Source organism: Zootoca vivipara, chromosome 2, assembly GCF_965207765.1.
Source record: "Zootoca vivipara chromosome 2, rZooViv2.hap1.1, whole genome shotgun sequence".
Classification (NCBI taxonomy): domain Eukaryota; kingdom Metazoa; phylum Chordata; class Lepidosauria; order Squamata; family Lacertidae; genus Zootoca; species Zootoca vivipara.
The window spans coordinates 42,291,601-42,435,779 of NC_142584.1; the positions used below are offsets into that span (position 1 = coordinate 42,291,601).

At 43.2% G+C, this 144,179-nt stretch overlaps 1 protein-coding gene across 1 annotated transcript; it reads left to right on the plus strand.

Moving 5' to 3' along the window:
- The first annotated feature begins 21,818 nt into the window (after window positions 1-21,818).
- GABRG2 (gamma-aminobutyric acid type A receptor subunit gamma2) lies at window positions 21,819-94,880 on the plus strand. The gene is made up of 10 exons (XM_088661743.1): window positions 21,819-22,822; window positions 51,742-51,890; window positions 53,962-54,029; window positions 63,856-64,076; window positions 65,136-65,218; window positions 66,317-66,454; window positions 89,136-89,288; window positions 90,365-90,570; window positions 92,261-92,284; window positions 93,725-94,880. The coding sequence occupies exons 1-10, from the start codon at window positions 22,716-22,718 to the stop codon at window positions 93,998-94,000; spliced, it is 1,425 nt and encodes a 474-aa protein (XP_088517869.1). The 5' UTR covers window positions 21,819-22,715; the 3' UTR covers window positions 94,001-94,880.
- Window positions 94,881-144,179: the final 49,299 nt, after the last annotated feature.

The following is a 144,179-nucleotide window of genomic DNA, read 5'->3' on the forward strand; positions in this document are numbered from 1 at the left end:
CACATGTCTGAGTGCTTGTTTAACAGTATTTTAGTATTATTGAAGGAAGCAATGAGCTTGGCCCCTATTCCTTCCAGTTCTCTCCACTTAGCCTATTGTTTCCTAATACCAGCATTGAAACTAACCTCAGGCATAGAGTAAAGCCAAATCACACACCCATTTCCGGGGCATGTACAGAGTTCTAGCTGAACTGAGCTAGCGGTTAACAGCTGCCTGCAGGCTGCACACTCGCAGACTAAATGGTCTGAGCCTCAAGGCTGCTCTTATGTGCTGACAGTGGTATCCAGTGGGATTTGATGTGCACCCAGTGGATATTTTTGTCTGTCTGTCTGTCTGTCCCTCTCTCTGTCTGTGTGTGTGTCTGTGAGCACAACATAGTTCCTACCCCCGTATTTTCTACCTCATCCAATGTCTTCAGATACTGCTGGCAAAATTAGCTCTCTTTAACAGGCTTATATCAATACAGACTAACCTTATGTAGATGGTGACTAAAAGCACTTTCTCAATAAAATCAAAATTCACAATAGAATCTGGCACCCATTCAGAGATCGGTGCCCTCATTTCTACTGACATCTAATTGAAAGGTTTAACCTGCAGCTTTTCTGAGCTCTGCATTTTTGCACTGTCATGTATAATAAATAGCTTTATAAATGACAAAAGCAGCGTTGATGGGCATTCTGGCTATAATGGCATCAGTTGTAATGAATAAATGGCTGGGTCATTTGAGCCAGTCTCTTAATGAACTGCTCCATAAATGAAATTATGAGTGGTTTTGTCAACTTAGTCACCTCAGAAACATTAGTCCTGGAGGGAGAGCAGAGCTCTAGCTTGGTGACAAAGCATCTCCTTTGTATGCTGCAGGTCCCAGGTTCAGTTCCCAGCATCTCCAGGTAAGGAAGGGAATGTCCCCTGTCCAAAGCTGCTACCAGTCAATGTAGATGGACCAATGGTCTTCCTTAGTATAAGACAGCTTCATAGGTTCCTACTGTTAGATAGGCTTCCCGTGATATTTTCTATAGCAGCTCTACTTTAGCTGTCCCTGCTCCTGCCAACCTGTAGCTCTACTTAGCTGTCCCTGCTCCTGCCAACCTGTAGCTCTACTTTAGCTGTAACTTGGTCATTGTAGAAAACTCACCATATTTTACCAGTGTTAGTTGGTTGTGGCTAATCGCGTCCTCCCTAAAAGAGGGCACATGCTGTAGTGAGACCTGGAGACTGACCTCCTGTGTTGTGGGTGGGTAAGATTGGTCAGCTACAACACCTGATTGGTAGGTTCCTCGATGTTGGGTTCAATCTGGCCAATGGGGCGCAGTCAAAATGAATCAAGGGACCTATATATACCCATGCATGTGACCCAGCACTTCCTCTTTGGCTTGTGCATTTGGAAAACAGCATGTCCTCTGTGCAGCCGAGAGATTTACCTTCATCGGAACGTCCTGGTGATTTCCTTCCGTTATTCCCTTTCCCCTTAATTCCTTCCTAATTGTCCCCCCCCCTTTAAGTTTACATCTTCAAAGGGGACTTAGGTCAAATCCTAACCTTCTCCAGCCAGGATATTTTGGACATAATTTGTTACTCACAAATGTAGGTAGTAAAATAAGGAACAGTATTATAGCCCTCAAGACATAAAGGGCCCATCGACAAATGCAAGTACTGTCTTTATTACAGTGACATTATGAATGAGATGCAGATTCTTTTGGGGCAAAATACTGATTGCACTACTACGCCTCAAGCTATTTTTTGTTCTTTAAAAGCTTATTAAAATTATGAGACAAAGGATATTAGGGATTCTTTCCCCCAAGATTTAGCTAAGTACAATTTTTGGCAGGGGGTTGATTCTGAAAAGTTATTATTAAATAGGCCATTCTAATTATGTGAATACATAAAGGCCTAAAATGTAGTTAATCAAATCTTCCTAAAGCTGTTTATAATTGGAATACCATCATTCCAATCCTTCTTTAATACTATTCCAGTAGCTGCAGTAATAAAATTAGCAGAGTCTGTTCCTTCAAGTTTGTACTACAAAGAGCACTTAGAAATCATTTGAGCAAGGTATTACCCTTTGGATCGATCCCATCTGATGAAGTTATCACTAATGGCTTCAGTCCTTAACCTACTTTAGAAAACCAATGTGTAATGGTTTAACCCTTGGGGGTTTGCCAGTTATCCTGTGATAATGACGAGAAATTCCAATGTATTGTTTCTAGGACTAGAACCAAAGGAGGAAGGAATTTTCAAGAATCCTTGCTCAGCATTGAAAGGCATGCCTTCTTGTCCAGGAACCACTAAGAAAGGGGATGAAAGTGTTTACCCATTGAGGAAGCATCACCTTCACTTTGAATAGGTCCCACTTCCCATCATAGACAGCATGTGATCTCTGATTGTCCAGGATCACCCATGTGACCCATCTAGAAAGCATGGCCCACTTTAAATTGGTTTCATTTGCCCTCTGTGACATCACCATGTCCGTGACAGCATTGACTACGAAGCATTATGGAATAACATCACATCCACTACATGACCCCTGATAACCTTCAATTACTCTCAAAAGAAGCCTGGACTGAGGGGGAAATGGCAACTGGACTGAGGGGGAACTGGATTATGATCCAGTTCATTTAGTAAACTATAGTGAACTAAGTTAACAAAGATAAAATAAAAAGTCATTCTAAAAACTGTATTTTCAAAAGATCCCAGAAGCAGATTCACTTTGAGATGCTTCGAAATTGGCATGTTGTGATGGTGAATATTCAATCAAGTCCAGACTTAATAAGCCAAGATATGCATGAGTTTATGCCTCCACACATATAACCCCTTTGTTTTTATTCCTCCCTTCATGTGAGTGGGAGCCAGGAAGCCATATCTTCTAGGAACTATGCAGACAGACCAAAAAAAGTTAATTGCTTGCAAAGAAGCCAGGATTTGGAAGCCATGAGGAGGTGGGTAGGAACAGATGCGGAAAACAGAAAAGCCTCACCTGTGGACCAAAAGGAATTTGCTTTTCCTTCTGAAATTTCAGGGGTATTGTGCCATGCAATTTTCATCTTATATTTTCATAACCAGGCATCCCCAAACTTCAGCCCGCCAGATGTTTTGGACTACAATTCCCATCATCCCTGACCACTGGTCCTCTTAGCTAGGGATCATGGGAGTTGTAGGCCAAACATCTGGAGGGCTGCAGTTTGGGGATGCCTGTTCATAACCATAAGACCTAGAAAACTCTGCTCTGATCCAGCAAAGGAACACATGCATGTCTGTGTTTTTCCCTACATGAGGAAGTTTGTATGTGCAAATACATGCTGTGCATATAGTTCTTCTCAGCAGGAGTGAAGCCTGTCAGCTCTTTGGTGGGGAAAGAAAGCAGCATGGATTTAAAGAGGGCCGTGTGGCTGAAGCTTCATGGATCAGCCAATGGAGAACTGCATAACACTATCTGGAGAAATGGCCATTCCAAGGGGATAGGTATGTTTCGGTTCACATATCGGTTCAGAAAGTGCACATTAAGTAGATGTACAGTACATTAAAATGCCAAGTGATCACATTTCTCCTCTGTGCCTACCCATGGCGAGAAGAAATAGAATAAATTATACCCTAAAAAGCAGTTGCTTGCAGGTTTTTCTTAATAGGCATAATTTTGCTGCTACAGCTATCCACATCTGGGTCAGTCCATTGGTTTTTAGAAAATCACAGCTGAAATTCATAAAATGTTAAATTCTGTATCAGCTGTCCAGACTAGATATCTAACTAGGAATGGGGGAGTAATTTTTAAGAAAACCTAACCAATCCATACCTTCCTGACTAATACAGTAATCAGAACATTGTTTTCCTTGGCAGTTCTTACAAAAAAGGTATCCACTTAAAAAGCCATTCTGAAATGTGTATTGAAAAATGGAATCAGAAATAGACCTGTCCATCCCTACATCCAAATCAATCATGTGAGCCAGGTAACATCTTATCATCTTATCTGCCGTGTTAGATACAGAACATTTACAAAATGCAGCCAAAGTAATATATTTCTAAATCCCCTTGATTTCAGTGGGAAATAACTAACCATGCACTTTCCCCTCCCACTAAAATCAGTGGTGCTGGAAATTTCATAATATAACCATTAAGGTGCATTATCATGTCAATTAGAGTTTCAGTAGCTTCTAAATGGACCTAATTTTTGTGTGTGTTAGGGATGGGTGCAGCTGTTTCCCACAACGAATCAAGGCTTCCAGTTGGGAGTGAAGCCTTTTCAGTGCAGGTCTGGGAGCTTTTCTGAGTGCTGTGCTACAACTTGTAGCATTGTCTTCAATGACACCTGTATCCAGAGCAGACAGGATTCCTTGCAGGCCTACACCATACCTTACTTGTCTAATATACTATGTGGTCTCTGGTCAAATGTCCTTCACCCTGTCAGCAGGCAAGCCAGAGAAAGGTATCTCACTGCCACAGCTTGTTTGAAGAGAACCTTGTGGTTCTTATCCCTGAAAATCATCAAGTGGCAGGAGGTATAGCCAAAATCCATGAGAGGTTAATTTTGAATTCCAATACAAATTTCTTTTGCAATATCCAAAGAGAAACGAATCTATCTGTCTCTCTGTGTGCGCCTGAGTGTGCGCATGTGCACACCTACACGCAAACGTGCAGATTACAATTCAAAGAAATTGTATGACCATGTATTATGACACTAATCCAGCCAGAGGAGATTTGCAGAAGAAATTTACAAATGGACAGACATCAAAATAATCTTCTGGATATCTCTTCTTTTTTAATAGTGTTAAATCATATGCCGCTGCATGAAGGTCACAAAAGTGTTGCTTATTGTCGTTGGAGGAGAACCCAAATTAAACCTGAAGCCAAGAAACGTCTTTGGAAAAAGTAATAAAGGATGCTAAATCCCAGTTGCGTCTCCCAAAGTCAATCACATTTTAAAATTAAATCTCTGCCGAACATCCAGCAATTCATGCACTGTATTCTAGCAAAGTCAAAACAAAACCTGGCAGGAGAATTTAGAATCTTATTTGCTTTGCAAACAGTGGCAGGTGTGTTTGTTTGCTCATAATAACACGTGTAATGCCTCCCCCCCACACACACACATTGTAGGCAATGCCACCATGCAGATGTGTTTTATGTTAGGATCTCTTACTCACAAGTAGGACCCTGGCAGAGACACATGCCCGACTGGCATGTTCTCTCCCTCCTGGTTGACCGGGAGCTTCAAAAGCTTTCTTCAGCCCAAACATCATAGTGACTGCTACCAACTGACATCAGCACACTTATGGATCCACAGAGTTTGCGCAATTGCGTAACAGACCTCAGCAACCCAGCATTTGGCTGATCTACGTTTATTTATATATAAACACACACGGAGCACTGCAGCATGGCTCCCTCTCTAGCATCAGACAGCAAAGAGAAAGAACAAAGGACAATAGTCCCACTACAGGAAACACAGTAACACAAACATCCTGTTTCCGTCACGTCCCACTCTGTGGAATGAAAACATATACCGTCATGTGATAGACAACAATCCCATGACTGCAGGATGGGGAATGAATCTCTAACATAATTCACCATCCATCTGACATTACCTGGCCATTCCAATTGGGCTGCGGTTGTGGTAAACCCAGTGATGTTGCTTTCATCACCCGCTGTGGTCTTCATCATTGGCATGGCATGGGGTGGCACACAGAATCCTCCCTTTAACCTTGTGCCTTGTACCCCTTCCATAAATCAGAGGGACTCAAACCTATAAAAAACCTTAATATGCCATACCTAGCTAGCTGTTCCACTTGTTTGCACAGCATAAACCTTCTTATAAAATAAAGCCAGAGATTAAGTCTGCTTCATAGTGGTGCTTTGAGCAGCTGTGGCATCGGGGTTGGGGTTGGGGAACATAATTCTAATAAAAAATTAAACCTGAATTTATTTTAAAGGAAACTGCAGTTTTTGAGTCCAGGGACAGCGAGGCTCTTGGCCCCTGCACCCTGAGCAGGGGAACCAGTCGCTCTGCCTTGAATCTGCCTCTTGACACCAGACTGCAAAGTGTCTTGCGGCATCCCTGGGGCACATAGATAGCCAAATCCCTTCTGGAATTAAATCAATTCATAGCTGACATAACTATAAAGGTTAGCTTGTAACATCCACTCAGAGAAGCAGACAAGATGGTAAAGTCTCTGCTCCTCATGTATAAGAAGAGCAAAAGGAGCCTAGCACTCTGAAGGGTTGAGCGCTTAATTTAGACGGACAGAAGACATAGGGACACTTCACACACACAGGGTTGCCCAACAGAAATAGAGACACCCTTCTGAAGAATTCACAGGGTACTCCAAACTGAGTTAGCAGCACTGAACTCACAGAATGAAGGAATGAGGGAGCAGGGATTTGAGACTTCTGCTGTTGGACTGATCTACAAAGTAAATTAAACACACATACAAACAAATAGGCTGCCTAAGTATGGGATTTTTTATTCTCACAAATATGGATTTCATCAGTTTATGTTGACCAAACTGTAAAAATGCAACATAATTATAAAACCAGAAAGCCAAATGTGTGTGTATATGTGGTTACTCTTTTGCATTCCTAACATAGGAAATGGTCAGAGACAGAGCACATGCTTTCCTTGCAACCCCCCACAGATTTGGTCCTTGGCATTTCCAGTTAAGATAGGTGGGGGAATCTCTGCCCCCTCCTGATATTGTTGGAGTTGAAAAACTCCCTCAGCCCTAGCCAGCATGGGTGGGTCGTACTCAGAGAGGATAGGGACAGATGAGGAGCCCTGCTGGATCAGGCCACTGGCACATTCCAATCCAACATCATAGTCTCACTAGTGACTAACCAGATGCCACAAGCACTTTTAGTCCAACAACATCTGAAGGGCCACGGCTTCCCTGACCCTGAGCTAAGGTGTGACGGTTACCTATGTATAGTGCTGTTAGGGAAAGAGTTAACTGGGTGGTCCAATCAGAACCCAAGGGGGTGGAGTCAGAGGGACTATAAAAAACCAGCCCTGAGGGGTAGTAAGGGAGTTGAGTTGATGGGGTTGTTGTTGAGAGAGGAGAGTGAGGGAGTTAGAGAGTCTGTGGGTAGGCTGAGTTAGTGAGGAGAAATGAGGGGAGTTTGGAACAGCTAATTCCTAGGAAGGTATAGGCCGGTATAGGAAACAATTGTATTTGAAAATGAAGACCTTTATTGCAACCACAAGCGTGTTAAACTGCAAACTAATAAACAGCATTTTGTGTTCCAATTTTAACCCTGACTGGGCTCAGTATTGTACCAGTTAGAGACTGGTTGGTGGCAGCGGGAGAACTCAGTGGTGGCACAGGGATCAATAGACGGTGAAACGTCCGGGGACCCTGTGTGATCGCCACAGTAAAGGATCTCAAGTAGTTGAGCTAGGAATGACCTCTGCCTGAGAGACACCTATGTGGACAAGCACAGGGCTAATAATCTGACTCAGTACAAGGCAACTTCATTCATATGTTCTTGTTAGAAGAGGCCCTTAAATGGGTTCAGTTAATGTCAATTTCCATCCCATTTATTTCTTTAATGTGTTCTGCAGAACAGAACCAATTCATAATATTCCTGCTTAATGTCATTATACTTTTAGCTTGGCCAAACTAAAAAAAAAAGGAAGGGAAAAAAGAAAAGTAATTTCCATCCACATACATTGTTTCCCTTTACAGTGATTTAAGGAGCCCACAGATTATGGGTTTAGTTGGTTTTCTTATTTCCCTCCCACCCCCCTTTCCCCCATTTTGCCGCTCACTAGATCACTTAATAGCAAAGGTGTTGTTTTTTTATCTGCAAAAAAAGTTGGCAAGGCATTTGACCTCCTCCAAGACTCTGACTCTCTTTCACAATTATTACTTCAGAGTATTTCTCCACAAATATTTGGTTAGCAGGCCACCATTTTGGGCAGATTACTTCCCCTCCATTGTGAGTCAGACCATATAAGTTATTCCTCAGGAACAACTGTAAGTCTGGCAAACTCTCTGGTTTTACTCCCTGAGTGATAAGTAATTAATGTTGGAGACAGGAAATAGCTTGGAAAGCTAACAAGTAAACATGGGTCAAAGGTTCTTTCTGAGGGGAAAAATTGTCATCCTGATCTGGGGGCATTTTTAAGGGGAACAGAGACTTAAACTATTTACATCCTTTTGCCCTTCTTTGTTTCGCAGCAGTAGGAGCAGAAGCAGTGCTACTTTTGATGGTCCACCATTTCCCCCCAAGAAAGCCCTTCATGCATGATCTTCATACATGACATTGTGTCAGGCAGAGGAGGCTTTGTGGGGCGGGGGGGGGATACAGCTGCCATCACCTGTGAGAGGCTTTGGATGCTGTAATTCACACCAACCTCCAAAGTCACTAAAATGAGTCCCATTTTCACTTCCTGGAATGGTGGTGTAAGGGGGAGGGTTTATAGAGAACCCCCCCCCAGTCATCCGAAGCAGCACATCTCCCAGCAGTCATGAGAGCGAAGGGTCTGATGGAGGGAGTCAGGAAACAGAAAGGGAGTGCCAGGGCTCTGGCAACATCCAAGAGCCCCTACTCCATAGGCAGGGAGAGAGGGAGGCGGAAGGAGAGGACAGGAATCGGTCAGACCAAAGACCTGTCCCCCCCCGATGCTGGAATTGAGGAGGAGGAAGAAAGGGAGGCGCTTCTCAGTTCCGAGGCTTTTATGTTGGTCAAGAACACGAAGGGGGGCAGTGCAGGAATCTGACTCAAGCGAGTAGACATGAAACCAGCAGTTCGTTACACTGTAAATAATGTGCACTAATAAAAACGTCTGAAAGACAAGCATGTGGAAGGTTGTTACTCAAGAGTAGTCACAACAACCCTGACAGGTGCACTGTTGAATATTGGGGGATGGGGGATGGGGTCCTAATCACCTTTGCCCTAACTGAAAGTGCTTTGAGTCACCTCTTCCTATGGTAAAGGAAAAGGGACCCCTGACTGTTAGGTCGAATCATGGACGACTCTAGGGTTGCGGTGCTCATCTCACTTTATTGGCCGAGGGAGCCAGCATTTGTCCACAGACAGCTTCCGGGTCATGTGGCCAGCATGACTAAGCCACTTCTGGCGAACCAGAGCAGCTCACGGAAACGCCGTTTACCTTCCCGCCAGAGTGGTACCTATTTGTCTACTTGCACTTTGATGTGCTTTTGAACTGCTAGGTTGGCAGGAGCTGGGACCGAGCAATGGGAGCTCACCCCATCACGGGGATTTGAACCACTGACCTTCCAATCAGAAAGCCCTAGGCTCTGTGGTTTGGACCACAGCGCCGCCCGCGTCCTATGGTACATAAACACATATATTTCATTTGCACCGGTGCCTCCACTGGTCAAACAGATTTTTGCAGTTTTTAAAAACAAAAGTATCATGCCATGAATATACACCCCACAACAAGCAATGCATCTCTTAACTCTTTCATGTAAGGTATTGCAGTGTCAGTTAACATCAGATTTGGACCACATTCCTCCCAAGTGGTGGAATAACATTTGAGTGGAGCGGGGAGTCTTGATCAAACGCCTAGCTCAGGGGTTCCCAACAAAATTTTCTCGAGGACCCCTCATCGAGCCGCTATTGTGACAAGGACCCCCATTAATTCCTAATCCTAAAATTAAAAAGTGAGAGCCAAATTAAGAGTCTTTTTATATTTTATATTTATACGTTTTTTACAGTTACAACAAAGTACTCCATCAGTATACAGTTAGTTTTAATTTTCAGTTCTTAATGAGATGAACCACTTTTTAACCAACGGTCCATTTTTAACTACGTGAACTGTAGCTTCCGCGAAAAGCAACGCTTTGTTTACAAACACTACTGTTTTGCAAAGAGGCAGCACGTGGCAGGGAGGAGGGAGGGGAATGGAGAAGACAGGGTACCTGTGCAGTAGCGCACAAATGAAGCCGATGCGCGCAAAGCATCTTGGGGAGGTGAGCGTTAGTAGAATGCGCGCGCTGCCTCTTTGCAAAACAGTAGTGTTTGTAAAGCGCCACCTAACGGCATACAGCAGAAATACTGCCTCTATCTAATTCTAGTTTTGCACTAGACTCTGCTCATGCAGGAAGCGGCCAAAACAAAAAATCTGTTATCATACGAAATATATTTAATATATTTTTTAGCATCTTGCGGACCCCTCTGGCATAGCTCGCGGACCCCTGGGGGTCCCCGGACCACCTGTTGGGAACCACTGGCCTAGCTAAAGGGGATGACATTCAGCAAACATGTGGGGTTGATTGGTATTTTAATACACAGTAATCACTGACTTTAAAATGTAGGTGTTTAATTGGATTTTTATCAAGACTGTTCTTTGTGTCAAGATTTCAGCACTGTGCAAATTCTTTCCTTTTTTGAGACAAAGGGCTTAGAAAAACAAAAAGGCAAATGCAATAGCTGCAGAAATATCTGCATGTTTCTTCTTTATTGTTGTTTTAATGAAGAAATAGGTTCATCTTTGGTATGTCAGTCTTTTATTCAAACAGCATCATGAGAATTGTACCACTAAGTCATAAATACTTGTACAGTGGTACCTTGGTTCTCAAACTTAATCCGTTCTGGAAGTCTGTTCCAAAACCAAAGCGTTCCCAAACCAAGGCGTGCTTTCCCATAGAAAGTAATGCAGAATGGATGAATCCATCCCAGACTTTTAAAAACAACCCCTAAAACAGCAATTTAACATGAATTTTACTATCTAAAGAGACCACTGATCCATAAAATGAAAGCAATATACAATGCACTGCAGTCACACAATCAATCAATTAATCAATCAATCAATCAGTAGCTGAACTGGGTTCCACACAGTCACAAAAACAAAAAAAGAGCCACAAAAACAAAAACGCAAAATAAATAGCAAAAACAGACAGACCTCAGCGTAACACTCAAATTGAAAGTGTAATACTCAAAACGGAAGTGTGGCACTCAAAATGGAGCATGTTCAGCTTCCAAAAAAAGTTCGCAAACTGGAACACTTACTTCCAGGTTTGCAGCGTTTGGGTTCCAAGTTGTTTGAGTACCAAGATACCACTGTATTATCAAAGGAAGACTGTACAGAAGTCTGTTCTCAGAAACATCACATTTTTTTTTCTTATTATTTTTCTCTTTCTAAATGCACACACACACACACACACACACACACACACACACACACACACACAAAAGCACACTCTGTTTTAATGGTAGAGTCAGGCTGGTGCTATCATTAGGTCAACTAGGGGCACAGTACTGACCTTTGAGTGGCACAGCATACATCACTTAACTCTCTGCTCTCCACTGCCTTTGTCCTTCTAACTACCCACAAGTCAGAAGTGCCATCTCGCACAGATCCACTTCCTTTGTTCCCCTTAATGGCCCATCACCTCACCAGGAAGCTAGCTTGGCTATTCCAATAATTAGAAGGGTCCCCAGGCATTCAGCCACCCCCCCAAAAAAACCCCATAACAATACCATCCATCTTTCATCTCATGACTAGCATGTTTCTTGGGAGTCTGTGGTGATACATATGGTAAAAAGCATTTTAAAAAACCTCAAGCAGACCATATGCTTGTTGCCTATTTCCCAAATTCTTAATAAGTCTTGACTCCTTCATGGATCACTGTCTTGTCGTGGCGAAGGGGCTTGAATAACTCAGAGTTGGACATGACTAAACGACTAAACAACAACAGTAAGTCTTGATATTAATCTGTAACCACTGAAAATTAGGATTTTTGTGTCCAGCCTTGGAAACTAAGCAGACCACATCTGAAACACGGTCATTATACAAAGATGTATCTTGCTCATGCATTAACCAGAATGATAGCATGCCTCTGACAAAATCAAATATTCTAGATGAATGATTACACGCATGCACACACCCCACAGCTGATCACTTCATTAGATGATATGGAACCTTTAATGGAACAGGTTTCACAGATCATTCTATTTCATTGCATTAGACAATTGCTTAACAAATAGAAGAGAGCCATGTGTTTTTTCTTAAATCTGTTTAACCTGATTGTAAGAATCAATTTAAGAGAATAAAATTCGATTGGGATGCTTGGTGGTATCTGCTTGGGACAAGTATAAACTAGGGGCATCATATTGATCCATTTTTAATCATATGGCAGCTAATATTAGTAGAATCAGATTAATTTTCCCATGCAATTGCATGTGTGACCCCTCACAACACAGCTGTCTAAACATGTGCCCCCCCCAAAAAAAGCCCAGCATTTTTTAATGATCACTCTCAGTGGTTTACCACATGGTGATTGTTGCAAGATACAACAATTTAAAAGGGCCTTCAAAAAGCATGCTCCGATTTTTAAAAATCAGAGAGTATTTTAAAAGTGTGTGGGAGGAGTCATGTGTCAGCTATAACATGCACATCAGTTCTATGGCAATGGAGTGCTAGACAAGAACATTGTAAAGACAAATATCCATCTTCAAATATTGGAAGGACTGACATAGAAATAATGGGTGGATTTTGTTTTCTGTTGCTCTGGAAGAGAGTAGCCCCCAAACCAGTGAGTTCAAATTACAACAAAGGGGACTTGGACTAAATGTTGCAAAGAACTTCTTGACAATGTGTCTTCTTCAAAGTGGGGAAGGATTTAGAAGTCCCTAAGCAGAGGCCAGATGGGATGCTGCAGTAGCAGGGGTTGGACTAAATTACCTTCGAGGTCCCTGGAAACTCAATGCTATCCAATTTTTTATTTTATTTTTTGCTGGGGAGTAGGGCACAATCATTGTGAGAAATTGTCCTATAAGATTTCAGAGGAGAAGGAGGATAATAATGGTTGCAATCCTATAAAAACTTACCTGGGAGTAAGTCCCAATGAACACAATGGGGCTTGCTTCTCAGTAGACACACACAGAACTCATCTGGAAATATGATGATTTTGCAGTAAGTGGTCTTAAGGGGACGTGGGTGGCGCTGTGGTCTAAACCACTGAGCCTAGGGCTTGCCAATCAGAAGGTTGGTGGTTTGAATCCCCACGATGGGGTTCAGTCCCAGCTCTTGCCCACCTAGCAGTTTGAAAGCACGTCAAAGTGCAAGTAGATAGATAGGTACCGCTCCGGCGGGAAGGTAAACAGTGTTTCCGTGCGCTACTCTGGTTCACCAGAAAGAGGCTTAGTCATGCTGGCCACATGACTTGGAAGCTGTCTGTGGACAAATGCCAGCTCCCCTGGCCTATAGAGCAAGATGACCGCCACAACCCCAGAGTCGTCCGCGACCGGACCTAAAGGTCAGGGGTACCTTTACCTTTACCTAAGTGGTCTTAACATAGCTGCCAAGTTTTCCCTTTTCTCATGAGGAAGCCTATTCAGCATAAGGGAAAATCCCTTATAATAAGGGATAACTTGGCAGCTATGGGTCTTAAGACTCTGGAAGCATCTCTGAATATCTGGCATTTTGGCAATGCAATAACTTGCTCACACAAACACTTTGAAAAGATAGAAGAAAGTGGATTGGAAATTGGCAGTGCTTCCCCCTCCCCTCCCAATTGACTCATCAAGCTTGAATAGCTCACAGATTTTACTTCAACAACTAGAATAACAATTTCTGTCTCCTCTCACCTTGCTTAGATTGGATTTTTTTTCTTAAAGTACTTTCCAACAATTTCCTCTGACACATGCTGTAGGTGAGGAGGACCTTTAGAATAACTTCTGTGTCCTTCCTTTGTGCACCCAAGGTTTGATTTAGAAAGGCTGGGGGAGGAAGTGCCCTCCACAGATCACGCTGCCTTTATTTACGGATAATGAGGCATGTTCTCTAATTTTAATTCGACAATGATAGCAGTACTAAAATTAGGGATAATATTTGCAGCAGTGACAACAACAAATCTTTCAGAAACCACTTCAGCTTTTAAAAAGAGCTACCTGGCATTTGGCAGCATTTGAAAAAGAGGGAGGTAGAGAGAAGAAAAGGGGGTGAAGACATTTCTAAACTCAAACAGAGCAACTAAAAAAAATGTATTTGGAGAAAACTAACAAAAATAAAGAGCTGGAGCCAAGGATACCCTTCACTGCAGCAGGAGGAGTGTTTCTCCAAGAAAGCTCCTTATTTTGAAGGAAGCTGGGAAAACTACCTTTTGACCCAATCCACTGAAATTAGTAAATATATATATATTATAATTTACAGATGATCTTCTGTTATTCTAATTTGCATATGGAAAGTGTTTTATATATGGAAAGTGTTTTCCTGAGTACTAACAGTGGACGGCACTGGAATTTAATACCACATATGTAAATGCATAAAGGAATTAGTAAGGGCCAGACCTGGAAGCCAAGGCTATAATGCCTTGAAGTAGGATTAAGGAAGGCACGAAGGGCCTTAGCTCTAGGATATGCTTTGCATGCAGAAGGTCTGAATTTCAACCCCTAGATAGGACCAGGAATGTATCTCCTTTGAAGCTCTGGATCACATCCTCACCATATATTTAAAGCCCCAGGGTGACATAGGCAAGCAGCACAACAGCAGTAGTTGTGGCAAACTGAGAAGGAAGAAGGGAGGCAAACTGAGAGAAAAGGAGTGATGGTGGAAGGGGTCTAAATAAGACTGGGAAGGGAGAAATGCCGAGAGGGTGTTTTTTTTTGTTTTTAAAAAGTTTCAACAATGATGTAAACAAAATCTGCTCCTTTCTCCCTTATGGGGTATGCAAGAGCCCATATAGAATCCTTTAGTGGGTTCCCCATTGGTAGGAGAAAATAACAGAGGCCAACCAGAGAATATTGAGAAGCAAAGCAGCTAGTAAGCCTGATCTTTATTAAACTGTTGCAGCTGTGCAAGTCCTTATATAGACTTTTGAAATTTCCCACCCTGTAGCTCAAGACCACCCCCAAAAACATCATACATACATCACAGAAGGAGGGGGTCTACAACAGAAATCCTCTCTGCCAGGATACCTGACAATGGCCAGTGATTGCTTACTTGGGCAGCCTGGCCATTCTTTTGTGATGGTGAATACTTTAATTCCTTAATCCAGGTCACAGGCTCACCCAAAGATGATCATACCTCCTCTCTCTCTCTCTCTCTCTCTCTCTCTCTCTCTCTCTCTCTCTCTCTCTCTCTCTCTCTCTCTCTCTCTCTCTCTCTCTCCACCTGTCAAGCAATCTGTTGGTCTGTGTTGCAAGCATAGGATCCAGCTCCTATGGGCTGAGGTCCCTTCGGTCTCAATGACATATTGGAGGGAGCCAGCCCCCCCCCAAAGTTGATGGGCATTGCCATTCAAATGGTGTGTGTGCATGATGTCTTGTGATTGATTACGCAGGGTGATGCTTACCTCCCCCCCCCCATTTTATTCAAGTTGGCACCCCTGGTTGCAAGTGAGTACTTTTCCACCCACGACCATTAGGGAGGGTGTGGGAAGTGGTGGTGAAGTGCTGGAGAGGAGAGCTGTATGTGCCCCACAGATTGTACAGTAGCCTCTAAGCTAGCCTCCTTTACCTTGGTTCAAAAGGTGCCATTGTGCCTGGGAAGAACGGCTTTGAGAGATCAATCCAATCAGGACAAAATGGCTTTGAGAGTTCCCACCAGAACTTTTTATTTAAATGTTAGCCCAAAACTTTGACAGGTCCCACATGGAGATGCTTCACTTTTCTATTAATAATTGAGTAGATTCCAAAGAGCATCGCTTCAAATTGCTCTGGAGGTTGCTCGCAAATAGACATTATAGTCATAATGTACAGGATCTTCTGTCCAGATCATTGCAAACCACTTTACAATTGGGACAGACTAATCTGCTAAAATGGTTCAGATTGCTAGAGCAGAGCTACCTCTCAGCTCCAACTACTCACAGTGTGGGTTTTTTTAAAAATACTCAGCCGTAAAAAATAAGGCCCCTTTACCATGCAACTTTTGTGATGACTTTTGTGACTCATACATGATTGCATGAACTGGTCCTCGGAGCTAGCTAAGTCATTGGGAAAGTAAAGATTCAAAACTGCAAATGTACCTGGAGTCTGAAAGCAGAAAATTAAAGGATGCCATTTCTGCTGCACAACATTTCTGCTGTACTAGGAGGCTCAGGGAGCAGATTGCTGGCCTGTGAACAGCACGAGAGCTTGAAATGATAGCTGTCCAGTGCAAGATTAAGCATCTAGGAAAAGAAAGGGGGTGAAAAAGCAAAGACAGCTGCAGAGACCACAGCAGTCCTTTAAAGAGCCAATAATCTGCACTACAAAAATACAGGCAGACAGGATAAGCAATACTTCATTAATGTCTGCACATAAAAATTACCAGGTTTTAAAAAGTCAAACACAGGTATAGGCCCATTTTATTCTGCCAAGGATCGACTTTTTTGCAATCTTCTCTAAAGGTCAGCATTAGAACAAACATATTAATCATTGTTTACTAAATTACTCATCGGATCACAAATATTAGCATCCACTGTTGTCTAATGTGAAGTGTACATTTCAACAGGAATTTCAACAGGACCACATCCTCGGTTTGCAGTATATTATGCCATTCAGGTTGAACTAAATATGTAGCCATAGGAGGAAACTGCAGCTTTCCAGCCTGAAGAAGAATTAATCCACCACCACATGGCATCATCATCACTGGGGTGTCCAGATGTTGTAGTGCTAACAGATACAGTATAATCCAGGAACTACTTAACAAAGGTCAGATACAGAATCATCTCCCATAAAGAGATGGAAAGAAGAGTCTCTTGATCATAGCTAGCCTTTGAGAACTATACATTTGCTTCTCTTCATTTTCATTAATATATATCGCCTTCGGATAACAGGAACATTCAACATAACTACAAATCTATGTGGATTTAATTCTTTAGGCTTTTTAAAAAAATAAATAAATAAATGCAATGAGAAATACTTGTCAGGTAGTTCAAAGAATCTCCTAACTGCATAGTTTTTAAAAGCATTTAAACATTTTCTTCAAGGAAACAATGAAGCAAAGAAGACTGTTCAAAGAGTTTTGATTACTTGATTGTAGAGAGTTTTAAAACAGAACCTAGGACAATGTGTTTGGTTCATATACTGTTTTTTTGTTTTGTTTTGTTTTGTTTTTAAAGCAGGGGGGGAAAGGAGTACCTGGGATTGTCTGGACTTGGGAAGTGACACAATGAGGCTACAGTGGGTGTGAAACACTGGGGTGCAGAGACCTACCAACCTAAATGGCTATTTGGTTTAGTCACTGGGGCATACGATGAGTACAGCCAGTAGAGTATGGAGGGGAACAACAAATCCCAAAAGACATTTCCATGGCAAAACGCAACTTCAATTACAATAATCCAACAATAGCCTCATTATAACAATGGCAAATTATAATACAATTACTAATACCAATCATTCAGATTCCAAATTATATCATTTATGTGCCCCCCCCCATGCTAGAATTTATGGTTTGATGATTTGCTATATTTCTGCGTTTCAAAATCTTATTAATTTCAATTACACTCCAGTCAAAATAACAATCCCTTATACAACAACTGCAGTATTTACGACTTCCATTCCTATCGACACATTAAATGATTTATAAATCTACAGTTGAAGCATTCAAGCTATATCCTTGTTCTTCCTGTGTGTGGCAATAATTCTGTCTGTGTTGTTTCTTCCTGTCCTTGTACATATTATGTCTATCTTCTGCCGGTTGTTGCTGTTCTCCATCATGCCTTGGGTGGAGCTAATAGCCCCTGTGAGTCAAGCATTTGCTTCAGTCCCAGAGATAGTAAGAGCAACAGGGGGGAAGGGTTTGGAAGTGGGCTAAGATTAGGTAGCACTTGCTCTGGAAAAAAGGATTTGCCATGCAGCTCTTGGGTGAAAAATCCAGATTTATATTTGCTTGTTCAGTAACTGCACTTCCACCTATGGACACCTGCACTGTCATTACTACTCATGATGCTTTGCTAGCTTGATGGTATGTTATGAAGGCATCCATGAAAACCTGGCTACCTTGCCCCATAATGCTGCCTGTATCCTGAGGGTGAAGTTTTGGACTTTGAGGAACTGGCAAGAATATAAGAACACAGGAAGCTGGTCTATCTAGCTCAGTACTGTCCTCACTTGTTGACATTGGCTCTCCAGGGTTTCAGACAAGGTACATTCCCAGTCCTACCTGGAGATGCCAGGGACACGATCAGGAACTTTTTGCATGCAAAGCAGATGCTCTAACCACTGATGTGCTACACATAGGATAGTTACTGAGGACCACTACTCTTGTCAGAGATTTGCTGAGTAATAAAAGAGAGGTCTGTGCCTTCCTTCATTATGAAGCCAGTTCATGGCCTCTTATGGAAATAGGGGATAATTTGAGGAGGAAATAGCTTGCAGTCCAGAGCAAAAGTACATCTTCCTTAGTAGCGTCCTTGCTTGCCCGTCTAGGTTGTTTCCTCACTTGCCCTTTTCTCTGGAACTGCCAACCCTTGTTCACTTACATTTCACTGAGAATCCACACAATGACTATTTGCAGATGGCCGACTTCTGGAACATTTGCCCTCACTTGTTTGTACAAAATTTGCATAGAGATTGCATGTTGTTGCAACCAAGGGTCTATCACCCCACACATTCTGGTGCACTTCTCCAGAATTTTTCATGCTACACAAAGCTGATTGTGTGTGTGTGTGCAAGAGTGTTGTAGTGCTGTTGCTATTTATTGCAGTTTATCCACTTTCTTTGAAGGGGCAGGGGAGGTTATGGAGGTGTACTTTATTGCATCAGGGACATAAACAAACATGTGCCTGAATTGGGGAGAGATCTACGCAAAAGGGCTGAAATCTGGAAGTGACCAATGTCATGTCAAACTGCTTGATGCCAGTGTTTTCTGTGTTCTCCTGTGTTTTGCTAGGACCCCCCATCCTGCTTTGTAATATAACAGAATTGCAGCAAATGTCTGTCCAGTGTTAACTGGTAACACACTATTAAGGCTTTTAAGAGAAGCTAGTTCTTCTTTGCAGGTTCAGTCCATTTCATTGCTTTTCTCACTCTGGTCAGTTTCCGAAATAAATCGATTCATTCATTGCTTTCCTCCAGGTAGGAAATCAGTGCTGAATTGCTCCTAAATGTTTCCTGATTTAGTCAGGTTTCGGCCCTCATGGGGTGGTATTAAATTACTTGTTGCTGTCTATTATTCCCGCCCCTACTTTCCCTTCCATTACAGTAAAAGAGTGCAATTTGGTACTAATCTCCCAGCCTCTCTGACTGGGGAAGCAATTAAACTGGCTAAACTTGCAAACTGGAAGATTTCAATTAGCCTTTGGAAGAACCTTTGCTAAATGAAACTTACTTGGTAGTAGACATTGTAGAAAGATCTTGGCCACGGGGAAGGGCATTGCTAGTTAATATAGCATTACATTAAGAGTGATCAGGGGCCACTGTTTTAATTCTACTTCCAGATAATTGAGGGAAAGCAATGCCTCAGTAGCACTAAAAGCTCTAATATACACCCTCCTGGACCTCTCCTTTCCCCACTCTGAAGTCAAATGGATTGGCGATAGGACTCTTTTTTTAATTGCCACCTGAGCTTGCTGATCCCCCTTGTGAAAGGGGAACACACCCCTAGAGCACTGCAAAGTGAAATCCTTTTTGTTCACCTTCAGGTAAGTTGTTGGTCAGGTTGGTTTTCCAGGGTGGCTGGACCCTGTTGCTCCCCAGAGAGTTGGCAAAGGCTGTTCCCAATGACCTCTTTCAGATTATCTTTTTTCTAAGCATATATCCTGATTATTTATTCCATTATTTACTCAGTCACCTCACACTTTTCATTGCAATTTCCCCATTAGTTTCCTAATTGCAGGAAGGTTTTTGCTCTTTTAAACTGAATTTGTTGCACTAGGGTTCTAAATGTGTAAACCTAAATTGTCTGGCATATACTTGAATCATTTCCATGAAAACCTGACTGTCTAGAGGCAGCCTATACTGGCCAAATGCATCTTGTATACCACTGACTGGTCATCTTTGCTTCCCTATTCCTTTTTCCAGCACCATTTTCTCATTTTGTTTTCTCTCTTCCTGTTTTGTTTGTTTTGTGAGTCAAAGGATTTAATCCTTAGTTCACATCTACAGAATATAACATTGGGGTAATGTTTAAGTTGGAGTATATGTAACACTACTTAGGAATGATGAATATCACTTGTGTGTTCTACAGAATACCTAGCATGCTATTGGTTTGGTAACTGCACTAGCAGTCATTGCAGAGGTACCCTGGGAAATTCTTCCTTGCTGCATGGAGGTAAATTTGCAGCTTTAAGAACATATAGATGTAAGAAGAGCCTACTGGGTCAGGCTGATGGCCCATCTAGTGCAACATCCTGTTCTCACAGTGGCCAGCCAGATGGTTGTGGGAAATGTTTCTCCTCCTGTAGTTTCCAGAACTGGTATTCAAATCTTACTGCCTCCAGCCATGGAGGAAAGCATAGCCGTCATGGAGAGTAGCCATTGATATTCTCTATGAATTTGTCTCATCCTCTTTCAAAGTTAGTGGCTATCACTGCCTTCTGAGGGAGTTCCATAGTTCAACTACGCCCTTTTAAAGTGCTTTCTCTTATCTCTTATCTGTCCTGAATCTTCCAACATTCCACAAGTTCTAGTGCTGAGAGGAGGAAAGGGAGGAAAGCTTCTCTCGATCCACTTTCTTCATGCCTTGCATAATGTTATAAATTTCTACCATGTCACCTCTTACTCACTTTTTATCTTAACTTAAAATGTCCCAAATGCTGGCACCTTTCCTCCATCCCCTGGATCATTTGGGTTGCATTTTTCTGAACCTTGCCCAACTCTTCCATAGCCTTTTTGAAGTGAGGCTTTCTGGAGTTAATCAGCATTTAAGCATATTACTATTAACACTCCAAGTTCTTTATATTCTTCCTATTTTACAATGAGGAGTTAGCTCTGAAGCTGTAGTGCAGCAGCAGCAGCAGCAGCAGCAACAACAACAACACCTTCCTGCCCAATCAGGAGTGGCTGGCCAGAATTCAGTTTCTTATTTTCTTCTGGACCACCACCAGCATCCAATATCTGAATGTACTTCACTGTGTCAGGCTGCAAGTACCAACAAATGCCACCCTACTTGGCCAGCTGCTCTTACCATGCCTATCAGCAAGTTGGCATCAGGCTCCCACCTTCAAGCCATGCCCTTTTCCTCTAAACTGCAAAGAAAACATCCCATAGTTTGACCCTGTCTAAAACCATGTGTTGTTGTTGTTGTTGTTGTTGTTGTTTGTTTGTTTGTTTAGTCGTGTCTGACTCTTTGTGACCCCATGGACCAGAGCACGCCAGGCACTCCTGTCTTCCACTGCCTCCCGCAGTTTGGTCAGACTCATGTTGGTGGCTTCGAGAACACTGTCCAGCCATCTCATCCTCTGTCATCCCCTTCTCCTTGTGCCCTCAATCTTTCCCAACATCAGGGTCTTTTCCAGGGAGTCTTCTCTTCTCATGAGGTGGCCAAAGTACAGTATTGGAGCCTTGTGACTAGATCACAAATCTCTTCTTCTTCTTCTTCTTCTTCTTCTTCTTCTTCTTCTTCTTCTTCTTCTTCTTCTTCTTCTTCTTCTTCTTCTTCTTCTTCTTCTTCTTCTTCTTCTTCTTCTTTCCCGGAGTCCTGTCTTTGTGGTACCCGGGGCAGGTGACCCTGTTCCCTCAACTTCGCAAAGCTCCAGTTCCGTGTCATTATTTCAGAACACGTAATTTGAGTGATTTTTAAGATGCTGACGATTAGAAGGATTGGGAAGATGAGATCCATGGGTCAACCGTTTCTCGCTGGCTCGGCCCTACACCCGAAACCCCTACCCCACCCCTTATTGCCTGATCCCCTTCCCAATACTTCCCTCCTCTCCCCAAGTGCCCGGGTTGCTTAGCAACCGCCACCATCAGCATCATCCATCCTTCCTTCTTGCAATAGAATGCTTAGTAGCATGCTGTGCGTGTCTTTGCTTGGCAAATCGGCCCTCTCTCCTCTTCCAACCGAAGGTGGTCAGCAGAAGCGGGTAAAGGTGCTGGCTTTGGGAATCGCGGTTGCAACTCTCTCGCGGCTCCCAGATGCAGCCTCGCGCACGTGCAACCAAAAGGGTTTAGGGGGAGAAAGAAAGAAAGCTCGCTTGGCACCACGCATGTGTTGATCTCCGCTGCAGCAGCGGCGGAGGCAGCAGCAGTATCCGCACCAGCCCCGTGTGCGTCGTTTCCACTTTGACCTCCGACTTAATCTGCATTGAGGCAGAAGCTTTTCTTGCGCTCTCGCGCCCCCTCCCACTGCGCGCAATCCTTCCTCAGCCCCCCCCCCCCATGCGCATCTCCCCAGCCCCCTCTCTGTGATGGATTGTGCGGGATTCTTCTTCTTCCCCTTTGCCTGTTCCAGTAGCTAGTGTGTGTACGTGTGATCCTCGCCTCCCTCCCCACCCCCTCACTCCGACCCCTTTCTCCCAATTCTCTAAATTTGGAAGCTGCTGCTGTTGCGCTAGCCGTAGCAGATGCTTGGATCCGGGGAGGGCATCCGCCAAGGGGTTCGCGAGGATCTGATTTTTATATCTCCCCCCCCCACCCTCCCCGGATCGCAAATCACCGAATATTAATTCAGCAGCTGGGAAAGAGCGAGAGCGAGCGAGCGAGCGCAATGTATCATCCTACTGGCGGGACCTGGTAATAGGAGGGAGGGGGGCCTCGCCGTCACCCCCACCCCTACAGATCACTAAATAAAGAAGGGGACGGATCCGTCGGCAAGCGAGAGGAAAAAAGGGGGCGGGAAAGTGTGTGGGGTTGAGGGGGGGAAGAGAGAGAGAGAGAAGGGGAGAGGGAGAAAGAAGGAGAGGATGAGTCCTCGAAATCCGCCCAGCCAAGGCAGCGTTTCACTGCTAGATGCAGCGTCTCCTCTCAAAATGATGGTGCGGGCGCTGCTGCTCTTCTCGCTCATCCAGGGGTAAGCTGTGCTTTCTGTTTGCTACCGAGGGTTGGGGGTAGGCTGTTGGGGTGGGGGTGGGGGTGATGGAGGGGGAGGGGGGGAGAAGATGCCGATTATAAATGCACAAGACTGCAGAGGAGCCCCTGCGTTTTCCCTTGCCGCCGTCCCCCCTCCTAGCCATCACGATGAACATATTCTTTTCGATTTTGCTGCGCTGGGAATCCAGGGCCCTCCGCATGGATTTAAGCGGGGGGGGGGGGGGTTCGGTGAGATCTGGGGTGGGGAGAGAGGCGTCATTCCCATGAAGGTTTCCCCTCCTTCCCTGCAGTTTATCGGCCGCTTCCGCGCAAGGAATGGCACGGGAGAGCCTGATGGGGATGGGGAGGATAGCACGGGCAGCTTCTCGAATGGGCAGCCATAGCGGCGGGGCTGGGTGGTTCGGCTTTTTGGCATTATTCTGGGTAGTGCTCTGCGCTGGCGTGGTTCTCCATCCCCCTGCTGGGCCGAAGGGCGACTCACAGACCCCCCCCCCACTCGCCAAAAAATGCTGTCCCTGCCTGGCAAGGCTCCCCGTTCCCCGGAGCCGGGAGTGATGGCATGCAGAAGCCAGCATCTCCCTCTCGCCCGATGACAGTTTATCGCTCTCTTCGGCAAATATTTACACTGACGTTGCAATGGGTGTATCGCTGTGTGATTACATATGCATATGCATATGTGTGTGTTTTTTTCTGTGCACTGAACGTCAGGGTATGTAAGAAAATAGGTTGTAGAGAAAGGATGCTGTGGGGGATGGAATAGGAAACGATGGTACCTGCGGCGCATAAGCACTGGGCTGCTGAACGAGGCGTTTTGAGATTTTGTGTACTGTGCGTTTTATAGCAGGTTTGCATCCCAAAGTAGCAAAGCATTGCCAACTGCTCAGCCATTCATGCCCTCCGACTGCTTTCCGTGGTAGTGACACAAGCTCGGTTTCCGTGGGTGCATGAGGGCAAAGAGGCGCCTCCTCCCCTTTGTCATAATATTTGGCAACAGGAGAGCAGAGGCAATGCTTTACGTTCTTCTCTGGCTGGCTTCCGTTCCCCTGTACCTGCCATATTGAAGAACAGAACCAGCGTGATGCTTGGAGAAATGGCCAAGCTCACAACGTGCTGCTCCAGTACAGTACTAAAATTTATTTCATTTCAACTTCTAGATAGGGGAAGGTGGGGACTGCAGTCTTGCCTATAGTGTTAGTCTTAAAAATAACATGCTTAACAAGTCTTGTTTTACTTTGCTCATTTGCCTCCTCTTAAAAGGTGGGAAAAATCTGAAATAGAAATGGGAACATTAGCAATAAATTCAACAATGGGACAGATTTGGTGGAGGGGAACCTATGTCTTTGTAAAAACAGAAAGTGATTGTAATCTTGTGTTTGGTTTCCTAAAGTATTATATTTCAAGCAGGGATATTCAGGTACCAGGGCCTTAAATCGACACTGTGGTCCATAGGAGCTAACACCTAGGGGTCATAGAAGCTTTGGCCACCACAATAAAATATTAGAGTGGGTCGGGTCCCCACACAGTTGATGGGTATTCCCAGTCAAATGATGTGTGTGATCAATTATGTGGGGCAGGGCTTACTTGGGCACCCACAATATTTTATTCAAGTTGGCACCCCTGCTGTGGCCTAGCTTTTGGTTTGGATGCCTTTGTTTGTTTCCTTTAGGGTGACTAGTGCTATTTGCCCCCTCCTTCCTCTTTTTCTCTCTCCCCTTTTTATGTTTGGAAACACGGGGGGGGGGGTGAGCTCAAGTGTTCCATCTTGCCTGTTACTGAAACCTATTAATGAAATGAAGGTGTGATGGCTGTTTCTGCAGACATTTCAAACTTACTCCATTTGTCCTCTTGACAGAGGTAGTCATGTAATGGCCAGATGTTTGTAAACTACAACTCCTGCCAACCTTACCATTGCCCATGCTGGCCAGTCAACAACATTTGGAAGGAACCCTGTTTTTGACCCAAACAAATCTGAAATCTGCCATATCTGAGAACTGTAGGCCTCACACTGAAGCCACCATCAATTTCGCTCATGGGGGAAATGAAACTGTACAAATTTTAAGGGTTGCTAGCATTCCTCCCCCATGGTGTTTTGAAATATACTTTAGCAAAACAAACAACATGTTTTATACAGCACAAATGTATATGAAAATTGTTCTCCCTGGTCCTGTCACCTTGTTGACCTTCTATGTCAGGCATCCCCAAACTTCGGCCCTCCAGATGTTTTGGACTACAATTCCCATCTTCCCCAACCACTGGTCCTGTTAGCTAGGGATCATGGGAGTTGTAGGCCAAAACATCTGGAGGGCCACAGTTTGGGGATGCCTGTTCTATGTTGACAGTGTATTTGGCAAATGAGGAAGCCATATGCAGTCACTTTGAAACTTCACAGCATATCTGCACAGTGTTAGGTAGATTAAAAAAGAAGGTGTTAAAACACAAACATAATCAGCAGAAAACTGCAGCTTTGTTATATTACCATTCTAGATTTGCTTTTCATTGTTAAAGATCTAAACTAGGTGCCAGGCGAGCCTTTCGGGGGAGGGAGTTATCCCCTGCACTTGAGAAGGGCTCCTCTCCTCCCCAGTCTCCATCTGCCCCACCTCACACAGTCAAGGCGCCTGCATAATGGCCCTCAGATGATTATCTCAGTGGAAGGTTGATATGAGAATGGGCATAACTTCAGGTATCCAAGTTTTAAATTTTATAGGGCAACACACCAGCACTCAGAAATGGATTGGGAGCCTGGCAACTCTTTAAGCTATTGTCAAAAAGGATGTTACTGTTAAGGAAGGAAGCACTGGTTAGCCAACACAGATTTTTCTTATTTTAAGTTGGTGGTTGTGATGGGGAATGTCATGGGAAACAGTTGCAACAGTCATAATTAAAAGCATGGATTCTGTCCGTGTTTACCTTGTCCTCAATCCCCAATTCCAAGGATAACACTCAGGATTCTGTGTAGAGGTTAGAAGCGGTGTTCCAGTAAATCTTGTGAAGTATAGGGACCATGAGAAAAGAAGTGTTAGTAATTTGCTCTTTTTACCTTTGTTTTGAAGTCAGGATCTTTATGCAAACTGCCCATCCTCTGGAAAGTTCCCCATGTGTACTTTAAGTGTGCAGAATATGAGGCTTAGGTCATACACCCTCTCATCCGAGTGATCGTCTCCCTACAAGGGGTTGTATATTGCTGTGGGGGTGCTGTGATTGAGTGTAGCCCGGAAGGATCATAGCCTTGGTTGGTATCAGGGTGTGGGGAACTGGTGTTGGGGGCTATGTGTTACAACTCTCCACTGAGTTCAATGGAAGCGTTTTCATTCATATTATAATGTGCGTTTGTCAACATAATTTTAGACTTGCACAGGGCCTGGGAACAGATTCTGGCCTTTAGCATTCAAGCTAAGCCTGGTCTTCCCTTGACATGTCCCTGTGCACTCCATCTTCAGCCCCTCCAGTGATGGGGATACTTCAGCATAGCATTACAGCAGAACACCCTTGACTTTGCCATGGTCTCAGATTCTCAGGTGGTGGCATATTGCTACAATCCACTAGTGTAGGGAACTTGCACCAAATCCTAAAGATATCCAGCCGGGGCCACTTGAGCATAGAATTGCAGCTTTAGTACTCAAAAGTTCTATATACCTTTTATGAAAGTAATGCAATTGGTTTTTTTAGTTCTGTGGGGGCATGGTGTGTGTGTTATTTTGAGAAAGAGTTATAATTGCCTTTCCTTAAGTTAGTGTTTCAGTTGCAGAGTTTACCTCTTAAACTCAACATGATAATGTTTTGTGCCAAGGAAAATTTGATTTCTGTCCACCTTGTTGAAAACCTCTATTGTAATGGACTGGATTAGTGCTGTGGGCACCTCTAAAACTGCTTGTGACATTGGTAACTATAAGCAACATGACACTTCCATTGATGTCAGTACTGCTTCAAGTACCTTTTAAATGTTTAATTTCTAAATTTCTTTTTTAAAGCTGAGCCACTCACCTGCTGTGCCACTCATCTGAAGGAGCATTCATCCAACTGTTTAGACAAAGGAAAAGGTGGCATACACTGGCAGAGCTATTCCTCCCCTGAAGCCATGGTCCTTCTGCTCCATGGCCACCTCCTGATCCCTCTCACATGTGTAGAGGAGTCATTGTCTCACTTCGCACTGTGTGCTGTAGGCACTGGGAAGCAGGGGCATTTGTTTCTTTGCTTCAAAGTGTCTCCAAATCTTGGCAAGAAGGTTGAGCCCCTTCTCAACCCAAAGTTCTCTACTATAATAATAATAATAATAATAATAATAATAATAATAATAATAAATTTATTTTTTATACCCCGCCCATCTGGCTGGGTTTCCCCAGCCACTCTGGGTGGCTTCCAAAAGAAAAATAAAATAATTGATTAAACATTAATAGCCTCCCTAAACAGGGCTGCCTTCAGATGTCTTCTAAAAATCTGGTAGCTGTTTTTCTCTTTGACATCTGATGGGAGGGCATTCCACAGGGTGGGTGCCACTACCGAGAAGGCCCTAGAATCATAGAGTTGGAAGAGACCACAAGGGCCATCCAGTCCAACCCCCTTGCCAAGCAGGAAACCCTCTGTCTGGTTCCCTGCAACTTGGCTTCTCACAACGAGGGAACTGCCAGAAGGCCTTCGGTACTGGACCTCAGTGTCCGGGCAGAACGATGGGGGTGGAGATGCTCTTTCAGGTATACTGGACCGAGGCCATACTAGTACCAGAAAGGATGGGAGAGCCACTCTGTTGCTCCCATCATGATGCTTGGTGCTTTTCTTCACCCCCAATTTATCTGAGATGCACAAAGAATACAAGGAAGGTTTGCACTGGGCTAACAGGGGCAGATAGTTGGCAAAAAGAGATTGTAGTCACTGCTGTCCACCTGGCAACCACAGTTGTGGGTCCTTTGTCTTACTTGTGCCAGACGAGTGTGAATTATACGAGAATCACATGGGACTGACATATGATGTGATTACTTCCTATGCCAGAGTCACCAGCCTTCCAGGGTTATTCACCTGCCCTCTTCACCTGTTCCATGTGATTTATGTGTATGTGTGTGATGGTGCAGCATGGATACAATCTACTTGGAAGTGATTTGCATGCCACAATGGCAACCTATTAATTAGATCTAAATGTGTGTAGGATAGCAACCAAAATTTGCTCCTAATGCACAGGTCGTAGAACAGAATGTAAGACTGTGATCCTATACTCTGTGTAACTGCCTTTTTTATATTGGTTAAATTTCTGTGGCAGTTCTGTAAGTTGAACTAAACTCTACACAACACAAGGGATATTCTTCAGTGTCAATGTGGTGAGATTTAAAGAAAGGGTGCGATTTAAAGAAAGGGTCTGGCTCTGATACAAGTCATTCATATAATAGCATATACCAATTTGCATATGACTAAAATAGTCCGATATAATCAGAAGTGAAGCAGTATCATGAAAGTGAAAGTTGGTCAGTTACAGCACAATCTTAACCAGAAACAGAAATGAATGGATCACAGGAGCAGGTCGTACTTGAATAAATAATATGTATGCATAGGCTTAAAAATCATCTTTATATGTGCTATGTGTAGATGATACTATGTCTCACTTTGGCACCTGTCAGGGTTGGCCTGTGGGAAGCAGCCTGGGGTGTCCAGGAGATGGGAACCTGGAGCCATGGAACAAGCCAGTAGTTAGAACAGAAGGACAAATGAGCCAGGATTCAGAAGGAAGCCACAAGTCAGGACCAAAGGACAACCAAAGAATACAGGGATGTGCCAGAGTTCAGAAAAACAACAACAACAACAACAACAACAACAACAACAACAACAACAACAACAACAACAACAATGCTGTTCAAGGAAGGAAGTCCTCTTATACTTGTTCCCGTGCAGGAGGATCCAACGGCCAATATGGGTGGGCAGAGTCAGCCCAGGAATGCGAAACTATCAATGCAGAGGTTTCAACATGCAGTTCGGTGGCTCACCACAAACCCTCCCAGTTCAAGCACTAGCATCTCTTGACAGAACCTCACCACTTGCCAGAGCTATGAAAAATCTGGCATTCAAGCTTTGGGGGTTTGAAATTCAACAACTGCTTACTGAAGATCAGATTCATGTGTCATATTAACAAAGAACCAAATAGGATTTGAGAAAATTATACCAATTGTACTTCTTACCATTGTTCACGTAAATGAACCTATTGTTAAGAGCTATTTCTGAAGGGTTTCTTTGGAATGTGATTATCTGAGGAGATGTATTAAAGTTCCCTGCTTTCATTTGTTTTCTACCTTTTTAATGACCACTTTTTGCATTAAAGTCTGCTTCCCCCCAAAACAAAAATCTTGGCTATGCCCATGGGGCTGGCTGTGTTGGAACTTGTTTCTGAGGTGACATGATAAGATGTAAGCTCGTTGGAGGAACTATGGCTTACACAAATGCTACATCTATGGGCAAAATAGGGCCCCCACACCAGCTGCTATTTTCATGGAGCATTTTAAGAGGCAGGCGGCAGATGAGACTTTGTTTTTGTAGTGTATATGCACATGTATGCACGCCATAGTTTTTACAATATAAATAGTGTCTTCTGGTCATATGAGGCTTTTACTAAGCTGCATCAGAATATCTTCAGATATAAGCAAAAGTCTGTACTCTCTGGCAGATTGAGGATTAACAACTAAATTGCAGTTGCCGTTGCCCAGTCTTTTAGCATAATGTGAACTTGACAAGTCTTGCTAAATATAAAAGTGGCTGGTAGGTGAATTAATGAGAATGACACATTCATCCTTGTTCAGAATGGTCTTGTTTGACAGTGCCTGGAAATAAAATGGAGAGATACCCAGGCAAAAGAAGAGATGTCTGTTCCCACACCCCACCCTGCATTCCTTTCATCTCCTGTCATTTTTAAAGTACTCAAATAGCTATGATATATATGTATCATTCATTGAAATGTTTCTATTGCATTCCACTGCCTCCACATCCCTCTTTAGCATTAGCTGCATCGGCAAAGCTGGGCATTTCCTCAGTGACACCATCAAAATGGATGTCACCATGGGCAGAGCTCTTGCCGACTGAGACGTTGATGCAGATGGCACCAAGAGAATGGGGGCAGAGAGACTGGACAAGGGTGAGGACAATGGCAGCTGGAGAGAGGAGTGAATAACTTTAAAGATTCAATGGCATTTGCAGACCCTTGTACTGTATACTGTATGTTTGAAGCATCCCTTTGATAGATGTTGCTAGATCCCTCCCCCAAGATGAAAAATATCCAACATTATCATTAATCCAATCCCTTATTAATAAACACCTGGATAGCTGAAAATATCTATGAAGTTATTTAATAATTGGTATTTGTTATAGCGCATCCCAGCTTGCAATTCACTTGTAATTCTTAGATTGCAGAAGGCCAATAGGAAATATTAGAACATTCTGATATTTACATTTCAAGAACAATCAAGCATATTTACTATCTGCATCCTTGTGCCTTGCCATTTATGTATAAATATCCATAAAACTTCTAACAAGAATTTTTGACAGGTACAATACAGTACATCCCAATGGTAATTTAATGTCTTAAACTAATGGCCAATCAGTACAGCAGATTCTTATTATATATCTATTATATATCTAAATTTGTAGCTTCTTGTTACTGATATATATTTTATTGGTATAGCGTTTTCATTCAATCTATCCTGCAAAGAGACTTTTGAATTCTCAACCAAAATTATATAGGATAAGGAAATGCCTAGGAGGTTGTAGTGAAGAGAAAATAGGCTAAACTAGTGAAGTATTTTAGAGCTATTCACTATTAATGAAAGGAAACCAGTACCTGTAATTGAAAGTTCCCATTCTGATGAAGAACAGGAACTTGCTCCTTAATTGCCCCTAATTATCAGTAATTCATTAGTTAAAGTTATCTGAAGAAGTGTGCATGCACACAAAAGCTCATACCAATCACAAACTTAGTTGGTCTCTAAGGTGCTACTGGAAGGAATTTTTTCATTAGTTAAAGGTAAAGGATCCCTGGACGGTTAAGTCTAGTCAAAGGTGACTATGGGGTGTGGCACTCACCACCTTCCTACCACAGTGGTACCTATTAATCTACTTGCACTTTTTGGCGTGCTTTCGAACTGCTAGGTTGGCAGAATCTGGGACAGAGCAAAGGGAGCTCACCCTGTCGCGGGGATTCGAACCGCCAACCTTCTGATCGGCAAGCCCAAGAGTCTCAGTGGTTTAGACCACAGTGCCACCCGCATAATCAGTAATGCTGGCCTACACAGAACAAGAAGCAGTTAGGAGCAGAGGAAGATATTCCTTCCAAAGGACGAAGCTTCTATTTAAAGTCACTGTAGACCTGAAAAGCCTCCATTCAATGTTGCCAGTTTTCATTGGGCAGGGTAGCACTGCACTTGCATTTTAAACATTCACACACCCTTCCAAAATCAGGGCTAGGAAACACAGAAAAAACTGAACTGCAACTAGTTGACAATGACACCATCTGATTCCTAACTAAAAAGTGAGTGAAGAATGGATGGCAACTGCAGGCTCAATTGCTAGTGTGGAAGCAACCAGTCTCTTTTTTCAGGAGCTGGTAGCTAAGCTATGGGTGGATGGGTCAAAACAATAATTGGCTACATGCCTGCCAAGTGGTGGTTATCAAAAGGACAGGAAAGAGGGTTCCAGTTAACCACACTAGCAGCAAAATGAATAATCCTTCAATCCTTGGAAAGCCTGAACCACGTCGTGTACAGAACACCGGGTACAAGACCTCTTGCAACTAGCAGCCAATGATAGCACTCTATACTACAAAGTACATGAAAAGTCAATCTTCCAAAAGATTTGGAGTGCATTTTTGGAATCCTTCACCAAGTAGTACTCACAACTGGAAGCAGAGGGAGGCACAATGCAGGAATGGAAACTTCCCCAACTTAAGGGATGCTAATCTAAGACAGGCATTGGGAATCTTGGCCCTCCAGATGTTTTGGGACTGCAAGTCCCATCATCCCTAGCTAATAGGACCAGTGGTCAGGGATGATGGGAGTTGTAGTCCCAAAAAATCTGGAGGGCCGAGCTTGCCTATTCCTGATCTAAGACTACTGCAGAACAGTGGCACTCATTTATCCTCAACCTTATTGGGCATGCAAACCTGAATATTGTGTAGCATGCTAAAAAAGCTGAATAACGAAGATGACAATACTGTAACTAGAGAGAGAGCATGAGGTTGGAGGGAGGGGGTATAATGGATTATATTGTTCTATTGTAATACTGTGGAAATGCTAATAAACCATGGATGATAAAAATTTGCATTTGCTTGTGTCCAGAAAAGAGCAATTTCCTGTAGGATCCTAGTAAAAAACGCAGGGGACATTGCATTATTATTGTTCCCCTTTTCCTAGTCCTTTATTTTCCATTTTCACTTCATTCTTTTGATATTTCACCTTCTTTCTGCATTTCATTTTCACCCTTTGCCCTCAATAGCATACAATATCACTGTGTTTGATCATATTTACTCATTCCTTCTTTCATCTTTGCTATAGATAGTTCTCTCGCATACCCCCTCCCCCCAGCACCAAGTCACCCCCACCATATGCACATTCATCTGGGAAACTTTGGTTTTCAGCCATTGCGGAGAGGGAGAAGTGAAGAGTTAAATCTATAAAGTAAGCCTATTTTGGTTCAAATGAAGTTTTTTTCTTTCTCTGATGTATCGATCCAGATGGAGACATACTTCAATTGTACAGTGAAGCTTCTAAGTGCTCCCCTTTCACAAGCAGCTTGTTCTCCCAACAACCAGCAAGTTTCCCTGAAGTAACTTTCAAAAGTACCCTCCAGGTGCAGGATGAGGAGATTTTTGGGAAAGCATAGAGAAACAAATGCTTTTAGGGTTTCTCTGAAGTGAATCCTGTTTATTCAGACTGATTACCCTTGGGAAGCAGATTATAAGAAATGTTGCAAAAAAAATTCATAGCATTAGTCAAAAATATAATACTGCTTTTTTTTTTTAAAAAAAGAAATTATTCGGTGGAGCAATGTTTGTTTTTAAAGAAAGGAAAAATAATGTGTGTGTGTGTGTGTGTGTGTGTGTGTGTGTATATATATATATATATATATATATATATATAAAATAAATCATATAATAAATCATATAATAAATGAATAAAAAGAGAACCTTCTCAAGTGAGCCTGACACCCAAACCCCCCACATATGCTAAGTAAAAGAATGTAAGTTTCATGACCCCCCCTCTTCTCCCCCAACCATATACTGTACAGTGGTACCTCGGGTTACAAATGCTTCAGGTTACAAACTCCCCTAACCCAGAAATAGTACCTCAGGTTAAGAACTTTGCTTCAGGATGAGAACAGAAATCATGCTCCAGCGGCGCAGCGGCAGCAGGAGGCCCCATTAGCTAAAGTGGTGCTTCAGGATAAGAACAGTTTCAGGTTAAGAACGGACCTCCAGAATGAATTAAGTTCTTAACCAGAGGTACCACTGTATAGTATAATACTAATGTCTCACATTGAATGTTACTGATCTGTAGAAAAGACTCTATGACCTGATAAAAGAGACAAAGCATATATTATTGTAACCAAAGAAAAACTGTAATAAAAATTAATTATTATTTTTTTAAAAATCCTCCTCATGAATGCATGGCCAGTATTGATTATTATTTTTGCCATTGGTTTCTTTTCAGTTGATAGTAATATCATTTAAACTCATTCATTTTCTTAGACATTTGGAATTAAGAGTTTTCTCTCTCTTTTTAGCACTAGATGCAAGCTCCCACTTCAAAATGTAAAAGACATTAGAGTGGCTGCGCAGTTAATGAAAATACGATAAACACAATTCTCCATTTCTTTTCTTGGAAGTCATTAAATAATTTTTGCATGCAGTCACCTCCACACATTTTTCTAATACAGAAACGGAGCGTGGAGAAAAGCTGGGGTCATTAGTAGTAGCTCCTGGAATGGGAGTGTGCATAATTCAGATGTAAAGTAGGAAACACATTTCTGCTGCTTGCAGAGAAAGCCATTATATGTGTTGCCTGGTGGCAGTAAGGGGGTTCAGATGACTTAATCCACATTGTAAAAGAATATCTATATGTGGTGTGTGCGAGTGTCTGTGTGAAGATTACATGGGTGCATAGATAAAGGTAAAGGGACCCCTGACCATTAGGTCCAGTTGCGGATGACTCTGGGGTTGTGGCGCTCATCTTGCTTTACTGGCCGAGGGAGCCGGCATACAGCTTCCAGGTCATGTGGCCAGCATGACTAAGGTGCTTCTGGCGAACCAGAGCAGCACATGGAAACGCCGTTTACCTTCCCGCTGTAGCAGTACCTATTTATCTACTTGCACTTTGACATGCTTTTGAACTGCTAGGTTGGCAGGAGCAAGGACTGAGCAACGGGAGCGATGTTTCTGTTTTACTTGATATGTGTGGGGTTTGATGTCAGCGTTGCTTGTGCAGGTTCTCTTTTATTCACTTGTGTTCTTTTGGTGGTGAGAGAGATTCTGACAGATTGCAGTTGAGGGAGGAGCCTGGTAGAACAATGAGGTTGCATGAGATAAGGATTGTAAGGTACCTTTTAGTGTGTTGGCCAAGCGCTGCAAACTGTTGTTGAGCAACTTCAAGGCTCCTCTCCTCATGCTTTCTTTTCTTATGGTTCTTTATCTTTAAACTGGGCCTTGGACCAGACATGTCCACTCTATTTTTCTCCCCAAAGTGGAACAACAAATGGTACTCCCCACTCTTAGTCAAAGCTGGCCAAGTTATTTTGGCACCGGAGGCAGAAAATCCCACAAGCACCTGTCCCTGAAAGTAAAAATATAACAATGATGCATCTAACAGGTAAAATAAAAAAATTCCTTCAGTAGCACCTTAAAGACCAACTAAGTTTATATTTTGGTATGAGCTTTCGTGTGCATGCACACTTCTTCAGATACACTAGAAACAGAAGTGTCAGACCCTATATATATACAGAGGGTGGTGGGGGTGGGTGGGAATGGGAGATGGGCTGATGGGAGTGGTAAACCTGTGGATTTGGTGATGACCTGTTCCTCCAGATCAGCGGCACAGCCATGGGCACCCGCATGGCCCCACAGTATGCCAACATCTTCATGGCAGATTTAGAACATCGTTTCCTAGACTCCTACCCACTCAAACCTCTCTTGTACCTACGATACATTGACGATATTTTTATTATCTGGACACATGGACAACAGACCCTGGAAACCTTCCACCAGACATTCAATGACTTTCACCCCACCATCAACCTAACAATGAACCAATCTATGCAAGAAATACATTTTTTGGACACTACTATAAAAATACAGGATGGACGTATAGACACCACCTTATACAGAAAACCAACTGACCGACAAACATATCTACATGCTTCTAGCTACCATCCCAAACATACCAAACAATCCATCGTATACAGCCAGGCCCTACGTTACAACCGTATCTGTTCCAACTCTACAGACAGAGAATTTCACCTAAGAGATCTACAGCAAACCTTTTTAGAACTAAAATATCCACCTGATGAAGTTAAACAACAGATCAACAGAGCCAGACTGATACCTAGGGAGAACCTGCTGCAAGACAGACCCAAAAAAGAAAATAACAGAACACCACTAGTCATCACATACAGCTCCCAAGTTAAAACAGTACAACGCATCATCAGAGATCTACAGCCTCTCCTGGACAATGACAGCTCCCTTTTTCAAGCTCTGGGAGGAAGACCTTTCATTGCCTACAGACAGCCACCCAATCTTAAACAACTCCTCACCCACAATAATACAACCACCAGACTTAACATGGACACTGGTACCAGAGCCTGCAATAAACCCAGATGCCAACTTTGCTGCCACATACACCCGGACAACATCATTACTGGCCCCAACAACATCCAACATACCATCTCAGGACTATTTAATTGCTCATCTTCTAACATTGTGTATGCCATCAAATGCCAATGGTGCCCTTCAGCTCTCTATATTGGACAAACAGGCCAAACCCTACGCCAAAGGATAAATGGACATAAATCTGACATCAGGAACCATAAGACTGAAAAACCAGTAGGAGAACACTTCAATCTCCCAGGACATTCTATACAAGATCTCAAAGCAGCTGTTTTATTACAGAGAAATTTCAGGAACAGACTGGAAAGGGAAGTTGCTGAATTGGAAATCATTACCAAGCTTAAAACCATGGAAGCACCTGGGATGAATAGAGACATCGGATTCTTATCTCATTATGCATGATCAAGCTTTCTTTAGCACCTCAGCCCAGGACTAATTGCAGCCATCAGCAGCCATTAACAGCCATCCACAGGTTTACCACTCCCATCAGCCCATCTCCCATTCCCACCCACCCCCACCACCCTCTGTATATATATAGGGTCTGACACTTCTGTTTCTAGTGTATCTGAAGAAGTGTGCATGCACACGAAAGCTCATACCAAAATATAAACTTAGTTGGTCTTTAAGGTGCTACTGAAGGAATTTTTTTATTTTGCTTCGACTCAGACCAACACGGCTACCTACCTGCATCTAACAGGTGTTGTTGTTGTTGTTTTTTGCTCTCGGTGACAGCCTAAAGTGGCTTCCTGAGCTGGATTCCTCACTCTGCATAATGGTAGGGCCAGTCTTGTCACACCACTCAAAGCAGGATCTGCTGTCATGCTGAGACATTCTTGCTCCCTTCCCTGGAAGTGTTGGGGTAAAAAACACTTCATCTGCCAAGCTTCAGCAGATAATTCCCTGGGTACCAGCAGAACTAAAAAGCACGTGCCCTTTCTTGACCTTGAACGTTTGCAAAGGTGTCTTGCATGAGCCCTCATTTACTGATGGAAAGGAATCGGCAGCAGACCATGGTTTTTCCCAACTTCCCCATGCCAGATGGTGGGTGATGCAGGATCACCATTTCCTATTCTGAACACTAACCCAGACCTTCAGGACTTAAATTACAACCCCAGTACACTTTTCACTGCAGAATTTACCTAGAGGTAAACCTTTAACATAGTCCTTCTAGGGCATTGCCACATCACAATGGTTAAAAATGTCCCCAAATTTCAGATACTTACCATTTACAGGTTTATTTCTGTAGACAAAAACCTCTAAATATGTCTCAAGAAAATCAACTGACTGCTATAAGTAGGCTGTTTGTATGATAACATGATGGGATGTGTGTAGTGCTGTAGGTTTCGGTGCCAAGGACTGGGGCAAAAAATACCCCCCAAAATCTATAGATTTTGTTTTACCACCAGAATGTTTCGTTTGTTTTTTGTATCACTCATATTACTAGACTCCCACCCCACCCCACCAACAAAATCTGACCCAGGGAAACAAAAATTTAAAAAAGTCCCGCTTCTAACACTGGAATGTAGTTTGGGATAAACTACCCATAACAACATTTTTGAAGGTTTTAAAAGGGGTCCCCCCTGCCAATGAGGAGTATAAAAAATAATAGTAAAGAGAAGAGATTTATTAACCAGACCTACTACTTTGTTGGATTGTGGCCTTGGTCTCCCAAGGGCTATTGTTGATGTTTCAGTAGCTTATATCAAATAATTGATATTTCTCCTGCATTTTACAATTCTGTCCAATGAGATATTAGGTTGTCCTGCATTTAGAACTGGAAAGGATTGGACTAGATTGACTATGTTTTTCTAACTTTTTTCTGAGAACTAATGAAGCATGGAACTGTTATTTGCTTCAATTAAATAAAAATTGAGAAGAAACAGAAAGGAGGGAGAAAGTATCTGATTAAACTGTGTGACGATTCCTCCATTTGTAGAGCTAAACTGTTATTTAATGCAGGATCAGAACTAGAGGAGGCTGGGAGTACACAAACTCTGCATAGCAAAGAAGAGGAGACACAAAATTGCACAGGTGGAAGCTAAATAATATGCAGAGGCAGCAGAGGTGAAGGGAACACGTAGCTGCTAGGGGCCTTTAGAGGAAATGTTCAAATAAAAATTGGATTCGGTTTCTTGCTGTGCCTTGAGTAAAGAGATTGAAATTCTGTTTGGCGCCGTCCAGTAAAATAAAAGCAAGCTGATCAGTAAGGTTTATGTGTGAACAAGTTCTTTTTTTATTTTTAGAATGGTACCTTTCATCAAGACTTAGCAAACTATTAATATAATTATTTATCAGTCAGGATAAAGAACATTGCAAACATTTCTGAGAACCTAAGTCTGCATCACTGCAAAGAAAATGGATGTTGATTTATCCTTCCCAGATGTCCAGACAGGATTCCACCTCAATTGGCATGTTTCCTGGTCAGTTGCTAATGCTAGCTGAAAGTCAAGCAACTACAGTGGTACCTCTGGTTGCGAACTTAATTCATTCCAGAGGTCTGTTCTTAACCTGAAACTGTTCTTAACCTGAAGTACCACTTCAGCTAACGGGGCCTCCCGCTGCTGCCGTGCCGCTGGCGCGCGATTTCTGCCCTCATCCTGGGGCAAAGTTCTTAACCCGAGATACTACTTCCAGGTTAGCGGAGTCTGTAACCCGAAGTGTTTGTAACCTGAGGTACAGGGCCGGCTCTAGGGGTAGTCTGGGTGGCGCGGGGTGCTAGGGCGCCGGCCCAGTAGGGGGGGCACCACGCAGCGCGGCGTGCCCGCCCAGCAGCCGCGGCAAGAAACGGAGCGGGGCCTGACGTGCTTGAGACAGCCCTGCCGAGGTACCACTGTAATACGTTATGGTAATGTAATAGCACCCATGTCAGCTCTTGCCTAGTAAAGCACAATTCTCACTCAGATGGCACAAAGCCACTTAACGTGCCATTCATTCCCTTTTTAGTGTCAGCTGAACCTTGCAAGTGAATGAGGAGAAGGGCTCCACCCATGCACATTCTGTTCTCTTAAGCAAGCAAAGAGTACAAGTTGTAGTTGCAACTTTAATGGTGTCAGCTCTAGATTAAACAGATACATACAATTTACTATACGCCATATGTTAACATTCATGTGGCGCTGCATGCCATCTTAAAAAAGACACGCCTTCCATTGTCTCTCGAGACAGACAGATGCCAGCTTCCTTCTAAAAAAGATTAGGCATTGCTGCATTGAGGCTTTTTGCTAAAGCATGAAGCTTTAGCAAAGGAGGTGCTTATTGGACTGGTGATGTTCTTGCTTTTGATGATGATGCGGTGATGAGGATGAGGGTGACTGGTGCTGATAATATCCTAAGTAGGAATTGCCTAGGGCTTTAGGTTAGAAAAGTCTCCCTTCCTTCAGGTCCAGTGAGGACAGGATGATCAGCACACAAATCTCAGTGCCGCTAAGCAGAGGAGAATGTTAGGCTTCCCTAATGCATCCAGTGTTCAGTGCATAGTTTCTCTCATTGAAATCAATGGGTTTACACATGTATAACTGGAGGGGGAAAAATGTGACTATGGACCAACTGATATATTAATCAATGAGAAATGAAATGGTGGGCAATTGTACTTGCATAGTTTAAAGCTCTTATGCTTTCCATCCCTTGTCTATCTGAGGTTGTCTGACATTCACATAAGATCCATAGTCTGCCCACTATAATTCTGACTGTGGGTTTTGGTAGATTTGTTTCATAACTTGGAACAAACATTCTGAAGGCAGAACAGCCTGTTACTAATAATATGAGCTTAAAGAGTCTTAAGGATATGTGTGGGCTGTAGTCACATAACTCTTATTGGCATAAATGAGACTTTCACCCAGATAATGCCCTGAACTTCCACATGGAAGTATAATACATTCTCTAAATACTGGACTATTGCTCATCTCTTATTTACACATCTGTTTATAAAATATAATTTCTAGTTTTGGGGTTGACATCCCCAAGCAATGCATAGCTTCTTCCTTCTGTAATTTATTGCCCTATACATGGATGACAGTGAATTGCTTTCCTCAATCACTCTTCCCAGGCCACCCCCACCTGGATTAGTTTATGCATGAATTTGGGCTTCCCAGAATACAAGAAAGGAATCTCCCATTAGGAAACGGGTTCTTTAAATACTTTCACCATTTCTCAAAGTGCTGCTACAATGCTTGCTCTAGATGTGAGAGGCATTTGTGCTATACCTTTGGTCAGCCATCCCCAGACTCGGCCCTCCAGATGTTTTGGGACTGCAACTCCCAACATCCCTGACCACTGGTCCTGTTAGCCAGGGATGATGGGAGTTGTAGTCCCAAAACATTTTGGAGGGCCGAGTTTGGGGATGCCTGCGTTTGGCGCTTGTAGGTTATACAAGCCGGAATATTCAGTTCATTTGTATGCACACAGGCTGTAGGGACACAGCAGAAGAGTATTCCAAGCAAGGTTTACACATTTCCAGTTACACATTTGGCCCTTTCCAACCTGGTATCTTCCAGATGTTTTGGATGACACCTCTTACGAGCCACAGCCAGCAAAGGCAGCGTTATATTGAGACATAGGCCCCCTTCAAGCATTCATATCCAGTGTTAAGTAAGCCTGTGAAAGGGAAGCAGAGACTAGCTAATGCTCTCCCCTGTCACCATTCTCCATACTGGTCAACTCCTGGACTGAAAAATCCGGGATCAGCAGACATGCATAGAAGTGACTTCCGGTGCTGGCGCTGTCCGATTTCCGGTGCCCAGACATGGGCAGAGCGGCACCGGAGGTCACTTCTATGTGACATGCGTAGAAGTGACTTCCGGTGCTGTTCTGCCCGATTTTTGAAAATCCAGGGGAATTAGGGGATATTTTGCTATTCGGGACAACAGCGGGAAACGGAGACTTGGCAGGAATGCCATTCTCATCACCCTCCATGAGGGTTGCACTATGGGGAACAGGGCTGGTATGCATGGTCCCTTCTTGTGGTGCAGGTATAAAACCTGAATAGGGCTTTTAATTCATAAGCATGAGGGCAGGGTGTTATTTCCAGATTCAATTGCAAATTGCATTGGAAATAAATCCGCTCCAGGGGCCGACGGGAACACCACTAGTGTACATTGTTGGAGACACCTGTGTATACTTTCTATTACTGTTTTATTTCTGTGGTAACTTTGGTTTGAGACCCTACGTTGCCTCGGGCAATTTTTGCAGAAAGGAGGGTAATAAATGATTTCTGGGAAAATGTAAGGAGGCTGACAAATTGAAGTGATTTCCTGTACATTTTCTATGGAGCGCAAATATAGCATTCTGCCGAACCACGTTCCAATGATATGTGGGCTCAAGCTTCAGAGACTGTGTAAGATCTGTCTCCCTGAAATGCAATTAGTTTGTTGGAATTGCAGGCAGCTTCATAAACCTGCTTACCTCGCCAGTTTAATTGTCCATGCCCTGTTTTTCTGTACATAGAGGAATGCTTTGTAACGCAATGGCAATTAAAAGATCCTCATTTTTGAGAGTCAATAAAACAAGGAGGGCCCATTACAAGCTGTGCTTTGACTGCAAAGGGCCTAAGCAATGGTGCTGGGGAAACATGACACTTAATGACAAAGTGGCAACCAAGGGATATCTCGAAGACGGAGCTCAGCATATGTTGGTTGCTAACTGTGAGGGACGAGGGATACAGGGAAGTCCCTCCCATCTTAAGTTCCAGCCCATCCCCAAGCGCGGGAGAGAGTAAGGAGAGCTCTGCCTCCAGCGGAGAGTCAGGAAGTGGTGTCCGAGGCTCAGGCAAGGTTGTGGAGCCCAGGCCGCAGGTGGGACAGGAAGTAGGACGCACAGGGGGGAGGCCAATTCCCCCAACTCCCGAATTGCGACGCAAACGTAGGGGGAAGAGGTTGGGTCTGCCAAAGCTGTGGTGCTGGAAGAAAACGCGCCAATCGCCATTCGGGAGTTCAGACACCTCACCTTAAGGATGCATTTTTACTGCTCTGAACACTGTAAATAATCAGCACTTAATAAAAACCTTAAAAGACCATGCTGGAGTCGTTACTCTAGAGTAGCCATACCAGGCCCTCTGACAGCAACTCCCGAATCTTTTTTTTGGCTACTTTGGAGTGCAGCGATGAGCGCTCAAGAGGCTGAGCATTGGAGGCTGGAGGCCGAAGCAGCGAAGCAGGAGCTGCAGAACCTCACAGCGCACGCACAGCAGCAATTGCATGCCGCTCAGGAGGAAGCGCGAGGGGCGCAGGAGGAGCTGAACAAGCTGGTGGACCAGGTGAGGACAAAAGAGGAGACTGAGAAACAGCTAAGGGTGATGGTTTTGGACCTACAGAAGAAGTTGGAAGAGGAGAAAGCCGCTAGAGGTGGGGGGGGTGCCCCAGCCGCAGCTAGTCCAAGTGAGAAGGGGACAGAGCCTAGTCACCAAGTTTAGCGGCGACCCTAGGGAGTACCTAGGATTCGAGACAGAAATAAATTATGCGCTGGAATTGCATGCAGCAGAATTCCCAGATGACGCGCACAGAGTCTCCTTTATCATAGAGCATTTGACGGGGGCCGCCCGAGAATGGGTAAGACCGCTCATCGCGCAAAAAAATCCTTGCATGAAGAACGCAAAATTATTTCTAGAAGCTTTAAAAATAATGTACGCTAGTGACAGTGAAATGGAGGCCACTAAAGAGGAGCTTCATAACTTAACACAAGGAAAATCGACAGTTAGGGACTACTGGGCGAGATTCACCATGCTGGTGCACAAACTGGGGTGGGATCTGCAAAGTGAGCCAGTGAAATCAGCCTTCTACATGGGTTTGCACGCAGACGTTAAGGATGAGCTGGCAAGAGGTCCCAAACCGCGAACTATGGATGAGTTAAGCAAAGCGGCGCTAGCGGTGGGGGTGAGACAGGAATCCAGATGGAATGACAAACAAGCGACGCGCGCAGCAAAACCTTGGTTCCCACGCTCCCAGGACAGACCACATCACCAAACCCCACCCCAGGGCCCGCCCCCACACCCGCCCAGGCCAAGCCCAGAGCCGGAACCGATGGAGATCGGAGGAGCGCGCGCGCGGGCTTTTCAAACCCCGGCGGCGCCAAGACGCAAGGAGGGAAGAGGCGGGAATTGCTTTCTCTGCAAATCCCCCAGGCATCGCGTCAGAGACTGCCCTCATCGCAGAGAGTGGCAAGGAAAGGCGGGAACAGTTGTACCTTCCCCAGCTGACGCAGCACCACAGCAGGGAAACGAGACAGCCTGGCTGCAGGAGACAAGGGGGAGCGGCCAGGCACAGTCAGCAGACAACAGCCCCCGCCCGCCCACCCGCACAGAGAGGAGCACAGCCAGCCCACCCCTCCCAGAGCAGGAGTGGTTCTAGAAGTCACGCTCACGCTCCCAAATGGCTATCCCCTGACAGTCCTCGCCTTAATTGACAGTGGTGCCTCAGCCAACTTCTTCTCGAGAAACTTTGCGGAAGAGCACCAGATCCAACTTCTGCAGCTGGATTTTCCCCTGCACGTGGCCACCATTGACGGCAGAGAGCTGCTGGGAGGGGCCATCACGCATCAAACCCCCCCCATGAGAATGACGGTGGGAAGGCACTCAGAGACACTGGCTTTCAACGTCACAACCATCTCAGACCCCCCCATCGTCTTGGGCATGAGCTGGCTGACGCGCCACGACCCCTCCATAAGTTGGCACCAGAGATGCATCACTTTTGGATCGGACTTTTGTCTGGAACATTGCATGCAGCACCAACCAGGGGAGGGGCCTCCGATAGCCACGGTGGCCACCATGCACGTCAAGGGGGGTGAGGCAATACCCAAGCCGTACTGGGACCTGCAGGAGGTCTTCAGCGAAGCGGAGTCCGACCACCTACCCCCACACAGGCCTTTTGACTGCCAGATCAACCTGGTGCCAGGGGCAACTATACCCCCAGCCAAGCTGTACGCCATGTCAGATCAGGAACTGGAGGATCTGCGCGCTTTCATCGACAAGAACCTCAAGCGGGGGTTCATCAGAGAAAGCAAGGCAGCAGGGGGCAGCCCGGTCTTCTGGGTGGACAAGAAAGACACGCAACAGCGCCGTCTGGTGGTGGATTTTAGACGGCTGAATTCGGTGACAGAGCCAATGGCTTTCCCCATGCCCAGAGTGGATGATCTCCTGACAGCGGCACGCAGGGGCAAGATCTTCACCAAGCTCGACCTAAGAGGGGTGTACAACTTGATTAGGATCCGGGAGGGTGATGAATGGAAAACCACGATGTTCACGCCTCTGGGCTCTTTTGAATATCTGGTGATGCCCTTCGGGTTGCAAGGGGGCTCAGCATGCTTCCAGGCCTTCATGCACCACGTCCTGGGGTCCCTCCTCTTCAAGAACTGCTTGGTCTTTCTGGATGACATCCTTATCTACTCCAATGACCCAGTGCAGCATGTGAAGGATGTCAGGGAGGTGTTGCAGCGCCTGAAGGACAACCACCTGTATGTGAAGCTGGAGAAGTGCAAGTTTCACACCAAAGAAGTGGACTTCCTAGGCTACAAGCTGTCAGACAAGGGGCTGGCGATGGACAAGGACAAGGTGCAGGCCATCCTGGACTGGCACAGCCCCAGGACGCGCAAAGATGCCCAACGCCTACTAGGCTTCGCGAACTTCTACAGGAAGTTCATCAAGAACTTCTCTCGCGTCACGGCTCCTATCACCGACTGCCTGAGAGGCAAGCAGAAGTTCCGGTGGACACCAGAGGCGCAAGCAGCGTTCGAAAGCCTCAAGAGGGTATTCGCTTCAGACCAGCACCTGTTCCACGTGGTGCAGGATGCGCCCCTACGCCTGGAGACAGATGCTTCGGACAAGGCTCTGGGAGCGATTCTGTTGCAACTGGACGCCAACAGAGAGTGGAGACCCTGTGCCTTCTTCTCCAGGAAGCTGACCCAGCCGGAACGCAACTACACAGTGTTTGACAGGGAACTTCTCGCGATCCACGCTGCGTTCCAGCACTGGCGACACTTCCTGGTGGGCGCCAAGCACCCCATCCAGGTGTGCACAGACCACAAGAACCTGGAGTTCTGGAGAACTGCCAGGGTGCTCAACCAGCGGCAGATACGGTGGGCAGAGTTCTTCTCGAACTTCAACTTCTCCATCCACTACATCCCGGGAGAGCAGAATGTCAGGGCGGATGCCCTCTCCCGCAAGCCAGAGTACATGGAGGAGGAGTTGCCACCGGCACCCAGGCATATTTTCCCCCCATCAGCATGGTCCTGCGGAGCAACAGTGGTGAGCGAGGCAGAACTCACAGCACTGACAGCAGCTGATGAATTTGCCACCCGCATCTTCAGAGAACTGAGAGGGGGGGGGAGCAGGCCAAAGACTTTGAGGAAAGGAGGGGTTTGCTTTTTTACAAGGGAGCCCTGTACCTGCCAACCAAACAGCTGAGAGGTAAGGCCCTCAAGCAGATGCACGACAACCCAACGGCGGGTCATTTTGGAAGGGACAAAACCACTCACCTAGTCATGAGACACTTCTGGTGGCCAGGGGTGCGGGAGGATGTTCGGGATTATGTAAGGGGATGTGACACCTGCCAGCGAGCAAAGGTGGTCAGAGCGCCACCAGCTGGTTTGCTGGAGCCCTTAGCCACACCGCACAGGCCGTGGGAAGTAGTGTCCATGGACTTCATCACAGACCTGCCGTCGTCCAGGGGCAAGACCGCAGTGTTGTTGGTGGTGGACCTCATGTCCAAAATGTGCCATTTTATACCGTGTGCCAGGGCGGTCTCGGCAGAAGAGACAGCCAAACTGTTTGTTGACCACGTATTCAGACTGCATGGATTGCCTTTAAGGGTTATTTCGGATCGTGGCCGCCAATTTGTTTCCAGGTTCTGGAGGCGGCTCATGAACCTCCTGCAGGTGGAGGTCAGCTTGTCGACGGCTAGGCACCCGCAAACCAATGGACAGGCGGAGCGGGTCAACGCCATTCTGCAGCAGTACCTGAGATGTTACGTCAGCCAGAGGCAAACGGACTGGGTGGATCGCCTGCCACTGGCAGAATTTGCCTACAACAATGCGGTGCACGTCTCCACAGGGGTGTCGCCCTTTAAGGCCAACTACGGGCGCGACCTCAGATCTTTCCCGGAGAGGGAGGGGGAGGAGGAGGAAGAGGGCCCACAGGCAGAGGATTGGGCAGAGGACCTGGAGACGGTGCACCAGCAGCTCAGAGAACACTTGGAGAGGGCCAAGGAAGCGTACAAGAAGGGGGCAGATCGCCACAGGCGACCGGGAGAGGTCATCAGGGTGGGGGACAAGGTTTGGTTATCCTCGGAAGGTCTTCCCACCAGGGGGCGATGCAAGAAGTTAGCACCCAGGAGGCTGGGCCCCTTCACGGTCACGCAACAGGTCAACCCGGTAGCCTTCAGGCTAGCACTGCCGGAGGACATGAGAGTGCACCCAGTGTTTCATAGATCGCTGCTGTCGCCGTACAGGGAAAGTACCAGGTTCAGGGACAGCGATCAGCCTCCAGAGGGAGGGGGGGAGATGGGAGACGCCCGACAGCTCAATGAGGCAACTGAGATTTTAGACTCAAGGAGAGGGGTGAGAGGACTGGAGTACCTGATAGCATGGGAGGACACTCCGCCATCCCACAATGAGTGGATACCGGCCACAGAAGTACCTGAGGAATTTTTAGTGGAAGAGTTCCACGCCCTGTTCCCCCACAGGCCCAAGCCCTGGCACATGGAAAGGGAGGGAGAGGGGGAGGGGCAGGAGGAAGGGATAGCAGGCAGCAGCTCTCCATGGAGATGGGAAGTGGAATTTGAGGACACGGAAGAAGAGGTGTGGGTTTCACCGAGGTCAACGACGTCAGAGGCAGGAGAGGACTGGCAGAACATTTTTACTCCCACCAGCTCTGACGCCACTGACTTCTTGGGATTCCCGTCTTCTCAGGGGGAAGGAGAAAGATCGCAGGATTGGGGGGAAATTTTTACACCCACAGGCTCGGATGCCACAGACTTCTTGGGGTTTCACTCGTCCCCAGCAAGCGGAGAGCCACTAGGAAGGGGGGGAGAGGAGCCTGGGAGGGGGATGGATGTGAGGGACGAGGGATACAGGGAAGTCCCTCCCATCTTAAGTTCCAGCCCATCCCCAAGCGCGGGAGAGAGTAAGGAGAGCTCTGCCTCCAGCGGAGAGTCAGGAAGTGGTGTCCGAGGCTCAGGCAAGGTTGTGGAGCCCAGGCCGCAGGTGGGACAGGAAGTAGGACGCACAGGGGGGAGGCCAATTCCCCCAACTCCCGAATTGCGACGCAAACGTAGGGGGAAGAGGTTGGGTCTGCCAAAGCTGTGGTGCTGGAAGAAAACGCGCCAATCGCCATTCGGGAGTTCAGACACCTCACCTTAAGGATGCATTTTTACTGCTCTGAACACTGTAAATAATCAGCACTTAATAAAAACCTTAAAAGACCATGCTGGAGTCGTTACTCTAGAGTAGCCATACCAGGCCCTCTGACACTAACCAATTTTTTAAAGATACACAGTTTTAATGCGAGATTCTCAGGATTTGTTGCTGTGCAGAATGGAGGGTTGTACAGAGGCACTCTGAGGAATATCCAACACAATATTAGTGTGGCATTTGATTTGCAGTTTCTGAAGTGCTAGTGTACATTGAAGTACTAGTGTAACTGTCACTCAGTATAGAAACAGTGGTAATGGTTGCATATAATGCTGTGCACTATATTCCACTGGTGCAAGTGACCCACTGGATTTTAGCAGGGCACAAGATTCAACATAAGGCTTCTGTTATTGGAATGGCTTCTGCGCTAGCAATGTGACATCTTTGGACACCCCCCTCTATTTATATCTCTCTGCACAGAGATTCCTTTGGACTCCTGGTGAAAATGACTGGTTCTCAGGTGGCCTAGCTTTAGGCATCAACTACATGCTATTTAGATTCCCTGTATGTTTTCCTTGCATGTTTTTTTCCCCTTTCCACAAAGCAGTTTGGGACAGCCTATTTCTGAATGGAAGAAGGGCAGAAGGGAAAATGTTGCTTAAAAACGTTCCTCTCCAATATCTTATTCCAGCTCAAAATCACCCTCATCCCCCAGCTGCATTTCCACCTGTGGGAGAAAAGATACAGGGTCACCGTTTCTTTCTGCCACTTCCCCGCTTCTTCTTCTTAATATTGTTTTATACAACAGTATTTCATTTCAGCTGTTAAATTAGTTTAGCTCATTTGGTATTTTTATACCATGCTGCATAGATTGATTGTTTTGACTGTATGGTTTATACATAATTGTTTTTAATGTCTTTTGAATGGGGATGCTTCTTGTTCATATGATACCTTGTGAGCCACTTTGGGCACAGGCTTCTGAGGAGAAAGCAGCATATAAATAAGGAGGTGATGATGACTCATACAACAGCTCAGTCAATAGAGCATGACACTCTTAATCTCAGGGTCATGGGTTTGAGCCCCACGTTGGGCAAAAGATTGCAGGGGATCCCTTGGGTTCCCTTCCATGATTCAATGATGTGAGAAAAAGCAGCAAGGGAGAGGGTGGTTTTGAGCTGGAAAACGACACCTGGGGAAAGAGACCAGCAGCATCTCTGCTTCTCTTCCATTCATTTGCTGACCCAGACTGATTTGGATTTTAACTCGACCCCACAAATAAAAATGGAAGAGAGAATATTGGAAATCAACAGAAACTTCATACATTGCTGGTCACTTTGTTCTGATCAGATTTGTCTTGTTATTCATGTAAGCTTCTGCTTACAGACGTTATTGGGATGGCACAGATAGAGCCAAACTCCAAGGAAGCAGCTTCCACACTCTTCAATTATCTTATGAATTTGGCCTTAATCCCTTGCCCCCACTTCTGGCAGGGTGGCCCTCTTACCTATCACCAAAAAAGAGGAAATGCCCCATCCCCAAAGATATTAAAAACAGTACAGCATCAAACATTAAAAACTTCCCTAAACAGGGCCGCCTTCAGTTGTCTTCTAAAAGTAAAATAGTCACTTATTGCCTTGACATCTGCTGGGAGGGCCACTACCGATAAGGCCCTCTGCCTGGTTCCCTGTAGCTTTGCTTCTCGCAGTGAGGAAACTGCCAGAAGGCCCTCGGTGCTGGATCTCAGTGTCTGGGCTGAATGATGGGGGTGGAGATGCTCCTTCAGGTATACAGGACCGAGGCCGTTTAGGGCTTTAAAGGTCAGTACCAACACTTTGAATTGTGCTCGGAAACGTACTAGAAGCCAGTGTAGATCTCTCAGGACCGGTGTTATGTGGTCCCGGTGGCCACTCCCAGTCACTAGTCTAGCAAGTTATGTAGACATAACTTGTTTAATGTAAATAGAAATAAAATCCGTTGCACCATAGTAGGGGAGACTGTGTCCAGGTGAGCAGCCTGCTGTTCAGGTACTAACTGTTGATGGGCAGGTTCAAGACCTCTGCTCTGTGCTCTTCCTCCTTAGAGTTCTTTGTGTGGCAATGTCCCTCCCTCCCCAGGAAATAAGACACAAGACACGGTGAATAGATTTAAGTGGGTGAAAAGGCCACAACGTTATTGGTTTCGGATGTTGAGCGGTATTGGCTTAGGCATTGGAACCTAACCGACTATATCCGACTGTAACCCGTGTGTTACAGTCTGGGAGAAATTAACCACCAGGAAGGAGCCCAGTGATGTAGATCTACTGAGACACCTCCTGTGGCCACCGTTGGGGGGAGCTATAAGGCCCTGACCTCCGTAGGCCCAGGACAAAGCTACCGCCTCCGGAACCCCTTTAACGGGGTTAAATCTCCAAATTGCGGGCAGAGGATGACGCAATCTGCCCCCCCATTTCTCTTATGCAAATTTCCAATGCCTAACCGCCAAACCAAGTTGTGACGAATTGCCATGAGGTAGGCGAAAAAACCAGTTTGGCTAGTCCAAGTGGAAAAAGTCCTACCCGGCCCCCCGGGCAACCGAGGCGACCGACCAAAGTCCACAGCAGCGTCGGCCTAACCTGCCTGACCTGCCTAGCCTAAGGGGCGGGAGGGTGGGTGATCTTCTAGCGCTGGGATCCGGAACGAAAGAGGACGTGTTCCCGCCCCGCCCCGGTTTAAAAAGAGGGGAAGCCCCGCCCCGGCTGACCCGATTGGCCAGCCTGCTTATGACGTGGCGGGAACTCCCCCCTCGCGAGGGGGCTGAAATCTCAGCCCCCATCGCGAGACTTCTGTCGGGCCAAGCCCACAACCCCACCTCTGTGTTAGCGGAAGTGGTTTTATCCTTAAATCAGGCTTTGCATGTGGGGAGCTGTTGAGTGTATTCCTTCAAACAGAGGACTTCCTCTATCTAATCTAGTAGGCAGCCTAACATCTGAAGATACCAATTTTATAGGGCTGGGAAGTAGGTTTCCAGCACAAGCATGTGTGCAAACCTTCATACGACACCCAAAGGGCTATAAGTGAAGACCTGTGCATTAAAAAATAAAATAAAAAATCATAATAACTTTATCTGAAGAGTGAGCTTCAACTGCAAATCAGGCGTAGCTTAATGGAGCTTCCCATTGCCAAGCTTCTTAAACGGTGGCTGTACAAATGCTGTTTCCGCTGCCCCAGCAAAAGCAGATTTATAGCAGCACTTTGCCCTACATTCTGTACGCTTCTGGCTGCATCAATATAGAATCCTGAAAAATAAAAGAAAAATGACACCCTTTTCATTTTTTTCACACACCAACCTGAAATGTATTTTGTAATGATTTACTTATTGTTTTTTTTAAAGATAACATTGGTACAGACCAATTGCTTCAAGATAAAGCCCCTATTTGGTGACTTGCCTTCTGATTTTCAAGTAGGAATCTGCATATATTTCACACAAATGTGTCCTCTTTTTGCACTCTGTTTTTGTGATTTGGAAGTGGCAACCCTAACTGCAAGTAGAGAAAGCGGGAAGTCATTGATAAAGTAATATATTAAGAAACGTACAGGAATTAGTCTTCCACTCACAGGCAAATTACTATATTTCTTTTGGTTCTCCATCAGTAAAATGGTAATATTATTGGCCATTGTGAAGAGGAATGAGCAGGCTAGGGAAGGGTCATAGCTCAGTGGTGAAGCCACATGTCACACTTAAAAGGTCTCAGGTTCAATCCCTGAGGCAGGGCTGGAAAAGACTCATGATCAAGCCCTGGAGAGGTGCTACCAGTCAAGGAATAGCTAGACCAATGGTCTGACTTGGCACACGGCTGCACCCCATGTTCCACTTGGGGCACATAATCATATTTAATACGGAACTTCCCAGCAGGCTTAATGTACAATAACACAACAAGCTAAGGTTAACATGATTTGGGTGTAAATATAACTTATAGTAAGATAATTCTAAGACAAAGACTGTGCCATACATCTTTCTGTTCATGCACACTAATGTTTAGGTGATAAAGGTAAAGGTAAAGGGACCCCTGACCATTAGGTCCAGTCATGACTGACTCTGGGGTTGCGCGCTCATCTCGCTTTGTTGGCCGAGGGAGCCGGCGTACAGCTTCCAGGTCATGTGGCCAGCATGACAAAGCTGCTTCTGGTGAACCAGAGCAGCCCACAGAAACGCCGTTTACCTTCCCACTGTAGCGGTACCTATTTATCTACTTGCACTTTGACGTGCTTTCGAACTGCTAGGTTGGCAGGAGCTGGGACCGAGCAACGGGAGCTCACCCCGTCACAGGGATTTGAACCACCAACCTTCTGATCAGCAAGCCCTAGGCTCTGTGGTTTAACCCACAGTGCCACCTGCATCCTTTAGATAATGCACTGCCTTTAAAAACTTTTTTTAAAAAAATTCTGAACCAACAAAAGAAATGGATACCTTTGAAAGATGCATTAAGTTAGAAGTTAGAAGAGAGAAGATGTCTACTCAGCTATCTTGGCATTCTCAGTAAATTGAGCTGTAAACATCAGTCTGTAAATGGTGTTCCCTCTTTCATTTCTTTCTATAAAGCCATTTCAGTGTTTTGTGCAGAACTGTCATTATTTAAAAGGGGCCTAAATCTAGACTTGATGGTTTCTAATGGAGCTGTCTATGAGTGTAATTGCTGTGTTCAGCTGTTATATGACTCCAGTGCTTTCTTCCCTTTCTTTTTCAAACAGTTCTAGCCAAAAGAGTGATGACGATTATGAAGATTATACAACCAACAAAACCTGGGTTTTGACTCCCAAAGTTCATGAAAGTGACGTTACCCTTATTTTAAATGGCCTGCTGGAGGGATATGATAACAAACTAAGGCCGGATATAGGAGGTGAGGGTGTTTTTCTTCATTTGTTAATAGCAGTGAGTTGGAAGGGGACCGGATGATGATGAAAGACATTATTTCACTTAACAAAGTGGAAATGACAATAAAGAAAATATAATATACTTAGCTGCTGACAATTAGTATTTCCATTAAAGAATCTGTAACCAAAGCTTTCTGAAACAAGTGTTTAGACCTCTAACTGGTATTACACACACACACACACACACACACACACACACACACACACACACACACAATGTCAAAGCTTGTAGTTTTTTAAAGAATAGTAATAGCATCTCATTATAAACATATTGCTGTTCAAATTAATTTGATGAAATGTCCAGGAATCTATGAGCAAAGTGGTGCCTGAAGTCAATGGCAAGGACTGTTTCAGAATTTGTATTGCACCACGGTAATATAACATTCATTGAACAATTTCAATAAAGATTAATGAAGTAGTTCAAGGCATGGGGTTAGGCTGTCATTGTGTGTGAACGATTAACATGGTCAGTAAATATTTTAAGTCATTTAACAGCATGATTACAAATGTATTAAACTACAGTAATATATGGATAGAAGAAACTATGGATAGAATAAAGGTAAAGGTAAAGGGGCCCCTGACCATCAGGTCCAGTCGTGTCCGACTCTGGGGTTGCGGCGCTCATCTCGCTCTATAGGCCAAGGGAGCCAGTGTTTGTCAGCAGACAGCTTCCGGGTCATGTGGCCAGCATGACAAAGCTGCTTCTGGCGAACCAGAGCAGCGCACAGAAATGCAGTTTACCTTCTCGCCAGAGCGGTCCCTATTTATCTACTTGCACTTTGACGTGCTTTCGAACTGCTAGGTGGGCAGGAGCTGGGACCGAGCAACAGGAGCTCACTCCGTTGCAGGGATTCGAACTGCCGACCTTCTGATCAGCAAGCCCTAGACTCTGTGGCTTAACCCACAGCGCCACCTGGGTCTCTATGGATAGAATAGATAAGGATAAAAAAATTACCTTATGGATAGAATAGATAAGGTAATTTTTTGATCCTTAATCAATGTGCATTAATGAAATTGTTTGTACTTTAGTAGACAAGTTTTCAGGTATTGTCAGGAAACTAATACAGTCATGTCAGATACAAGTCCTGAAGAGCTAGTGTGGTCATAGCAAGTCATGTTGTTCTAAAGAAATCATCAGTAGAAATGCCGGCAGGAGCATGATAAAGGATAACTAGGTACTATTTTAATCCAGTCCAAATAATAGGCATCAAAAGAAGTCAGAAAGTGGTGAATGAGTGGCCTGGGGTTGCAACCACCAACCAATCCAATGATATTCAGATATGTAGGAACTGGGAAACTCAGAATGAGGCTGGGCCAGGATGGACAAGGGCTGAGGCAGCAAAATTACTAGGCATAAAAATGAAAGATAATGAGTACTTCTTCCATGGTTTTTTAAAAAATCTATGACTGCATTATGATGGTTCATAAGGAGGAGAGAAAATATAACTCGAAAGCAGCTATGCTGATCCCGGTTCGATTTATGTATTGCAATCCTCCAAGCATTATTACTGTTATAGTTGATGTTGATTTCTTTTTCATGATGTTGATGGTTACTGTTGTTGTTGCTGCTGCTGTTTTGTTTCTTGGGCTTTTTCTATATCTGCAGAACCCTCTTCTGGCTAAATTAGTCATTTTGTGTTCATTCGTACAATGTGAAATGTCTGATGTGATGTATCATTAAGAGACTTCAGAAATACAATACAGTTTCCTATTAAAAAAAGGAAATTAGCATTATAACTATCCCCATGGAAAAATACCGATTTGATTACAATCACATTAATAACACATTTAGTATTAATGGGGTCAAACCCACCCCCTTCTTCACTACGGTAATCAAGTAATAATGCAATTTTATTCATCCTGCATTTATTGATATGGAAAATCTCACATACCCAAGTCCTTTTATGTTCTTTCTTTCTTTCTAGAACACAATCAGGTTCTTTCTTTAAATACTATATTTTGTATCTAAGGTTTTCCTTTATGTTCTGGATGTTTTACCTGATGTGATATTAGCAGTTGTTTTTGTTTTTGTTACAGTGCAGCCAACGGTAATTCATACTGATATGTATATCAATAGCATTGGCCCAGTGAACGCCATCAATATGGTAAGTAGCATATATTAATACATTTTGCCAGTGTTATTCTTCCTAGAAAAAGAGGTGCTGGAACTCACTGTGAATGCCACCCTTGTTCTCTTATAATGGCAATGGCATGCACCTGAGAGGTGCCGGAACTGAGTTCCGGCTTAAAAAATGCCCTGCATTTCCCCATGTTTCTATTGTAAATTATGTTATTCCTGAATGCCAATACACATTGCTGTACACACCAATCAACACCCCTGTATTCTGTCCCATGTATCTGACAGAGCAAGGGCACAATACTCACATGATGAAGACTATACACATGTATCTGGGACTGGGTCATGTGATTCAATTGGACTTCTGAATAGTTGCACATAGGTTTGCCACAAGGCTACAATCCTATGGGCACTTATATGGGAATAATCCCTTTTGGAGTCAGGGGACCTTACTAGTTCTGAGTAAACTTGTTCAGGATTGTGCTGTTAGTAGAGCTGTGGTTCTTTAATTCCATTCCAAGATCAACTAATTTCTGTAGCTAACATGAATCTTTGGTGCCCAAAGAATTACGGTTGCTAAATGTGTGTTATTCATACTAAATTCTTAATTCTGAATTTCATACTGAAATATTCAGTAATATCCTTTTTAATAGATATTATCCACAATATCTCTCTCTATTTAAGTTTGAGTGGGCCAGATAAAAATTATGGAAACACCACACCGGCAACTAACCCCAATTTTTTATATTGTAATTTTTTGTTGTTGAACAACTCTGAGATCTATGGATAAAGGACGGTGCACAAATTTAATTAATTAATAATATATTGTTTTCATTTATAACCCAAAATTGAGATTTATGTTTTACTGTATGAAAACATAGGTTTGGGGGAAATGGTGGGGAAATAGCTAAAGCAACAGTTCATTACGACTGCAGTTTTAATGAACACTTACCTGGAAGTCATAATGTGCTCAGTGGGTTTTACATCTGAGTGGGCATGTTTCGGAACTGTATGAATGAGGCAATGGCATCTGATGCAGAAACATCACATTAAAATCAGGAGCTCTGTTCTATTGTGTGGCGATACCCCGATGCCTCCCCGAGAAATAAAAACACTAGACACATTGCATAAGGTTAATGGGCATAGAAGGCCACAACTTTATTGATTACGGATGTAGAGGGGTATTGGCCTAGGCATTGGATCTAACCGACTATATCTGACTCCAGCCCGCTCTGCTGGCAGTCTGTGAAAGGTTAACCACCGTTGGATGAGTCCTGCGATGCACATCAACTAGGAGCTCATCCTGGGGCCACCGCTAAGGGCGTGCCCTCTGGCCCTCACCTACCACGGCTTCGGACTTGGCAACGCCCCCGGACTCCTTAAGGGAGTACCTTTCCGCATTTTGGGGGAGGTGATGGCCGCAACCTCCCCCCCCACACCTGTACCTTCACGAGATAATCCAATGCCTACCGCCAAAACCCAAGTTGTGACGAGTAGCTACGAGGTAGGCGAAAACCACAAGGCCTGAGCCAATTTGCCAAGTGGGAAAAACTCCTACCAGGCCCCAATAGGCGACCAACCGTAGTCCATAGCACTGTCACGAAGAAACCCTGCCTACGTGGGGGAGGTGGGTGGGAGAAACGCAGTTGTTGAATCCAGAAGAAGCAAGGCAGAGTCCCTGCCGCGCTCTTGTTCAAATAGGCGAGCCACGCCCCCCAGAGCGACCTAATTGGCTGTGCTAGGGGCGTGCCGCGGCAGGGAGATGACCAATGGGCTGGGGGGAATGCTAACCATTCCCCCCCACGTGAAGGCCTCGTGGCGCCCACAACATCTCCTCCCCCCGAGGTGGGGAAGAGACTTTGTGTGGCGATACCCCGATGCCTCCCCGAGAAATAAAAACACTAGACACATTGCATAAGGTTAATGGGCATAGAAGGCCACAACTTTATTGATTACGGATGTAGAGGGGTATTGGCCTAGGCATTGGATCTAACCGACTATATCTGACTCCAGCCCGCTCTGCTGGCAGTCTGTGAAAGGTTAACCACCGTTGGATGAGTCCTGCGATGCACATCAACTAGGAGCTCATCCTGGGGCCACCGCTAAGGGCGTGCCCTCTGGCCCTCACCTACCACGGCTTCGGACTTGGCAACGCCCCCGGACTCCTTAAGGGAGTACCTTTCCGCATTTTGGGGGAGGTGATGGCCGCAACCTCCCCCCCCCACACCTGTACCTTCACGAGATAATCCAATGCCTACCGCCAATCGAGCCCAAAGGGCTCGCCGCCAATACCCCCACAACCGCAACCAATACCTAATAGCAAAAGGAATGTCAGCAAGCCAAACACCATTTCCCTCATTTGAGAGGTGTATGCCATCAACACGGTACAGGGACGCCTTGCAAAAGGAATGTCAGCAAGCCAAACACCATTTCCCTCATTTGAGAGGTGTATGCCATCAACACGGTACAGGGACGCCTTGCAAAAGGAATGTCAGCAAGCCAAACACCATTTCCCTCATTTGAGAGGTGAATGCCATCAACACGGTACAGGAACGCCTTGCAGTCATATGACTCCAGCCTGCTGCGCTGGCAGTCTGTGAAGGATTAACCACCGTTTTGTGAGTCCTTCAACTAGGACTCACCCTGGGGCCTCTCAGAAACCTATGGCTGGGCACAAGATAGTTTGTCCATTCAAAGCTGAAACCTTTCTGGTCACTTTGTCCATTTGAAGCTGAAACCTTTCTGGCTACTGCCAGAACCAAGAATTTCCTTCATTTATCAATAGCAGCAGGGGTGTGAAAGTCGCGCAAAATGCGTCTCTTCAGCAGTTAAGACCAAAGATAGTTCAAGATTTGGAAAGGCAGTCCCCAGCTCGACAAAGTCTTTAAAATCTTCAGTGCAAATCAACGCCTTTACAGTAAGCCAAAACATTTCCACCGGGCTGCACCTCCAAGAAAACAGGGGGATTTTGTGAGGCGGCCTTGGCGGCCTTGGCCTACACAGCTGGCAGGAGTCTGTCCCAGCACTTCCATCTCCTTGTAAAGCAGGAAACTTTGACCCGTGGAGGTAGCCCCAAATTGGGACCCAGTCTCCAATCAAGGGCGCGCGCCTGGGCATGGTACTGTGATCAACCATCCAGATATCCACCGTATTATCTCCTGAGAACAAAGCAAAAGAATGTAAGTGATTTGCCAAACTCAGTTGCTTAGTCACATTGTGCAGCGGAGGTAACCCTTGTAAGCTTGGACTTCCATTGACCCAAATCTTTTATTCTCTCCAATGAGAGGCCCATGTGTACCACTGCTGTAGCAGACCGAATTCGGAAGGAATGTGGAGTACCACACAGGGACTCTTCCCTCTCCTGTCCATGTGAAGCAATAGTTATGTATCGGATAGAATTAGGTCGGATAACCAAGTGCCCTTGACAGACTGGTCGGGGGCAGGGAGCTCGCACACCCATCCTGATGGATGATGAAGGGGCCAGGCGTGGGTGTCCTTAACTGAAGGAATCGCCTTGTGTCCTTTACCGATTCTTATTCAATTTTTAAGCTAAGAGAGGAATAGCGGCTGTCAGGCTAGTAAAAGACTTAACCACACGTCCAGGTAACACAGTCAGGCAAGGTATTAAAGCACCTGATCTGTGGCGGGAGGGCTGACTGTGCCTGATATCCCCAGATTTGCCCCATAGGCCATAAAATCTGAAAGCCAAAGGCTTTGAACCGAAAGTCAATGAAATCAGCCATAGGAGTGGACAGAGCCAATATGTCGCTTCTCCCACAGCCCATCAAGGCTAGGCATCGCGATGCCGTTAGTAATTCCAGAAATAAATGTGCTGGTAAGTCGAAGAGAAACTTAAGGTGAAGCTGCACAATTGCGCAGAGTGGGAGTGACATCATCTTGGACCGCTTTGCAAGGGTACCGATGACAGCTCGATTATCCATCCCAAAGGAACGTGGCGATCTCTGAAGTCCTCCATCCAGGGTGAACTGGAACTATTATGAAAGAAACTTCCAAAGGTTAAATAGCATGCAATAGTAACCAGGCAAGCCAAAAGGCCACAAAGTCTGACACCAATGATTTTGGACCTAAGTCCATCACATCCGCCCAGGCCCTCTTATAAGATGCCACTACTCCCTCAGCCCGTTGAGGTATGTCAACGCAATGCCATTAGTAACCCCGGGAAAAAATTCTGAGAAGTTGATGATAAACTTAAGGCAAAGCTGCACAAATGCACAGAGCGGAGCGACATCCTCTTGGAATTCGACGCCTGCTCTGCAAGGACACCTACGACAGCTCGACTATCAATCCAAAGACAAACACAGAGATCTCTGAAGTCCTTCCACCAAGGTGAAGAGCCACTACAATGAGAAGAAACTTGGAAAGGTTAAATTGTATGTAACCGCCAACTTCATGCACCACTGGTGTCCATGAAGGAGCCCTGACTGAATCTGATAATGTGGAAAGAATTACCAATTGTCCTGCCAGAGAGATATCCCCTTGTAAAGATCCAAGAAGTTCAGTCAGGAGTACACCCATATGAAGAGGAATGAAGTCCAGCGGTTTACCCAGCCAGAAGCGCCCCGAATGGCCAGCCTGGCTTGCGAAGTTCAAGAGTCCCCAGAGACTCAATCCACCATATGCGTGCTAGGGGAAGTGAAGAACTCTGGAAGAGGGGAGTTTTGGATCTCGAAAGATCCAACAGCATAAACCCTCATATTGTGCTAATATATGCTGGGATTCCCAACCAAAAGTGAATGAGCTCTGAACTGGAATCCTGGCCTCAAAGACCTCTAATTTTATATTTAAGTAAGGCTGTTAGTGGTACACAAACCACGCCATCCTTAGCCCGAGGCTAAGCAGCCCAGCAAAATCATTCTCAAAATAAACTACAGGGCCCAGGACAAAGCGATAGAAAGCACGGATTGTAATATATGCTTTGTTGTTGTTTTAATTATTATTATTATTAATATGTATTATTGCAGTAGTAACATTAATCCAATTATATTCGATACAATACAAAAGATATTTGAGATTGTAAATATCTGCACGGTGCTTATTGTTATTATTATTAAATATTAATAATTATTATTATTGGTGTACTTATTTCTTATTTAAAGCACTGTTTCATACTGCCATCAATGAGATTTGCAATGGGCAGAATGTACGCAGGCAATTAACGGGGAGGGAGTGGGTTAATCAGCGACCAAGCATAGAAACAGCCTGACGTGTCCCTGTGGTTCTAATCGAATAAATAAGATTGCAAACCAATATTGCTCTTGCCAAAAAAAACAGTCACCAAACAATATGCCCCCGAGTGTTGATAATATCTATGCTGATGACCAGCCAATGCCCCAATATTGTCTGCATCGCCTAGCAAGCAGGACCCCTCAGGAAGCGGGGTTTATTCTCAATAATGTGACTCAATATTATGCACACTGACTGGATTGACAATACTTATTTATTTATTTTAATTAAGAATGCTGAAGTTTGTTTGGCGTGGGCTTGGACACACCTGGACTAGACACCATTTAAAGCAGTCTACTGTGCATCCCGGACTCTCGCAGGGGACAAATCTGAATTCAATAACCAAAATTTTTAAGGATGTGGAATCTTTTAAAGGTGTGGGAAAAGTAGGAATATGGTAGGGTGCCCCTAATTCCATCAGAAAATTGTTGAAGGTTATGGCGTTATGCAACCCCCAAGCTACATCTGCTTCATAGAATCTGAGTTTTTTGTTGTTGTTTTTTTTTTTTTTGTTTTGTGTTTGTTAGTTTGTTTGTTTGTTTTCCTCCCCTGGTGGTCATCTAGTCCAGCCCCCCGTATTGCAAGAGTACGCAGCTTCCAATATGGGAATTGAACCTGCAAACTTGGCGTTAACAACACTACTATCCTACCAACCTAGAAACAGTACCTCAGAGTTTGACTTGACCTTAGAGTTCGAGGGACCCAAGAGGTCATCCAGCCCATCCCCCTGTAATGCAAGAATATGCAGCCTTCCCCATATGGGGATGGAACCTGCGACCCTGGTTTTGTTTTGTGTTTTTTTTTGTGTGTGTGTGTGTGTGTGTGTGTGTGTGTGTGTGTGTTTTGTTTCTTTCTCTCTCTTTATTATATTATTACTCTCTCTTTATTATATTATTACTTTCCAAAAAGGACACTATAAATCAAACCACCCTAAAGTACATTTATGCTGGGACAGTGAGTTGAATAGACTGTAGCATTGGAAGGGGTCTGTAGGTCATCCAGTCCAACCCCCTGCAATGCATGAATATGCAGCTGTCCCACATGGGGATCAGTGTGCAACCTTGCCGTTTTAAGGCACCGTGCTCCCATCAACAGAGCTATTTCAAAGGGAATCTAGTACAGTATAGTGTATACTGGCCAGAAGCAGGCTTCTTCTTCTTCTTTTAGTGTGATGCCCACAGAGATATAGAAGCAAGCAAACCGCAGCATAAAAGGAAAAGCCACTACCAGTTAAATTCACTCAAAATGTAAAAAGATCCTAAGCAGTCTTAATACTGGGATTTCCTTATGATGAAATTTACCCTAAAAGAAGTAAGGATACTGGGCTAAATGTGTGGTAGCATGACGAGAGGTCCTGATTTTATTATTATTATTAATTTTTTACTTATTTATTATTACTGGGCTAAATGTGTGGTAACATGAAGAGAGGTCCTGATTTTATTATCATTCATTATTATTTAATTATTATTTTATTGTATTTTTATTCTGAAAGAGAATTTTGTATGCAGATGTAATAATAGCTAGCAGATGCCAAATTCAAATAATCAACCCACAGCTTAAAGAGGCTAAGGCAGCAAGTACTGTTTCTTAAACAATTGAGAATACAATACTGAAACAAAACGGGGGGGGGGGGAGGACTTGCAACAGGAAGCATGTAACAAAATGTTAAAAGAACAGGTAAGCGTTTTATAGTAGCAAGCAACGTCTCACTTAAAGCCGGCCCAGATAATTCAGAGCAGCTATACTGTGTAACAAAACTGCTATGGGCCTGATAAAACTTCCCCGCAGCTAAACTATGTAACAACTGCTGCTATTGGCAAAGTAAACTGCAGAGGAGCAAATATATCTAAAGGCCAGGCGATCTGGTCAGCTAGGCGATCAGGAAACAATGTAAGCAGGCTGACTGGAAACTGCTGGGCAATTACCGTGTTTCCCCTTTTTTAATCCGTAGTCAGAAAGTAAGCCATAGCAGGCTTTTAAAGCATTTGTTCAATATTAAACACCCCCTGAAAATAAGCCATACCTTCACGCAGCAGCGCCGCTCGCCTTGAGGCAGCGGGACCCAGCAGCAGCGCTGTCCTTGTCCTCCCGCTGCTGTTGCTGTTGCTGCTGCTGCTGGGCCAGGCGGAGGCGAGGCCGCTGCTCGCCCCTGGGGGCTGCATGGCCCAAGGCTGAGCGGCGGCGGGAGGCCCGCGGGCGCTTCTGCACGGCTGGAGTGACGGGCGGGAGCGCTGCTGGCCCCTTCCGCGCCGCCGGAGCGTCGTGGGCTGCATGGCCCAAGGCAGAGCGGTGTTGCGCCACCAGGGCAACAGGCAGCGGCGGGAGCACTGCTGGCCCCTTCTGCGCCGCCGGAGCACCCGGCGAGGAGGCCTGCCTCCCCAGCGCCCGGTACCGGCGGCTGCAGAGCGGAGCGCTCTGCCGCGCCGAGCGCTCGGAGTGCCCAGCAGCGCCTTGCAGAGCGCCGAACACTCAGAGCGCCGCAGCAGCCTGGCCTCTTCCTGCCTGCCACCCCACCGCCCGGAACCGGCAAGGAGGAGGAGAAAGGGGCGCCTGGGAAGGAGTCGGGAGGGCCCTTGCTGCATGATCCATGGGCACCCGGCTCCTTCCAAGCGCAGTGAACGCCGCGCCTCGCTTTGAGCAAGAGGCATGAAAGGGACGCGGCGGCGAGGGTGATGGCTGCGCGGGCGGCGGCTGCGTCATGTCTCCCGGCGGCCGTGGGGGCTCTCGGTGCTGCCTTGCCCGGGCCCCGCATTCCCCGGAGGCCGGCCTCATGCGGTGGGTGGAAGGCGCGCGGGTGGCCTGCCTAAGGCCGGGCGGGATCCCTCAGCCCTCCTCATCCTCATGCGTTTATTTCGCGAAACACGCCCCCCCCCAAATAAAGCAGCAGGAACCTCGGAGCGGTTGGCAGGGGGTGGGGTGGGATTAAAAAAACCACGACAAAGGCATCACCGGGCGGAGCGCCGAGCCAGCGGCCTGGCCTCTTCCTGGCCATGCCGAGGAGGCCTGCCGCCCCACTGCCCGGAACCATAGGTACCATAAAAACATAATAAAACTAAGACATCCCCTGAAAATAAGACACCATGTGGTTTTTTGAGGGGAAAAAGTTATAAGACGGTGTCTTAAAAAGGGGGAAACACGGTAAGCAGTACTTAAGCAGTAATTACTGGATCCGACCCAAGACTGCACGGTGATCAGGGAAACAAAGAAACTGGGATTAAGGTGATTTTGCTGATAGGTAGAAACTGCCAAGCCCTTAAGCAGCAGTTCAGCCGACTCTCTCATTTTTTATTTTCTACGCGACTTATTGGGAACCTTTGCGAAGCAAAAATCAACAAAGGGGACCCAGCAATCCTTCCCTGTCCCAGGGAATAGTCCGACACTGAGGGCAAAATTGGGAAAAAGGCTGGTAATATGCAAACATAACTATAGCAACTGCAGTAATTAAGGCCAATGGCTCAGTGAATGGAAGCAATCCAGGGGCAATTTACCCTGCAATATCTATATCAGCAGCTCACAGTTAAGGGTTTTAAAAGCAGACTCACTGTAGTTTGCGACCAGAAAAGGCAAGGAATTTTAACTTTTTGTAAACTTTGTGGCCACGTGTTCTATTAAAATGGCGATGCACACTGCTTCATGGTCGTCTTGGCAACCCTCAGCAACTCGGCAAAGGGAAAAACATTCAGCAGTTCCCTCTAAGCCTTAAACACTGAAAATGTTAGCAAGCACAGGGAAAATAGCAACAGCGATTAGAACTAGCTGTAAAAAGGGGTCTAGGAGCAGCGAAAGGGGGTGGGGTGGGGTGGACGATTTAACCACGATAGCAACAAAGTAACCCTCGGCAACACTCCCAAAGCTACTGAAGCACGAAGCTGCTAATTAAACAAAAGGCAACTAAATAGGTTGTGCTGCTCTGGCTTCTTTTGCAAAATAAAAGCAGAGGTGAATTATGCACGTGTAGCAGCAACCCGATACAAAACAAACGCACACATTAGTCAAGGGGATGTAGAGGGGTTCGCTTTTTGTCTTTGTCTTTGTTTTTGTTTTTTGTTTTTTAAAGTAGCTCGCAAGGACGGGTTTTTCCCAGCGGCAGAGAGAAATACAAAGGGCTAAATGAAAACACAAGGCAGAGATGCAAATTTCCAGGCTGTCCCCCCACACACACACCCCGCAAGCATACGATACCCTACAGCAGCTGCTCCTTGCTCTCACAAGATCCGTCAGGATGCCGAAGGAAAAAGGCATCAGCGACGATCCAGATCCGATGAGGGGAAACGCAGTTGTTGAATCCAGAAGAAGCAAGGCAGAGTCCCTGCCGCGCTCTTGTTCAAATAGGCGAGCCACGCCCCCCAGAGCGACCTAATTGGCTGTGCTAGGGGCGTGCCGCGGCAGGGAGATGACCAATGGGCTGGGGGGAATGCTAACCATTCCCCCCCACGTGAAGGCCTCGTGGCGCCCACAACATCTCCTCCCCCCGAGGTGGGGAAGAGACTTTGTGGATCGGGCTACTGATGTGATGTGTGTGTTCTCTGTGAACTGGCCATGAAAGCTTTGAAAAGCAGGACTGAACGGCCGTGAAACTTATTTTGTTTGATTTTGTTTCAACATTGCAGGAATATACAATAGACATTTTTTTTGCTCAAACCTGGTACGACAGACGGCTAAGATTCAACAGCACCATTAAAGTGCTGAGGTTGAACAGCAACATGGTGGGGAAGATCTGGATCCCTGACACATTCTTCCGAAACTCAAAAAAGGCTGATGCTCATTGGATAACAACTCCCAATCGGATGCTCCGGATCTGGAATGATGGCAGAGTACTATATACACTGAGGTAATCTTACCGCTCTTTAAATTTTATCCAATATACCTGTTACATGTGTCCAATATGAGTGAAAATGGTATCTCCACTTAATGGAAAGAAGTACGGTGCCTTGAAAGATGAAACAAGAATACAGTAAAGCGAAATGCACCATAGAGCTCATGTGGTGTCTTGGTTAGAGTTTACTGAATGTCCTTGGGGCAGTCACCACCTCTCAGTCTAAGCATAGGACTGGGACCCAAATTAAGACACCCACCAACTGGAAATGGGCTGGGTTAGGATCGAGCAAATCCTTGCCCAGATATGCTACACCTCTGCTCTCGAAATGCCCTGTTTAAGGCTTTTGCACCTGTTAGCACCATTCGTTCCCAAACAGGCTGTACCTTCAGTGTGTATAGTGTATATTTGTGGGTGGGTGGGTGGGGGCTTCAACAGCAGCTAAACTTCTATTATAGAGCACGGAAGAACCAGGTGAACAGCTCTGCCCCTCTCCCCACACACGTGCAGTTTGGGGTTTAGGATTGATCCCATAATCTACTCAATCCCAGTGTGTGCTTCCAGTGGCTGTGGAAGTGCCTATCACATAGTTCTCCCTGCACAGGACAGTTTTGGACTGGGACCTTGCACCCCAAATGAGAATAGTTTTGTACCAGTTTAACTATAATGGCTTCCACTGAGAGAGTTTACAGTTCTATTGAAGCCTGCTCTGAGAACTACATTTTCCAAGATGGCCCCAGAAGATAATCAAGTCAGTTTAGCTGGTATGACCACTCTTGAAGGCTTATGAAAGGGGGCAAGATCATTCGAAACATAGCCCACTTTAGATGCCTCCCTCCATTGGGAAGACCTCAGAAATGGGTAGGAAAAGTTCTTGTTGATCCTTAACACTGTGACATAAGAAAGCACAGGGACAAGAGAGGGGATTGGCATTTTACTTTACATCCTAATCAGTAATACATTAAAAGAAAGATTGGAGGGGATTGTGTCTTCTCTCAACCCGTTCACTGCTGTAGACCTTGAAATTCTAGAGCGATGAAAAACTGATAAATGTTAATATGTGTTTCTTCTTAGATTGACGATAGATGCTGAGTGTCAGTTACAGCTGCACAACTTTCCAATGGATGAACATTCTTGTCCACTGGCATTTTCAAGCTGTAAGTAGTAATAATAATAAAAATTGATTCATTTGGAAAGAAAAAAGGAATATAAAAATTTAAAAATGCATTGTTCAGTAAATGTACTGTACATAGTCCAAAGAAGGTTGCAGTCTTCAACACACTTACCTGGGAGGAAGTCTCGTGGAACTCTATAGGTTTGCTGCTGAATCAATGTGTACATAATTGCATCCTAAGTGTGTCAGTGCTGGAGACAACACATTTTTGAACAGATACTTAACATGGATCACTTGAACTACCCTAAAGTTGTCATCTTACATATTTTGAGAGGGTGATTAATCCTTATGTTACGTGGGCATTTTTTAGCATATAGGTCAGACTAGACCTCTGTTTTCCTGTGTTTCATGCCTGCTCCTTAAACAATAGAAGGTCCTAAAGTCAATATTACAATATTACTGCACCACATTAGTCCCCTACCCCAAAGTAATACAAACACAAGCTTCCAGGCAACCATTATTTTCAGGCAGGATTAAATCACACATTGGCTTATTCAGGTTGCAAAATTAAGATTGATTTGGAACTCGTGCACAAGGAGGTAAGAAAAGAGATGGCAAAATCCACCGGAAAGTGTAAGATAACATTTGCTTGATGTTGTCTTAACGTCCCCACAAACAAATCAGGATGAATATTCAAGAAACAGATTGCCTGAAAGCAACCTATGTGTTTGCCTATGTACAGGATGTATATAACAGTGGGGAGTTTAATGCTGGTAGGTGGAGAAATGGGACGTCAGTAAAGACCTTACCATTTTAAGTGATCTACAAACAACCCATCACATTTAAGTCATAATAAGTGCAGAGAAGCATTACAGAATGTATTCATGGCAGTTTAGAGGCTGTCATAAACAGAAAGAGCAAAAGGAGACATAACATAATCATGCCTTCCTGTATTTGTTTGGAACTGCAAGGTCCCTTTCTGAATATAAGCGCCATGGCCACTTTGTGGTGTGTGTGTGGCGGTGAGAGGGGAAATGATGTGAATGCATTTGTGGCAAGTGCCATTCATGGTCATGTGACTAAAGGAAAGTAACACATAAATGAAAATTGTGATGGAATGATGGTCTTCATTGTTTTGAAGATGGCTACCCAAAGGAAGAGATTATCTACATGTGGAAGCGCAGCTCAGTAGAAGTAGGAGACACTAGATCCTGGAGGCTGTATCAGTTTTCATTTATTGGGCTCAGAAATACAACTGAAGTCGTGCCGACAACTTCAGGTAGGCGAAGCTGCTCTACTTTAATTGATCATTTGCTCCTACTTAACGCTGAAGTGGGGAAAGGGCAATACTATGCTTACTGTGTAGCTGAAATCATCAGTTTCATGGGATATTTCTGTTGACAAGCTGTACCATTAAAAAACATTAAATCAGGGGTGGGAAGGTCAGTGGTCAGTGATTATGGGAGACGTTGTCCCACAACATCTGGAAGGTTCCCCTCCTGTGGCTTAGATGCTGCCATATATATAAACAACAAAAATAGCATGTTAGGTGAAAGGTTCTGCCTTGGCTTTCCTCTACAGGGCCAGTCCTGCCATTAGGCAAAGTGGCCAATGTGGGTAGCAGATGTGGGGGGGGGGACATGTGTAGCAAAATGTTATTTAAATAGGGAGCAAGCATTTCTACTTACTAGGTGGGGCTATTGCCCCCCCCTTGACACTGTAATTTTGTATAAATGGAGAATGTTTTATATTAAGGAACATTTGAACATTTATTATTCCACCTTCATCTGGCAAGAGAGAACTCTATATAATTGCTTACAGCAGAATCCTATGCATGTCTACTCAGAAGCAAGTCTTGGTGAATTCTATGGGGCTTACTCCCGAAGTAAGCATGTGTGGAATTATAGCCTTAGATTCTCACCGCAAAGCACCAAAATTAAACCAAATATACCCTGTGTAACTCTTCTAGTCTCTTGAATACAGCTAGCTGGAGGATGGATGAGCAGGATTAATGTGAGGTAAATCCTTGGTTGTGCCTGCTCTGTTATCAGAGCTGCAATATAAAAGGGTTTCACAGAGAAGTTTAGGTAACTCAGTATCACAACTTTTCTAATAGGCTTCTGGAGCTGCAGTGCTTCATTCTGCTTTTGCCTCAGGGTCAGCGGTAAATGGAACAATCTAGTCCTAAATTGGGGTTGCTTCTTTGTGCTGGGTGGACTGCATGTCAAGGAGCTAAATCTCTTTCCTTTTGCCCGTTTGTGTCACCCTCAGAGCACACATGTAATAACGACAAAAGATTAGTGACTCAGAGCAATGAGCGTTACCTCATTACTGAGCCTGGGATGAAGCACACAATTGTGGGTCACACAGATGGATTGGATCCTGAGTGGAGCTTAGTGTAGATAAATACATTGCATAATTAATTCGATTTGAATTTTGTAGATTAATTGTTTTGAAATAGATTCACACTTCTGATGTTGTAGTGTCTTACTGTATAAAAAAGGGCATTGCTGACAAAACTTTCCTTTAAATTCTGTCTTTATCTGAAGCACATGTAGGGACAAGGCAGTGACTAGGAAAATGGGCCAATGCAGCAAAAAGCCATTTTTTGCTCACACTACCAGTTTGCTACTGGTCTAGCTTCAAGGTCCTGTTGCTAATTCACAAAGCCCTAAACAACCTGAGTCCAATGCACATTAAGGACCTTTTGATCCCTTATGCTCTACCTCAGATCCTCTGGTGGGGCACTTCTTGTGGTTCCCCACATCCCTGCAGCTCTCATCTTGCTTTTAGTCCGAGGGAGCCGGCGTTTGTCCACAGACAACTTTCCAGGTCATGTGGCCAGCATGACTAAACAACTTCTGGTGAAATGGAATACCATGATGGAAACCAGAGCGCACGGAATCGCCGTTTACCTTCCCGTTGCAGCGGTACCTATTTATCTACTTGCACTGGTGTGCTTTCAAACTGCTAGACTGGCAGAAACTGGGACTTGCCCTGTGGCACAGATTAAAACTGCTGACCTTCTGATCAGCAAGCCCAAGAGGCTCAGTGGTTTAGACCACAGTGCCACAAGAATCACATAATAAATAACAAGATGAAAGATGCAAAAAAATATGTATCTGACGAAGTGTGTGTTACACACGAAAGCTCATACCTTGAAAGCTTATATTTAGTTGATCTTAAAGGCGCCACTGGAATTATTTAAAAAGACTTTTTCATCTTTCATCTTGTTATTGATTATGACTATGACAGATCAACACGGCTATCCACCTGAATCTATAATAATCTCGTAATATATGCATTGCCAGCACACCGTGAAAAAGACTCAGCACACCATATTGGAGCAAAAAGTTTATATTTATTTAAAGATAGTATACTCCCTCCTTACTAAGTGAGCCTTAGTAATGTGCATACACCAGGCTCTACGGACATCCACAAATACCTCTAAGCCTCAGGCTGCAGGTGATGACTCAAGAGTGCCCCATAACCCAGTGATGCATCAGGGTGCCAGTGAAATTCAAGCTTTCAGCCTAGTTTCCAACCTGGACAAATATACCTCCGTGCATGAAAAGGCCTTCTTGGTTTTGCTTCCATTCCAGGAAGGTTAACGGAAAATCTCACAAAGACAACAGTAAGAGCTGTATTCCACATGGAACACAATTTGTGTTTCTTGTAGTTATTGGCTTCCCTTCCCTCTCTTTGCTAACAGTTTTTTTTGTTTCTGTTTTTAAGTTAGGTAGGGACAAAATCAGTGCTATGAGCTTCAGTTCCACTGTTTTATTTAGGGAATCAATTTTATGAAGTTCTGTGCAATATTAAAAGAGAGTGTTCCTTGAAGGAAACAATCCATTCACATTAGGCTAGCACCGTCCTCCTAAGGGGCCATTAATCTCGTTTCAGAACCCTCAGTAGTGGTCCAAGCAGTGCCATCTAATTGAAAGATCATATTTGCTATTAATGCACACATGCACACTGTCCCTGCCCATTACTTAAACAAATAAATGGATCAATATTAATTGTGCCTTCGTACATAGTAAAAGCTCGCTTTAGCCTAGAATATATATTTATATATAATATGCTTTCCAGAGACAATTTAGTCCTGGTGAATTTAGCCTGCTAGGGATGACGCCTCAGAAGAACTGTACAGAGTGCACATCTTTCCTTTCTTTCTTTCTTTCTTTCTTTCTTTCTTTCTTTCTTTCTTTCTTTCTTTCTTTCTTTCTTTCTTTCTTTCTCTCTCTCTCTCTCTCTCTCTCTCTCTCTCTCTCTCTCTCTCTCTCTCTCTCTCTCTCTCTGAAAATGGACACTTTGGCTTAGCGCAGGCTCAAAGGACCCTGCATATAAACTTGAAATGGATATCACCAAGTGCAAAGGGTAGTCACGTCTTAGCTCTCTTGTGCAACTCAAGTGCTCTCTGTGGTCAAAGAGAACACAGAGGGAACAAGTGTTCTGTTGTCATAATTTGGAACTGTTTCAGGTGGCACTTTACAAATCTGAGGAGCCAGAGGGTCTGGAATTGGCACAGTTTGGTGCTGCAACTGTGCCCTGAAATGAGTAGCTCTGTAGACTGCAGAATGAGCACTGAACAAACTTAAATACAAGCACTCTGTCTGCATTGCTTTATGGACTGAACTGGTCTGTGTCACTCCCCAATACTGCCACTTTTATAAAATAGCTAATGGGGGATATTTCATCCCACATTCAATTTTCCTAGGGATCTGCACAAACTGGTCTGTTTCTGGTCCACATAGCATTTGTAAGTTTTCACCCATAAGTCCAGCCAATCCTGTTTCCATATTTATTCCATAGCTTAAACTGAATGTGCATTTTCAATGTAATTGAATGTGTTTGGTTGTTGTTTTTAAGCAGAGAACTGTATCAGAATATTTGGGGTGTGTGAAATATAGCTATATGCTTGAAAGACATTAATTATATATATTTTTATCCTGCCAAAAATGCCCCCTGAGTGGCTTACAAATGCCAGTAACATTGCCTTCAGGCTTACAATGGGAAGACATGAAATAAAACAGGCATAGGCAAACTCGGCCCTCCAGATGTTTGGGGACTACAACTCCCATCATCCCTGACCACTGGTCCTGTTAGCTAGGGATGATGGGAGTTGTAGTCCCAAAACATCTGGAGTGCCACGTTTCCCTATGTCTGAATTAAAAGGGAAAAGTCTTTGGAGGGAGGAGGGGAGAAAAAAGCAAACTCAGGTGAGGCAACTGCCTCAAGTAGCAAAATCCACAGAATCAGCAGGATTGTGGGTTCAAGCCCCACATTGGGCAAAATATTCCTGCATTGCAGGGGGTTGGACTAGATAACCCTCCTGGTCCCTTCCAACTTTGCAGTTCTATGATTGCTTTCATTCTGCCTCATCTTCTGTTTTCATGTATGTAGAGTGTATCAAATCTGCACGTGGTTCTCCTTTGAATTCAGCTTCCATTTTGTGGCCAAGTTCCTACTCTGAGATGTTTGTGTGATAGTACACATTATCAGGCCCGTCCTAGCCATAGAGGCTAGTGGCGCGGAGAACCACGGTGCCGGGTGCTGGAGGGCGCTGGAAGGGCGCCAAGTGAGCACAGGGTTCCGGCGATCTGGCCAGGACTGCGCTCCACGAGCTGAGAGGCTGCGCCGCATCTGTCTCCTTCTCTGAGGACTCCACGCTGCCTGCGCCTCCTCCTCGTTTCCCCAGCGCTGGGTTCTGCTCAGTCGAGCTTCGCCACCAGCACGTGCACAGCGCCCAAGCAGCTCTTGCTGGTCCTGCGGTGCGCGCGCTGGTGGCGAAGCTTGACTGAGCGGAAACCAGCACTGGGGAAACGAGAAGGAGGTGCAGCGCGGAGTCCTCAGAGGTGGCCTCCCGCTGCTGCCACGGTCCGCTTGGCACTCCCGGGCCCTTGGAGAGGCTCTGGAGCCAAGTCTGGCCGCTCAGGAGCTGGTTTGGCCAGCAAGGCGGGAGGGGGCTGCCTGTAGCCCACCAGCTCATAGAAGGGCGGCTGCCTCAGCATGATCGCTTTGGTGCTGCACTTTCAGAGGGGGGCGCTGGAGGGACCTCAGTGCCAGGGCGCTGGATGGGCTTAAGACGGCCCTGCACATTATTTCCCTAATAGGTATAGCCCAACAATCGACTAGAGTTTCACCTGATCGTTTCAGTAGTTAATGAGTCTGCAATGATGGGTTACTTGACCCAACTTTGCATCCTCCCTCCAGTCAGCTGAATTGATAAACGACTGCATTGACCAGGGAGAGCATTATAGCTGAAAAGGTAAACAGGCTGCAGTTTTGTTTTTGTTTATTTTAAAAACAAACAAACAAGGCTGCAATCCTATGCATACTTGACCTGGAGGTAAACTCCACTGAACATAATGAGACTGAACTTCTGACTAAATATGCAGAGGATTCCCACGTGAGTTTGTGGGTCACTTCTCTGGAAAATTGTAAAGATATTTATAGTGCATGCTGAAAAAAAGCATGACCATGTCCTCATTTTTGGATGCTCCTGACATACTTAGAGGGTCCAGGCATCCAATCCCATATTTAAAGCTGCATGCAAATATAGTGTGGTAAGAAGGTTAATGTATTAGAGTAGGAAACCTTTGACAGGAGAAAAAACACCATTTGAAGCTTTCTGTCACAAATGTCGCTTTAGTTTGGTCAGTTTCATTTCTGGCAATAAAATGCTCACCAATGCCACATTGTGAACAGTATGATATATTTATTTCCTGGAGGGTATGTGGATTCTTTGCATCTTGTGGTCTTTTGCTGGGGGTATTCTGATAATTGATCACATACCAGTATGTGTATCTATGTAGTCAAAATATAGGGTGTTAGTCAACTAAGTTTTCCCCTTGAAATGAATGAACCTAACTTAGTCATGTTCATTAATTTCGGTGGATCTGCTCTGAGTGAAACTTAGTTGAATTCCACACATAATATTGAAATGGAATAATGGAATAAAATCCAGTAAATCCTAGGTAGGACCCAATAGGTATTCTTTCACTGAGAGAAATGATTTATTAGTGGAATGAGAGTCTTTCTCATGAAATGGCTGCTGTATGGGCATAATACAAAATGGCTGACACAACTGAAAGAGAGATAGAACCACAAAATGTTGTAGGCATGCCCCCTGTATCAGTCACTCCCACCAATGAAAAAAAGGATCTACGTCAACCACCACTAAGCCAATTCACAGAAATAAGCTCTTTGTACCTCTCCATTCAAAGAAATATGAAATTTCAATACTACTGTGTGATAGCAATAGACTGAATTGTTTGATACTATTGATTTTCTGAATTTGCATTTTGAATTTGGTTTAACGTGATTCTTACTCTGTGAGCCATCATGAGAGAAATAAATCACAAGAACCATCTCCCTTGAATTATGGAAATAGTTATATCTGGAGGAGCAGTTAATTTCACCTATCCACTGCGCGTATTCTACCAAATGAGTCAACATATTTCTATATTTTGCTAACAAAATAAAGGTGACTTTACAAATGTTCTTAATGAAGTTAATGTCACAGAGACAGAAACGTGTCTGGGTAACTATTATTATCTGCCTTTGTCATATAGGAAGGTGAGGCGTGAAGGAATGCATTATTGAAAGTGATATAGGTAGCTATAAGTAGAACAGCCATCAAACCAGGTATCCACAAATCAGTGGGCTGTGCTTCTAGTCAAAATAAGAATTAACTCCCCTTTGTTCACTTCCACTTCTTGCTCTGATTTCTCTTTTAGTCCTTTTCAGGGAGTGAACAGGGTACAATGAATGAGTCGAAGGGAGAAGTTTGTGGTGACAAATCCCCATCCCTGTCCTGCTGACCTCCATGTCCTTTGTGGAAGGTCCAAAGAAAATATCCACATTAACAACTTGAATGTGCACAGGCTCCCTCTCTTTTCACATGACCAAGGCCAGGGGTGGGTCCTGCCGTTGCAGGTTCTCTTCCAACAGTCCCTATTTTAAATCCAAATGCTATTAAATATATCTTATTCACATATATCACAAAGATAAATTGAAAGTGAAAACTAATGCACAGTAGGTCTTGCTGTGTTCAGAGGGGATTAGTAACTTCTTTCTCTCTCTCTCTCACCACATAACTATAAATCCCCTCCTAATCAACCAGCAACTTGAGTAAATTAAAGCTAAATGTGGGGTAGGGGTGGAGAGGGGATCCAATATCTCTAGAATATAATAACAGTCCCAAAATTCATGAAAATAAAGTATCCTGTAGCTGGGTTATTTATGTACTAAGACTCCATGACCAAGCTATAGTTATGCTAGCTACCTTGACAATTAAATTACAAGATTAGTAGTTCAATTACCAGATTGTAATAATGCCTAATACCTGCCAACCTAGCAGTTCAAAAGCACGTCAAAATGCAAGTAGATAAATAGGAGCCGCTACAGCGGGAAGGTAAACAGCGTTTCCGTGTGCTGCTCTGGTTCGCCAGAAGCGGCTTTGTCATGCTGGCCACATGACCTGGAAGGTATACGCCGGCTCCCTCGGCCAATAATGTGAGATGAGCGCGCAACCCCAGAGTCGGTCACAACTGAACCTCATGGTCAGGGGTCCCTTTACCTTTACCTGCCTCCAAATGAAGTGAGGGCTTCTCTTAAGTCTGAAACACCCTCACATAGTACCATTTCCCTGGCAGGCTGGTACAGACAGTGGTAAAGTTCACTCAGTGGGGATAAGGGAGAAATTTGGTTTGGCAACTGAACTTCCTGAAAAATATGTATGCAAATTGAAACCCAACTTTCCTTTATAATTGATACTTCTCTTAATTTTGTGCTGTTGATTTTCCACCGAAAAACTGTACAAAATGCACATATTGGGCATAGTGTTGATGAAAATGCATATATTAATTAAAAATAACACCCAAAGCTGCATTATATTATGCAAATTATGCAAAATTGCTGCAAATATGTGCATATTGAGAGAAATGTTCACTAAAATACTGATGGTATAAGCATTTCTGTATTTGACTGCTTTATCCTTTAATTTGCATTTTTAAAGCAAATTTTGCAAGCTGAGCATGCATTAAGAATATCTTACCCTAAAACAAGCAACTTAAAGAACCTCAAGATTCTTAGTCCTGGCTCAGTTGGAAAAGTGATGTTGTAAGTACTAATGACACTTTGTGACACATTCATCAAATTACATGTTGTGCAAATTGCATTTCTCACAGCCCACACTCCTGTTTTATTGGAATCACTGAATCTAATGATCTATTTTCATTAAACTGTTGTGATATCAGGAAAGAAATACATTGTAATTTTATTACCAAAGTCTGCAACTGGAGATAGATGTAATAAAAACAAATGGTGATAGAAAATATTTGTCCTAAAAAGAACAGAAAGTTAAAACAAAACAAAAAAAGTTCAATCACCACTGATGCACATCTATGACAACAATGGTACAACCCACTGATGGAGATCAGTGGGACTTATTCCCAGGTAAGGGCTAACGCACAGCCTCTGCAAGACCCGCCAATCAGCTGACCATTGGGTCTCATGTAGCCCAATGCTCAGGGCTTTGCTGGCACCACCAATCAGCTGATTGGTGGTGCCTGCAAACCTCCTTTCAGCTGAGCCAGGTCTTGGCCTGTCCCTCATTGGCTCTTGTATAGGGCAGGTGGACACAGCTTGGCAAAAATGGCCTCACAGGCCAAATGGGGAGTATACTTTATTTTCATGGACCAGAGGTTCCCCACTGCTGACTTAATCATGTGAGGGAGAGTAGGGGTGTGCTGGCAAGCTCTTCCGCCCTTGGCATGTCAGCTCTCCTGTTTTTCAGCTCTTGTAGAACCACAGAACTGTAGGACTGAAGGGTGTATTTATGGAGGGTCTTTGACTAGGCAGAGTTCTCTCTTGCAGATGGAGCTTCCATTAGCTGGCCCTCTATTTCAGAGGACTTCCCTCCAACTCATGGAGGGATAAAGGAGAGATCTGAAGATTTCGCAGCAGATGGGACAGGCCTTACCAGCCCCCGCATGTGATTTTGATTGCCCAAAGAAAGAGAGCATCTTAAATAGGTCTTCTGTTTTCTTCCTTTTCATACCTTTCCTTATTTTAGGTAACACAGTGTGTAACCAACTCATGTGAGAGGTGAGGGCAAGCCACAGTGCGCCCCTACCCCATTCCTTGACAGCCTGGATGGAGCTCCACGCCTCCGCCCTTTGTACATCTGAACGTAGGGAATCCATCCAAATATTAAAAGTTTCTGAACAGAATTGGGTTTTCCTAGGTGCATTAATTGAATATGCTTTGAACTGCTGGACAGGGCTCAGGTCGTAACCAAAATGTCACATTTTGATTCGGAACAGAAAATCAGCTGGAATACTTCTAGGCAGTTCAGGGTGAAGAGATACTGCTGAAAAAACCCAGAAAGAGAGAGAGATTGGCTTCTGGCATATATATGTCCTCCATAATAAACACAGATGCCTCCAAGGCTGTTCTTGCCCAATTAAATCCTTTCACAATGTAACTGCAGTTGCCAGCTTCTCAACTTCATGTTGTTATATAGCATTTTGGTAACCTACTTAGCTAATACGCCAAGGCCCTTCTTGCTGCCCATCAACTGTAATGAGGAGCTTTAATTGAGAGCAAGGCTGAATGGGAAGCAGAGGAATAGGATCCTCAGTTACATGAACAACCTAGTCCACAATCTAGTTAAATCAATGGTGTGTGTGTGTGTGTGTGTGTGTGTGTGTGTGTGTGAGAGAGAGAGAAAAGCATAGAATTGTAGGGTTGGAAGGGACCCCAAGGGTCATCTCGTCCAAGACCCTGCAATGCAGTAATCTTTTGCACAACATGGTGCTTGAACCTATAACTCAGAGATTAAGAAGATTATGCTCTACCAACTGAGCTACCCGAGATTCAGTTTATTTAGGTGACTAGAACCAAAACGTTTTCAATACTTTTACACTGGCATAACTAGGTTGCAGGTTGAGCTGTCACTATTAATATTATCATAATTATTACTAGTTCAAGTCACGTATATGATTGGATGAAACAATGCTGTGAAAAAATCTGTTGTCAGGTGAACTAGGGATATTGAAAGACCCAGATTGCCCAAGACTATAAATTACTGAATGCTAAATGGGCGCAGAAGGGTTGATTGAAACCCAAATAGGTATTGTAGTGTGCAGACAGACTATATCCCCAGGTGCTTCCCTTCCCTTTAGGTCTGCCCTTGCTCATGCTGTTACCTTCCATTCTTTGGAGATGTGTTGCAAAATTCCGCACAGCAGCTGGCTTTGCTTTTGGAACATTTTAATTTCCAGCCTTAAAAAAGAATGCCATGCAGTAGACACCCCTTGCAATAAGATTTGTGTGTGCTCTGTTCTCAACTTACATTTAAGAGATGGTTCTTCTTGCTTTGGTTAAATGAATTATTTGCAGCACATAGCACTTTCCCTAAAGTGATCGTAAAAAGGCTTTTTCATATTTTGAAATCTTTAAATCTGCTATATAAGATGTGAACCATTAGATAAGCGTTTTCTTATCATTCTAGGCAAAGAGCATCATGATTAGAGTCAAATGGCAGCTATATAGGATTGTTATGAAGTCCTTGAGGGGTTTTTACATATTAATAACATTTTACCTGTTTGAGTTAAGCTGAAATACTACAGCTTGTGTCACATAGGGAGCATAAGAAGCTGTAATATGCTGCCTAGCCTAGAGAAACTGGTTGGATGGGGTGGAGGATATAACTGCTACACTACTTCATGGCAGGTATTTTTTGGCCTTCTCAATATTTGTTGGAAGGGGCCTGCCCCCCTCAGTGTTAATGAAGATAGTGGTGTTATTGACAAGACAGGTGGGGGAAACCATGATGTGATGTGTGTCACAGCTTCAGTGGCCAGCTCCTCCAGAATGCCATCTTCCTCCAGATCACATGATGTCTTGCATGCATCGCATGCTTGACATCACACACATGTCACATGTGCTGGACCTCCTGAATCTGGGGGGCAACTTCGTACCTCTACACACTTGGTTGAAGCATTCCATTTCTTCTTTTCATTTGTGTCTTTATCACATCTACATTCAATATGTGTATATAACTGATGTATAAAGCTAGGGTTGTATTTGTTTATTACGGGTAGAGGATATAAAAGAGCCTAGTTTGTATTTAATTCAGACTTAAGAAATTCAAATAAAAGTAATCAAAAGTAATTTCTATTTCTATTAATTCAGATAACATATAGTATTTATATTACTGAAATTATAAAATTATTTCTTTTGGAATTATTTTGTTTCTGATTTAAGATTTTTACTGCATTGTATTTCTTGGCAGTTTTTAAAAGGTGAAACACTGCATCGAAGTTCACATGGGAAACGGGGGAGACATTTGGCGAGCTCTAAAACCGACAGGGAAGTTGTCCTCCAGTTTGCACCAGCAAAGCATTTGTCTCATGGAGACCCATAAGTCTCCAGTCATCTAATTAGTGCTCTTCTGCATCCCCCACCTCAGAACCTTTCTCCCTGTTCCTTGCCCCTGTATCAACCTACTAGAAGTTTGCGAGGGCTTAGGTCTCTCGCAATATAGTGCTTTCTTGCTTTAAAAAAGAAAACTCTTCTTCGTTCTGTTCCTTTGCTCATAAGATTGGTACCCTATTTCCAGTCTTTTCAAAACTTGGCAGGTCAGATACCAAGAGGAAATACTAAAATCCCTAAAATTGTCATGGATTTGAATGCAAAACTCCAAAGTTACACACCCATGCCAGTTCAAAGAACATTTTAAAGGATTATAAGCAGACTAATTAATGATCTTTGGACCCCAGAATCAAGTTCAGAGAATTTTTAAAGGTGTTATTTTTTCCTAGCCTTCGACATGGATGACTCCTGTCTGATCTTCTTGAAACATGGCAAGTGTTATGCCCCTATGGAGTAATATAATGCGTTCAATTTTCATGGTAGTTGAGCACAGAATTCCAAAGTTACAGGCAGCATTAGTCTGGTTTAGACTCCATTTAATGTAATAGAAAGCTTATTGGAATTCTCCCCATTTTAAATTGCATCTCAAATGGAGACTCTTTATCTAATCTCTCTTTAATAAATTGCAGGTGTGATGCCCTGAAGAAGTAATCTAAATCCTTCAAATGTAGTTCTAGTCAGCTTTGAAATGCCATGAATAAAAGGAAATGGTGTGTGTGTGTGTGTGTGTGTGTTCCATTGAAAATAATGATGTCCAAAAAATGAATTCCAAATTAGCTAAATACAAGTGAAAGTTTAACGAAAGGAACAAATTAAAAATAATAATTTTAAGACCAAAATCACAAAAGGAAAATAATCATTTTCCCCCAGTACACATCCTTAAGATATATGTGCAGGCTTGCATTGATAAAACAACACCAAATCCAGTCTTGATGTGTTTGTATGAATGATTGAGTCAATATGGATTTTGTTTGACCAATGTGCAAGAGCACTTGTGTGCATTCATAAAACAAAACACAAACTTCATAGTCGTGCGTATGACCACATGAGCATTGCAGGGTAGCTTTTAAAAGAATGAATGTGTACATGCATATTAGTAACAGCGGGGAATGCAAATGCCTGAAATAACTTAGATGAATTGTGCATGTTTCCATTCTAAAATTAGGTATATATATTATCTTAATGGAATAAGAATTCAAGAGCAATGGAGCACATGACAGAGACCAGACACAGTAAAGGGATAGAACTGGGAAAATCTGCTCATCTCTTGGTAGGACATCCCTCCTGTTAAACTGCTCTAAATCAGGAAGTGTCTTCTCCTCAAGGCTCGTCTTCAAGTCAAAATGTTGTTCCATTATGTTCTAGTTAACAGAATATTCTGGATATTTGAAATTCCACAAAATAGTTGGCTGTTTTGTGCAACTCTGTCTTCCATAATTGAGGATGAAAAATGGTGCTCTGCACTCATAAGGCCATTTGCTAGTTTGACAAAATGAACAAAATAATGTAAAATGTAAGCATTAACTATGATTTGCAGCTGAGAGTGCAGACAATATGTAATCATTTACTGTCTGAAATGGTATTTTGGAATGAGCTGGGATTATTCCTTTGTAAAATGCAAGATGTTTTCTAGCTTGGTTAGAGCTCTGTGGGATTAACTAACCAGTTCACCAGATGCATCCCAGAAAATCTCTATGGGCTGTGCCCTATATTTGTAAGCTATTATGTGAAAACTATTATTAGGCTGGTTATTGGCAGAGTTATGGTGAGAATGGAGATGGTTAGGGAGTGTGGCTTCAAAACAGAGTGAACATACAGGCTAAGTATCCAGTTTGGTACATCATACCCCAAAGGGACCCAGGTGGCGCTGTGGGTTAAACCACAGAGTCTAGGGCTTGCTGATCAGAAGGTCGGCGGTTCGAATCCCTGCAACGGGGTGAGCTCCTGTTGCTCGGTCCCAGCTCCTGCCCACCTAGCAGTTCGAAAGCACATCAAAGTGCAAGTAGATAAATAGGGACCGCTCCGGCGGGAAGGTTAACCAGAAGCAGCTTTATCATGCTGGCCACATGACCTGGAAGCTGTCTGCGGACAAACGCTGGCTCCCTCGGCCTATAGAGCGAGATGAGCGCCGCAACCCCAGAGTCGGACACGACTGGACCTGATGGTCAGGGGCCCCTTTACCTTTACCCCAAATGGAACCCATATGCAGGCAGTTTGTAGAGGAGCAATATGCAGCTTTACTTACTTACTTACTTACTTACTTACTTACTTACTTACTGCAGAGAATCCAGGGAGCTGCCCTGAAAGCTGTGTTTCTGTTGCAGCGATTTGCACAGCAAATTATGTTATCTAGGGATAGTTAGAAAGTACCTTCCCAATCTCACAAGCCCTTTCCTGTGATGATCAGAAGACAGTGGGCGATAGTCAGCTTTGTTTTACTTGGTGTAGAACTACTGAAATTAAAGGACCCAGCTTAGTCATAGTTCATTAATTTCAGTGGGTCAACTCTGAATAAAACTTAGCTGACGAGCATCCACTTCTACACTATCTGGTGCAGGAGGAAGAAATTCATAGAACTTTCAGGGGCACTTTGGGAGGTGGGAGAGTAATGGTTTTAGCTGTGGGAGGGGGGAGAGTAATGAAGTCAGCTGGGGTGAGAGTAATGAAGTCAGCTGTGTTTTTCATTTTTAAAGAAACAAACAATCAGTTTTTTCCTGCCATTGGAAAGTAGAATGATTCTTCTGTGATCTGCTTCCATTCTCACCTCAAAATGCATCTGAGAAAGTATGCTATGTCATGACTTAGAAATGCCCCCTTCCTCCCATGAACTTTAAGGATGCTGTCTTCAATGGCATTTCCACACAATGGGGAACCCTAACTGACGGGGTTTTAAGCTTTGTGGGTTGACACATTCAATTGTATGTGAGGTTTTCAGAAGGTGGCTTGAGGGGTGACTTGACATTGGGTTTGTATCTAGCAATGCATGTGCATTAGAAAAGTAGGATAAATTTATTTTATAATTAAAGTTAATGCTTTTCCAGAGGGGTAGCCTTGGTAGTCTTTTGCAGCAAAAGCAAGAAAGCATATTGTGGCAATTTAAAGGCAAAACAGCCCAACTCAAAGCCATTGATGGCTGCAATTCTAACCATACCTAACCACCCATGTAAGTGGTGTTAGAATTGCAGCCAAGCTTGATTTCACAGTTTAGTATAAACTTGTCATCCTGTCTTAGGCATCAGGGTGGGACAATTCAGGACCCTGAAGATACTTTGCTATTTGTTTCCTGCATTGTATTGATTACTCCTTCACTCAGCTGCAATGCTACTTAATCACATATAAGTCCTTTTTATTGTAACATTTTATTTCATAAATACATATTTCATTCAAAAAAGGCATCTGTATGTGTCTACTGAAATATAATGTTCAAGCAAATGTGTGTTTCAAATGTGGAGACTTTGGTGGGAATGGGGCAAAACTTTTAAAGCAAATATTCAGGGGATGGATGGTGAAAACTGAGCAATCAAATCCAGATGTTTCTCTCTCCTTTCTCCCCCAAGAGGCTTGGACTTTAATGGAGGAGGACAGATAAAGTCTAATGTGATAAGAAGCATAATGATACAGTAAAGATACATTTCATGGGTTTTTAAAATTCGCTCCAAATTAAGGTTCCAAAAGATGTTTGTTCGTTTTTTAAGCTTTTGTTGCAGAGCGCTTTTATTTCTCTAGGACCTGTCCAGGGTCCTGAAATATCTATTTCTGACTGCTCTCATTCTCTGACTGGTTCAGTTGCTAAACAGTCACTGCCTGCCCTTGTTGTTCAGGTGGTACAGGATAGTTGCTTATTTGTGCATGAAGCAAAATGCAAGTTTATTTGGTGGCCCAAATGTTAACCGTACCTGAAATAAACAAGAGGGAAAATGTTCTCTGATCATTTTTATCATGTATATGGGTGCTTCCCCTACCTATCTGTGTATATAATTAGTAAAATAATCAAGACATGTCTCTGTATCCTGAACACCAGAATGGGACAGGGAGACCATAGGGAGGCTTATTTTTACTTTCCATATAGCCTTTCGTTCTTCAGTTAGATTGTGTCTAGTTTAGGTTCCGAAAGTTCATGTATTTTCTTTTATTAGTATAACATGCACCATTCAATATAAGACTGCAGTACCCAATTATAGCTGCTTTCCTCCAGCTGCATACCAGCAAGCATCTGCTAGACCTTAAAGGGGTTGCAAATGGCTTGTCTGGAATTAGTCAAAGCTGTATCTTGCTGCATTTGTGCTTTTCCCTTGAAGGGACATTGTGCATAGTCACCTCCTTTCCAGCCTCCACCCACCCAAACACCCCAGGTCCCTATAGTTGGTCTGAAATTCCGCTTCTTTTGAAGCTGAACTGCCCTGAAATGCATATGCCATTAGCCTGACTGATCACACTGAGCTTCCAAGAGAGTCTGCTTTTGATCTGCGCTGCTTTTGTTTTGCCCTCCAGAATCTTGTAGTGAGATAAGTTTTTCTCGTTGCTTACTTGCTTAGATTACTTTCCTAAGGGGAATTTAAAACAAAATGTTCCAGCAAAAATGGTGATGCAGTCCTCTGAAATATTTAAAGGGTGGAAGTTGAAAAAACATGGAATTGTGTGTGTGTGTGTGTGTTTGGGAGGGGGAAGAACTTGAGCAATAAAACAGCTTTTCATCTTGTCTGCATCCCAGAATCCCCCTGGCTTTTTTCTTATGAGACCTTCTTACCAGCTTGATGGCAGTGTACTTTCTAATGGCACTTCCTTGTAGAAGCATTTCTCCTGGTGTGGGTTCAGGCAGAATGAATCTGTTAACATCTGTAGCCTCTCTGAGGATCAGTGCCCTGAGCTAGAAGGGATTTTTTCCAGTTTTATTATGCAGTACTGTCCCTTGACTTTGAAAGTAGCTGGAAATATAAACATCAAAGATTAAATGCATAGGAGCCTTGCCTTTCCCAACTCCCTGGGAATGGAAGGCTTTTAGGAGTTTTGAGCTGGCTTTTATCCTACCTCTGGCAATCTAAAGAGACATGAAAGAGAGTTGACAAAGTAGAATCCTAAGCATTAACCTGCTTGTGTAATTTGTGTCTGTGCCATTGGCCTTTTACATGACTCTTCTCACTCTGTGGTGACACTAATTCTAGGGATCTTTGCTGCCACAAGCTGTGAGTTGGGCAGAAGCTGGAGCTCAGGGGTTTCTACCACCTGTCTTGCCAATAACACAATTATCTTCATCAAATATCTTTAGTACATTTGATTTGACACTCCACTTTGCCAGGGAGTTCAAAAGTGTGTTTGGTCAAATAGGTCTTCTGTACTCTGTGTATCCCACAATTAGCAAATTGACACGAAGAAAGAAAAAGAAATGGGGACAAACTTACACTTCCTCCCTAATAAGCAGGCATAGGCCTGTACTCTTAGGATTGAAGGAGAGCTGAAAAACCAAAGACAGTTCTTCCACCTCATTCAGAGCTGCCACAGTGGAACAGCAGGTGGAGGGCAGCTCTTACATCCCTCCACCCTTTCCTCTTTTCTTAATAGTGTAACAAAAAAGGGGGGAAAACCCCAGGCAATAGGGGGTAAGAATGGGAGCAAGAAGCAACATGACAGAGTAAGAGCTTAACATCCAAGGCACTTGGGACCTCTCATGTCCTCCATCAGGGATTTTCAATACAGAATATTCCACCTCTTATTCTACTGTCTCCTCTTTCCTTCCACTGAGTACAAGAGATTTAACATCTGCATTTGAAATTCTCTGATGGAGGATCTGGGAGGCCAAAACACACTGGATACCCCCCCCATTACTCCTTTGCTGCTCCTTCCTTCCTTCCTTCCTTCCTTCCTTCCTTCCTTCAGCAGCAAGAAATCTGCCTCCCACTGGAAGCAAAGGGAATAATCTACAGTAGCTCTTGTAGTTTTCACTTTTGCGGGGGTGGGGGGTAATGCATTGGATCTTTCAGGTTCATTTGCCAGCATGATCCATTTTCAGCCTTACCAATGTTTATGCTCCAGCATCAGTAGGACAAGGGCCATACATTTTCTACAGTGGTGGAGAGGTGGAATCTGATTTTGGATCACTCTCTCCAAGATGCATCCCATGGTACTAATCCTAATGGACCACAGAAGTGAAAGTCCAATGAGGGGATATGGAAGGTGTGGGAGTGAGATGGAGTATACGCTTTCCCAAAGCATTTACAAGATACAAGAACTGGGAGTTTGAACTGTCAGAACTTTGGCTCCAGTTTTGGAAGATGTTTTTGCATCCTAGGTTGCATGCAGAGGAAATGCTTCTGTTCTAAAATCTCATTTATTCACAACCGCAGAGCGATTTCCTTGAATATTATTGGTATAATAGTGAACTCTGCAGGTTAATTGGAAAGCCAATCTTTCAACCAGTCTGAACAGCTCAAATGGAAAAAAAAACATATTGCTTCTCCTTCACAGTGGTAGCTTACTGAGGAGGAAATAAAAGGAAAGCAGTTGCATCTTCATTTGCAGATTATTTACACTTTGGTGTGTAATGGTACCTCCTGAGGTACTTCAGTCTACTCCACCAGTGCTTTCTCTTCACATAGATGCTAATCCCAAATACCAAACATCTTCCTGACAAGTCTCTGCTAATCCCCAGATAGGCACCGTGCTACTTTTCTAAATGACAACGGCTTACTTATTTAATTATGTCCCAGTTAACTATATTATATGTTAAAAGTTTTGGTAAAATATAAAAGCTGTATTTTGCAGAGCAGCCATTTTATAAGCCTTTCAGAACTAAAATGACAAAAACATTCCCTGCACCTACTCTTGGGAATTGTGTGCATATATGTTTACTGTTCACATTTACATTCCAAAGATTGACAAGTGGTGTCTTACATAGGCATATACAGTATAGAAGGCTAAAGTGAGCAAGTCCCCCAGTACACTTCCATATATTCCCTTCCAGGGATCAGTTCATCATGTGCAAAGAGGAAACATTAATTCACTCATTGAAGTGGGTTTAGAAGATATGCTGAGATGTCATAGACCTCCTGAGCATGTAATGAGCTGCTGACTGTATTGTACCCTTTGGTAATAGATGTAAGGTTGCATTTTAACTGTAGGTCTCTAGCTGTCAGCTTACTTCTAAAGGGTGACTAGAGGTGAGTTATAACTTACTAAAGAATGGTACCAGCACAATGTCAGAAGAGATAACATTTACTATTGGAATAAAATGCACAGACATAAATTGCTCCTTAATTCTAATGGGATGGAGCTACAACCAGTGGTGAAATGCTAAATGCTTAATTGCACTTAAGCAGTAAAAGTCACACTATTTTTTTAAAAATGAAATGTCATTTCATATCAGAGTGATTCTCTGAAATAACCCCTGCCCACTAAGTCTTAAGTACAAAGCATTTCACTGCCCCCATTGGATTCCACAGCAATTTGATTTGTGATTCTGTGACCATATGATGAACCAAGATAGGGACTTACATGCACTTCCCACTCATGAATTGAACATGTTTGATCATCTCTGACTCATTCACTAGCACGATACACATACAGAATTACCAGTCATAAAATATAGTTGGGAGTTCCTAGCAGGTAACTTCATCCCAAAGAGAATCTGACATAAATGAACTCCGGAGCAAGCGTTGTTAAAGATGCAACTGTGCTTGACTTCATTATGTAGTGAAACTCTAATTGTGGCATGGAAATGAATGTTTGGAAAGGACAGAGTAGTTAGAGCTAATTCATGATGCTATACATGGGGCCTGTGCTAATTGTGGGCAGATTTCTTACTTATATAACTGACAAGATGCGCCATCAGTTGCCAGTTGTACAATTTCAGAGACGCTGGGTGCCTTACTATTACCAAGTGATTATATAAAGCACCACAGCAGGTTCAAATGCTGAAGATTCCTCATTTGAAATAGAAACTTGCTCAAATTCTTAGCAGATACTGCAAGATACTGTAATGAAAGAGGAAAGGATACTAATCCCTCACCTCCCCTAAAAAAATAAGAATATTTTGCCACAACACATTTAATTCAGCCAATCCTGAATTTAAGCAGAATGTCCACTCTAAATCATTCCCTTTTCCTCCCTGTAAAGAGCACGGTTTGTTAGGACAGCTGGTGTATATCTGGGTTTCTACATGCCATGTGGCCATTGTCAACTGTGCCAATAACATTGTGTCTACTAGTTATCATCTAAACAGTGACCCATGTTTACTGCAGCTGTTAAACATTTGATCAGTCCTTAAGGAACAGTTGATAAACCACACGGGAAACTTTGAACCAATTTAGGTCATGCATCACAGATTTCTCTTCATTCCTTTCCCCATCCATCTGTTGTCCTGGCACCATTTATTCCTGAAGCAAACAAGGGAAACTCCTAACCCATGAAAAGCAGTCTGGGCTGTGCAAACTCCTGTTGCCTTTGAACAGAGCCCATCTAAATAGCTTGATTCCAGATTTTTATTCATGTTTGTACACATTCGCTAAATGAACATTTAAGATGCTAGTCTTGCTATTAGAAGCAAGTTTCGTTGGTTAACTCTAATTGGTTATTTTCTTTTAACAGTGACAGTGGTGGTTTGATGGCCAGAAATTTTTGATGTGTATTTTTCTTCCAGGGTTGCAGATATATGGGCATTGCTGTGCAGCAGCCTCTCAGGGTTACATCTGTACCCAGCCTTCCACAAAGCCCCCTTTAGATAGTGGGAGATTCTGGTAGGAGCTCCTGGGACTGTTTCTCTCTCAGGACCCTTCAGGGAATCACTGGGAGAGAATGGCCACTTCTGCCTTCTCCTGGGGGGCTGACTGTTGCAGCCCCTCGTGGATTGGCCGCTGTCCCTGGCAGCTGTCACACACAATCTCAACCAGCCATTGGGAATTTCCTCAGCTGGCTGAACTGCAGGGCAGGACGGCCTGCCAAAAATCTGTATTTAAATGAGCCAATCAGGATCCCACTAGTGGATAGAGCCTCGTGAGTTGGTTTCTCCTGCTCTGGTCCACCGGTGACACTGACTCCTTCAGCACAATCATCAGAAGAGCAAACCCTCCCTCCCTCCTCCCCATGTTCCTGTAATTTTACCCTTTTAGCCTTTTGTTACATACTAGGTCATTTGTTTTATCATGTATATTAACTATAACTTGCTTCCCAGGGTTTTGGTTTAACCATATTTGTTTCCTAGGTTTCTTGTTTAACTATGTTTTTGCCTCCTTGCGCCATCTGAACTTGCTATGGTTGCCATATTCGGAGCCAGGAAGGAATTTGCCTGCAGAGAGATTGGCCCATCTGGAGGTTTTGCCCTCTCCATAGCAAAAGGTCACAACTTTTGGTGGTTAAGGCATTGGGTGGAATCCTAGTCATCAAGCTTTTGGGTGAAGTGGTGCATCACCCAGACCTTATCCAGTGGCGTATTCAGTGTACCCCATTAGTCTTGATGCAAATCCCTTTCCAAAAGCCAAACGTGGGGTAGATGGGCCATAGAGCTTCCAGTGGCAGCCTGAGGATGGACACATCCATAGACTGCCATTTTGGGGGGCCCATAATCCTTGGCACAACACTGTGAAAAGATTCAGCCCTCTGGTAGGAGGCTGGAATGGGTATACACCCAATGCCTGAGCAAAAATCCACCTACATCTGGAATAAATAAGGTTGTGGCCATTTTTAATCCAGATTGTTGTCTGCTTGAGTTTTTTCATAACACCATAGCTATAGCCACTCCATGGGTGGCCCTGGAACCACAATGTCCTGTGACTCTCCCATCTTGGGTTCTGCAGAATATCCCAGATTTTTTACACTGTCTGTACGTGCTGATGACGCATCTTCAGATGTCATATAATTGTGCCGTAATGTATATAAGAAAGCAGACACACATCCCCACACACATACAAAATCAGTCTGGGGAGGGACTTTTAACACTAAAAAGGAAAGAAGTCTGAAGTGGAGAAGGCACAGCAGTTTGTTAAGAAGTATGCCAGCATTGCCAAATTATGGGGGATCTTGGGGGGGCATTAAAAACCTGGGGGACACATTGAGCCCACAAGCAGCTACTTCTGATATAAAAGATGGAAGTTAAAAGGAGAGCTTCCAATCACCTCTGGTATGGAAGAGAAGAGAAGAGAAGAGAAGAGAGAAGAGAAGAGAAGAGAAGAGAGAAAGGGGGCATATGAGCTTAAGGCTCAATGTGACTAATTCATGGAGCAGGAAAACTCAATTTCCCATGGGAGCTTGTGTTGTTAATTTCAGAGTGCAGTGTTTCTGAGGGAAGCTTCGGGAAGTCCCATTGAAATCCACTAGAAAAACTAATGTTAGGTAATTTAATAAACCTTAAGTGTGATTCACATTCTCTGTATTGCGCTATGCTCTATCTTGGGGGCTGGCAGATTTCAGGCTTGTGGGATCTACTTCATGTTTTACTAGAGCCTTGAGATCCACCAATGGCAGCCAGGTGGTGGTGGGGAAAGAAAGACACACCAAATTACAGCGTTCAGAACCCAGGAATTCATTCTGAGTACCAAAAGTAATTTGAGTTTACATGCTCCCACATATTTTTGTTTAGTCCTGGTTACTCTCCCCATCCTGTATTTCTTTATATCTATTCCCTACCTATCTCCATTTTCTTCATTTAAACATTTTATTTAAGTGGGAGTCAGAAATCCTTGCCAATCTACTTCAGACCACCCAGAGAGCTACTAGTAGATCCCAACCAGCCTTTTGGCAACCCCCTACTCAATCTCTCTCACTTTCACTCATATACCCATGAATTAACTGTGTAATCCTATAAATGTTGGCTCAAATATAAGTTCAGTAGACATCCTCAGAGTCCTTTGGAAAAAGCCCAGTGGTGGCAAGCAACGGCAGAACATTTTTAAGTAAATAAAAATCATCAAGGCAGTGACATGCACTGAACAAAGTTAAATGCAAATATTTTGTTGTAGTAAATTTGGACTATGATTGCTATGGTGCTATGCAATTATCTGGGTTCTATAGTTGAACAGCAGGCAAGCCGAACGTCAGTGCCCAAAGCCGGGAAGTTTATTATTAAAATAATTCTAATGAATTAACATTTGCTGTGTGTTCTGACATGAGGCAAGCATGTTGCTTTATTGTACTGTGCTGTATTGTATCAAGCACAGCACAGTAACCTCAAAGAAGTTTCACTGCATTCCTTCCAGTCAAGAAAGCACTACCTTTAGTTTTACCTTGAAGAAAGCATGAGTTGTGAATCTTTTCTGTGGTGTTCAACAGTAGGGCCTTTCCTGGGGTGGGCTGAACACCTTTGCAGATTTACCTGGGAATAACCCTCACTGAACACAGTTGGTGACATTAAACCAGGCTATACTCCATTGGATTTAATGAACATGATTAATTAGATTCATGAATTTCAATATGTTTACTCTGAATAAAACTTACGTAATTGAATACCATCCGGTGAAAATTACAGAAAAAACATGGCTGACGAATGACTATTACATCCCAAGCCCTATCACCTTCCATAACATATTTTACAGGAGATTATGTGGTCATGGCAGTCTACTTTGATCTAAGCAGAAGGATGGGCTACTTCACCATTCAGACTTACATCCCTTGCACACTCATCGTAGTGCTATCTTGGGTCTCTTTCTGGATTAATAAGGATGCCGTCCCAGCCAGAACATCTTTGGGTAGGTCGTGGCTTCTCTTTATTCTGTTTGTTTGTGTTCCTAAAACGCATTTAGTTCTACACTGGCCATTCCCTGTGTACACGGATCCAAACTGGCAGGATCTGGGGTCAATTCATACATTCTGAAAACTGCTTATAGGCACTTTCCCCCATTAAAGTTTATGTTACTGGAATGTAACAGTGGCATCCCACGGTATGATTGGAAGGCCTGCTTTATTTCACGTTATTGTAGTGAACAAAATTATTTCCATGGTGTTTCACTATAATTAAAATGACCTTTAGAGAATCTCAATGTTTCTAGGCCTAACTTTTCTACTTCATGAAATTGGGCCCTCTACTTTGTCTATGGATACAGTAGCTCCATGTCACGAAAGGACAGCCAACATTTGATACTTAACAGGAGTAATGGAACAGTTGAAGCTGATGTAACTGCAGCCTTCTGTGCAACTGAAATGGGAAATCCAGCACTTTTAGTTCAAACACTGCTATGCGCAAATGCTGCCCAGTGTCATAAACATTGCCATTTACAATATTGTGACACTCCTTATCCCTTGAAGCACACTCAAGTGAAATGTTTACATGGACCAGTGGTCCTACATAGATCTTAACTGAAAGAGGCCTATTTGTAAGCTCAGTTAATCAATATCTGTAAACACTTTGGAGATGCCCGGGGAGAGAGGCAGCATGCAACCCAAGGGTATTATTATGATGCATTGCTCACCTCATCCTGAAGCACCGAGACCTTTGCTTGCATTTCTCAGGGGAACCTCACAGTTTATTGGCTTATATAAGCACATTTCTGACCATATTGAGGGAACTTGATTGTAACGCTGATTGTTATAATCCCACAGAAACCAGGAGAGGTCCATAGGGACTCACAATGAAGGAGCTGAATGTTAATGTGGAATTAAACAGTACAAGGAATGCCTCATGTGTTGAAGCATATGGGAGAGGGTTGTGGTGTTGTGCATTCAGCAGTTGTGTGAAAGGGCCTTCTGCTCCTGCCATATATACACAGAGCTCCTCTATGCAAGGGAGATCCTTTAAGTTGTAATGTATTTTCTGTTCCCTTCCTAGGTATCACAACTGTCCTGACAATGACCACCCTCAGCACCATCGCTCGCAAATCCCTCCCCAAGGTCTCTTATGTGACAGCAATGGATCTTTTTGTATCAGTTTGCTTTATTTTTGTTTTTTCTGCCCTGGTGGAGTATGGGACTCTTCACTATTTTGTCAGTAACAGAAAGCCAAGCAAGGATAAAGACAAAAAGAAGAAAAACCCTGTATGTATTTTTATTACTATACCAACTGATAACCCACATTTTAATTATGTTTCCCAGAAATGAGCATTTTGTTGTCCTGTAGCTTTATTAGAAGTGGAAACCATAGGAGGTTTGCTTGATGACCAGGAAATGGCTGATCAGGTTCACATGATCCTTTATGGCTTTGGTAGCCAGATTCCAGAAGAGTACCAAATATATCAAGACAAAAAGTGACAAAATCTGACAAATAGCTACACTGGTCCACTGCAAGTCTTACAGTTAAAGCAAACTTAACTGTTAGTGACAAGAGAATCAACCACTTTTATTTGGTCCATTTTCTGTTCCTATTCATATCTTCTGTTGTGTTTAATTGCTGTAATCACGAAAACAAACGAAATCCTAGGTACACTTTGTGGGGAGCAAGCTGCATTGAATTCCAGCACAGGATTGGGCTGCATGTAACATTTAAATTAATCTGCCTGGAATAATGGCCCCTCTCATTTTGAGCATGTATTTTCTACAACTAGGTCATTTGGTGGTGGGCTCATGAACTCTGAGGCTGCGGTCAAACTGCTTTGTAGCCCAGCTACAGAGAATAGTTCTGGTTGATTGAAAATAGCAGGGCAAATCAAGACAATAGATGTGTGTTTGTATTGTTCCAGTTCCCACCAAGGCACACCACAGCTTCTGACAGGAGTAGCCTTTTGGAATTGTGTCTACAGGTACATGGGTGGTGGTGGTTAGAAGGCAGGCCTGTAATGTGCGGCATCTGAAGGATGTGACCCACTGCCTTTATGGGTGTCCTTGGACTCTTTACTAATATTGAAAGATGGCAGCAGGGAGGTTACCTCAAGATGATCTACCTGTACCCATAGAAGTCTCCTCGCTGATCCTATAAACCTGTTGAATCCTAGAAGCATTGCCTTAAGGACAGAAGGAAGGTCGAGAGTATGGACATTACTAATCTGAATTTCAAAATATGAATGGTTTCTTCTTGTATCTCTTCCCCCTGCCACTTTATTCCCATCTCTTTTCTTTTTTACTGCCTGTATTTTCTCCCTTCTCTCTTTTCCACCACTTAATATTATAAGTTATTTATTTTATAGGGTGTTCTATTAGCACAATGCTGTCCCTCTGCCCTTTTAATGCTGTTGTCTTAATTTGTGTAATCTGCATTGAAATCATTGATGAAGGGCAATATATAAATCTCTTAAATAGTGTAAGAACCAAGAGATACTTTTACAATCCGCAATCCTTGTTCGCCATATTGTGAACTAGGAAGGTAAAAGGGTAGAAACTAATGCCTATAGGCCTTGAGGAAGAACAGTGTCTACTCAAGTCTAGAGGGTCTTTCCCCTTAGTTAGAGGAGCAGAAAAGAAATTGGTAGTATTTGACTGTCTGACTCACAGTATGTTTGCCTATCCATGGAAATAACTCAGAACAAACCACAGAACCCTGAACTGTCAATCTATTTTAAATTGGATTTCCAAGTTTTGTTAACTCAGATCCTTCTTTACATGTTAATCGCTTTTAAAGTTCTTATAGAAAATTCTATCTTAAATCCTTTTTCTATTTCTGTTTCTTTTGACTTGCTATAGTTTAGAAAAGTAACTTTAATTTATGCTACTTTTTTGTCTCCTTTCCCCCCTCTCTACCTCTCTTTAATTTAAAAACCTCTGATTCTTTCTTTTTCTGTCTACAAAACCAAAGCTTCTTCGGATGTTTTCATTCAAGGTATAATATTTTTGGTATAGAAATCCACTGCATGTGACTGCTGAATTGAACAACTATAGCTTCAATAAAGGCTTGTTAGATATTGATGCATTCTACTTGAAGCAACCTTGCAGTGAAGTAGAATGTCTAATCGTAGATATTAACATGAAGTTGATTCAGCAGCCCAAACACTAATTCACTACTGTTTTGAACTTATGATAAGTTCAATGATTTTAACATGTTTGGATCGCATGCATGAAGAGAGCCTAGTAGTATATCCAAAGCGTTTGTGCTGCTCTCTTTTTTAGTTATTCATGGGATCCAATCCACTAGCTACACCAAGAATCCACAAAAACCCTTTTAGAACTCAGTTCTGACTCTTAATGATCTCATTTAAAGCGATGCAAGCTTCAAATCTCAAAGATCTGCACTGAACAATCAGATGTCATTGGAATGGTGCCAATATTGTTCTTACGCAAACTCTCAGAGTTTTGAAAGGGTATAAATTGCTTAAAGTCAATGCTGTCCCCAGCTCTTCAGATCATTTGCTATCCAAAATGGCAAATACAGGTAGCTGTATAACAACTTCAAATATTCCTCATTCTGAAATGCAGATACTTAATTCTTCTGGGTGATATTTTTTTCAAAAAAAAAAGGCAGGTGGGAGCCTAAATCAGATCTTTATTAAAATTATAATTTCACTTTGTTTCAAACAATTTTCTGACTCCAGCCTAAATTTTAACAATTCACTCTTTTTGATCATTTGTGTGCCAGCTGCTGTTTCGTGCAGTATGTTCACCAAAGGATCAAAAGAGTTTGTCAGTAAAACATGATTCAAGTGATTCTACATGTACAGCTGCTGTATACTGTGTTGACATTATGAAGCTTTTAGTCAATGGACCATTGTTAATCCAGAGCTGCATGTTGTCACAAATGCTTCATATCAGAGATCATTATAGAGCCCCACCTAATCTATATTCAAGTAATTCTTATGTGGCACCCTCTTCCCCTTAACCAATTTAAGTTACCTAGCCATGCAGGAACATAAAGCATTATTTTTCAAGAATTCTGCATTTAAAATTAGCTCTCAAACACCCCACTTAATAGTGATATGGGGTGGGAGAGGGAGAATGGTGATTGCCTTTTTATATAAAGCAGTCACATAACAAACAAATCTCAGCACTTTTTATTCTGCATTCCTATTTGGAATTAAACCCTTCCAAACCGATGCTGTTAAGTAAAATGGGAATTTAAAGAGTAAGCGTTGAATTGTTGCTTTGAGTAAGTTCCAGATTAAAGGTTCATCATTGTAACTTATTTAAGCATTGTGGCTCCCTCATTCTGCCATTATGCAGAGCAACCAATTTTGATGGACCAAATGTTAGTTGAAACAGAACGTTGTAGCAACGAGCAAATCACTCATTCTCCCCTCTGCCCCTTCTTGCTGCTCGTTTGTCCTAGGCACCTACAATCGATATCCGCCCCAGGTCAGCTACTATCCAAATGAACAATGCCACACACCTCCAAGAACGGGACGAAGAATATGGGTATGAATGTCTCGATGGCAAGGACTGCGCAAGTTTCTTCTGCTGCTTCGAGGATTGCCGAACGGGAGCCTGGCGGCATGGAAGGATACATATCCGCATTGCCAAAATGGACTCATACGCCCGTATATTTTTCCCAACTGCATTCTGTTTGTTTAATCTGGTCTACTGGGTGTCCTACCTTTACCTTTAAACAAGTAGAAAAGAAATTGGGTGATAAGAGCCTTACTCCTGGAATTTATTAGAGAGATGGGTAACCTGTATGAATCCAAGCTGATCCCACGCTCCAATGGCTGTAGTGCACTTGAGGGGGATTTTAACGTACTCGTGGGCTTTCCTGCAAGTAGAAGCATCCCATTCTCTTCAGTGCCTGGGAATACTCTGTGCATGCTCCTTGATGCACACAGAGCATTCCCTGACATGTGCAGGAGGTGGATCAGCCCTGGGTCACTTAGGAATCCATTGCACATCATGGAACTCTGAACTTCTAAAGTGGTCTGAATTCTTTAGTGCCATAGCCCAATATCATATCCCTAAGGCTACCATGAAATTGTTGTAGTTTGAATGCCATCAGTCAACATTTTAAGAAATTCGATAAGCAAAAAACAAACAAGTATCGCATACGATACCAATGAATCTGAGAGGCACCGTAGGGAGAAGACCCACAGACCATTGGATTTTGGGCATTATGCAGTGGCAGCAGTTAAAAGGTAAAAAAAAAAAAACACCATTCAGTTTGTGAGCATTCACTATAAATATGTGATATCTTTGTCCTCTGTGGGCTTTTCCTTTTGGAAGAGTCATCTCTCACTTTGGATCGATGTAACTAGTCTAGGGGAAAATAGCTTTTCTTTACATCCAAATAAAAATAGAACTTTTGGGTGACCTCCCTAAAAGCACATGTACAAATGTTGTAAATATTTCACTACCTTGTAGTACTTGGGTCTAGCGCATGGGGGGGGGGAGCAAAATAAATGGAGCGAAGATACCATATACTATATTGTATTTTATTTCATATCCCTGGCTTTGCTGTTATAGCAGAAAAAACATGGATTAAAATCATCTTTTTCTTTCCTGGCAGAAATGCCTTCTCCCTCATGCATGGAAGATTTGAACAGACAGCACTTTCTGTAAGAAGTTAGACAAGCCTTAAGACGTTGAACATAACATGATCCATAGACAGAGCACATCAGGAAGACCAATATAAATAATATCTTAGTCTATAGATTAGCTCCAGGTGTTTGCTGCTGTTTTATTCCTCATTTCTCCATAGCAACTGAAACTACAATTATTATGTACTACAAGATTGGCTGCAGTCTTCTGAAGCATTTGTTTGCAGTCAACTGATCATTCCCTACTCTGAATGACGATCATTTGCACCTAGAATATTTTGCTGAAATGCATGATCCATCTGAATAAACCAGAGCCAAATATAGCTCTTGCTATATTTGCTTTGTCACAAATGCAGCAAACATTTGCTTTCCAAGCGGATGTTGGGACATTTTCATTTTTGCCAGTATATAGTCCCACTGTTCACCATGGGTTTGTGTGGGGTCAGTGGTATTCCTCCACCCCAGTTGGTTGATGATGATATAGAGTATATCCATAGCTAAAACATAATTTAGAGGTAAATGAACAGCAAAAACACAAAAGTGGTGATGGGGGGAGTGAGAGAGACACCAAGAGAGAGAGAGAGTCTTTGTTAATAAACCATATCTGTGTAGCACATGTGTATTCAAATAACAACACAACCAAACCCACTTGGGTCAATCTTGAAATTCATTTAGCAGTAGCTAATGGTTTTAAAACACCTGTACAATGGTCAATTATGCAACGTTAAGCACATGTAAATATAACCAACTTTTTTTTATTGTCACAATCTGAAAACCCCCGTTCATATCAAATAGGTTTGCATCTGGGAATAATTATATATATATATATATATATATATATATATATATATATATATATATATATAATCATTGCAGAACATTGCAGAATTAATGATGACCAATACAGAGACCTAAGGACAATTTTCCAATGTCTGTATAGTTTTGGAAATAAACATGTATAGAAAGCTATAACTAACTCCTGATCATCAATTGCTCCTTGTCTAATGTGTTTTAAAGAAGGAAATGCACATAACCATAGTTTTTTTTTCCAATAAAATGGCTGCACTCAACCTCACAGTAGTTTTTAGTTCCTGACTTCACTAAAAGTGTTTCAATGTGTGCGAGAGAGAGCAATGGTGTTTCTGAATTCAAAGTACTTGTAAAAAGCTACATTTTTTAGTTAGGCAACTCCCCCATGAAGTTATGTATATCCACTTTTGTTCAGCACATACCAAAACTTACACATGCACAAATTTAATTCACAGCAGAGCCCTTTAGGTAAAGGAGTGTTTGTGAGACTAATGTCCTGCAAAAGCCATTGCCCAACGGAGGGTCATAGTAAAAACAGAGTGCTTGTCATAACAGGTAGTGTCTGTAAAGGAAATATGGAAGAACCCAGCCAAGTTCTAAAGGGAATGAGTGCGAAATGACTTCAGTATGTGGTTTTACATTATCTCCATCACACACCACTATTTACTTATGGTTGATGTTTTCATTTGGAGCATCAGAACCACTGAAGATAGAGCAATAGCTAATATCATATATAGCATATACAAATGCTATTGCATTGTTATTCATCTCTCTCCTATATTTCGTTGAATTTCTTGTGCTCTCCTAAGAATGATTTTTTTTCCTCCAAAGGAACAGTGCATCTTGGAAACCTAACAGTGATTCTTAACAAGATCAGTAATATTGGACAGCTTCCCTAAGGGAAATTACAAAATCTTCCCCTGCAATGTGCAAAGGAAATGGCAATGTCGTATCCTAGACTGCATTCTCAGTTTGTGAAAGGCAACAGTAGAACCCAACAGATTTTGCCATTTCCTCAAGGTACCAAAGAGTGCTCTGTGCACAGAGTCTTCTGTGCAATGCACAGAAGTTTAATGGCCAACTCACATTGGTGCAGGCATATCAAGAGGGAGAGCTCACTGAAGATCAGAAGTTTGATGGGCAGCAAACCAATGGGAAACTTGGAAAGGTGAATTTCCACCATTACAATTCAGCTCCTCCGTTGGAGGGAAAGAAATGTTTGGAACTAGCCATACCAGCAAGTCGCAAACAGTGACTTCCCAAATGCATCTCCATACTTTCAAGCAAACACCAGAAGCACAACAAATCACACTTCAGTCAATTTTAAAGGAGTCTGCAACACTTGCCTTCCTAACAACATTTCCCTTCAACTACATAATCCAGGTGCATTTGTGAGCATGGTGCAGTACTTTCTTTGATAACTCCCTCCTGGAAAGAATCTGACTGTGATACATCTCATTGCCAGCCAACACACATTCATCATTGAGTTCCCTCCTGTTGCATTTATGTAATATATTGATGACAGCCTGTATATACAATTATATGAAGGGGAAAAGCCAGTCCCCTTCCACTGAATTTCTAAAACCTGCAAGGCTCTTAGACTAACTTAAAAAGCCGTGATCATTTTGTTATTTTTTAAAAAATCTATGTGTTAGAACTATGATTAGCCACTAATGGGTTCACACCAATTTGTTGAATGGGATGTAACAAAACAGCAATCTTCACATTTAAAAAGAGAGAAAGATCCTCTCAAGGTGTTACCATGTTTGTGGTGTCAACAAATCGCAACACTTAAATGTTCTCTATTCACAACAGCAAAATTTGGAACAGGGGACCATCAAGGAACCAAGAACTATCAGGGAGATTTGGAAAATGTAGGTGTATAATCAGAAAATGCTTCAAGTTTCAGAAAATCCAAGGCAAGGTCAAAGGAGGGCAAATGAGTGAAAGAGAAGTAATGTGTGTGTAGAACAGTCAAAAGCATGGATTATGGAAGAACACAGTCCACCGGGTTTGGAGACAGATTCTTTTTTGTCATCTTGAGTTCCAGAGCCTTTTGAATGTGCCTAGCCCAACAGAAATTGCCACTCAGAGGAGATTCCAGTGGATGTTATTAATGTGACAGAAGGCTGAACCTAGACTGAGTTCCTTCAAGACACCCAGCAGAGCTGAATATAATCTGTAGAGTCACCCAGCATTAAATATTCCACTTTACCAGTGGATTTCAGACATCTTTCCTCTGAGACTCCCCTGTTATTGGAAACCCCAGTGCTCAAATCTGGAACTTTAATGTGCTTTTTCCTGCTGACAAGTATGATCTAATATGTGTCAGATCAATTATCCCTGTAGCTCATTCTATCAAAACTTGTAGGCAGCTGTTTCTAAGACTTCCCAGCACACCCACTGGCCTTTCATAATATGACTGAATATGGGTCTTCCTACATGCAAAGCATGCTCCTTACCACTCCAGATTCAGTTTTCATGCCTCTTTTACAGCTCCACTTGGACTGAAAGTAGGTTATTTGTTATTTTAATCTGTAGACAAAGTACAAGGTATGGTTATGATCCCACACTTTTGCAGAGCTCCTGCTGTTCTTTTGTTCCTGCTGCTGCACACAGCCTGCTGTCTAATTCTGTGCAGAAAATAATCTAGGGAGGATGAATAATCGAGGAGAAAAAGGACTTTCTGGCCTTGCTTATGTCCTTGCACATTGATCTGACCTTCTACAGAGGATATTTCTACAAATGCATGCATGTTCTAGTCCCTCCACCTTCCATTATTTCAAGAGACTGCATAGAGAGTGCTGATATGAGTTCCACCTATATAGATGTAGGATACGTGCAGACGTTTGAATAAATGTGTGGCACAGGGCAAATGGACATCGTGACAATTCACCCATTAATGTGTGTTGCTGGATTGTATAGGGGCTTCTGGGTTTTCATTGCCATAAATAGCTCAGTTGGCAGAGCAAGGGACTTTTAAACTCAAAGTCATGGGCAAAAGATTCTTGCATCCCACTAGATGACCTTCATAGTCCTTTCCAACCCTCGAATTTGATGACCCTATGCTTTGATGGAGGAGAATTTCATTTAGTCCACATTATAAAGTGGTCCAAACCAATTTTCCATTCATGGACTTAAGTGTGGATTAGAACTCAGCTAACAATGGGACTCTTGAAACTGCAATGCAGTTTTGGTTAAAAAGTGAATGCAAGTGTGCATATTGTACAGGGAAAATGAGTGCAAAATGCATACAAAATTGTGTTTTAGGGGGGAATTGATAGAAAAATATTCTAAATGTGCATTCTAAAGAAAAAATGCATACCATTTAAAAGAATTTGCTTTGTGTGTGCATTTTTTAAAAATAAAATAAAACAAAAATCTGCAGAAAATGGGCCAGAACAGACTTATGATTAGACACATGTAAAACTGAAATGGAACAGAAATATTCTCAGCTATCCAACCCTAGTTGAGGCTAGATTATGACAACAGAAATTCCTGTTGCATCTGACAGTATGTACTGGCCCTGATGCTCAACTACTACCACATCTAACCTACCGGTAATTTGTTACTGGAACAACCTTTTCTATGGCAATGGAATTTCCATTGTTCCATTTTCCCATTCTTTTCCTTCCCCCTCTCACTCAGGGAAGTCCATTGTTCAGCTTGTTATCTATATCCATATCTGTCCTTTTTCATATCTGTCCATTGTCTGCTAGCAAAACCAGCTCTTTTGAAAATCACTACCCTGACGAGAATTCAGAGTCTTTTTCTTGTTCGCATTCTGAGGGGGAAAGAAAATATTGTGGAGAAACTTAAAGAAACAAGTGGGCTTTCAGAGTTGCAGGTCTCTATAAAGCCATACTAGGCTCAGATGCTACAATGTCTGGCACAGATAGATGTGAAATCTGCTCTTCCTCCTAGGTTTGCAAATGCCATAACATGGCATCAGATGTGCCCCTCCAGCTTGGTCTTGTGAGAATGTGTTTCTTTCTACAGAGGAACAGCACATGTTTATATGCCAAAAATCCTAAACTCATTTCTTGTTATGGGGCTGGGAGAGACTCCCTATCCTAAACCCCGGAGCACCAGAGTCAGTAACAACAGAGAGCTAGATGGAGACATGGTCTGAAAGCACACATGATGTCCAGGCTAGCATGCAGTAAACGCATCTTGAAATAGGATTAGAATCATGAGCTGGCAGTGGTCTCTAAGGTAATATTTGTCTTCCAACATAGGAAACCCACTGTCAACAACATTTTGTCATCATCTCTAGTTTAAGCAGGCTGTTCTCACCACAAAGTCTCTTAGGAGGTGGCAGTGGTTCTTTGGGAGGCATTCTTTAGAACAGACTGTGCTTCCAAGACTCTCTAGGGACTTGTTTTAAAAAATCAATTTATTAATATTAAAAACAAAATATAACAATACATCAAGAAAAAAAATCCAAATTTTACAGATTAAAACACAAAACTAAGAACGAAAGAAAAAAGAAAAAAGAAAAGAAACAAAGGTAAAAGGCAAAGAAAGAAAGAAACAAGAGAGAAACATTTCATACACCATTTTCTTAACTGATAAATTAAAGACTTCCACCGACTTCACAACACTTCAGTTCAGTCTCATTGTATCTTTCTGTATTTCTTTATTATATCAATCCTAAATTTATTTATTTATATATATATATGTCATTACTCCTTCCCCTTTCTATTCACGAGGTCATTCTAAAGTCAGTCAGATATTTGCCTTTGAACCTTGTTTTTAAAAAATATTCATTCAAACAGTCCCATTCCGTCTTCACTAGACTTTTTGGGTTTTGTCTTATTACAGTATGTCCATCAGTTTAGCTAACTCCAAGTAGTCACAAAGTTTACATAGCCATTCTTCCCTGGTTGATATTTGTTTCCCTTTCCAATACTTAGCTGCCAGGATTCTTGCTGCTGTTGTCGCGTATAAGAATATGTTAACTTTGTCTTTGGGGATATCATCATTCAATATTCCTAACAGGAATGCCTCTGGGCTTTTACTGCAAGCATGCACACTCCATACAGGCTGCCGCTTGCACAGAGTCCGTACAGGCTGCCACACAAGCAGCATCCTGTACGGAGTGCGCATGTGTGGCAGCCCATATGGACACTGTGCAAATGGCATCCCACGCATGGCGACCATACAGGCTGCCACATGAGTGGCATCCCGTACAGTCACCATGCGAGAGGCAGCCCGTATGGACATCGTGTGAGTGGCGCCCATACAGACTGTGTGCGCCCTCACTGCTCTACAGCTGGGGGGAGGCGGGGCCATCTTGTCACCCCTCCCAGAGTGGCACCCGGGGCGGCCCGCCCCCTCCGCCACCCCACTTCCTACGCCCCTGCATCCATACATTTTGAATGAGAACTCTAACAGTGGGCCATTCTGGCTGCAAATGATGGGATTTGTCATCCTAAATCTCTGGAGGTCACAGGTTGAGAAAGTCTACACCAGTGGGTAGTGATTGTCATCTACATGTAACATGCCACTAAAAGTTTCTCACAGTTGATTCTTGAAGTTCAAGGTGCTCTAAAAGGCAAAGGAGCAGGACAGTTCAAGGTCATTTGGCAACACTGCGGTGCTTGACGTCTTGAAAAACCTCTTAGCATAGGAAACCCCACTACAGTATTATCTCTACTCCGATAGCAATATTATGTATGATTTATCAAGCGTGTTTACATAGAATGGCAGCTTATAGTTGTATGGCTTAGAAAATATATGTTTTTCCATAACACTTTGCAGAACCCATTCAGATTCTTACTATTTTTCAGTTATGTCAAATAAAAAAAGTACTATAAAACATTTATAGGGCTATTTACTAGTTTATGAGACAATACTGCTAGTATATAGCAGCTATTCTGTTCATAATGATAAATCAGAATTCATGGGCAGTAGAATTATGCTTGAGTTATGAGGCAACATTAACACAAGAATGCCATAAATAACTGTGCTATATAAACAAAATGTACGATATAGATTGAATCTCATTTGCCATTGTGTTTCTCATTCAACTAGTTGAGAGGGGTCCTCTTTATGGTCTGCTTGGGTTTTTACCATTCTGAAAAACATGGCGTTCTCCACAAAGTTGCTAACTTAGTGCTCATCCCTGACTCCAAATCACTTATTAATAAATCATCCTTGGGAGACACTTACTTCCCTCCATTATGAAGTTGAAAATAAAGGAGGGCATCAAATGAAATAGATTGGGGATTGAGGTGAATTCTCCTGCAATCCCTGTTTTCTCCCTCCTGTCCTCTTCCTTCAGGTTGTTTTTATTTCTTTTTCTTTTTCTCTTGGTTATCTACCTACCTGACCTCTACTGTTGCCATGTCTTGTTAAATAAAGAAAAAAGAATCTTTTCTGACAGACAGAGGTGAAGAATGTTGGGATGCTCTGTTGTACATTTATACACACACACATATACACACTGGTATTTCTAAATTGACTAGGACATGAACAAATATCAACACAATCCAGTGTTATTCTCATCAGTGAGGTTTCTTCAGTCCTCTGCAGTGTTCTTTTTTAGGAGAAGATGCTGAGAAAAGTCTAAAAATAGAGGGTGGATTGCTGAAGGGAGCAACTAGCTTGCTCTATTTAGTTAAACCTTATTTGCAAGGCAGACTATGAAGGCTCCTTGTAGAACCCTTCTTTTAATATGTTACAGAAGGCACCTCTTTTCTGTATAGATGTCGGGTCATTATTTTCTTATAGCAAACTTAGGTGGCTCTGCTGCCTACCATTTTAGTATTGAAATGGAACCATCCCAAAATAAGATAGCAGTCTCTATTCCGCCCTCCCTTCCATCTACTATTTAGAAAATAGACTTCTCCCCACAAATGAAGAAAAATAGAAATTTGTAAATTAGAAGAAAAGAATTGCTAGGTTGTTTTAATAACAAAAAACCACCACATAAGAAAGAGCTTGACGAAAAGCCATGAACTTCCAGGATTTTTTAAAAAAACTTGAAGGCAGTTGAGGTAAGAAATAGTTTACACCTTGGATAGATTATACAACCAAAGTCAGCTACCCGAGGCATGCTACCTAACAATAGAGAAAGGCCTCATGGGTAGAAAGAACAAAATAGTCCATACCCTCCAACATTTCCCCAATGAAAATGGGGCCTTCCCATTCCATAGTGATAGTTTAACTATTTATAGCCCACACATCTTACTGGGTTGCCCCAGCCACTCTGGCCAACTTCCAACATATATAAAAACATAGTAAAACATTAAACATTTAAAAAACTTCCCTATACAGGATTGCCTTCAGACAGCTTGGGGGTCAGATAACTCCATACCCTCCCAATATATCTCCAATGAAAATAGGGACATCCTAAGCAAAAACGGGACATTCCGAGATCAAATCAGAAACTGGGATGGCTTCTCTAAATCAGGGATGTCCCTGGAAAATAGGGACACTTAGAGGGTCTGAAAGTGGCCTTCCCCACACTTTCTTTCTTTTTTGACACACACACACACACACACGGCCTGAACAAGGCTTCCAGCTAGAAGAATTATGCATACGGAGTGGACATGCACTATAAAAATATTGTTTGTTGCAGGGGTGTGTGTGTGTGTGCATGTACACCCAAACACACACCCAAACATGTTTGTGTGCATGCATACGTGTCCATGCTTAGCAGTTGATTGAGAGCTTTGAGAGTATTTATCATGGGAAAAGCTTTGCAATTATGCCAAGACATAGCACAACCAAACTAGTTCCATGCCATCCGCTTTCACTGACAACAGCTGTCAAGGATCTCCCAGTCCCGCCACTTGAGATCCTTTCTTGAACCATCTGCATAGAACTTTTGTGGTGTAGTGGTTAGAGTGTTTGACTAGGACCTGTGAGACCAGGGTTCTAATCCCTGCTCAGCAATGCAACTCACTGAGTGACCTTGGGACAGCAAATTACTCTCAGCCTAACCTACTTCACAGGGTTTTTGTGAGGATAAAATGGTGAGAAAGAGAACTATGCACACCACCTTGAGCTCCTTGGAGGAAAGCTAAGATATAAATGCAATTAAAAAAAAACACCCAGCACAAGTACAAAATAAAGAATACAGGTTCCATGTTGCCCATTGATGCATCAGGAATGTGCCATTCATTGCTTGACTTTCCAGAATAACCAGGGTCTATTTGACATGTTTATTTATTTCACGTTGCGTCACTGCTCCCTCGCACCATATGATACCCTTGATTGTGGGTTGCTTTGTACATTTTGATCAAACTTTTACAACAATTTAGTAAGCTGAAGCTGAGTCATTTTTGTTCAATCTCCATTCTTGACAGAAATGACATAATTTGATTTCTTAATGAAAACAGCTCAATGTGCAGGCCAAAGATGTGTTCTTTAATGGAGAATAAAGAACAGACATTATGGCAATATAGACAGGGACTTAATTTTAAAAAAATAAATGTAATGTCCTCAAGGCTCATTTCCTTCTATGACTGGATCTTCAAATCCTTTCAGTTGGCTCTTATGCCCTAATTAAATGAATTAGCCTTAACTATGGTTTAAAGTTTGTTTTTTTATTATTATTTTTATTAACACATCTGCTGAAGAAACACTCAGAAAACATCAGTAAAGTCATTGCTACAAAGCAACAAAAACAGCGGCAGAAGCAGCAGCAACGACGTCTTCAATTAAAGATACCATATAATGCTACCCTTACAAATCAAGCAATAGATATTAAGACCACAGCAGACAGCAAGGCATGGAATGGCTCCAGTCCATTTGAAACCAATGAAGTCTCCACAAACACCATGCTACTATAAGCATCAGGCAACCTCTCTGAGATCACAGAGCTGGAAGGGAGAAGAAGAAGAAGAAGAAGAAGAAGAAGAAGAAGAAGAAGAAGAAGAAGAAGAAGAAGAAGAAGAAGAAGAGTAGTAGTTTGGATTTGATATCCCACTTTATCACTACCCTAAGTAGTGTAAAAGCAGCTAACAATCTCCTTTCCCATCCTCCCCCACAACAAACACTATGTGAGGTGAATGGGGCTGAGAGACTTCAGAGAAGTGTGACTAGCGCAAGGTCACCCAGCAGCTGCATGTGGAGGAGCGGGGAATCAAACCCGGTTCACCAGATTACGCATCCACCGCTCTTAACCACTACACCACACGGGCTCAGCGTGGCTCACCACACAAGGGTCATCTAGTCGAACCCCCTGCAATGCAGTAATCCTTTTGCCCAATGTAGGGCTCAAATCCATGACTTTGTTCTACCAACTGAGCTATCCTTTGTACAGATGAGTACTGAATTCCAAGTGAAACCTCCACATGCTTCATACCAAGGTTAAATAGGAGTAGACTCACAAGTGGCAAGTGCTGAATATTTCAGTGTGAGGCCCAAGAAAGCCTGGCCTTGGTAAAAATTCTAGCCGTGTCAGAGCATATTAGAGCCCCATTTGAACTATACTTTCAAAGCCTTTCCAGCATGGCTTCCTTAAAAGAATCTTGGGGCCTGTCGTTTGTTGAGGGTGCTGAGAGTTGTTAGGAGGCCCCTATTCCCCTTCAGAGCTACAATTCCCAGAGTGGTTTTAAAATCATTACCTCTGTGAGGAAACTCTGAAATTGTAGATCGGTGATGTGGGCAGGGGTCTCTTAACAACTCTTAGCCTCCTAAGCAATCTACAGTTCCCACAATTCTTTGGGGGAAGACATGACCGTTTCAGGAGGCATGACACTGCTTTAGGTGTCCAGATGGAGCCTAGGAAGAAGGGCTGGGCAATGAGGGTTCTGGTGGATCCAACCTAGCTCATTGGTACAGGCTTGTGCCCCTGGGAACCAATTCTAAAAGTTAAAGGAGACTGAGGGACCACTGGAAAGTTTTTTTTAAGCTGAGAAGATGAGAAGAGCTCTACCTAGCAACCTTTTACAGTTTGAGGGCTACATTCCCATCTAAGAAACCTTCTGAGGGCCACATGCCATGGAGGGGAGGGAGCAGAGATAGAGGAAAGAGCAGGCAGGACATTAAACATGTATTTCATCTTTGTATAGCAGGCTAGTTTTGACACACAAGCCTCTTCTCCATCCACACAAGCAAGAAGCATTATCAGATGTCAAGGCCATATTCCAGTCAGGCAAAAACACTCTGGATGCAAAGCATGGCTGGTGAGAGGTGTGCCCCTGGGCAAAGGGCAGGTGGCAATCTGTGGAGAGTTCCAAGGGCCATGGAGTGCCATATTTGGCCTCCAGTCTGGGCCCGAAGTTCCCCATCTCCTAAGGTTGCCGCCAAGGTTCATCTAATACACTATTTGAAGCAGACTCTGTGACTCTGCTAATGTCCAATTTGTGTTCTGAAATGCAGTCCTTGTAGATTGCAAAGTCGCTAGAAATATTTCACACAAATATGTTTGTTCTCATTAGTCATCTATCTCTGCTGAGCAGAGGGTTCATTTGCTCAAGTAATGGCATCTACTACATAGCCTCATTATTTTATTGCTACCAGACCTTTGTTTCTATATCAACGTGGAACCTATTCTTTCTGAGAGAAAGGACAGTCACTAGATACCTCACATTCTTAATAAATCAAATGACTGGCTTCGGTTGAAAGAATGCCCTTTTTTTCATAGTGTCAGGATGATTTAAAGCAGCATGTCGGGTGCCCATGAATGAACTCTGGTACCCTCAGAAAAGAAGATGATCCTATTAAGACCAAAATGAAGTGTGTGGGGAGGGGAGGGGGGGAAGCAGTCTGGAAGTAATAGGTTCAGTTTAGCACAATGGTTATTGTATGAAAATGGCAATGCAATCTCCTCTTTTCACTGTGTAGGATACAGCTACCTTTCCATCTCTATGCCAGATTCCTTTATATCAGGCATAGGCAAACTCGGCCCTCCAGATGTTTTGGGACTACAACTCCCATCATCCCTAGCTAACAGGACCAGTCGTCAGGGATGATGGGAATTGTAGTCCCAAAACATCTGGACGGCTGCGTTTGGGGGTGCCTGCTTTATATTATGTCACTGCAGCTAAACCATGCATGTCAAGCCTGGCTTACCTAGCACAAGGTGTATCTGCTGAGTAGAAGGTCCCTTCATTGGCAATAAATAAATAAAATGGAACAGTAGCTATGATGTCACTTGTTATTGTCAAGTGTTACACAGCCTGCAAAGGAATGTGATGGAAAAGTCTGAGCTACTCAAGTAAAAAAAAGAATCCTGTTGTCCTCAAGTTTCCTTAACCCGAAGCAAGGTTCTTTGGGACACCACCAGTGTAGCTCACAGCTGCCTCTTCCAGGAGCAGACGTAGGGCTGTCAAATTTCAGTGGCACCCTGTGCCAGCCAAAACTTGACACTCCCCTGCCTTTTGCCTTCTGCTCTACATCATTGTTTTGGCACCCTCTTGGCATGGTGTCCAGTGTGGGTGAACCAGTTGCGCTCCACTAAAAATACCTCTGTCTCTTTCTATTTGTATTTTGTAGTCTTAGCCACAAAGGAAGTTTCTGGTGAAGTAGGTGAGAAAACATAGCTCTCTATTACCATAGCAATATTCAATTAAACGGGTCTGTAAGTAGTGTTGCTTTTTTTTCAGAGGGTACCCAAGGGTACACAGTACCGGCACCTCTTTTTTGTTTTGTTTTTAAGTGACACTTACTGTAACAACTTCACGGTGAGTACCATCACCTATTTTTCTAGGAAAAAAGAAAGCACTGGTAAATAGTATGCGACCATGCACAAAAAATTGGGTCACAATTCAAGATAGCAAAACGAGGCATATTGCCCAGCTCAAATCACCCCAAAGGCCATTGGAGTGAGAGAGGAATAAATATGTCTTGTATCTTACATAATAGTTGGTTTAACTCAGAGGTGGGGAAACCTCAGTTTTCCAGTCAGATGCACATCCAAATTTCATGTAACCCTCTGGATTTTCTCCCAACTATTCAATGGGAAAGAAAAGGGGCTTTGATCTTGTTAAACATCCATTGCATCTACTTTCTGTGTAAGACAATCAGCTAAAAGCAGAGAGGTAAATGTCTCGGCAGGCTAGTGTTCCTTGCAAATTTGCAAAAACTTGTTCATGCATTTTGCATTTAAATGCATGCAAGTTTCAGGATGCAATTGCATTTTGAAGTTTGAGAATTTAATAGCCGTAAGGCAGGCTCTGCATTTCAGCTGTGCATTGACTTAAGTCTGAGTGCTTCTGCTTGGACTACTGAGCTCTTTTTTGCCTTTTTTCCACATTCAGAACAGATAAAACAGAGGTTGAAGAAAATAGAGGTTGAAATATATGATTGTGTGTGCGTCTGCCCACACCCACTTTGGGATTTGACCTTCCCCACAGCTGGAATGTCATTGAGCTCATGGATTTGAAATTAATGGCTGCACTTCCTGCTTCCTTTTTGGCCAGCTTGCATTCTGGAACCTCCTATTTTGAAAATTAAACCCAGCCTATGGAGTACAGACATGCCTAGTCCTTGATTCTCACAAAATTTCAGTGTCATGCTCTCCTACAGCATGTTCAGTAATCTAAATTCAGGTCTGTAAAGAATGCTTTTCTTTGGTCAAGGATGGATCTTCTCACCTTTCAATTCAACTTCACACCTCCCTCTATATGCTCTGTTCTTGATGCCATTCACCAAAGCTTTTGGGAAGAACGACTTGGAAGAATCTCCTATGGACTGCAACTTCAAGTGACACAGTCTAGAAACAAAACAAAACCCATCATCAATTATTTGTCATATTTTCTCTTCTTACCCCCACAGCAGATTCTGACAGTCTGCCAGGCTAAATCTCAGAATGTGTCAAATGAAATATAAATTAATACTCCTTGACTATTGACATTCAGAGAGCAAGGAGAAATTCATGCAGGTGATGCCAGCTTGTCAGCTATTCCTTCAGAAAGTGTGGAGCTAGAGATACGCGCTTGGGGTTTCTGTTTATCTGTGTATCCTCTTGTCAGTGCGTAGCTGTGTGGAAAAAGCCTTTTGGGTGTTTTCTTTTGGGGGAGTGGAGGCGGGGGACGCTCCAACTCTCCTAATGCGAGAAACAAGCTGGGGCTGCACATCATTAAGACTTTGACATGTTCCTTTGGGGAACATATACTGAGGATCTTTTAAAGAAATCTTACTGGCATTCCCTATATAGCTGCTCTTCACACATCCTAGGTATCCAGGCTCTGTTAGTTTGGGGAAATGCACATTAAGGTTAGGAAACTGCGCATGACCCCTTTTTGTTCCCTGCACCTTTTTGCATGCAATACATCACTGCACATTTGGCCTTGATTTCAGCAATTGCCCATAGAATGTTCTAGAACAAAGATTCTCCAGTTAATAATTCACAGTGCTGGCCTCCCCCATCCCTTACTCCTAATCAACATGGAAAAGTTGAAAGATTCTTCAGATCCCCTTTGTCCAGCCTCTGAAGGAGACCCACAAGGATGGCAGTAGCGTATTTACTGTCATTCTGAGAGCTTGCTGCCTATGAAATTAAAATGTTTCAAGCAAACAGTAGAGATTGGGGGTCTAATTGGTCCTTGAATACTTCTATCACACAGGGAAATACAGCCATAATATGTTTTCCATGCAGATGTACTGTGGATGGCCAGGGTTTTCAATTGTATATTACCAGCCCACTCCAGAACAGCTGCTTACGAATTTTCGTTGACACTGGCATCAAAAGGCATCATAGAAAAGCTACAGACATATGGTTCTACCCTTATTTTAAAGAACCTTTTCTAATTTGTACCAACTTAGTTTAGTTTAGTTGTTTTTTGTTTTTTTTTAGGAGGTGTTGCGTCCTATTCAACCAGGTGCATAACAATATGAGACATTACATTCAATGTAATTTATTCATGCTCATTCAGGCATTCCACAGTGTTTTGTTCCTTCATTCAGGTGCAGGTTGGGTTCTTTTCAGGATCACAAAGCATTTTTATCTTTCTCGCTATACAGCTCAAAATTGGATTACAAATGAAGAGCCATTGACCATTCTCAGCCCTTTATTAATGTTTGTGAAATATCTATTTTTTTCTGAGCAGCAAGCTGTAAAATGAAAACTTATTCGGCGTGTGAGCCCACCTGCCAGGTCAGGGCCTGTTGGCACCAAATCCCATACCTTTTTCATGCTTACTGTGACTAGATTATGCAAATGAAGCAGTGTTTGCTGTTGAATTAAAATCAGATTCATTCGGTTAACAATTCTGTACCTCAGCAAGAGTTGTGAATTTAATGTTTCCAGGCTTTTCAACAGTCTCTAGAACTGTCTCTGCATGTTCAAGCTTAAGAGTTTTCTTCAACTTGGGTCTCCATAAGTACACCTGGAGATTTACTTCCTTCAACTTTTCAGCATCACTGCCACCATTACAGTGGTCAAAGAATTGTAGAATTGATGATTGGTAGAAAACAAAAGTGAAAAAAGCAACCCACAGGAAAACATGAGAAAGTTATGGATTCAACAGATCAAATTCTCAACACTTGCATGTTTGTCTCTTTGTTTTACCCAAACCTTCTGTCTGTTCCTCCACCCCGCCTCGAGGAGCAAAGGTTCACATTGCAACCATTGGTCGCCATTAGCTTCACTTCTGTCCTATATCCAGAAATCCAAAGAAAGTGTGTGACCAACTCTTGTAATTAATATCTTCGTCTAGAGTTAACAAGGAGCTATGTTCACTATATTTTACTACATCTTCTGTCTGGCAGACAGAGAGAATAGCTTTTGATTCTTAACCCAAACCTACTGCCTTGTGTTAAAGATATAAGTTTAATATGCATAAAATGAAATGTTTGTACACACTGAAGTTTGAAAAAAAAAACTTTCTAAAGGGTTGCCTTTACAAAGGGAGATAAGTTTTCACTAGGCACGGAACAGACCTAGCTCAGTGTGTTGGCAGAAAGAACTCCCAGCACACTGGAGGAGAGGCTTGGCTCCATAATGAGGATCAACCAAGATGCTTTCATAGGATCTCTCTCTGGGATCAGATATAGGAAAGATACTGAACCACTTTAAGGACTTCAATAAGACAGGACTGCATTGCTTCCTTTAAGAGCAGTGTGTTAACTTCGTATTTTTGCAGTTTATTCATAACTAATGTAAGAAGTGAGAACTGGACCATTAAGAAGGCTGATCACTGAAGAATTGATGCCTTTGAATTATGGTGCTGGAGGGGACTATTGAGAGTCCCATGGACTGCAAGAAGATCAAACCTCTCCATTCTGAAGGAAATCAGCCCTGAGTGCTCACTGGAAGGACAGATCCTGAAGCTAAGGCTCCAATACTTTGGCCACTTCATGAGAAGACCCTGGAAAAGACCCTGATGTTGGGAAAGATGGAGGGCACAAGGAGAAGGGGACGACAGAGGACGAGATGGTTGAACAGTGTTCTCAAAGCTACCAACATGAGTTTGACCAAACTGCGGGAGGCAGTGCAAGACAGGAGTGCCTGGCGTGCTCTGGTCCATGGGGTCATGAAGAGTCGGACACGACTAAATGACTAAACAACAACAATTCTTGTGATGGAGAGCAAATTCATATCTACTCTGCGCAAGGTCTGGATCAGGGATTCTGCTTGCAGCAACTCTTTACACTTTGGACTAGGAATTAAGCAGGGCCAAGAAAGATATGCTTCTGGTATAGATAATACTGAGCTAGATGGACTAGTTATTTCACTGTATAACAAACAGGGATGAAGAACCCTTTTCATCTGTAGAGCTGCATTCCCACTTGGAAATATGCCAGTGATGGGTGGGACCAGAAGTGAAAGTGGGCAGAGAAATGGATGTGGCCTTTACGTTTGTATAGTAGACTACATTCCAGCTATGCAAAAACAAGAGCTTTTTACATGCCCAAACATTTCCCCATCCTACAGCCTTCCAAACAAGCAAGAGAAATTATCACAATTCAAAGACACGTTCCAGCCAGACATAAGCCCTTGAGGGCATGGAGTGGGGTCAGTGAGGTATGTGGTCTGGGTAGAGAGCTGTGACCATGAGAGGGGATGTGAACCAGGCAGAGTCGAGAGAGAGAGAGAGAGAGAGAGAGAGAGAGAGAGAGAGAGAGAGAGAGAGAGAGAGAGATGCTTGAGGAGATAAGATGGTTTCCTATGTTCTCATATAACCTTCCCCTTACAAAGAGCTGACTGCATGGGTGCCCAGTTCATTTACCAGCCTAAGTTGCTGTTGGACTCTAGTTTCCACCAGCAACATTTCAGCAGGGACTAAGTCCTCTTTGGCACAACATAACTTCCACACTGTACAATAAATGTAACAGCTAAGGATGCACTGCTAATACATTCATGTCCAGCCAATGGAAGATAATTATTTCATTTAAAATAGATGAGAATCATTAGGCTGAAGCTGAATCCAGACAAGACTGAAATGAGTTTTGTGGGGAATCCAACTGTTCTGGGACAAGTGATTTATGGAGCAAATGTGACCCTATTGGATTAGGTGTGCAATCTGGACATGCTTCTTGATCTGACTATGCTGCTTGAGAAAAAAATGTGTTTGGGGTGAGATCAATGTTGCCACTATCCAGCTAAGCAGTTTAATAATAATAATAATAATTTTTTATTTATACCCCGCCCATCCAGCTGGGTTTCCCCAGTTTGTGGTGAGCCAGTATGATGTAGGAGACTACCAGACTAGGATTAGGAAAACCACTGTTCTTGAAATAGATGACCTTGTGACTGTCATTATCTTTCAGCCTAACATAGAACCTGGGTTGTTGAGAGGTCAAAAATGGAAAGCATAGTTATTCTACTTTGAGTTCCTTGCACAAATAAAAAGAAATGCAGGTTAGGTATGCAATAAGTAAGACAAAAATTTATAAACCATCATAAAAGCAGAGCCCATCATAAAATCATAGAGCTGGAAGAGACCACAAGGATCATCTAGTCCAACCCCCTGCAATGCAGGAATCTTTTGCCCAATGTGAGGCTCAAACCCACAGCCCTGAGATTGAGAGTCTCATGCTCTACCAACTGAGCTAAACCAATGGAATTGATTGATGTGGTCAGCCTTTGATACTTTTCAATATGGCTTGTGAAATTTAGCTGGGCCTGGTTCCTGATTGCTGCTTCCTGGTTGGGGCACAACTATTGAATCATACTCTGCGCCATTGCTGTGATAACTACACTGGCTTCACATTAGTTGCCAGCCCAATTAAAGGAGCCAGTCTTAATCTCCAGTGGTCCTTATAACAGACACCTTTCCATATGTAATTGGGTTAATCCAACTTTCCCATTTCCCAGGATGTCCTTCCTGAAAAAAAAGAGTGCTCATTTTTTCCTGATTCCTCCTACCTGTGCCCCATGAAAATCTGCTCTGGATAATTGTGAGTAGAGTGTGGAAGAGGGACAAAAAAAAAGGTTTTTTTAAAAAATGCTTCCTCCTTTTGTTTGTACAGACAGCTCAGTGCACAACCCAATAGGAAATTTTAGGTTAAAACATTTTGCAAATGTTGTACAGGGTGGGTGACTCCTGTGCAACACATACCCTCACTTGGCAGAAAGAGGGTTCTTTCATCTATAATGCAGTCATGATACAGTCAATTATGAAGATATACTAATTTATATGTTAATATATACTGCCATATAATCTGTTCCTATTATTTCAAATGTGACTTTGCCAGAGTTGTTGAATCCTTGGACAGTTAATAATAGACTTTAGCCATACACCATTACAAATCCATCTCCAATGTCAAAAAGAAAATTAAACAATGCAAAATTATAGTAGATAAAAAATATATACATAAAACATAACTAGCTTCGGTCCTATCCATCAAACTGTACAAAAATACACAACAAAAAACATAAACAGTCTCTACATCAGCATCTCAGAAACATTAAAAATTAATTTAGAACAACATTAGCTTCCACAAACTGTTGCCTGCTTCTGCCAGTGGCACAAGTACTGGATCCTGCAGCCTGAGGAGGAAGCTGGTGTAAGGCTAAGCATGTTTATTCAGAAATATGTCTACCAAGTTCAGCAGGACTTACTCTCTGGTAAGGAATGCAGCATCAGGATATTTGTCCACTAGCAAATAATTCAACAAGTGGGGATATTTAACAATAATAGTACGGTGGCTGCCCTAATCTTAGGAAGAGTTTCTTAGCATAGGCAGGAATTTGATATTAATCAGCAAACACGGGGTTCAGAGTTCTGTGTTTGCCTCTAATGTGTGGAGCAGAGCAGGAGGACAGGTTGGCCCAGGGCTCTCCAATGTGACACCTGCGATTGTCATGGCCCCACAGAGGTCTTTCCCTGGCCCACCTTGGTCACCAGTTGGTGAGGGTGGCTATCTCTTGAAAAATGCACCCATGGTTAATGACCCTTGGGTTAATCAGTTCCTCCCCACTAACACACACACAAATGCTTTCCCACAATGATCCATGCATTGGGAACATCAAGAGTGCGTTATTGCAATAAGCTCCATGTGGGGTTACACTTGGGCCTGGTCTGGAGGCTCCAGGTGGTTGAAAATGCTGTAGCTAGATGGTTTGTGGGGACAGGCTATCACCAGCTGGCACTCAAAAACTTGCACAGGCTACTGGGCCACATCCAAGGTTCTTGCATTACAAGGCCCTTCACAATTTGGATCAAGGATACCTAAAGGACTGCCCGATCCTTTTTAGGGGTGCCAACCTGAACAATTGTTGGAGAGGGGGGGGACAGAAAAGTCCCTCCCGCATAATCAATCACATGACGTGGTTCATGCACACCATTTGAATAGCAATGCCCATTATCTGGGGTGATGGTGACCCCCTCAAATATTTTATTTGGGGAGCAAAGACCCCCCTCAGCCTATGATCCTCTAAAGCCCTGCCCAGATCTTCAGGGGAGTCACTATTAGTGGTCTCCCATGACTTGTGTCCACCAGGCACCAAGCATTTACAATGGTGGACCTAATTTTGTGAAGCCCCATTCCAACCCCATTCAACTATAGACTTTTTTTTAATTCCAGCTGACATTTTAAATGAAGTTTGATTTTATAATTTTAACTTTTTATTTTTATTTTTTTGAACTGCATTTTAATAAACTGCTTAGAGACTATTGTAGTGAAGTGGTATATAAATGGTTTAAATAAGAAATATTACTATCTAATTATCACAATGATACCAGAATCATGGGAAACACTTAGGAAGAAGAGTTGACAATGGCAGCTAATGCCAGATTTAAGGCAGGGAGCACCCCTGTTTTTGGCTGCGTTCACAAGGAAATAATCCCCAGGTGCATTTTAAACTGCTGCTGCAGCAGTTCATGGTTCTGTAGGGATCAATTTACTGTGAAACACAAGCCAAAGCACTTCCCACAGCAAAACTAGCAGTGAGTATTTGGCAGCAATCTCTCCTAGCTACAAATCAGTTCAGATGCTATTGTGCTGATCACTGTACAATGCCATCCAGAACAGATCTCATACCTCAGGTTCTGGATGGCATCATAAGGCAGACCAGGGCTTTCTTCCACTGCGGGGAGCATCCAAAAATGGGAAATAGCTTTATTCACTCACAAACTGTGCAGCAAGCACAAATCTGCTAACAACATGCTCACAATCCTTCATTGCAGGCCCTTCAGCTGAGAGCTGGGGATATACCCGTCCTATTGTTTAGTAGTTGCTTTTCAGAGCCAAACCCCTTATAAAGTAGCATGCAAAGAGAAACAGAACTGAAGAATCTCAGGGTATGGAGCACTGAGGCCAATCACAGGCTGAGGCCAAATCTCAAACATAATTGGGCTGATTTGGGTTGACCCAGGATTCGGCTGGAGCAAGTTCAGGCAGCTCTGAGTTGGATCAAGTCCACCCAGCACTATCCAGAACTGTCAAGCAGTAGGGGTGATGGTGACTGTCCATTAGCGAGGAGTGGGGGAGAGAGAAAAAGACACAGGCAACCTGCCTACATCTCTTCCTTTCTCCCTTTCCAAACATATATTTAACTAAGATTTAAAATCCTCATTAAAGACTGTGCAAGTCCCTCCATACAGTTTGGGTCACGGATCTGGGTCAGATTCGTCCCCCAAATCCGATTGGGAGCAGGGTGTCAGCTCAGTCCTAATGGATATATACTAGGGCTGTGCAAGCAATTTGACAAAGGCCTGAATTGAATCGGATCAAAGAAACCTCAAATCAGTCTGAACCAAATCAAATGGATCCTCATTGCTCTAGGAAGTATAGTACCCACACTCTTGTTTCCCTCTTTTCTACTCCATTTCTCTTTCTGTCTAATTCTCAAGCAAGGTAGACATGTTGTTCCTTGCCAGAGCTCTTTGTGTTCTATCTCCCCTCTCAAACCTATTTGGAATCAGCATCTTCTTTTGTCTATGGCCTCCTGACGTTAATTCATTGCTCCTGTTCCAATTTAAATACTGCTTATATTGTTAATAGTTTGCTTTTACAGCAACTTGTCCATTGATAATATTTTCTGGTTTTGTAAGACATTTCATTCTTAGCTTTGGTTTGCTGCCTACAGGGCCGTCTCAAGCTGGTCGGGCACCCTGGCGCCGTGGCGCGGAGATTGCTCCGCCGCCCCCGCCCTGGTGGGCGTGCACAGCATGGCTTCCACACGGCTTTGCCGTGCAGCGCCCCCTGCCAGCCCAGCGCCCTGGCACCCCGCGCCACCGAGACTACCCCTAGAGCCGGGCCTGGCTGCCTAATTCTCCTTGGTATGAGTGCAACTTACGCACTGTGACTCTGAGCTCCAGGCCCCAAAATGTGTTGGATCCACGTGTACATGGACATCTGTGTACATATGAAGAAAATTATATAAAGTGATGCTATGAATGAGAGGAGTGTACCTCCTCTACAGGCGGAGGGAAGTGTATGCCCTGCCGGATCGCTTGTAGTTGTCTGCCCTTGTAGCAAAATCATATTTTAGCAAAAACCGGAGAATGGCCTCCCTCTTGAATGCTACATTCAGGGATGAAAAGAGAGGCAAATTTCTGGCTCAGATAACGTATTGCTAGCTGGGACCAGCACTGTGTATTGAAAGGGAACCGAGCTTTGCTGGTGGAAGGCAGCAGGCTATCTTCTGCTTCCAGCTGCTAAGACAGGTTACCACTGTGATCACTCCCTGCATTCTCCTGGGAGGCACTTCTGTGCTTTAGTTAAATCACACAAGAGAGAAGAATACCAAGGCTAATCCCCAGAGCTGTCTATCCTGGATGACAACCCTGGCATCCTACCCTTCTCTTTCCACAGTGTATAAGCATGCCATGCTTGCCTTTCCCCAAAGGCCAGCACAGGCAGCCGTGAGAAGGGAAGAGGGAAAGCAAGAAGTCCTTCTTTGTTGGCATGCAGGAGTAATTAACTACTAGGTAAATGTAAAGGAGCCCTGGATGGTTAAGTCCAGTCAAAGGCAACTATGGGGTGCGACGCTCATCTCACTTCGGGCCGAGGGGGCTGGCGTTTGTCTGCAGACAGCTTTCCAGGTCGTGTGGCCAGCATGACTAAACCGCTTCCGGTGCAACGGGACACCGTGATAAGTGCCAGAGCGCACGGAAACACTGTTTACCTTCCCACCACAGTGGTACCTATTTATCTACTCCCACAGGTATGCTTTCGACCTGCCACTGAGCTGACTTGGAAAACAGTACTGGAGTAAGAATCGACAAGTGTGGTGCTAACACAGATTTAACTATTGCTGGTGCCCCTGCAACCTTAGAGATGCTAAATGCTGATCCCTTTCCACATATTACCATAAAGCGGCAGAAGGCAGTTGCTTCCCTGTTGCTTCTTTCCAGAGATCTGATTTACGGATGCACAAGAAATTTGGACTTTGTGAATTCGGATACAAAGAGAACAGCTACAGACTCTTCTTTCCCTGTTGCTGTTTCAGCCTACAATCTGCTTTACATGAAAGGCAAATACATTTATTTAGATAAGCACTCACAAATACAGTATGTTCCACATGGAGAGTACGAATAGTTCATTGGCTATTTAACCATCCATGAACATTGATATTTGTCAGAGTGCCAGGCAGCCAGGCATCTCCAATCCCGGGCAGCGAGAATGGATTTGGTATAGCATAGGACTAATAAATGCCACCATTTGAGAAGCATTAATTATTGTCAGAGGCAATAGAAAGTACAACTGTGTGGAACAAAACAACTTGAAGGAGAACTAATAATTGTGGAGAGATACCAATTCAAAAATCACTGGCTTTTTTTCCTTTTAAAGTTCTTGACTATCGACATACATCCAGAAGCAATTTTTTCAGAACTGTAGCTTCTCTTTTATTTTGCAGCAGAGAGAAAGCATTTTTGTGACCACAGCCATGAAATAAAGAGGTGTGACACAGATGTTTAGGTAACACATAGGAGCATGTTTATTTAAATTTATGTAAATTAACTGCAGTGTGACTGTGTAGGAACCTGTTAACAAATCGGATGAGACACACTCTGCCATGTAAAAGGGCATGGCTCAATCTCCACACTCTTCTGTCAGTCACACCACCTTCCTGACTTACCCCCTGTTGGGGTTCCATAACTGAGCCACAAGTCAGTCCCAAAGGGGAGCCTTACTCTGACAACAGGTCCCATAAACCCAAAAGGTACGCCTCGGGTGTCACTTTAAAACATGGCCAAATTAACCTGGGAACCAAAGCCAAACTGACAGACTAGAAACCAAATTAACAATACCAAATAGTCAAATCAACACAGTGAGTGAAACAGTGCAGAGGAGGCCAAGGGGGTGGGGGTGGGGAAGCCAACTACCCAAAAAGAATGGGCTAATTCTTTTAGGGTGGAGGTCATTCTTGGCTCCCAGAGGTAGTCAGATGACCTTGCACTGCATGCAAGGCAGAGTGGGCAGGCACTGAGAAGAGCTAAAGAGGTCAGCCTGGGAGGTGGGGTGAGCTTAAATAGCCATTGCTTAGCCCCGTCCCTATGCACTGGTGCAGTATATGTTGGCACACTGTGCATGGTTGAAGCCATGACCATGAAGACCCATTGCCTCCAGATCCCTTTGAGCCCAGCAGCTGATCAGGAGTGGGGTGTGGGGGGGGGGGGTTGGCAGAGCTGTTTTGTGGAATTAGGTTGCAGAAAGGTTCAGCATGTTGTGAGGCTGAAGATAGACAATGCAGATTAATCAAACCTGACCTACTGGTTTTTGCTAAAAAGCTCTGCTAGCTTGTATTTCCAGTTCCTGGTTGATCCATCACCCAGTTTCACTCCATCAGGAGACTGTAAAAAATCACTCCACTGATTGTTAGGGCCATTTTAATATTCATTAGAAAACTCCTTTGTAGATAAAATTTCTCAGTCAACATATTTGAGTTTTCCTCCCCATCTAACCCATTTCATTTGGAAGAGTTTTTTTCTGTGTAGTCATTGCCTCTTTGAAGTCCTCGGTGATTAATGAGGACAGACCTTCATCAGAAATCTACCATTTGGAGGATAAAGTTCCACAATGTACCTTAAACTTTTCCTCCAGTGTCTTGTGCAATACTGAGATTATCGGTAAGTGTCTCTGTAAAGCAACTGCATCGCTTTATTGAACGGTATTAAATGTAGCACTGTTATCAATTCTTGCTACTTTACGGATGAAACTTCAGAAATATAAAGTCAAAATTTAGGATCTTTTCCTGACAAAGTGAGACTAGTACATTCTGGATGAATGGATAACAGCCATCACATGCCAGTATTCTTATTGTAACATATATATATTATTTACTCAGTGCTAAGTAGAGCAATGCTAATTCTGTCAGTGCATTCTGATTTTTTTAAAAAAAACTGTAGTCTCCAAACTGTAGTCTTATTGTTATCACAACATTATTCCATTTAATTTGTTCATCCATTATAGTTTCACACATTTCCAGGACCAGACATTTCTCACTTCTCACCAAGGCACATATTTGTATTTTGGCCTACCATGAATGTGGCAAAAACAGGTTTATCCAGTGTCTGTTAAGCTACCAAATAATATGTCAACTTTAGTTTCTCGTTTTTCCAGTTCTCTACATTTTAAAATCAGTTTGAAATTTCTTTTTTAACAAAGGAATTCCTCATTCTCCCAAAACACCACATTTTTGCATAGCAGTTTTTCAAAATATAATGCATTTCTGGATCTAGCCCAGTTTCTCTTATTAAAAACCACAGGTATTTCTCCCTCTCAAAAGTTCCAGCCCTCATGATGGCAGCGTTAAACCTGAAAACCTGAGATTCAAAATCCAAAAAGAGGCAAGAAGTGGAGCAAATTTTATATCCAAGACTTCCTGACTACAAGCTTATTCAAATCTGGTACAGTAGACAAATACAGTCTGCACAACAAATAGAAGACCCAAATTATATTCAAATGTCACCCATATACAAAAATAAATAAACATTATAGATTACCAGTAAAACACCTGTTTCTACAAAGGACATTTTCTCAAGTTCCCAGGATAACTGACAGCTTCTAATTCCTTGGTACGTGTAGTGGGGTGGTATTCTGAACAGATTCCACTTTGAATTGTAACGTTTACTAGCCTTAAGGACTGTCGGGTGCTGCAAATTTTCCAACTTGATTAATCTTTTTTAAGGAAAATTACTTCCTATAAAATACACATGATCCCAGCTTTATCGCATACTATATGACATTAAAATATCAAAACAAAGTTACTTACACTTATTGGTTTCCAACTGAGCTGCAGTGTACTCACAAGAGGCCCAAAATTCTATCTTCCTTGACCAGAGGGGGGGAGGGACTCAACCAAGGTCACTATTTATATCAGCTGGGTCAACCTTCACCCACTTCCTTAAAGGGGCAGTAATACCTTTGTGCCACGTAAGTTTTAAATAACACCAGCGGCCATCAAACTATATATTCAAAGTGGAAATGAATGTTAAAAGAATTAACCTTATTATTACAGATCCACTGTTACTGTACCGTAAATCAAATCTTTCATTTAAACCATTGGGAATAACTGCCTGCAATGTAGGAATCCAATATGCTTTGTGTTGAGAATAATAAATAATATATTGATATATACAATTGCTTACATTGTGGAAGCAGTCCAGCTAACTTGCTCATGCAAATGATGCCCAAACTGCATTTACTAAATACAGATAAACATCCAAACTATTTGCAAACGTTCAGTATATAAATAGGCTTCCCTGCCTGTATTCATTTTTGATCTGTGAGAATTTCACAGCCTAATTATTAGAGCTATTATTAGACTTCATTTTTAAATGAAGTCTTTTAATTCATTTTGAAACTGTAGTCTTCCGAGCTAAATGAAATTATATTAAGCTTTATCTAGATCTGCATTCAAACCCCTATTCATTAATACTGTTATTTTAATTGCCTCCTTTTCCTATTGAAAGAACATTTTCAGCAAGAATTTACTTTTCCCGGGCATTTCTGAGTCATCAATAATTTTATACTCATCAACAGAGCTACGTCTTTCTCCCTTTGGCTAATACTGACTCATTTTGCTTCATGGTTGTTCTGCTTCTGCTTCTGTTTCTGAATGTTGTTCTTTTCTTTTCCTTGTAAACATACACCGTTAAGCTGTTCTGTATAAAGGAACACTAACTATTTTCTTTCTCTTGTACATATTCTTTATATAAATAGTATGCTATCTATCAATCTATCTATCAATTTATCTATCTATCATCTATCTATCTAGAGAGATTCAATAAACTCATATGCTGGGCAACTTGAATTTACTCATCGCTGAACTTTTTGAGTGCGTGGGCGCATTCAATTAATTCTTCTGCATCTAGTGGGAATAGCTGGTACAGTAGTGATTTGTGGTGGTGGTCATTGCTGACGTACTTACATAAAGCTTATGACAAAAATGGTCCCTGATTCACAGGTTTTATATAAGGGCAGTGACGTTTCCTGGGTACCATTTTCCCCAAGAGTCATAGAACATCATTGAGTCTATCTTTCTCTGAGCGTGGAGGGAGGCTGCTACATAGTACTCAAGGAGCCCCGTGCAGGCTGTGGTGGCTGTTTTACCAATTTTACCAATTTAACGAAATGAAGTATCTTTAGACGAACAGAAGAGGCACTGCTGCCCTCAGACTACCTCTCAAGTCCTTTTTTTTTACCTTGTTTCCATGCACATTTTTAACTCCTTTCCTTTAAAATTAGCAGGGAAATGGGCCGAGACTGACTTAGCCCTGGTCCCATGCAGAACTGGGATGGGCTCATAAATCCCTCCTTCCTAAAGCTGCAATCTCAGAGACAGGTGTTCCTAGCACTCTTCCAAGTTAGGTATCTGATGGTTTTTACAGCAATGCTCTAACCACAGTCTTATTGCTCGATTGGCAGATATCAGGGACACTGTGAGTTGTTTCCATGCTAACGTGAAACCAGGTTACAAGAATCTAGCTATTAATATTCGTTCCGGTGGACAAACGATGACACTGAACTTGTATAATCAGTGTGCAGCTTATGCTAGATATTTTTAGACATCTCTTTAAAATGCCTGAAGGCACACATCTGGCGTGACGGTTACGGCTGGCCCACATTGTGTCAGGCCAACCACAGATCCACTTGGAAACAGTAAAGTGCAGCAGGAGACGATGGGTTTTATTAATCTATTGTTTGATTAATCTATGTGATATGTGGGTATCATCTTCTGTGGCCTGCAGTGACTTGGGTCAGTGGAAGTTTAGATGCAAGCTTCATCTGCTTCATCATCAAGCTTCCACGAAGGTATGCAGTAACCATTCAGATGCCTCTGGGAAGCCCTCAAGCCATGCTCAAAGGCAATTGACTGTGTTCTGTTGCTGTTCCCTGTCCACTAGAATCCCCTGGCATGCTTCTCTGGAAGCTCCATTTAAGCCAGGGGTGATGGGTAAATTTTCAACCCAAGGACCATGTTCTCTCATGGTCAGCTCACTGGAGGAGAAAGGGGCTGCGGTAGGTGCAGCCCACGCTAGGTGTCATCCGGGTAAGGGGGTGACTTCTGCCCTGCCCCCCTAGGACGCTCGCTGTGGGTGGCACCCCCTGGTTTGCTCGCCGCTCACCATGGGTGGTGCCCCCTGGACACTTGCCTTGCCCCTGTGGGCAGCTAGCCCCACCCCCACAGGCAGCTAGCCCCGCCCCCTGTGTGTGCACAGCGTGTGTGCTGCTCCGGGTGCCAGAGCAGCTAGCTCTGCCTCTGGGTCAGTCTTCTGGGAACCAAATGCAAAATTCAGTAAGTCAAGGTCATCAATCAGGCAAGGTCTGTAGGAGGCTAAGGACCACCAAAAAATTCATTTCTGACTTCATACAGCAGCTTCATTTGTTCTTACACCTGGCATATACATTGAAAGTAAATGAGTCCTCTCCTTTCCAGCTAATCTGACCTAAAAGTAACAAAGAGGGAAGGGTTCATTGCCCCACTTGTCATCTTGAACCATGCCACCCTCAGCCTACATAATGTTTGTCTACATCCAGTCATCTCCTTTGCCAGCTGCACAAATAGACTGCATCAATGTTGCTTCGCACACCAAGGAGAATATGACTTTCCCTGGGTCCTCATTTCCCTCACTACCCTCTCTAGTACAGCTGATTCTTCCTATGAACTGGGTACATCACTGCCCATCGAATATGACAGTAGCCTAGCCCAACGAACTGTACCCAACAAAATTGTTCCACTTGGAAAAAGGAAACACAACTTAGGAAGTAAAAACATATTTCCCCTTTTTAAAACAACATTATGCACTTCAGAATGAAATCTCAAATTGTGAAAACCATTCAAATGTTCTTTAAAAAAACACACCTTAAACTCATATTTCTAGGGATTAAGTTGCAGAAATAGTCATGCTATTAGGGAGAATGCTTTCCACCAGGGGGAGTCGAAACCCACAGTCAACAGTTAATAGACAGGAGAGAGCTGTCTATGAAGTCATGCAGAGAGAGCATGGTATAACATCTTGATGTCAGGCCACCTGTCTAGATTCCTAATGAGCCAAGCCTTCTTGACTCAGTTTGGAAGTGATTTGATGGAAAGCTTTTCCCGCATGTTTTCACACAAACACAATCACTTGTGTCCCCTTTCTGAGAGTTCTCCCCAGATTTGTAATGTTGGCACAAGCACAGAGTTTCACACCTCCGCACATTAATCACTGCTCCCTGGGAACTGCGGATATGTTCCAATTGCCCTGCACCAACCCCAAAGCATTGGTAGGGCACAGAGCTACCTGTACATTCAAATCTCCATAAATATGTAAGAGAATATTTTAGTTGTGGAGAGGTAACAGTATTCATGTAAAATACAGTGGTACCTCCGGTTACAAACGGGATCTGTTCCGGAGGCCCGGCCACATCCCAAAAACTTCATAACTGGAGGCGCCCTTCTGTGCACACACACGGCACAATCGGGCACTTCTGCGCATGTGCGCGTGGCAAAACCCAGAAGTATACACTTCCAGGTTTGCCACGTTTGCAACCTGAAGTTTACGTATCCAGAGGGATATGTAAGCAGAGGTGCAACTGTTTATGCAAGAAACAGCCAAGAGAATTGAACGGCCAAATAGACAAAGGCTCGCAGATCAGGTGGGTTGATCACGAAGTTCACAGCAATCAAGCGTTTCATCAAGTGTGAGGGGGTAATATTAAAGAGCACATCATGTACCTACAAGGTGGCTGGTTTTCAGTGCCAGTTCTGGTCCATACATGCTCAGCATTGGGGCTAGTAAGCCAGAGAAGTGCTTTCGGATTAAGCGGAATTTGCGGCACAAAACGGCACAAAACCAGCATAGCAGTTTGGCACTAGTTTGGATACCAGTGCCGGCATTAAATTAAACAGTAAGGGAAAAGAACAGGGAGGAAGTGCAGTGCCCTTCCCACTTCTTGCTATTAACCAAGTCGTTTGCTATTGGCGCACTTAGCCGTGGGCCTGAAGCAGTGCTGCATCTGTTGTGGGACACCCCACTGAAATGTGTGCTGTGCAGCCTGGGAAGTGGCGGGGCTTCTTCTTCTTTATTTGTTTGGAATTATAAAACCACAAGGGGTGATAAACTGGCCCTATAGGCACCTCTGATAATTAGTTAAAAACACCATTTAAATAAGCAGAACATAACCAGCAGCATAGTGGCAAAGTTAAATACACTGTTGGGAACAAGTAAACAAAATTTAAGCACCACTTCAGAGCAAGAGGTCCCTCTATTAAAAAAGGAACCTGAAACGCAAACAAGTCAGTCCAGGGCCTTTTTTTAGCCAGAACTCACCAGAACTCAGTTCTGGCACCTCTTTTTCTAGAAGAATAGCACTGGGTACATCTACAAGCACCATGTTTAATCAAGACTGGAGCAGACTGGTTATGGCTTAGGTAAAGGTAAAGGGGCTCCTGACCATTCGGTCCAGTCGTGACCGACTCTGGGGTTGCGGCACTCATCTCACGTTATTGGCTGAGGGAGCCGGCATACAGCTTCCAGGTCATGTGGCCAGCATGACAAAGCCGCTTCTGGTGAACCAGAGCAGCACATGGAAACGCTGTTTACCCTCCCGCTGTATTTTTTGCTTGCACTTTGACATGCTTTCAAACTGCTAGGTTGACAGGAGCAGGGACCAAGCAATGGGAGCTCAACCCGTCGCAGGGATTCGAACTGCCAACCTTCTGATCGGCAAACCCTAGGCTCTGTGGTTTAACCCACAGCGCCACCCGCGTCCCTGTTATGGCTTAAGGAGGACCATATAAACCAGTATTTGCACCGACATGATACAGTTTCTATGTTTCTATATTTAAACTTCCTGTCAGCTTGTGTTATGTGTTATATTGAGGATTAGATGCATTTTGGACCCTTGTCCTGTATCTCCCCCCCCCCAATGGCTTTTCCATTTGTGGACGTGTGGGTGTGTTTTTCTGTGACATCTCTCAATCCCCAGGAACTGCTTTTCAGGGAACAAACACAGAAGAGTAATGGGGGGAAGGAGAAATGTAAAAACAAAAAAAACTTGTTCCATTCTTCCTCCAGCACAGCCAAGCTCAAAGTTGGTGGTGGTGGTGTTTTTGGTTTTTTTTTTAAATAGATTAATATATCATAACCTTTAAAAGAAGGAAAAAGAGATGCAGCAACAGATTTGACAAGCTACATGTAATCACTTTTAAATTTTACAGACCTTACAGGAGTGGCTGTATTTCCTAGACCAGGCATCCCCAAACTCAGCCCTCCAGATGTTTTGGGACTACAATTCCCATCATCCCTGACCCCTGGTCCTGTTAGGTAGGGATGATGGGAGTTGTAGTCCCAAAACACCTGGAGGGCCGAGTTTGGGGATGCCTGTCCTAGACCTTAGGAAAGCAGCATCCACAGTTTCCCTCCCACAAGGAGTATCCTAACTTCTCCTATTGTTTGTTTGGTTTTTAGGCTCCACGGCCTGGGCCAAGGTTAGACAATAGTGCTAAAGAGGAAGTAATTCCCGTTTCTTCAGGGAAATAATAATATGTAAAATCAAGCCTTTGTATCACGTATGAAAACATCCCTCATATAACCTTACAAGTAAACCACTTTCTCCCACATCAGCCTGTTGGTATTTTTTTTAAAGAAGGTTTCACTTGTACACCTTGTCAGGTTCCCCCCCCCCCTTAATGAAGGAATAGCAGAAGCCTTCACAAGAAAATCTGCCTGCCTTGTGGTTCTCTCTAATTGGCAAGTGCCTCATTCAGTCATCAGCCTTCTGGCAAAGTAGGACAAAACATTTATGTAAAACACTGTCAAAACTTTTATGAGCAACACCAAACAAAGAGTTTAAGCTTATGTTCTTGTTAACATGGCATCCAATATACAAATCAAAGGCCTCTTTTAGATCTCCTCCTCTGACAGAGAACAGGGTGCCACCTCATGATAGTTTCACAACAGTAGCTGTGGCTATAGCTCCAATATAACATTGTCACTTTGGTGATTATTAGTAGCAGCAGCAGTGGTTGTGGGGTCTGCAAAGGAGGGATGGTGTTGTGCAGCTGGCTTCTCAACAGGCAGCACCACTTCCTGGGTGATGGCACGGGAGAGCGCAAAGCAGCGCATCACCATTACAACATCTGGAGCACTGATCTGATGCCACCACCTATGCTTGCACCACACGGAGCTCCCTGTGTTGTGCAACCACCACCCTCTCAGTAAGTAGTAGCAGTGCTTGCCCCTTTGGTAGCCGGGAGCCCCAAACACACTGCCTTTACTGCCCCACTAAGCATGACTGAATAACAGGCCTCTTTGGTACATGATGGTAAGGCGCATCTTTTCAGGACTAAGGAACTGCTTTGTATTCTACTATTGCTTGTCACACATGTGGCAGTAAGAGGTGTTTATAGGGCCAGCTCAGGGCCAGATTTAGGCTTGATGAGGCCCTAAACTACTGAAGGTAAAGGGCCCTTTATATGTCCAGCTGTCCTTTGTCAACAACAATTTGTTGCTGTTTTTTGTATTGAATATATGCTATATTCAATATATCCCTATGATTAGGGATGCTTTTAATGTTTAATCAATTATTTTATTTTATTTCTCTGTTGGAAGCTGCCCAGAGTGGCTGGGGAAACCCAGCCAGATGGGCGGGGTATAAATAATATAATTATTATTATTATTATTATTATTATTATTATTATTAAATTTATGGAGCTAATAGGTATCTAAAGCCATTTGCACATGTTGTCTTGCAACCAGTCCATGCAGAATGTATGCACCCTAGATATAGAAATGAGCAAACCAGTGATATTTTAGGGAGCAGGCTAGCAGGCTTGGCCCATTACCGGTACTTACATCATAGGAGCCTACACAACACAAAACACTATCACTGTATGTAGGTTTTATTTTATTTGTTTTTTATCTTATATTTTGGAAATGTACATCCATGGTTTTTTTCTTTTACTTTTTTTGGGGGGGGGCCAAGAGAGTGGGGCCCTAAGCTATAGCTTGTTTAACTTATACATAAATCCGGCACTGGGCCAGCTCAATACATTTTGTTGCCTGAGGCAAAGGCCAACATGGCACTCCTGTCTGCCCCTTCCTGGTTTCGAGTTACTGCCTGTTGAATCTTAGTTCAAAATGGGCAATGCCTGGGCACTTAAAAAGCACAAATCTAAAGTAACGGTGAAATCCTCCACTAGTTAAACCCCAAGCTTCCTGACCACTAAGTTACCAATTTCATTTCACTTAGCTTCTTTCTTCAGTATGAGGACATGGGTCCCTTTGTTCCTCTGCTTCCACCAGTAAGCTACCCGACTCGCATTGCCCACTCCAAAATGTATTGTTCGGCGCACCAAAGAGACTAAAACAAATGGCAAGCATGCCCCCTGAAAACAAGGGGACCAAATGAAGCAACGGAAGGCCCAAATGGGAACTGTGAATGCCAGTGGAAATGACAGGGCTTCCAGTGAGGTAAATGTGGTACTACAGTAATTGCCCACTTGGATAACTTTCCATTTTAGAAAGTGCTAAGTTTCTTTTAACAACATTTAGACTGGTAAACCCAGGGATTCCGCTGAAAGGCTTCATTAGGTGAATCCCACTCTTAACGATAAAATGCTTTTCGTGGAGTGGGTGTGTCACTGGAAGCTGCCACTGCCCTCACAGTGTGTGCTGCTGCCTGAGGCAGCTCCCTCCCTCTGCCCAATGGTGGGTGATCAGGTCTTCCTAGAACAACCTGCATCATTGGCTACCAAACAAAAACAAAAACAACAAACCCTCTTGTTCATTAATCTTTCCGTTTAGGATAAAAGCCAGAGTTAATTGAACAGTTTCCAGTAGATGCTCAATTAAATAATGAATGCATAAGCAATTCTTTCCCTTAATGCAAACAAAGGGCTTATTTGACCCATATCATTACTCTATTTGTAAAACTCGCTTTGATGTTGTATGGTTGTTTGATTTTCAGGAGGTTCTAGCAGAATCGTTCTCCAGTCTGGCAAATCAATTAATCAGATCTTATTAATGGATGATTTTGGCCACTGCAGCTGATGTAATTTTGCATTGTTTGCCTTTTATTTTTGACCTCTCGGAGTCCCATTTAGCTAGACTTGAGTTGGCCGCGTGCAAATTGTTGATTGGCTTTGGTGCTCTCTTGACTCTGACTTCACAGTAACATCCTTCCGATTGCCCAACTAAATTTTTAAGATTCTCTGTCTCCCTGTCTAACCCACTCTGTCTGTACGTCTGCCTGCGTGCCACTCTCTCTTTCCTCCTATTGCCTACATTCATTTATTCCTGATTTGATGACCTCTGCTGGTTTCTTCTTGGTATTACACTACTTATTATGCACTTCTCTGAATCTTATATCACGACTCAAGCAGTTACAAGTTCATTCTCATTCCTTTCTATGACAGATTGCTCCAGCAGGAGGCTGGTTCTTTTTATATATTATAAACAGTTTTAAAATTGTAAAAGTTTATGCTCAGTCAATTTGTGCATTAAAAATCTATGTGGGTAATTTAATAAGGAGGCATGCAGCAAACATAGTTTTAATAAATAGTTCTGTTTATACTTCTTTTATAGGCAGCTTGGTGAAAAGGCTATTATTAGTATTTGATTTTTTTTAGTGTTTTCTTATTGTTTTGTTTTGAGTTGCATGTGTGCTTTTTATATTCTCCAGTACTGTGCTATTTTTAGTATTTGAATTTTTGTGTGTGTGTTTTCTTATTGTTCGCTTGATTTGTTTTGTGTTGCATGTGTGCTTTTTATATTCTACTGTAGAAGATACAATTGACTTTACTGATGGGGTATTAATGTTAGAAATAAATAATTCCAGTCCTACATTACTGTGCCAAATCCACTACTCCTCACCATAGCCTTATAAAGTCAACGTTCATGTGTTAAATGAAGAATGAAATTCATGTCTTGACAAAGCACAGGTAAGGAAATTTTGTCATCAACACAAAACACAATGTATTAGGGTTGCCATATTTCAAAAAGTGAAAATCCATGTGGTTGAGCTTTTTTTTGCCCAAAGTTGTTAAGCTATTTTTAAGGAAATTCACCAAAATTCACATGGGTTGCCCAGCAATTTCCGGCATAATACTGTTTCCAGTGGCAAAATCTGTAGCAAAATGTGCTATGGATTAACAGAGAGCTAGAGACAGACAGACAGACAGATTATATTTTGAAGAATTATGAACATTTTCATAACATTTCCACTTCTTTTTCCCTTATGTACATGCAGCTGATTATAATATATACAACTCTGGGGTTAACTTACAGCTTTAAAGATGCAAATGTGATTAGAGGTTTTCATTTTTGATCAGTGCAAGGCATGGGTAGTGAGCACATTGTGGGCTCTAGCTCCCCGCCCATATTCCTCAGAAAGGGGTGATGGAAGTTGTAGTCCACAAAGGTGTTAGCTTCCCAGGGTTTAAGATCCACTGAACCTAATAGGAGAGAAACTCAATTGGCCACATCCTGGTAAGGAAGCTCTTGTGCAAAAAAAGGGAGCTTCCCCTTGGCCCACTATGAAATAGAAAAGCACCACATGGCTGGAAAACTACACAGCAAAATTAAAAGTAATGCAATTTTTGAAGGTTGCCATATTGAAAGTGCAAATGTGGTAAGTTTGCGTTCATCATAGACAGTTTGACATAGCAGAGGAGTCATTCCATGGGTCGCCTTGACCCTATTGCCTCTGGGCTCTCCCCTTCCATTTCTCTTCAGAAGGAGGGAGAGAAAGGCCTTCTCCTTTGGTCTACTTCAGGCATCCCCAAACTGCGGCCCCCTCCAGATGTTTTGGCCTACAACTCCCATGATCCCTAGCTAACAGGACCAGTGGTCGGGGAAGATGGGAATTGTAGTCCAAAACATCTGGAGGGACGAAGGTTGGGGATGCCTGGTCTTCTTTGACTCATTTCAGTTTCACGTCTTCCTTTTCGTTACTTCTTGGGAAAGAGTTGTGAGATATGAGTGTAACTGATAAATAAACAAATGCAATTTATTAATGGATGAACTGCAAGTAATAATATACAAATATATAACCCTCAGCTGTCAATCTCCCATCATGGTATCTAGTTTGACTTTGGCATGTAGCGCCAAGGTTTAACGCACCTGAGAACTGGGAGCAAAAGCAGTCACGTTACCTTCTAAAGACTCTCTGGACACAACAATTTGTTTCTCTGCTTGCCTGAATTGCAATTGCAGAATTTTATATTGAGGTCTCCCTTGTACACACATCTGCTGTATGTCTATTAGCATATGGTGTTTCACTAATTAATTGCTAGCTATCAGCCAGCTTCCTACTGTTCACATCAAATGGGAAATGTTTTCTAGGGTACTCATGGTAATGAGCATTACACAAATTATGCAATATAGGTTGCAGGAAGTGAAAGGCACCTCTCCCACCCCACCCCATCATGCAATGGGCTTTCTGCTGGCATTTGGCTCAGGTCTAAGAAAGAAATGGGGAGGTCCAGTGCATCTTACCTTCACTCTTTCCTTGTAGCCTCTTTGAAGAGCCTGCGCCAAAACTAGTTCTGGAAAGACTCACACAGAAAGTACCTGGAATCCTCATCGACTCAAGAAGTATCTAGCTTTGCTTCTGAGATTCTTCCCTCTGCCCAAGGACAAGCAATGTCTTACCCAAAATAGATAACTGAGGTCTCTATGAAACAGCTAAGGCTTTAACTGAGGCAAAAGGGAAAATAAAGCTTCATGCATTTTGTTTTGGTGGCAAAGATGCAAAAGTTTGGGGGGGGGGAGAAGAGTCCTAACAGAAAGCAACCAAGGAAAGGCATGTTTGGAAACATGCATTAGCTCAATAAATGCCTCCTTCAGGGAAAACAAGGCTAGCGATGAACTGGGTAAGAGGATGACTTTCCTCTCTCAGATGCAGTGGCCGCATTTGTTTCTATTTATAAAAATAAAATGTAAAAAGTAGAAAATCAGTAATGAAGTGAAATAAGAAGCTTTCCTCGAGGAGAACGCAAGATCTTGAAAGAAGCAAGGGGAAGGCCCATGCAGAGCTTTCTGAGACCCGGTGGAATAGCTCGAATAAAGTGATAAACTCAAACAAAAAAGCAACTGGTCCCTGCCCATCCCCCAGTCCAGCTCTGTAAAGGGATGACCCTTGGTGACTTGGAGGCTGTAGTGTGAAGATAGCAATGGCTCTGCAGGCTGGAAGGCTCATTGCAGGCTTCTTGAACCAATGAATGGGCACAAAACTTAAAGAAAGACAGGTGCACACAGTTTTCACTCTCCTGCTCCAAGGAGACATTGCTTGTTGGGTTCTCTCTGGGTGTGCGCTAAAATGTCTAGCAGGGAACCCATGTGGCAAAACATGGTGCAATCATGCTGTAGAGCAGCAGAAGCCAATACAGTGCTCTCCAGATGTTTTCAGACTACAACCGCCATCATCCCTGATCATCATCCCTGACTGGGCCTGAAGGGAGATGGCAGTCCCACTGACATTTAGAGGGCACCACATTAGATATCCCTGGTGCACAATGTATTTGATAAAGTTCCACCCCTGTTGTAGAAAGTCATAGCATTTCAGCCAAGGAAGAAAGAAAGAAATGACTGAAAACTCCTGCCTTGGAAATGAAAGATACGCTGAGCACCAATTTCTACTTCCCATGTTGCTTAAGCTAAATTACAACCCATCTCAGTTTGGAATGTAACGAGCTAGTTAATGAAACATTAACACTGCATTAGCTGTCCTAGTGCAAATAGCCCCCCTTGTAAATTGCAATTGTATTTCACCACAAGACTTTCCACTGGATAACGAGATATCTGATATATGCGTGTGTTTGTGTGTGAAATAAGTGTACAAGTGACCTTCCCCCAAAGCAAAAGAATTTCCTTTCCATTTGAAATGTAGTTAATGAGTCCGATTAGGAAAACCACTGCAGTCTCATTACGGCTTTAAAATTCCAGTGTTGTCTTCTAGACAAAATAAATTCTTTGGCATTGACGCAAAAAAGAGAGCAGTAGCCTACGAAAGAAAGATACAGGGAATAGTCACCTTGAAAACGGGTCTGAAAATTGAATGGAGGTGTTGCTTAGACTGCAAAGAAGGTAGGTGCACATTTATTTATTTATTTGTTTTCTTCCAAATGAAACATTCTGCTTCAGTTGAGCTCCTTTGCTGATAAGGTGTTTTTTTTTATTAAAAAAAACACCCTGCTTCACAGAGGCACAGAGTACGATACCATTAGGGGGAGGGCGGGACTTATACACTTGATTTCTGGAACAGAGACAAGCTTCACTGGTGCCATTAACTGAGATTTTAACAGATAAGAATATGGGACGTTTCAACAGATTTGCTTTGGGTGTGTAGATTCTGAAATCACCCCGAATGAATGCATTTAGTAAAACAGTACCCCCTGGATTTGTTAGCTTTAATTTCATGGAACAAATCGAGGAATAGTGGCAGGAAGCTGGCGTAATCAGTGTTAAGGAGGATGCATCATCAAAGCTTCAGTTAATGATAGTTTGGCAATGTGTCTGCCACCAAACCCCCAATTCCATTTGGTCTGGGTTTTACGTTGCAACCATAATGCATCTAAGTCACAACCAAGTAGACCCATGAGGATTGTATGGTTAGTTCACGTAACAGCACCACACATCAATAGGCTGTTCCTTGTGGTTGCTACTTTCACATGCTGTGGCTGCAACGAGTCAGAGCTGCAGGATTATTTTTGACAGCAGTCAGGTCACTGCATGTCAGGAACTGGCTGGATGAGGAAGAGGGGTGGGTGCCACCTCCCCAAGAGCCCCCCAGGCAGGACATAGAAGAAGAAGACTTAGAGCCCGGATCATGGTGCTGGGACACTGAGGAAAGGACGAGCTGGGAGGTGCTAGAAGCAGGAGGTTTGAGCGATCAAAGGGGGGGTCAGAAGAAGGAGCCCCACCCAGGACAGGGCTTGAGGCTTAGAGTCTCAGTGTGAGCCCAGACTCAGACAGAGAGGAGTCAGAGGTGGCGCCTCTACCCAGCAGCACGACAGTCCCTGTCCTTCTGGCTCTTCTCCTCCCCTGACACCTCACTTCAGGTGAGTCCTGCACGTTGCTGAGCAATGGGCCAGACAGGCCCAGACAGGCTTGGAAGGGAGTGAGAGGCTAGAGGGAAAAGCTGTGGCCAGTGGTCAGCTTCAGCAATGTCTCCAGCTAGATGGGACGACCTAGAGGACCTCTTGCTGTGTTGTTACTTTCTGTGAATAAAAGCTAATTGCATTTCCTGCCTCAAGTTCTTCCTGCCCTGCGGATGACCTGTTCTTGCCTAACAGCTCCTTGACACTAACCGACTTTTTTTTTTTTTTTGCTTTCCCTAGAGATTCCCAGTAGCTTTGTGACTTTCCCCAGACCTTGCCCAATATCCCTACTGTGCTTTTCAAAGTTCTTCAAACACAAAACCGCTTTGATGTTTTCCATAAGAGCTGCTGAAAGAGAAAATATACCCCCAGGCCCAATTTGTAAGACTGGGCTCAGAAAGAGATCAAATAACACAAATAGTTTGGCTTTATTACCACTACCATCCATGTACATGGGAACATAGGAAGCTGCCTCAGACTATGTCCCATCACTGGCCCACCTAACTCAATATTGTCTACACTGACTGGCGCTGAATCTCCAGGATTTCATACAGGTCTTCCAAACCTCCCTGAAGATGCCAGGCATTAAGCCTGGGACAGTCTGCATGCAAACCAACTGCTCTGCCATTGAACTATGGCCCTCCCCCATTTATGCTGAGTAACAGAGTGGTACAAGCGAAGCAAACCAAAGAAGTCAGGTACCCTTCTTTTTAAATCCCTTCCTTTATCATATTGTGAATCTGCTTTCTACACCTAAGCCCTTGCATGCTGCAAAAACACTTTCCATGAGGAAAGCTAAGTGAGAGTTAATCAAGCCTCATAGGATTAGCTCCCTGCGAAGAAGAGTTATAACTGTGCACTATGAGCAGAGTTCACAGGCTCTGGGAATATCAATAATGATTTTCTCAAAATATAATTAGAAAACAACAGGTATCCTACCAATGACAACTTAAAGTCACAAAGCAGATTAAATCCATTGATTGAGAAAGGTTGGACACTGAACAGCAGAGACAGAAAACTGTTGAATTCCTGCTTCACAAGACCATTCCTTCAGATGTGACACTCCTCAATGACTCCTCTTGTCAAGCAATATCTAATACATAATAATACTGAGAACTAGTGTACCACTAACTCCCACAACAACCCCTCCAGAACCTCCCACGAACCCACCAGATCACTTTTAGAGATTCTTATTCAGATCTTGCTGACCCCAATTTCACCCCATCCTTTTGCAGTATCATTAGAACAACAAAGCATGTGCCTCCCAGGTGATCTCAGGGTGGCCTGGTCTGTAGATTAAGGCTGTAGAATTCTGAGAATAGAAAATGCATTGTACCGCTTCTTGTGGAAGGAATGCCATTTTTAATTATCCCTGTGTAAAAATCTACCTAAGCTGGTGGGTTATTTGGTCAATGCCAAAGAGCATCTAAAATGTGACACCTCACACTTCTTTATTCTAAAGCAGTATAGCACATTCGGCACCCCATAATTCTATCACTTGCTTCTCACCTAATTCTGCCCCATTTGATCAGTCCAGTCTTAATGCTACCAAAGAGGAGTGGGATGCATGGGCGTACCCAGGATCAAAACTAAGGGGGGGCACATCAGCCACGCCCCCACCCCCCACCCCCCACCCCGATTGGCTGGCTGACAATGATGTGGCAGCGGTGACTAAAACGAGGCAGCAGCAGCAGCATACATGCATACATGCAAATGAAGTGCCGCGGAGCATTGTGGGGCAGCACTTTCTGTGCTGTGCTCGCTGTGACTTGAAGGAGTGTGGGCTGAAGTTCGCCCAGGTTCAGGTCCAGGTTTCCCTCGATGGAGGCAGCTTCGCTGCCGCTGCTTCCGTTTCGCTTGAGCCGAGCAGGCCGAGGTGGAGCACAGCTGGCAGCGTCCCTGCCTCTCGTGCTGTGCTCTCCCTTTTTTGCTTCTGCCCCGTGCTGGGTACGCCATGGTGGGATGTGAACATGGCATATGTAAACCACACCATCCTTATGATATGGAACCAATCCTTACTATATCACATTATACAGTAGTTCCTAAATCTATGGTCTATCCTTTGCCCTGTTTGAGTTCATTCATTTCATTAGACTCCATTCTAATGTGTTCATCTACCGGCTAATGCTATAAGTACACCTCTAAAATATAGTAATGAGAAAACTGCAGTCTCTACTATAATTCAAGAATTGTGATATAGGGAGCAGAGGATTGATGCATTTCTTGTAAACATGGCTGAATTAATATATTCAAATCTTTTATCTGTAAGGTGACTTTCTGCATTTTATCCCCTCTCCTCCTCTCTTATGAACTATCTTTCTCTCTCTGCCTTCCTTTTATCTCATAAAATTGCCCATCCTCCTTTATCCTCCAAATATGCTTAGCTGTATTTTGCCTCACTCGGGGGGGGGGGAGACAAAAACTATGCTCTAATAACAAATAATATATGAAAGAAAGAGAAGCTCTGAAGCAGGCATCCCCAAACTGCGGCCCTCCAGATGTTTTGGCCTACAACTCCCATGATCCCTAGCTAACAGGACCAGTGGTCGAGGAAGATGTGCTGCAGGGCCGAAGTCCATGGGGTGGGGAGTTTACTTTTATAATGCTATTTGTATTATTAAATGGAACTCAGAGCTGTGTTGAAAATAATAATACAGAACAAGCAGAAACATTTAATAGCGGTGTGGATTAGCTCTGCATGGAGGTCAAACAAATCAGGGTGAATCAGGGTGATTTGAGGAATGTTTCTTTTTGGAAAAACTCCCTATTTTAGAGAATGGGGAACACAGACTCTCATTTTATAGACAGTGACTCAGAACGAGCATGCCCTTGACTTAGAAATAGATGCATTTTTTAAATAAAAAAAATACACAGATACTAAGCCAATATTGGGTACTGTGCAAGATGCTTATTGTTAGGAACTGAAAAATTAAAAACATAACATCTATAGAGAAATAACTTTCCAATTATGGAAGGTAATGTTAAACAGCAATATTGCTGCTTTGGCCAGATATTCATTCTGCAAAAGTTAATGCTGTATGGCACTTTGTGTAAAGATGGCAGCCATTTATTACTGGAAAACAGAAAGGCATTGGATGGTATTTGTTTGCCAATTTTTTTTTTACTGTTATTATTTAAATGATAAATCTAATGTTATGGAAAGTTTAGAAGGGCATAAGCTGAAATGTAATTACCGTAGGAAGAAAGGAGCTCGGGAAAGAAGAGAGAGAAAAGGGGAAAGGGGGTTGTGTTTTAAACACTGTCAAGGGTAATATGTGATGATACATTTCTCTTTGTCATCCTTATACACAAATTGTGATGTTTTGCAAATTTTAAACTGTTCTAGTTGCATCTTTTTATATTAAAAATGCTATAATAGAAAGGGATATAGAGGGGGGAAATCTGTTTGGCAACCATTTTATTTCCACATCCAGTTCACTCATTTGCAACATATTTTCCCCCCATACACTCATCCTTTTCTTTCTTCCTTTTCTTTTTCTCTCTTCTTTCACATTTTTTTTACCTATGATGTCCAAGATGGTAGCCATTCTGGGGATGTGGGGCTATATTTTGATTGTATCCAATGTTAGAGCAGACCCATCGTATTGAATGGGCATGACTAATTTAGCAACCATTCACTTCAATAGTGAGCCAGTGTGGTGTAGTGGAGAGTGGTGGACTCGTAATCTGGTGAACCGGGTTCACTTCCCCGCTCCTCCACATGCAGCTGCTGGGTGACGTTGGGTAAGTCACACTTCTCTGAAGTCTCTCAGCCTCATTCACCTCACAGAGTGTTTGTTGTGGGAGAGGAAGGAAAAAGGAGATTGTTAGCCGCTTTGAGACTCCTTAGGGTAGTGATAAAGCGGGATATCAGATCCAAACTCTTCTTCTTCTTCTTCTTCTTCTTCTTCTTCTTCTTCTTCTTCTTCTTCTTCTTCTTCTTCTTCATTGAGTCAACTCTGAGCAGAACATAGTTGGTTACAAGCTTTGTTTATTCAGATAATTTGTTGATGTTGTTCTTTTCATTAGATAATTACATTTTAATTGTTATACATTTCCAAAGCCGCTTCACAAAACCCTCTGACAGTTTAAAGTCAGTGGCAAGCTCCCGAATGGGAGCGCACAGGGGCAAAAGCCCCGTGGGGCAAAAGCCCCTCGGGGGGGGGGGAATGGAAAGGCAAGAAAAGGAAGGGAATTAACTAGGGGGGAATAATTAACTATAGGGGAAAATCAAGGAGAGGAAGGTCAATAAGGAAAAAGATCACCAAGACAAATCCGTCAACGGTTGATCGTTCTCTCTCTCAGCTCGCAGCAGACACATTGCTGGTATTCTGATGCACACACCGAAAGAAGAAGCTCTGGGTCACGTGCATAGGTATATATAGGTCCCTTGATCCATTTAGCCTGTGTCCCATGATTGAACCCTGCATGAAGGGACCTACCAATTGGGTTTTGTGGCTATCCAATCATACAGGGTTTGGTTGACAGGTCTCACCACAACACATGCCCTCTTTGAGGGAGGACACGATTAATCCTAACTTGTTTTTGTAAGGATAATGACCTGTTTGTGGAGCACATTTGGGTCATCAGCAGAGGCATGGGATTTATTTTTGATGAAGAACTAGGTCCATTTTCAATGATGCAGACCTCATGCTTCTAGTCACCAGATTTTCTGTAGTTTAAAAGGCTGTTTTCTGTTTCAGTACATATAAATTAAGGAAGACACACTGGAAGTAGGTGAGAGATTAGTCATACTTCTTTATTTAGTGTGAAATGCCAATAAAATTTCACCTTTGCAATCAGAGTTCAAAGAAGTTAAAATTAAACTTTTGTTAGCAGTATTGAAGAACTGCCTGCCTTATGTCGTAGTGACCTCTAACTGTCCTTGACTGCTGCTGAATTGCTACGGTCAATTGATTCAGAAACAAGGAGGGCAATAGCCTTTTACCAGACTGTTCCCAGCAGTTATCTTCAATGTGCTCACTGACATTTAGTGTTGGATTTTGTCTATAAAAGCTGCTGTCAAGTAGGCACTGAAGTAGGGAAGTTACAGGTATGTTAGCAGCTAGATGAAAGCATGTGAGATGGATGTTGCTATCTTAAATATATTTGAATGTAGTATGAAATTTTGGGAAAGTGGGCAAAAAAAAAACGTATTAGAGCTGAAGCCTTTTAGAAGCCACACTCAAAAGCTTGGTTCATAAAACTCTGAGAATGTGCAAACAGCCAGAGAGGATTTCCTGGCCCCTTTGCTTCTTCCCAGTTGGCCTGCATTGACCTAAGCCAATGTTTGGCTTAGCTTGTTGTCTGAGCCAAGGTCTGTGATTAAGTTCTCTTCTCCCAAACCACAAGCTGTAACAAGGTTAGACCCGGTGCTTTTTTTCTGGGGGGACGCAGAGGTACGCATACCCCTAAACGTTTTGTGAATCTTTGTACTTTTGTCCATTTACTGTATTTATTTTTCCCAATTTGAACTACAATTTGAACTATTTTCTTGAGTCAAAATGAGAGTACCCCTAAACATTTTTTAAAGAAAAAAAGCACTGGTTAGAGCACACATGGGGTGGGGGTGGGGGTGAGTTTTCCACAGCTGTGTTCAGATCTGCACAGATATGTCCCTGATAAAATCAGAAAAGTTCAGTGTTGTTGTCTTTTGAGAGCAAATACGTTGGGCCGGAATAGATGGGATGGGGACAATGAAGGCTAGGAGGGATGAATGATGATCTTCATTCCTTCATTGATCTTCATTGACTAAGAATTTAGGAGGCTTTAAAAGCTTACTTCTCATTTGAGCTCGGCTTTCACGAGCCCCCAAAGTTCGCATCCAAGCCAGGCTCTGGAGAATTTTGCTGGCGTTTGTACATTTTTAAGTAGAAGCCTGGAAGGAAAAGATGCTAGGAGGAGTTAGGAGATTATTCTGCATATCAGAAAATATACATGCCTTAACATCCCAGGCCACGTCTTTGGGGGGTTGAGTACTAGCATTGAAAATGGGTCTTGGAGCTAAGCTCTTCTGAAGCCTGGCTCAAATCCAGCTTTGCATTAAGGGCTTTTGAAAGAAAGAAAAAAGTCTCATGCATACTCTTTGAGTTTCATCCTTTTGCCTTGCCAGTTATCACTCCTCTTACACTTGTGCATTTCATTTCTCTTTGCTAAGTGTGTAATGCTTGACATTTGTTTGCATCAGGGGAGCCAACTTGAATCAAATATTGGTAAGTGCAAGACACAGCACACACACCCCATTTTAATGGCAATGCCCATCAACCTGGGGGGGGGTGCTGCTGAAGGGACCGCAGCCCCTAGGAGTTGGCTGCTATGGTTTGCACTGGAATGCACCTTATTGTTTTCAGCTCAGTCATCCAATTTAATTAAGAAAGTGAACTGCTTCTATGGGAAGTGTGGGATTGTGTTTTCCTCTTCCAATTCAAAGTTTCAGATTTTTTCCTTTCTATGAAATGCCACAATATTTGGATGTCAAATTACAACCTGGCACAGAACCTAATTACTGCATGTCAGTATTTCTTCCAGAACAAATATCTATCCATTTTTTAAAATAAAAAAAGTCCTAGTACTGTATACTAAAGCCAATGAGAATTTTACAGTTCTCATTTTGCAGGGAAATGAATGAATTATCTCTCTCTGACTTTAATAAGCAGTGTTCATATTTAAATTTACAGCCTATTTCCCCTTCCCTTTCTTTTTCTGAGCTTCACTCCCCACTCCACTCCCCCACTCCAGTTAGGCCACAATGGGTATCCTAGTTCTATGAATATATATATATATATATATATATATATATATATATATATATTTCAAATTCCCCTGAACTGAGGCTTATTGGGGAGTATTGCTCTCATGTCCTCTCTGCCATTTTCCTCTTATTACCCTAATCACAGTACTACAGAATTATTTTCTGTCATAACCTACAAGCTTCATATTTTCTACTTTTCAAACTGGTGGAACTAATAACACTTATACTATGGATATATATTTATTGGAAGAAGCCTGATGATAACTGAGGAGGCAAAATGCTCCAGGAGAGGCCAACCATATAACTTGCTTAAACAGCTTTGACAATGCTGCCATAAAATTCATACCAAGCTTGTTTTTCTTCCATTTCATGCTACTTTGTATATAATAACCAACTGCTGCACTTTCTCTAAACCTTTCTTAAGTGCAAAGAAAAGTCAAGGTCAGCCAGGCAAAGTCGCTTGTCTTGAAGCCCTGTGATAAAAAGTGGCATGATTGTTCTAGGTGACAAGCTGTCAGAGGTTACGGAGATATATGTCCTTGGAATCGAGTAGATTTATGACTGTCAAATGACAGGATATGCACACAAACATCACAGAGGAAAACAGGACCTGGATTTAGAGGCTAACAGATGCTGTGGATGCTAGGTAAGTAAGAGCTGTCAATAACTGACAGCTGTCAATAACTGAACTCCTGGAATCCTTGATCTTCTCCCACCATTTGCCACCATAGCATAAATTTCCAAAGCCAAGAAACCTTGGTTGGTAGCATGTGAGAGGGAAGGGAAGCCATTTGCACTTTGTTTTCTTTCTCAAAACAATAGCCCAGGCATCCCCAAACTGCGGCCCTCCAGATGTTTTGGCCTACAACTCCCATGATCCCTAGCTAACAGGACCAGTGGTCAGGAATGATGGGGATTGTAGTCCAAAACATCTGGAGGGCCGAAGTTTGGGGATGTCTGCAATAGCCTATGGAGAAAATAGTCCTCAGGGGAAAAACAAGAGAACAGTCATAGGTAGGGTGGGATTCTTCATTATCAAGTAGATCAAAAGGAATTTCACCCATGCATCCTTTGAAATAAGCCGTGTATAATGTAATGGAGTTACCTAGGCCTATTCTATTCCACAGGGCCAATTTTAAGAGGCTTTGGGGGACTTTGGCAGCCCAAATGATGTGGCTTTAGCTGTCAAAGCCCCATGATCCTGGGCTGACAAAAGTTTTGCTCAGGCCATGGAAACCATTTGTCAGCTGGGGAAGCCAGCAATTTCTCTCCCACGTGAATTTCAATCCATGTAGTAGAAGAATATGGGGGATTAAATGCTCACCTTTCCTTTAAGGCAGGCTGTTATGAGTTCCTGAAACTCTTTTCCACATCTGGCGCTGGATACCTTCAGCATCCCTTGTCTCGAAGTGCTGAACAAATTGCTACTACAATGAGTGGTCCTCCTGTTTGTGTGTAATGGGAAGGGGCACAGTGGCCCAAGGATGAATGGGCAACAATTTGGCTACTCTGAGCATATCAGTGTGGCTTTCTTCTGGCACCATTTCTGCTGCCTTTTCCCTAAAATGAGCCTTGTGGCACAGCTCTGCTTTGCAAATAGCATATGGGCATTATTCCCAGACTGGGGGAAGATTTTACAAAGGAAATGTAATCAAATGAGATGGTGCTTTTATCATCCAAAGCAAAAACATATTGATCTGCAAAAACAAAGCACACTTTATACTGTTAGGAAGACAAGAAAGGAGACACCAGCCCAGAAGAGGCAAGGATATGAAAAAGAAAAGAAAAATACTTTTCAAAAAAAGATATGTGGGGGGATTAAAGCAGTGAGTTGAGCAGTGTATGCCTCAAAAACAAAAGAAAACCCTGCAGCAAATGCAGGGTGCCAGCAACATTGCCATTTTCTGCAGGGAACCTCCTTAAGTGTCTGCCAGAAGAGGTGATTTCTGCTGAGAGCTGTCAGAATGACTAAACTGAACCATTGGGAAGAGCTGATTCCCTTATCACCAGAAAGAGCTGATTTCTTGAAAAAATGACGTATGAAATTCGCAGGTGCCAGTTGGCTCTGCGATTTGTTGCTCTAGTGTCTGAATATGTAGAGAGTGCTTCCCCTTCACATTCATCTCTGGGTGACTACAACCAACTTCCATACATTTGGGGTCATAGGAGGAGGGAGGGTTTTATTTGTTAGTTTGTTAGTTTGATGTTTCTCCTCAGGTGCTCAGGGTGGCTACTTAGGCATAACCGAGATAGACGAAGCACATCACCCAAGAAAGAGGGCACTGATTTGCATATGCTAACACAAACTCCCAAGATAGCTCAGTTGGTGGAGCATGAGACTCTTAATATCAGGGTCATGGGTTCGAGCCCCATGTTAATCAAAATATTCCTGCATTGCAGGGGGTTGGACTACATGTCCCACATGGCACCTTCCAATTCTATGATTCTATGATATAGTGGGGGAAGAGACAATGACCTGCTTGGCGTGCTTGTACTCTCAGTTTTTATATTTTAATTGGATTTGAACCAGACAGCCCTCCAAATGAAATAAAGGCGGGGAAATGAATCTAATCAGTGAGTTGGATCTTTATCTGCCTCCACCCACTTAGTTTGAAAGTTGAGGGGGATATGGTAAATAGGGGGCCACTTTTGCTGTGGAAGCAATGGTGGAAGGTAGCAGTTTTTCATTGGCTTTGTTTTATGCCAAGGATGTTGCCACGTGTGTGTGGGGGGGGATTCCCCTGTGGATCTATTGAGCTTTTCATGCAAGCACACTAAATGGCTGTAATGTGGTAATGAGGATAAATACAGAGTCTGCTTCAGAATGAAAGTCCAATGGGATGAGATTTTGGAGTTCTGACCATGAATTACTAGTTTCTGGTCTAATTTGGCCCCGAGAGTAAAATGAGCCATTTTTTTAAAAAAAATTTCAAAACCAAACTACAATCTCGAAATCTGTCACCAGCTTTTCAGTCTCCCAGATGTTTGACCTTTACTTTGAACAAAAGCAGGCTTTTCTTTCATCTGCTGTGATTAAACCAGGTTATTGAGGGCAGAAATAATGCCTGTTCCAGTTAAAGCAGAACAGCTTCACCATTTGCAACAACAATCCAATTGTAACACAAGTGTATCCTTGCCATACCCATTCACTGCTGCTTCTCCCCATGTGTTACCCAACACATTGCAGATTGCTGTAGAGTCCCCAGTTTTCATGGCAGAAACAGTTTTGCAGCACCTTAAGGACGAACAAATTTATTATGGCAGCAGTTTCCTGCATCAAAGTCCAATCATCAGAAAGGCACAAAAGTACTTTCATGTGAAAATACTAGTCTTTAGAATATTGATGTTCTGTAGAATACTAGTCTGTAGAATATTGATGACTATGACTGCTACTCTCTCTAGCAGCAGGCACAGTCAACAGCATTTTAGAGACTTCAGCTCAAAAACAAAGCAAAGCAATGATAGCATAATGCCCTGAAGAAAAAACAATCTCTTTAACCAAATAGAAGGCTTCAAATTTCTCTATAATTAATGACTCTTCCCCTTAATTTTGGTACCATGGCCTTGGTTATTTTTTAATGCCTCTTGCATGGAGGCACTTTGTGCAATTTACAGCACAATTCTCTGCATGTCAACTCAGAAGTAAGCCCCACTATATTCAGTGGGACTTATTCGCAGGAAAATGGATATAGGCTTGCAGACTTTCAAAGGGTGCGACACTATTCTTTATACTTGACACTACTTTTGCCAAAGGAATGACGATGACAAATGATGCACTTTAAAGATCAATTACTCTAGATTGGGCCAATAGTTGTTTTGCCAT

Coding starts and splice junctions, on each gene's coding strand:
- GABRG2 (XM_088661743.1), top strand. CDS start 22,716: ATGAGTCCTCGAAATCCGCCCAGCCAAGGCAGCGTTTCACTGCTAGAT. Junction 54,030..63,855: donor CAGTGAACGCCATCAATATG/GTAAGTAGCATA, acceptor TCAACATTGCAG/GAATATACAATAGACATTTT. Junction 64,077..65,135: donor AGAGTACTATATACACTGAG/GTAATCTTACCG, acceptor GTTTCTTCTTAG/ATTGACGATAGATGCTGAGT.